The sequence below is a fragment of the Zosterops lateralis genome (genome assembly GCF_965231275.1).
Source record: "Zosterops lateralis genome assembly, chromosome: Z".
Classification (NCBI taxonomy): Eukaryota; Metazoa; Chordata; class Aves; order Passeriformes; family Zosteropidae; genus Zosterops; species Zosterops lateralis.
In genome coordinates, this window is record NC_139800.1 from 56,302,469 (window position 1) to 56,424,448 (window position 121,980).

The 121,980-nt window shown below is 38.2% G+C and overlaps 2 protein-coding genes across 4 annotated transcripts; one reads left to right on the forward strand and one right to left on the reverse strand.

The window, feature by feature from the left end:
• Nucleotides 1-21,583: 21,583 nt before the first annotated feature.
• On the forward strand, nucleotides 21,584-30,052 carry PPIC (peptidylprolyl isomerase C). The gene is made up of 5 exons (XM_083884561.1): nucleotides 21,584-21,703; nucleotides 25,710-25,823; nucleotides 26,327-26,420; nucleotides 28,058-28,242; nucleotides 29,481-30,052. Exons 1-5 carry the CDS (start codon nucleotides 21,605-21,607, stop codon nucleotides 29,607-29,609), a joined length of 621 nt encoding a protein of 206 aa, XP_083740687.1. The 5' UTR covers nucleotides 21,584-21,604; the 3' UTR covers nucleotides 29,610-30,052.
• Nucleotides 30,053-31,646: 1,594 nt separating this feature from the next.
• On the reverse strand, nucleotides 31,647-121,151 carry SNX24 (sorting nexin 24). Of its 3 annotated transcripts, XR_014592577.1 has the most exons (8): nucleotides 121,042-121,151; nucleotides 75,066-75,149; nucleotides 68,094-68,198; nucleotides 39,093-39,187; nucleotides 38,068-38,100; nucleotides 37,126-37,190; nucleotides 34,651-34,772; nucleotides 31,647-32,497 (listed from the first exon to the last, which is right to left on the reverse strand). XR_014592577.1 is itself a non-coding variant. In XM_083884559.1 (7 exons), exons 1-7 carry the CDS (start codon nucleotides 121,099-121,101, stop codon nucleotides 32,427-32,429), a joined length of 513 nt encoding a protein of 170 aa, XP_083740685.1. In that variant the 5' UTR covers nucleotides 121,102-121,151; the 3' UTR covers nucleotides 31,647-32,426. The 3 variants fall into 3 exon arrangements, 2 of the variants coding, with proteins under 2 accessions (XP_083740685.1, XP_083740686.1); XM_083884559.1 differs by lacking the exon at nucleotides 34,651-34,772; XM_083884560.1 differs by lacking the exons at nucleotides 34,651-34,772; nucleotides 75,066-75,149.
• Between the last annotated feature and the right edge of the window lie 829 nt (nucleotides 121,152-121,980).

The window sequence follows — 121,980 nt, forward strand, 5'->3', positions numbered from 1 at the left end:
TGTACAAAGGGATGCAACATTCACAGACTAATTCAGAACAACCTAAGTACCTCTCTCAGGTTCAGCATGATAACTGGGCCTTTCAAGAAAGTCTGTTTTGTCTTTGAACAAGAAAACTTTCAAAGACACATTTTTCAGAGTGTATCTTCCATGGAGGGTGCTCAAGGAGTATTTTCTGCAATAATTTTTATAAAAGAGAGTTTTCTAGAATGGTGAATGGTATGCCAGTGTTTGTGTAGGAAATATGGTGTGCCCTGAATACAATTTGAACTTGAGCCCCAGGGCATTTATCTCCACTCATTTTTGTTAAAATATCCACATACAGACAGATACAGAATTCTGGAAATTAATCTGGCAGCTATGTATTCTGTTACCTTTGTATCCTAAGAAGCAGATTGCAAATCAATAGGGATTCAGTCAGAAGGAATAGACTCTGCATAATACAGAGTATGATACTGGATTTATTGCATCTGGTTTAGTATTCAGTAGAATCTTGGAACGTATTTTCACTTGCTAAAGGACCAAAGTATATACTTATACCAAGATCTGTCTGTCTGCCTGTCTGTCTGTCTATCTATATCTGTATCTATACACACACATACGGAATATAAAAATATATAAAGTATATATAGATGACTAGTTTGTTATACATAGTCGTCCCCTAGCTTGAATAGACGTGTGGAAGTTGCCATTTCAAAGAAAATTATTACTGTTAAATGTACTTAATTTCAGCTTATTTAATGGGAACTTGACACTGCTGAAAAGTAAGTCCTTAATCCTTTTACACTAAGATTGGTACAATTGTATGTGTTTAAAACCAAAATGTGACTGTGGTCAGGAAAGTGACTATATAAAAATGACATCTTCCAACAGCCTTACTCCTGATCTTCACTGAGTCATAGCTGCTTTTCCTTCTTCTGTTTTCCTGTGACTGAAATATATTTTTCCACCACTTTTAATTTCTGGTAACTGTGTAGAATCAACACAGTGGTAGGAGAATTAGTGGACAGTTTTCCATTTATCTTAGATAACCAGATTTGTTAGTTAATCTCTGATTCTTTTATCTTTATTATCTGTGATATGGTGTGATCAGAAAAAGAAACACCTTTGATTTATGAACCCAGGTTGTATTTTCTGGAATAGCTGAATTAAAACAACTTTGAATTTCTCAAAATAATAAATGCAGTGTAGAAAATCTAAGAGACAAATAAAACAAACCTTCAGTACTATATAGTTACAGTCACTTAAAATCCATTTTTTAAGTGTTTTCCCACATAAAGTCTGTTATAAAAAAATCACCAGTATTGGAAGCCTGGGATATTCTATTACTGGGCTCATCTAAAATATATTTTTTTATTAAATACATCCATAGTATTTCATGCAGTCTTACAAATCATGGAAACAATGACTGAAGAAGAATGGAATTAAGTTTTCCTTTTTCTAACCTTTTAAAGCTTTTTATTTTAATTTTAAGAAAGTCATATCACTTACTAAATATCCCAGATACTTTCAAAACAATCTGGAGAATAGATGCTGACATTAGGAGGACTTGGTTATATAAGGCATTTAAAATAATATAATCTATAAAGAGAAATGGACCAGTATTTTGCTAGTCTTTCTGAGAAACATGATGTGTTGGGTCTATTACACAAAAAAAAATACAAAGCGTAAATTAAATAAAAGGGGCTGAGAATAATACTTATTAGTTGTCTATAAGATAAGAGCTGGTAAAACAGGGCATTTGATTTATAAGGCAGGAACTGATAACTGAAGTATCAATACAGAATATAATCAAGGCAACTATGTGCAAGTACTTTCTGGAACCAACGACTGGTGATTTCACTTTACATGTCTTTGTTTTACAGCTCCAAAAAAGCTGAGAAAAAGACCAGTGCTAATAGACACTTGCAAAAAGAAGAGGCACCTTCTAACATCTGAAGGCTTAAACAGACCGGCCAGACTATATAGAATTAAATTATATCTGGGCAGGTGGATACCCAGTTAACAGTGCTGTCCACATAAAATGTCATGGAAACTAGCAAAATGACACACAAGATTTGCACTGAGACATAGAGAATGAAAAAAACAGGACCTAAACCTGTTTATATCCTGAATAGTGTGCACAAAACTGTGTCAAATAAATAGGTTGAGACAGGATGGCTGAAAAAGCATGAGAGCTCCGTAATGATCTTCCTTTCTTCACGATCCCACTTCCTTGGTTTCTGTATCCAGGCTAACTACTTTCCCCAATAATTTAATAGGCAAACCTTCCTGTCTGCAACAATGTCTCTACAGAGGTACTAGTTATTACTGATGTGTAAAAAGCTTTGATATTTTCTGGTGGAAAATGGTGTACATGACAGGCATATTATCTATTAATAGAATGACAGTGAATGAACCCACACATTGGTCAGGAGAGCTGGTTATTAACCATCAGACCACCTTTTCTTGCTGGTTTAGTGCTACAACATGTGTAACATGCTACAGAGTGTGTGTGCCTGTGAATACATCCATGAGAGAGAGGGACAGAAAGAGAAAGGCAGAACAACTATGTGCACAGGAGATCTCAATAAAAACTAGAACAAAATCAATCTGAGTTGCCAAGAGACCTGATGTTCCATTATGATCAGAATAACGTCAAAGTAAATTGAGCAATAGCAATAGCAGCAAAAATTCATCACCAGTCAAGGTACAAAGACCAAAAATTAACTCTTCAGAATACTGTTTCCCAGTGCAGAGGACAGTGTCCAGCTTGAGATGAAACTAAGAAAAGTTCTTTGAAAGATACTGCCACATTTACAGTGTGCTACAATCACAAGAAAAAAAAAGTTGAATATTAAACAGCAAATGCAAGATCTTCTATTGATACTTTTTCTTCTTAAAACTGGACTGATAATTGTTTTACTTTGTGTCATTATTAAGACATTCCCCATCATCAAAGAAAGATTAACAATGTGAGAACCCAGTGGGATTAGAGAATGAAGAAAAACTGTAACTGTTTAGACCAAAGATTTGGCAAAACATAACAGTGCCCTGAGGTGCTGGAACATAAAATGCCAAAAGTATTTGTAGCTTAAAAATTTTGACAGGCTCAAGACTTGGAATTAGAGAATTGTTAGTGTTGGCAGCTTTGCTAGGGGGCAAGTAACTCACAATGATCTTAATTTTGTTCTCAAAGTGGGATGTGAACAGTTCACAAAGTTCTGTTGATGGAGGAAGAGCCAGATTAGTCAGCTTCCCTGCAATAAAAAGTTACAAGAAAGTAGGGCAGTCTGCCCATTGAGCAATTAAGTTGAAATAATAAGCAGATCTGGCTTGTTTCAAAACATCTCTGTACACATTTATATAGCACAAACTTGTAAGTGTACATGCAGACAAGAAATCCTCAAACAGCATTTAACTTACAGCCCAGAACATTCACTTTTGAGTACATCTTCCAAAAAGAAATGTACAGAATTGGTATGCCCTTTAGGACACTATGAGGATGGTTAAGCTATTACATATTTAAGAGAAAATCTGAAACATCCTGAAGCAATCAGTAGTATAAAAGGAAGCTGCTTTGGTCTGGCAGAAAACTATATTCAGTTAAGAATTAGTGGAAAGCTAAGATGTCACAAATGTTATTTAGGTTTTACTCAGGTTTTATTAAGTGATTGAGAGGTGAGGTGTCAATGGTTTTTGGTGTTGCTTTTTCTTGTGCGAGAGTGCATGGGTTTTGGTTTTTTTGTTTGTGTGTGTGTGGGCTTTTCATTTGGCTAAGAATAAATGGTAGTAATAAGTAAAAAAGAAATAGTGTCAATTAGCACCTTCATCAGAATTTTTATCTACAAAGCCTCTTATCAGTATCACTAACTGCAGATGGCTATCCTCCAGATGAAGACACCAAGTCAGTGAAAATAATGTAGGTCTTGATCCTACATGGATTGAGTATGGCTTTAGACTTCACACATGAAAATATATTCTTTGAAACCAGTGGAATAAGTGTCATGTGAACGGCTAAGCATTCTGAGTAAAGTGGTCCAGAAGTGAGCATATTTCCTCTGCCCCTGTGCTTAAGTTTGATGAATACAGCCTTTGGTAAAGCTACTGAAAGTTCTATTCATGGCAAATAGATCACAGCTGATGGACCACAATGTTGTTCTTGGAGCTAACACAACATGTAAGATTTGGGCTTTAACTATATTATCCAAAATCTTTCCTAAACTGCCTCCACATTCATATAGGTTTGTCTTGTTTCTCTTACATTTTTACTGTATTAATTACTAACAGAGAATTCTTCAGTTATTTCTGCATGAAGAAGAAGAGGAAAACATGGTGCTGTTTGTTCTATTTTAGGAAACTGAGAAATTTGTTTCACCCTCAGTGCCTTTATTTTGGTAAGATTAAAGACATATGGCATATGGCAGTAATCCCGGTATTCCTTCTTGTGCATGAATCACACAGAACATCAGATATATTCAGAAATCACATTATCATGTAATTCATTATCAGAAAGGGTTGTAAGCAGTAAGGGATAGAAGTTCAAATTCCCAGTAAAGGCAGGAGATTATATGGGATCATGGAACAGATATGATGCAAATCAAGAGATGCAACCTCTTGCTCAAGAAGGGACACCTACAGCCAGTTGCCAAGGACTGTGACCCATCAGGTTTTTAATCTCTCCAAGGATGGAGACTTCCCAACCATCCTGGGCTACCCTGTGCCAGTGCTCAGTTGCCCTCACAAGAACAAAGTGTTTCTGGATGTTTGGATGAAGCCTCCTGTATCTCAGCATGTGCTCTCTGCCTCTGGTCCTGCCTCTGGGCACCACTGAAAGGAACTGGCTCCCCTTGCACTTTCAAGTATGTACATGCATTGGTAAGATCCCCTGAGCTTCCTGCTCTCCAGAAGAAAGTCTTGTCCAACTCCTTCATCTTCTTCATGGTTGGACTATCTCTACCCTGTCCATGTCTCTTTTACTGGGTAGTCCTCAATGGAGGTGCAATCAGTTTTAAAAATAAAATTATGCCAAATAGTAACTGGTTTCCTGATTTGGCATGTTAATTAATAGAAATTGATACTGTAACTTTAGGTGATGCAACAGAGAAGAGTTTTGAGGAGAAAAGTGAGAGCAGTAAGAAAGCTGTTATCAAGGATTGTACATGTGAGCACAGCTGCATGCCTTAGCTTAACCACCTGCTTGAATGAACTGCTTGAATATTCTGATCAATCCAAACCAAACTGCATCATTAATCATCTATATAACTTAACCTTTTGTAAGAGTCTCAGTGCTCATTTGTGTGAGAAAGAGGACTTAAAGACCACTGCAACCAGTCCCATTCTGCAGGTCTAACAAGTGGCCAGAAGTGGTATAGAAGCAGACAAAAGGTAAATGGCAACATCCAGTGGCCATGTAAACACCAGAATCTACAAAAAATCCTGAATGGAAGTATGCTGCTGAATTGTCAGCTGTGTTTGCAATGCTTTGGAAGGAAAAAACCCAAAAGCATCTGTATCTGTTGAGTGGGAAAAAAATGGGTAGAGAAGGGTCCAACAGACTATGATATCCTAGAACTGAGTCTGTCCTGCTATTTTTTAGGATAAATCTACATGTCCTGTATAATCTTACATAATAAACTATTTTTTTTTACTTTTTCTTTCACTAATATAAAGCCGGATCTATTAATAACGAGGCTTTTGAGTGAGGTGTGCTGGTTCACTGATCCATCAAATAACTGATCTACAAAGAAGAAAGGTACATTCTCTATCAGATCAGCAGGTTTACATGACCTGCTGCATAGCTGTATTAAGAGTATTTCACATGACATAAAGGACCAGATAGATTCTGTCACTTGTGAAGCACAGGAAGAGAGAAGAGGGAATGGGATCACTATTGGCAATAGCCCATAGCTGAGTCAGATTAGGTAAAACACAAAAGGGCATCTTAAAAACAAATCTGTAATCAATGTGGTTTTTGATTCTGACTTGTTCTATTGCACCCATAAGCAGTCCCATAAGTCTGGATTTTCATAAAACATCACAGACCCTGCCTCCACCAGAAAGGTTTATCACTGACAGTTCCACATTATGAGCTATGTGTTAGTTCCTGCACCACCTTGTACTTTCCCACACATATTAGTTCCCCTTTCCAATGATAACGGAAAAATGCCTTGGAGAAAAAGCCAGGAGAGTAGACTATGAAACTACAAAAAATATTGAGTAGCTGCAGTTACATGGAAAAAAGATAATCTCAACAATGTTATTAATTGCCTATCCCTCAATAACCTACAGCAACATGCAGTGATACAATGTAAAATGGGAGGCTAATATTATCACTAATGAGTGAGTTACTCAGACTTGTTACCTTTTCCTCTCCAGTCCTAACAATGGAAGAGATCATTTGTTGAAAAATTCTGAGTAATTAGGAGTAAACACTAAAAGTCTTGATCTTGCAATGAATGCCCCTTCCTCTGAAACTCAGTAGGAAACTCTCCTTTGATGACCTTAGGATGTAATGTTACAGTGATAGCTTCATAGCCTTGTGGCTATGCTAAACTTACCTGCTGGGCTGGTGAAGTCAGGAAAACTTTTGGGATCTCTCCCCTTGCTGAACAATCATGGTTCTTGGCCACTAGACACTACACTCAAGAAAAAAGGGGTCAGTAAAAGCAGCTGAAATTTATCCACAATACTCCTCTCTCAGGCTCCTCTTTTGCTATGTTGAAAGAAGAGGAAGATAGCTCTGTCATAAAGTTTTAGGTGTCTCTTGACTGGCAACTTTTGAAACATCTACTTCAGTCTTTCTGCAGAAAAAAAATCTTTTACTATCAAAAGAGCATTCCACTCTAATCTAAGTGACTTCTCCCAATATCTCTCAATTTTTCTCCAAGTCCAGTTGTGCTACTTCTGTTTCCTACAGGGTTGAACCAAGGCAGGAAAATGGAATAAATAAAACTTAACATAATGCAATTAGGCAATCTATAACAACATTCCCTCAAAAAGGTTATGTCTCCATGATCCATACCAGCAATTCTTGAGCATATTAATCTCTGAAACATTATGAACCTGTTTTTCCTAAAACAAAACACCCCAGATATATTCTATTAACTAGAATTTTACTAAAGGCTGCATTTTATGTCTTCCTTTCTGATCCTTACTCCTTTCAGAGTCAATGGTAGTAGCCACTAGAGCTATGTGTAGTCAATGGGAAACTATAAAAACATTTTTCTTTTGCATTCAAGTGAAAATGGAAACAGAAGGTAGAGCTGAAAATAGGTATTCCTTAGTGTACTTTTGTCTTGTTCTTATTACTTCTGTCCATTTTTCTTTTTGTGCTGTTGGCATTACTTAGGGGAAAAGGCATACAAAATAAACATGAACTGCTTGAATTTTCACTGAGTCTTCACATTTATGCCTTATTTCCAGGGTAAACAAGAGTGAGTCCATTCTCCAAGTCCTGTTGAATTTACTGCACTGATAATGACATGGGGATAAAAGTGTTAAGTGTCTAAGCACCTCAAGATTTGATGTATACTTGCGTTGTGGTGGTACTAGTCTGAACTAGGTCACAATGCAGACTTTTATTCCTAAGTTGAGGCCTTCTGAAGTCAGCTTTGTATGAAGGCAGCTTTGATGACACCTGAAGTCAAGCCCAGCATTCATGACTTTTTTTCCTCACTCACTCTATTGCCACGGGCATCTCCTGGCTACATTTTTTAGACAATTTCTTTCAGAATTTCTTGCAGCACTTTCTAGGCTGATATATAAAATTCTGAGTCTTGTTTTGAAAAGTAAATCCTCAAAATATGAAACTCTTTTTTCAACTGCCATTTTTTTTAATGAGAGAAATGGAACTGCCACTGCAATTTCTTAGATTTTCTAAGCAGTTGAGTCTGGGTCAGAGATGGATGTGACAGTGTGCAAAGCCTTTTTCCTGCTTCTCAGTCTAAGAGTCCTCTTACATGGATTGTTTTAATTTCTGCTGCTCCAAGACTGGAAGCTGTCAACAACTAAGGTCTGGTGCTCCTTAAATTTTGTAGAGATAATGTTCCTAATAAAACAGCAAATAATTAATGATCTGTAGCTATCTTTAATAATTTCTCCTGAGAAGGGTCCTGTAGCTGATTCTGTAATAGACATCCTCTTCCCTACCCAAGACTAGTTTGAAAAACACTTCTGTGGGAAGCCTTGAGTTTTAAAAATGATTCTATTAATCTGAAGTACAATGCCTTCCCAACACATCTGCTCTTCAGAAAGCAAAATGCAAATAATTTGCAATTGCTAAGTAGACTACAATTTTAGAATCAAGGAAGTAATTTAACTGAATTAAACTTTTTGTTTAATTCAGTTAAACAAAATTGAGTAATTTTGTCAGAATACTGAGCATGTGCTCGGTCTTATAACCATTCCCTGCATAATATTAGTGACAGTAAGTCATATTACTCATAGCAGCCAGGATTGCTTATGCCAAAAAGCTTGGTTTATTTTGTTGCTTCCCCCTGCTCTCCCTCACAAGGCATCACTTTAGCTTCTTCAACTCTGAATGCTTCAACTCTGAATTTACTTGTCTTTCTGACATTACTGCTAGGTAGACACATAGATGTAATATTAGCAGGAAATAGAAGCAAGAATTTAGGGAAGGAAAACTGCTTTCTATCTCATTTCACTCACTCAGAGAATATATGATTTTGAAGATGATTCTGCTGAAGAAGTAGATGCAAAACTGGATAGGAGCTCAGTGACTGATGATGTCTTCGAAGCCTCAGGCAGCCAGCTTCAACTGAAGTAGCTGACATTGTTCAAGATCTCAGCAAAATTCACTGTTTGTTTTATCAGGTACCATGCCCAGCAGGGAGACATACAGTTTCCAAGCCAGATAAATGTTAAATAAAGCAGTCATAGATACTGACACTATCTGGTTATCCAATTTCAGACAGGATGCCAAGGCTTCACTGAGTGACACAGAGCTCTGTATACTACTGCAAACAGTATCTCAGGCAGGTATTTAAAGCATCATCTCATAGCACAGTTTTGCCCTTTGTGTGATTCAGAATGAGCTAATTGCACAATGCTGAGGTGTCTTTTTCTGCCTCGGCCAGCCCTGACACCTCAACAGTAAAGGGAGCATGGCTCGGTAACAGGGTGAACCTCACCGACCCTGTGAGCTCTTGCTTGGTTGAAGGAGTGAAGCAACGACGGCAGGAAAAAGAGGAGGCTGTTCTGGGTTAACTGCTGGCTTTATTCATCAGGGGATCTGCCCCAGCAGACACCCCTCAGCAGAAGCAGCGGGGGAAAAGTGAGGAAAAAGAATCTCCTTTGAACCCCCCCAGTGCAGCACCTTTTATTGGGGGGAGGAACTCAGGGATGGGTCTAACTGGGGACAAATCAGGGGCCAAGGGGGCAAGGCTCTCTGGATAAATGACATACATACTAACAAATTAATAACTCAGGTGGGGAGACAGCTGAAGTCTTGTCCAATCACTTGGGGTTTTCCATGGAACTTTCCAGACTTTTGGGAGAGACCTCAAAGTGACAGACAAGGCCCAGGGGCTGGATAACTTCTGACTGGCATATAACTGGGGTTGGGATGAAACCAACGAGGGTGGAACATGGGTGCATGGGGCAAACCATTATAACTTATAAAAATGAACTTAATACCAGGAACAAATACATACATAAACTGATAAAACCAAACCCACACCACTACAGCGCAACAGCTTTCTTATCAGGATCTGAATGTCTTAATAGAGGAGGCAATAGCATCCACTGGAAGATGGATGGATGGAAGATGAAGCGGCTTCAGAAGGGACTCACCATTTTCTCTCTCAACTTTTGAAAAATACAGATGGAATCTGCAATTGCGCCACTGACGTGTATGTAGCAATGAGGTAGACAGATGAGCTAAACTGTTTTGTAAATCTCTGAAAATGTTAGTGGGAAAAGAAGAGAAGGAAGGAAAGGGAATGTGAAGTCCTAACTGCATGTTTATCCCAGTTTGCCACAGTATCAACTTGTGCCTGCCTTCTTAGCTGTTCTTCAGAGATGGTCTGCCTCTGTTCCAGCTTTCAAAGAGAAATTCTTTCTAATGATTTGATCTGAAATCCATGGTCATCTTATTTCCTCCAGAAATCAGGATTGGGACACCTTACAATTTTTTTTATTAAATTCATGGCTAAAATACAGCTTGTGATAGTATCTGTAGTCACACAGTCCTATTCTAGGTCTGAAGGGAGAAGCATGAATCACACCTCTACCTTTGAACTGGTAAAACAGACACAGCTATGGATAAGCTTCATTTAATCAGATCATAGCTGTGTAATGTCTCTTCTACCACTCTGGCAGAAAAGACTGCATGTGGACACTCTTAGCCTCACTAGAAAAACATCCTTAGCCAAGTTGATCCTTAAAGGCTGCCAAATATATAAATCTTACACCAGCAAATGTAAAAATCCTACTCAGACATAAAATGCAATTAATGGGGAAGCATCACAGACAGAAGACAGAGAGAAGAGAAGGTCAGCCAGCAAGGACACTCCTGCTGGAATGCTTCACCAGCGCGCTGTTCCTGTGCTCTGGAATATCCTGCTCTGACAGACACAAACACCACTTTGTTAGAACCAAGTTTACACTGATGCTAAAGAGGCAGAATAAAGATCCAAGTTCTAATTTACATTTCACACATTTTCACAGTGAACTTACTTTGCTTTTATAAAGAGTTTGAATTTAATTTTTTAATGACACTGTAATTTATGAACCATGCCATTAAAAGACAACACTTTAGCTGTGGATGACATTGTTTATCCTTTAGAGGAACATTTGCTGCATTAGCTATAACATTCATAGACAATGTGTTTATGAAACAAGTAACAACTTTGTCTTCATGTTCAGGAAGATTTACTTGTTCAAATTTACAGATTGGTGTTCTAAGTGTGAAAACAGTAGTTTGCATGTCACATGATATATCCATCTGCTTTTACAGCAGTGTATAAGCACAACAATTGTGAATATATTCTGGATTTACAATACTACTGAGGTCTTCTACAAAGAGATACATATAAAGCTGTCACTTCCCTAACTATATTGTCTGAAGTTAGAGAATTTTGACACAGAACACTCTTGAATCTAAAAAAGTCCTGGCTTTCCTGTCAATGGAGAGAGAGACAGAGCCCGAACAGGAAAAAGCTTTCCTGTAAATGAATTTTAAGTATTTATTGTAATCCTATGTCTTCAGCAGCAGCTACAACTGGCAGTCTTAGGGCTGACTTTTTTTCTCTCTTGTCAGATTGATGGAAGGAAAGAAGCGAAGGAAGAGATCTGTAAAAAAGTGAGTTTCCTAGGAGCCTGCAATGCCAATGAAATCATAAGAATGCTAATGTTTAAAGAAGCCTGAACATTTTGGAACAAAACAGTACATGGACTTTATCAATCTGATGTTTTAATGAGAACAAAAATGCCACCACTAGTTTGCCAAGCCAAAATTTCTCTATTTCTAAGAATACCATTGACATATTCTTAGATACAATTGGAGAAACATCTGCTTTGTTTCTACTCTGATGCTGCTTCTGCTAGAAACCAGGGTTGTATTTTAAGATATGTAAGAACTGACATAAAAGTCAGTCAGCTTCCAGGTAGCTTTTGTAGGATTACATTTAAATCTACCAAGGTCTATTTTGAACTAAAAAACAATAATCAATGCAAGTCTTTGGGGCCTCGAATGAAGATTATATAGAATTTAATGGATTAAATAAGGGGGACTCTGCCATCTATTTCACCACTGAAATCATTAGTTTGTCAACCAAAACTGCGGTACATGCCATCCAAAACATTATGATATTAGCATATATTTCCAGACACAGAGAAAATATGGCATCCAGCAAAGTATAAGCAATCTAAAATCTGAAAGAAAAGCAGTGTTTTCAATGGTGTTAACAATTACACTAAGTATTTTGGCACATGAAATACAATGTGAATTTATATTTTGGAGAGCATTGCCCAGTGAGGTGCTATTAACATGTCTGATCTTTAAGCTATTTATCCCAGGTTCCTTTGCTTGCAGTCACACATTTTATCATTTTCATAGAATCATAGAATAGTTTGGGTTGGAAGGGGCCTTCAAAGGTCAGCTAGACCAAATGTCTGCCATAAGCAGAGACATTTTAGACTAGACCAGGTTGCTCAGAGACCTGCTCTGTTTGCTCAGACCAACTGAAATTTCCCAGACTGTTCCTACTTTTTTCTTACAGTTCTTCATATGACAAAACTAAAAATCAGTAAAATATTTAATCACAATATACTAAGAAAAAGTACTGACATTTAAGGCTTAGCAGTCTTGCTTCATAGGAAATACAGTGAACACAAATGGAAAGTGGTAAACTTGCCATCAACATCAGTTTCTGATGAATTAAATATTGAGAAGTGACAGCTTTATGAGCAAATTTTCATTCCAGACAATTGCATTTCCATACATTATGTATATTCTATGTATTTTGTAAGAAATTCTTGTTTTAAAATGGTTTGTGCAGTCTTCTGGGCTTAGGGAGTTGATGACACTTTTAAATAGAATCACTACAACACTAGTCTTTTTCACTAGCTTAATTGTAAAATCTAAAAGCAGTACTGAAAAGTTCCACCATAACTGAAAGCTCCTTTACCAAAAGTGAACAAGGTGTTTAAAATCCCCAACTTTTCATGTCAGACCTCCCAGTTTCTCTTTTGATAGTGGGAATTCAATGCTGAGATCCTTCATATACCTCTGAACACCAGAACTGCAAATATAGAGGTGTATGGGGTCTGCCTGGGATGAGTTCTTTTCCTCACAGCAGCTCTCACAGCTTTGCTGTGAGATGGTGGTTGGAGAGGTGCTGGTCGTGGCACAGCACCAGCACTGTGTCCCCAACATTCTGCCTCCTCCCTGACCCCAGCAACTGGTAGGTGTACTGAAGCCCTAATTCCTGGGAAGTGGCTGGATGTCAACTGCAGATGGGAAGTAGACAGTAAATCTTTTCCTTTGCTTTGCTTCCACGCACAACTTTTGCTTGTTGTTGTTGTTGTTAAACTTCCTTCTTCTTAACTCATTGCTGTTTTCTCCATCTTATTCCCCCTCCCTCCTCATCCTGCTGAGGAGAGTGATAAAGCAACTTGGTGGGCAACTCATATGCAGCCAAGGCTGCCCCACCACAGAGAGGTCCTGCTGCCATCAGTGCAGCTCTCCAAAACTGCCAGTCAGAATTGCTTCCAAATTACCTACAATTCCTTTCTCAAAAACAACACACTTACATTTCCATTCATTACAAGCACTACAATGATGAGTTACCAGGCAGAAAACATAGAATTTACAAAGCACTTGAGAGGAGGATTTTTATTGAAAAGATCACTTAGAAAAGAGACAATCAACTTAGCATAGACAATGGTAGGAGAAAGAATAGTTTCAATGGTGTCTATTTGAATATACACAACAAACACCACTAAAATGTCAATACATTCAGAGTTATTATATCATGCTCATCAAAATATCACTTTTTATTTCAAGTGTGAGAAATCATCACATTTTCCTAGATACTGTGACATGGGAACTCTTAATGAGCATCAGTGTAGAGAATTTTACCTGTGACTGACTCTATCACGGTTCAAAAAAAAGATACTAAGTAAAAACACCAACTATATATATTTACTAACAGCTGACCACTTAATGCCCATCTTGTACACAGGACTATTGTCCTTTCCTTGATCCTTACATAATCTTGGCAGAGTTCCCCTAGCTGTTGCACAGGTCTAATGTACAAAAATGTATACAAAATTACTTCATATAGACAAAGGATCACGGTAGGTATTTCTCAGAAATTTAATCTCTGATTGGCAATATCTCCAAGAAGAATATTATAGCTCTAAAAAAATACTTTGTTTGCTTCAGTGTATATTTTCTGAAAGACATGAAACATGCAATAAATAGGGTGGTGCCTAAGTCAAGTGTAGCAGTTACCTGTATATGCATAAGAATAAAACCTTCATAAAAGTTAAAGTAAATATAGAAGTGAATAACTAGACACAAATCTTTCTCAAGGTAGATTAAGATACCTTTTTCACAGTGTAATCTGTCAGACTGCAAATTAATACATTTTTTCAGAAACACTCTATCTTACTAAATAGAAATTAGAAAGAAACTACACAGATGAGGTCCTTGATCAGACACTACTTTTAACATGGAAATAACAATGCAGAACTTCAGGGACACTGAAATCACACATGATTTTTTTCCCCTGTATCTTCTAACCCATATTTCCTGTACTAATCAGCCTAGCTTTGTACTTCTGTCAGCACAGTAGGCTCCACAGTGAGTTGGAGAGAGAAATATCATGTATCCTCACCTTTTGCTCATCTTGAAACAAACCACCAACATATTTTCCTTCCACTTAAAACCATCCTGACAGCAGGTTCCTCCCTTGTTCTAGATGCTCAGATCTTTTCTAAAATGATCAGTTTTCATACAAAATCTCTCTAAATATCTAATGCTTTGCTTATGATTTGTAAAGGAAAAACTCCAGTAATTTCCACTTTCTTTTTGAACCACTTCAAGTTTCATTTTCCTTTTTTATTACTACAACATCATCTGGTATTTGGCAGGTGAGGGTCAAACCTATTCACTTGCCTTAGAATTCCTTGACTATGTTTGTTTCCTTCTGAGTGTTACTCCTGGGTTGCCATTTACCTACTACACAACTAGTGAACTTTCACTGTTTTACCTCTTCCTACGTCCTTCTTTCCCTACCTTTCCCTTTCTCCCCTTTACCACCAAGAATAATTATAATAATAATTGAAAATGTGACATGAAAAGAACCTTGCACCTATTCTTCACCATAGACGTGATGGAATGTTACTTTTTCAGTTTGCCATTTCCATATTTGAGGAAGGAATTTTTTTTCTTAAGAGCCTAGAAATATAGATTATATATTCTGATTTGCACCTCTGGGCATTATCAGACTGGAAGTATTGATTACTGGAACTTAAAGTTATTGACAAAGACATACTTTACCAATACCTATGTACTTACCTTTAAATGTAAGTAGTTCCATGGAAAAGAGACCACATCCATATTTTAGAGATATGCAATATTGTTTGGAGAATTGGAATGAACAACTTACTATAATTGGAAGTAATATCTGGGGAAGGAAAAAAAAATAGGATCCTATGCAGTTTTAGCTTTTTTTTCCCCTTTAAGTTGTAGCTTTTTTGCCTTGAAAACAAAGAAATATTACTGTACATTTCCTCACAGCTATGCTTTACTGAAAAAAAAATTCAGTTTTCCCTTAAGGGATCTTACGCAATCACAGATGCTATGAAAAACAGAATTTAAATGAATGACTATGTGCTAAATGAGATGTGCAATTACAGATAGCTCTGATATACTGTAAACATATAGGCTCAAAATGGTTCTCCCTCCAGCTGCACTATTTTGAAAACACATTGCTGGTATCACCTAAATAAATGCTTTGACCATTAGAGTGGAAAGGGTGACACTTCAAATCATGTTTGGATACAAAATTTAAAAAGCTTAAAAACTTCAGCAGAAGGAAGACACTTATCCGGAGCATAGGACACATTTATTTTGCATAAGTGCACCAGATGACAGGAGCAGTCTAAGCCATTTTACAAGTGGTTTAATAGAAGAGACAGCACATAAGATACACTCCATCTTTCTGAAGTCACATAAAGGAAAAGACAAAAAAAACCCACAAACAAAACTTCCCATAAACCTCTTTCTTCATTATTCATGAGAGCCATATACAGCGACTTACAATTTGCAGACCTCAAGCTGTTTTGGTTTTTGGGTTTTTTTTTTAATGTTGCATCCTAGAATCAGATGTCAGGTCACAATGGCTCTGATCTTTTAACACTTCTAACCATTTTATAGTTCAGTTGGTATATAAGATGTAGTGGTCCATTTCTTAGTGTTTATGGAAATAAAATTCGGCTTTAAACCTATGATTTTATTCTGCCAGTGATACATTAAATAAATAAGACAAGTAACACGATGGCAGTGTGAAACTTTATGGACAAAGATCAATCCTGGAAGGGATGACACACTCCAGTGTTTCAGCCTTGAGATCAAAAGCCCATTTCAAAGTGAGAAAATAAAAATAAAAGCTCAGTTACAGCAGTCTTACAGGACACAGTGCTTACTCCAAGTATTATCCTGGCAGCTATCAAGCAGTTAACATCAATGAAATCGCCTACAGAACCATAAAGCATTATTATGTGTCCCAGAATTATTTTACCTGTATAACATGATATACTAGAGCAATTTGGATATGAAATACTTCTATATCACTACAATAAATCATAGCTCATGCCATAGTGCTGCAGGGAAGTGCTAGAATTACTGCCAATGCTAGTACTACTAGAAAAAATCCATCAGATTCTACATGCTTAATAGTTCTCTCTTCTGTACTCATTTTAAATTTTAGAGAGTCTATAAGAAACAATGAAATATCTCATAACAGACACTATTACTTAAGCTGAAGACTGTCAAACAGTAGCAAATTATTATTTTAAAAGGTTGGTGACTTCAAGAGACAAACACCCAAATAACCCACCAGCTAGCTCCAAAATGCAACATGTTCCATGCACTGTAATACAAACACAAGATAGCCTAAGCATATTCTGTGAATGGGCTATGTAATCTTTGCCACAACAGCCTTATGTCACTTGAACAACTTAAAAATAAAGGAAAAAACAGGCAAGAAATGACAAAATGTGCTTATCTGAAGCTTCTACTTGTATGTAAGGACAAAGGTAATATTTTAACTAAAAGCTATACATCCAGATGACGCCTGCTCTAATACTTGACCCATGTGGAAAGATAGAAGGAATTGGGGTTGTTTAGTCTACAGAAAAGAAAACTGAGGGAAGAAATGATAACAGTTTTTTCAAATCAGCTTCACTGAAGAGGTGAACAAATTGTTCATGGCTAGGAAAGATGCAACAGGAAAGAATGGTTTTCTGTTATGGACCCTCTCTTGATTTTGCAACTTTTGTTTTTTTAAAATTTTAATATGACAAATTGTCCCTGTGCAAAGCCACAGTGCATTCAGCGTAGTTCTCAGCACACTGTAACCAGTTGGTGTAAAAGAGTTTGCAAATACCTCCAAATTCTTCAAGAAAGTTATGAATTAAAGCAGAAAGACTTCATAACAGGTTTTTACACATTGTCTAGTTTCATTGCAAGGATTTCTTTCTTTTTACAGCTAGCACAAAGTTTACTGTTTGTCTGGCTTTTGTGTACTTCCAATTCAATAGTCATGACATCAAACTCCTACAAAAAGAACATGTACTTCTTTTAGCATCAGGAAGAGATTTTCTGTGTAAAATTGACTTTTCAATGAACATATTAAGTTTCTGCCTCTTTTCAAGATTTCCTCTTTAAACATTGTTTTATCTTCTTCCAAAAATTATTTAGCAGCATCACCAGTATGCATAAACTTTCCAAGATAATGTAAACCAGATCCCGTCTCATCTTGCTGTTTTTAAAATATCTTCAGTGCTATCAAGCACTCCTTTCACTCTTCCTGCCTCATACTGCCATCTTGTACATGGATGAAATGTATTTACACTTCAATAAACAGCGAAGCTATCCTTGCAAACACCAACATTTTTATTGAGGGGGAGTGAAAGGGAACTCTTGGGAGTACTGTGATTAGATAGCGTCATTCAGCATACCTACACTTTCATACAGTCTGTGTTAAGGAGTATTAAATTAAGGAGCTCTCAGCCAGATCATCTTTTTTGTGTCTTCCCAGCTCCTTGCGAAATGGTAAGTTTACACCTCCTGGATTTTAACTATTGACACTTACGTGATTAGATACATATACAGACTGAAAATGTTTCTGTCACTATTACACAGAATCCCTAACTATTGTCTAATGAATTTATACAGCAATATAGACTTTTTAAAAGTTTATATGCAACTACTGGAACAAATTAGTAAGCCTTTGGACTTTGTTATATTTCTGCAGTAAATCTTAATGCCAGAGTTAGATGAACACCATTGCTATGCATTTTCAGTGCAAGGAAGGCAGCTGAATCATAATACTAAATTCTCTTATAAGGTATTTTTTATAATAAAACTGGCAGATAATATAAACACATATTCAGTTTACTCTGAGTAAACACTCATACTAACATACCTGCTGAAAGTGCACTGATATATCAAAGAAAATAGCATAAGAGACATGTTTGCTTTTGAGCCTGCTTTGATATTTAAAGAATATGACTATGCAATATTGTCATCATTAGCAGTGGGACCAGAGAAGTGCCAAATCCACCTCTACACACATGAACTAGTTTTGGTTTACTAAAATGAACAGATCTAAATAGCTGCAGGATAAATGTTTTGAACCCTGCCCTGAAGCCCCATATCCCTTACTCCAGATGGCAGTCCCCAGGGGCAGGGCTTTGGTAAAACCCTCAGTTGTACAAAATGCCAGCACATAGGTCAGATGTCAAAGTTAAGTCCTAGACTAGTCCAGATGGCTCATTGATTCAGGAACTACAAGTATGTTTTACACCTCTTGAGGAAAAAAGATCTATATGTGCCAGTCATCAATTAAGCAAGATGATAATTTGGTGTTTCTGCTCATGTGCTATGTAATGTGGAATCTGTAACTACCCCATCTGCTGGGCCCATGAAATTAACTTTTACTATAGTGGCCTGGTAAGAAATCTTGTTACACTCCGATACATGAGTGCAGGCAGCATGTGTGCAGAATGGAAAAGTGCAGAAAAGTTACATCTCCTATGAAAGACAGTCTGTGATCACTCCATATAGTCAAAGGTGAGCATTGGGGTATGCTATGTTTTGGATTAGATGAGGAATGAATTTTGAAGTGGATCTTTCTAATGTACCAGCTTACCATGTTTGGTTCAGAGAAGCCATACATGAACCAGAGGCCTGTCAAATGTCTACATGAGAGAATGTGTTCCACAAACATGTCTGTACTCTTCAAGTGTTGTAGGCATTTGGTCAGCTGCACAAACCACCTGAAAACACCCAGTGAAAACATTGTCTGCTCATGGACAAGTGCACTTTGCTGCCCAAAACCAGCTGGACAGGCAGGCCCAGAGAGTGGAGGTGACTGGAGTTACATCCAGTTTGTGGCCCGTCACAAGGGCTGTTCCCCAGAGCTCAGTGCTGGGGACAGCCCTGTTTAAAATCTTTACCTATGACCTGGATGTGGGGATCACATAGACCTTCTGTCAGTTTGCAGATGACAAAGTTGGGTGGAAGTGTTGATTTGCTGGAAGGTAGGAAACTCTGCAAAGGGATCTAGACAGGCTGGATTGATGGGCTGAAACCAGGATGATGAGGCTCAACAGAGGAAGTTCCAGGTCCTGCACTTTGGTTACAACAACCACAAGTAGTGCTACAATCAGGGGGCAGAGTGGCTGAAAAGTGGCCCAGCAGAAAAGGACCTGTGGGTGGTGGCTAACAGTAGCTTAAGTTGGATATTATGAAAAGTTCTTTTATGAAAAGGGCTGTTAAGCACTGGAACAGGCTGTATAGGGAACTGGCAGAATCACCGGCTCTGGAGGTATTTAAAAGGCACGTGGATGTGATGCCTAGGGGCATGGTTACGCGCTGGGTTTGGCAGTGCCTGGTTAATGGTTGGACTTGATGATTGTAAAGGTCTTCTTTACCTAAACAATTCTATGACGCTGCGGCTATTGTCTCTACTACTTGCTAGCTGAGGCACAGTCTCGAGCTGAGGGGTTTGGCAGACATTCAGTGCATGTGTGGTGGTGCAGAGCACATTCTCCCTTGGGCTCTGCACCTGAGTTCTGGGCTGGCTTTGCAATTGTCTGCGTAAGTGCTATGCCACACATTCAGAACCACAGTGCAGCTGGGTTTAAGCCCGAGTGTGTTTACATAAGCCACTGACAGCTTCCTGCTTGTAGTGTTATTGGCATCTATTATAACTTTCATATGGTGGCAGCTGAGAGGCAACAAAATTTCAGTGTGTGCTACAGTTTACAAATTTTCTAGGGACTGCAGCAGCAGCACCATTTGAAACAGGTCCTGAATGCAAATGATTTTTTAGCAGGTAATGGCTTGGGAGAAATGTTTGTGTTTGGTGAATTCCTTTAGCACTGCTGTTTACTGTCCAAAGCCAGAGATGCAAGCTGACATGGGCACCAACTAGTGCATCACCTCTAACAAATTAACCCAAAAGTATTACAAGTGGCTCATAGGCTCCTGTTTCTACTCAGCAGGTAAAATACAGCAAAGATGATAGACCAACAACGCACAAAATCACAGAATCAGAGAACTGATCAGGTTGGAAGGGACCACAGTGGGTCATGTAGGTTGTCCTAGAGCACACGGCACATGATTGTACCCAGATGATTATTGAGTATTTCCAGTGGGGGAGACTCTGCAATCCCTCTGGGCAATCTGTTCCAATGTGCAGCCACCCACACAGTAAAGTTCTTGCCTGTAATCAGGCAGAGGATCCTGTGCATCAGTTTCTGCCTGTTGCCTCTTATACTACTGCTGAGCACCACCAAGCAGAGCCTGGTTCAATCCTCTTGCCACCTTTCCTTCAGGTACTCTTAGGCATTGGTTAGGCCCCATCTCAGTGATCTTTCCTCCAGCCGGAACAGGCACAGCTCTCTCAGCCTTTCCTCAAAAAAAGAGATGCTCCAGTCCCTTTCTTGCCCTGTGCTGGACCTGCTCTGGGAGCTCCACACTTCTCCTATGCTGAGGAGCCCAGAACTGGACAGAGCACTCCAGACAGTCCTCACCAGGGCTGAGGAGCAGGATCACCTCCCTCCACCAGCTGGCAACGCCCTTTCGAATGCAGCCTAGGGTACCGCTGCCCACTTCCACAAGGGTATATTGTTGGCTCAATCCCTCGAGCGCTCACTGTTTTGGCTACTTCACCCAGATGTGGGATGTTCCTGGGGACACGGCCTGGCCGAGGGCCGGTGGTCGCGGTGCTCTCAGGTACCGCAGCTCCCGCGGGGCGAGGCTGACCCGGGGAGGGCCCACGGCCCCGGGCCATGGGGAGCCTGTCCCCCTGACACCCCGGCACATGGGGAGCCTGTCCCCTGACACCCCGGCACATGGGGAGTCTGCCCCCTGACACCCCGGCACATGGGGAGCCTGCCCCCCTGACACCCCGGCACATGGGGAGTCTGCCCCCTGACACCCCGGCACATGGGGAGTCTGCCCCCTGACACCCCGGCCTTGCACCCGCCCATGGGGACCCTGTCCCCCTGACACCCCGGGCCATGGGGAGCCTGTCCCCCTGACACCCCGGGCCATGGGGAGCCTGTCCCCTGACACCCCGGGCCATGGGGAGCCTGCCCCCCTGACACCCCGGGCCCGGCCCCCACCCCACACCAGCCAGGGCTCCGGGCCCGTCCTGCCGGCCCCCGCCAGCACCGGAGCTCAGCCCGGGGTGGGTCGCCCCTCCTGCCGGAATGGGTGACGGCTTATCCCCGAAGGGACCCATCCCCAGGATGACGGATGGCTCCCCGGCACGGGCGGCCTTTCCCCGGGCCGGACGCGCTCCCCGCCCGCCGCAGGAGGCGCCGCCCTCCCCGCGCAGGCGCGGCAGCCGCGGCCGGCGCCATGTCCCGCGGGGCGCTGCTCGGCGCCCTGGCCTGTCTGTGCCTCCTGGCCCCGGCGGCCCAGGCCTTCAGGAGGAGAGGACCCAGCGTGACAGCCAAGGTGACTCTCGCCCGCGCCCGTCTCCGCTGCCGGGAAGCCTCGGGACGGGTCGGGCGGGGCCCGGGCGGCGGTGACGGGGGAGCCGGGCGGCCTCTGCCCTGCCCCGCTCCACAGCCGGCCCACAGCCGCCGCCCGGGCACGGGGGGCTGGGGCGGGCGTGGCCAAACGCCAGACCTTCACCGTTTTATAAGTTTCTTTGGTTGGTTGGTTGGTTGGTTACTTACTTACTTACTTGGTTTTTAGGCCTTTTGGACATGCCTTTCTGTAGGCGCTGGCACACCGCAGAGTTCGGGCCAGCAAAAACTCCGTCTGGCTTGCAGAAGTGGAAACTTTTAAATTCCTCAGCCCTCCAGCGCTGCTGCGGTCTCTGCTGCTGCCGGGGCAGTCTGGGGCTGCTGGTGGTGCCAGCATGCCCCGAGCAGGGGCAGTTTAGTTGCGCTGGGGCTCGTCTGTGCCGCGGGTGTTGTTCATTCCCCCGACCCCTCTGCTGGAACTCCTGGAGAGGATCCAGCGGGTGGCTACAGAGTTGGTCACGGGAGTGGAGCATCTCTCTTGCCGGGAAGGCTGGGGAAGCTGGGTCTGTTCAGCTTGGAGAAGGAGCGACTGAGAAAGGACTTTATCAATGTCTATGATTATGAGAGGGGAGGGCACCAAAAGGATGGACCAGGCTCTGCTCGGTGGTGACAAGTTAATGCACAGGAAGTTCCACCTGAATATGAGGAAGAACTTCTTTACCGTGCACTGGAGCAGCTTGCCCAGAGAGGCTGTGGAGTCTCCCTCACAGGAGATACTCAAGAACCAGCTGGACACAGTTCTCTGCCATGTGCTCTGTGATAGCACAGAGTGGGCCACTGCTTGAGTGGGGAGGTTGGGCCAGATGACTGGCTGTGTCCTTTCCACTCTGACCCGTTCTGTCCTTGTGTGAAGCTCTTGGTATTGAGAGCAATCCCTTTGTTGGCCCCAGAGGAGGTGTACATGGTGCCTGCCAGGAGGGCTGCAGGCCAGGATCCGTGGATCAGTGCTGCAGGGCCCCTGGGCAGGCTGGTGGATGGGCTGTGTGCCTGTGGCACGTGTGGTCATTGCAGTGGCACTGCCCAGGAGATGGGCTTGTGGGCTGGGGGGCTGGAATAGGGATACACCTGGTTACTGCAGCACACCAGCATCTCTTTCCAAAAAATGTTTGTTTGGTGCAGGAGGTGGGGTGTTTAGTCCAGCTTTGGATAAAGCAGAAATTCCATGTTTCAGTCCCCAAGTGTCGCTCCACTTGCAGTCAGGAGAGAGTGTGTCCATGCTGGGAAGGGTACCTCCACATGAAAGCGTGACAGGGAAGGGCAGGGACAGAACTGCTTTGTCTAGCATGGCTTCAGCATCCTAAGCCGTGGACTACGCCTTTGTCTCTGTATAACATTGCCACTGTTGTCTGCAACTGCTTATAGTTTCATTGCCATGGACTTTTAGACCACAGATTTAAATTTTTTTTTTTTTGGGGGGGGGGGCAGGGGGTGGTAAATTTGACCTCCAAATAATCTTCTGGCAATATATTCTCATTTAATTATGCATAAAGTACTTTGCTGCTTCATTCCTTCTGCCTGGGCTATAATTGTGTGCCCTTTTCTGATTGTTGTGGCACATAAAGAATTGCATTGCAATTTCCCATGTCCTAGGCAATGGTAATTTTACAAAGCTCATCAAATCAAGCCATTTTTTCCTCATCCAGTTTAAGTAGTTTTCTGTGACCTTTCTTCATATAAAAGGTATTCCATACCTGTTGAGCATCTGTTCTGCCCATTTTTCTACATTTTTTTTTAGGTTGGTCTTATCATTCTGTGATAGAGAAGACAGAATTACATGCAGCACTCAAGGCGTGAACTCACAGTACAGATGTAGCTATGCCCATCTCTTTTCTGTATTCATTTAAATTATTTCTAGTATTTGTTTTTCTTATCTGACCTTCACAAGCCCAAAGCCAAACCTTTCACTAAACTACTCAGGATGATTTCAGATGTATTTTGCTCCCGTTGTTGTTGGCTCTACACCATGTACAGTATTTTTGCATTTATGAGGTTATTACATTACTTTGTCTCTAAAAATCGTGAGATCTTCCTTTCAGAGTCATCTTTAGTTTCCCTGAATAATTGAATGCTCTTGTCCATTTTTTCAATTAGATATACACCATCTTATGTAAATTATATATGAATATTTTTATGAGAACCAGCCACTCTTAGTGGTGTGTTGTCCTTTATTAATTTCAGTCTTGAAATACTTAACTTCAGATTGTAAATATGTTAAATATTTATAAAAATATTAAGACTGAAAATTTATAATATTTATTTTCTTTCAGAGTTTTTGGTGAAGAATTTGGCCAGATGTTTTTTTGATATTTAAAAATGCTGTATCGACCAGCTCATGAGTGTCTACATGCTTACTGAATTTTCCAGAGAACCTGTGGAAATACACTCATGAGAACATGGCTTTTCTATGCAGAAATAATGTCTAGGGCTACCAAATATTTCCGTACTTCATTTTGTGGCCAAAAATACACAGAGACACATTTTTAAAGGTACTGGGTCTGTTGCTTAGGCAAGCAGCAGTGCCATGTATGAAGCCTTGTGGCTGAGCTAGGGATGAACTTGTCTCCCTGCGCTGTCAACAAAGTGTATGATGTTCCTGCTCTGTAGGGTGACTGTTTGGTAGCCTTGGTCTTGTTCCTAATATATGCCTATGTATTTAAAGCAGTCCTACTAGAACAACATTTCCAGGCAAAATAGACAGGCATTGGGTTTAGAAAAGATAGGAAGGCAATAGCCCTTACCTAGATAACCCTGGCAGCACAATTCAGAGAGATTTGTTTATAAGACTGTTAAAAAGCTAGTGAAAGTGTGCTGTTAATACTTTGGGAGCCACACATCTAAAAAGCATGTTATTCAGTGCCAAGGAAATGAATGAGGTGTATCAAAAGGAATTTTATTTAATTTATAGTGCTTTTATAGTGTTAGCCAAAAGTTCAACAGTCAAAACCACATGGAAGATCAAGAAATGGTAGAAATATTTAGTAGGAGAGCGTGAAAGAGGCATTCACATTGGAGAGACTGTGGTCATTTATTATCATTATTGGACTAATTTTTTAGCATTACAGACAAGTAATACTTGGTTAAGTGCCACAAGGAACAGCAAATACCACATCATAGGAATACACATTGCTGTTTCCTAGAAGTTGTAATAGCCTTTATGTAACTTTTTCAGAACTTCAAAATGCCTCATTTCCTGACAGCTGTTCTATTTTCAGTAATTATTGGAACATTTTTGCATGTTCAAATATGCATTCATAGATTCTGAACTATATTAAAATGTCTTAATAACTCATTTGTCTTTTTGAAGTTGCTTTTCAGTGTACATCGAAGATTTAGGCAATCAGCTGAATAATCTGGCCTGGTTATTTCTCCGCTGGGTTTGAATTCATGTTTAGGAAGGCAACTGCTTGCTTGAGCCATAGGATTTTCTTCCCACTGTTTGTCAATTCAGTGGAATTCAGGCTTTTGTGTATATGTACTGATGCCTAGAACAGTGAAGATTATGAGAGGATAGCAAACTGTCATTTGTGGGGAGTGTCAGTACTATAGTTCCTTGTTATTTTCCCCCATATGGGAATAGCATGTTGTTCTTTTTTACTTTCATTTTATTTTTTCCATTCAGCTTTAAAGACTTAGGTGTCTGGGAAAAATTTTCTTGAACACTATCTTCAAACTTGAGATACAACAGTCCCACTGAGCCATTAAAAGCAGGAAGAATCAAAATAGGCAGTCACCAGTTCTCAAACAGTTTTCTGCATAACGTGATTTTGGTGGCTCTGAAAGGATTTCTCTGAAACAGCACCCTTAAGAATTGCAGGATAATATTAATACAGACCAGCCAGAAGTAATTTGTTACTACCTCACTCTTTGAAAAGCTTGGCTGTTTGTTGTGCTCACATCTGTATCACTTTTGTTCCCTTCACAAAAATATTCAGGTGTTCTTTGATGTGAAGATTGGAGACAAAGATGTTGGCAGAATTGTAATTGGATTGTTTGGAAAAGTTGTCCCAAAGACTGTGGAGAATTTCATTGCGTTGGCGACCGGAGAAGTACGTTTGCAGTTTTCTTCCACTGTTTGCAGTTTTCTTCCACTGTGTACTCAAGTTTGGCTTGGGAAGGCAGTGTTTGTTTAATGCTGTTTCAGTTGTGAACTGTTGATCTTCATTCACTGGAGCCTGTGCACAAGTGCTGTCTCCAAGGATGTGCACTAGTATGTGTTTTCTCAGGTCCTTGATTCACAAGACGTAATTATGAGGTGCTGGGTATGAGCACCTCAGTCTGTCCCTGCCTTGCAGACCTAGCATGTGGAGTTACTGTGGTCAGATATCAGTCAAATAAAGACAGCGGCTTTGATCACCTGAATAATACCTTCTTTGTGGCAGTGCAGTCCAGCTGTGTTTACCTGCACCTCAGTTTAATGTGTTTCTTGATGGTTTATATCTCTTGGTGCTAAGTTCTGTGAAATCTAGCTGTTCACAACTTGTGTGTTTCCATATGATTATATATAGAACTGGATGTTATATTCATTTAAAGAATTATTTCATTTTCTTAGAGAGGATATGGATACAAAGGAAGTAAATTTCATCGTGTAATCAAAGACTTCATGATTCAAGGAGGAGACTTTACAGCTGGAGATGGATCAGGAGGTAACATACTTAGTATCTTCCAGGTTGTCTTTTCTTTGTTCAAATGTCTGCTGAAAGTATGGGCAAACCAGCATGTTTCTTCATGGTTTCTGCTCAGATAAATGAAAAAAACCATCAAACCAGCCCACATTTGTTTTAGACCATCTAGTACTTTTCCAAGTATCTTGTAGCCTAAGCTGCAGCTATTTGGATTATCTGATTTATACGTATGAGTAGCTCTTCCTTTGTCCTCAATTTTTGCAGATAGCTCTTTTCTGTCTGCGACTTGTCCCCATTCAAGAAGCATGGCTTTGCGTGCTGGGCTGGAGCCACGTGACCAGCTGAGCTGCTCCTACAACTTACCGTCTCCAAAAGATGGATGTCTCCACCCATCCCCTGCTCTGGCTTTGTGACAGCGCTCCTTCCCTGAGGCACTCACTGATTGCATGTATAGGTGAACCTGTTCAAGTCATCCAGCAGAAGCCTAATCCATGATGAAACAGTGAAAGCACATAGAGGGAAGGCAGGTAGGGAAGGAGGAGGCTGTCCTCTCTGCCCTCAGCTCGGCCCATTCTGAGGAACCTCTGAAATGTGCAAGGAGAAGGAATTTCATAACAGGGAGAAAGAAAGAAATTAGAAGATGAGATGCCCTCTCCCCGTTTTTCTCTTACTAAAACTGAAACCTTAAACTTGCTGGTGCTGTGAGTCCTGGCTGTGTGTATCACTTCTCCCTCCGGAAGAACAGTTCAGTCCGCTCGGGGACGGTGCCAGCGCAGCATCTCTTGCACTGCACTCACTCTGGCTGCAGATTTCTTCTCTTCCTTTACATGCACATTCTTCACATGCTATGATTTGAACTGTCTGCATGAATTGTTACTGATTTCCCTGCTGGGATAGAATGGAAAACACATTCCTCTTCCTAGCAGTGAACAATGGGGAAGACCATAACACCAAAGACATAGTTTTAGCATTAAAAATAGGCAGCATTTATTTGCCTGCTGATGTTTAATGGGATAGCATCTGGCGGTGTTGGGAACAGTGTCCTCATTGTGCTAGGCACTGCACAAGTGAAGAGTGAGACAGACAGCCTTCTCTTTTCACGGTGATGGTGGTTTAGCCATGACTGATGTGTTTTCTCTCTAAACTTTTAGAAACACCAGAATCTTTATGTCACTGTTATACACATCCACACCAAGTATTTTAGTCAAGCTTCCATTCAGTCTAGCTTCCAAACATGCCAAAACAATTTCTGACCATAAGGGAAAGGTTTATATACTGAAATTGTTACAAAACATGGCAGCCTTATTGTTAGTGGTAATAAGTATGTACTTTAATTTGCTCAACAGGATGAAGTATGCTATTGTTCAGTGATGTCTTAAACCAGATCATTGAAGGTATTCAGCTTGCTTAAATTTGAAGGATAAAGCATCATCAGCTTTAACTGTTCTCTCCTTGTGTGTGGTGGTTTAGCTTACCTGTACACACAAAATGATTTTAGTTATGGAGTTGCTGATGATTGAACAGTAATGCTGCTGTGTTTACTCAAAAAATGAATCTTCAAGTCCTGAATTCATATTTTGTTTTTCCCATTTTTGAAATGAAAAGGGGCTTTTGGGTTTTTTTAGAGATTTTTTTGTTTTCTTATTTTTTTGTCACAGGAAGAAGCATCTATGGAGAAAGATTTCCTGATGAGAACTTCAAGCTGAAACACTATGGAATTGGATGGGTTAGCATGGCTAATTCCGGCCCAGACACCAATGGATCCCAGTTCTTCATCAGTGTGACAAAGCCTTCCTGGTTAGATGGAAAACATGTAGTATTTGGCAAAGTCCTTGATGGAATGGTAAGTTTAAAGTAATAGTTGATCTGGACAAATTGTGCCCCATTATATCACTTTACCATAGCTCAGAAACAGTTGAGTATTCATACATAATATTTACATGGTAGAAAATGATTGTGAAGAACTCCAGTTGGATGATTTAGAACTGAAATAGCAGAAATGGAAACCTGTGCCACTCTTTTGGCTTTCACAGCTGTTATTTCAGACTGCTAACCACTGAAATCAACACTGACACCTTTGCAGATTACAAAGAACTTGGGAGAAGATTCAGCTCCTCCTTTCAGTAACACTGTTAACCATGAAATAATTCTTTTTCTTCAGGCCAAAATCAAATTTTGTAGCACATGCTAGTTATGAGTAACACTTTAACTATTAAGAGTTTTTAGAAGCAGGTGAATGTAAAGCATGCAAACACATACTGATGAGAAGCCAAATAGAATTTTAAGCTAAAAAATTATTTTCAAGTGATTATGCTTTTTTATGTCTGGTTTTCCTTATAAATTATGCCTTTATAATCTGTGGTTTTAAATTATTGGGGAAGGCATGAGCTGCTGGATGGACTTTGAGGAGTTTGAAAACTTTATCAGAATACTTGCCCCTCACTCCCATATTCATACTGAATTCCATTTTCATGATCTACAGTAGTAGCTGTAAATTTTTGAGAAGTTATTTAGACTTAAGTTTCAGTTTAGTCAGATAAGTGGATGAATATCCAAACCAAGCTGTCAGTATACCTAAATTAATTTTGTCCTTTAAAAATACTGGTGGCATGGTACCACACTAAAAACCTCTATGTGTGTGTTACATGCTAAAGGTAAAAGCAGTAACCAGCACAGTTATGCTGTACAATTAGAAAAATAATAATGCTTGCCTTTTCTGATCTCTGGATTAATTTTTTGTTCACAGGCCACAGATAGAATCCTGTATGTGCCAGTTTAATCATCTGAATGTACATTTTCAGTTGCCCCTTCAAAATGTTTTTGTTGGCTGAAGATTTTCTAGGAGGGCAAACAGCCTTCCCTGTGCTTCTGTCAACTGTGTGTGACTTACAGAGTGGCACAACTGCTAATGTGAAAAAGAAAGGATGTGGGAAGTTGACAGGGTAAAGGTCTTTGTTCACTAGCTGGTTAATAAGCAGTGATGTTAGACACACGTCATTGTTTCCGTGGCACCAGACTTCAGCCACTGGAGTTTCTTTGGCTAAACTGAACCTTTCTGTTTGTTCTTTTTTTGTTTGACAGTCTGTGGTGCACTCGATAGAACTCCAGCAGACAGATGAACATGATAGACCCCTTCAAGACTGTGTGATTGTGAACAGTGGCAAAATAGCTGTAAAGGAGCCATTTGTAGTGGAAGTTGGTGACTGGTGAGACCAATAGTCAGAATGAAAAGTAAAACTTAATCACTTCTTTAATGCCAGTTTTTGACCAATCTCAATGATCCACTGAGTTTTCTCCTCAAAACATAGGAAGTTACATTTAGGCAATACTTATCGTTTGCCAAATATAGAAAAGACATGGCTATTTCTATAACAACTTGCTGGAGCTGCCATTCCTTTGAAATTCAAGACATATCCCACCAAATCCTGTATCTTGCAGAAGAAGTCTTTAATGAAAAATTATTTCAGCAGTAATTCTATTTTTTCAAGGTTTAAAATACAGTAATTTTGTTCTGTTTGGAAATTTTAGCAATATTTGTTTTGGTCCTTTCAACTGAAAATATTTACTGTAACACTACCAGCATTTTTAAAAACGTAAAAAAAAGAGTAAAATATAGAAGTATTTTGAATAAATAAACTTTGATTTCAAATAAATACTTGAGAGCATTTTTTTTCTCCACCCCCAAGGTCTTTTTTCTCACCTCAGTTGATTCCACAAAATATGCAGGGGGGTTTTGCTTTAGATAATAAAGTGGTAGATAAGGTGGTAAGATTAGAGCAGAGATGGTAAATTTTCCTAATCTTGTGTCAGATAAAAATCCCTGCTGTCTTTCAGACAACCACAGTATTCAGATCACCATTCTGTGATCAAGAACAAGCAGCTTTTCTGTCTATTACTGAATAAGATCATCAGTTAGAAACTGATTAAAACAGAAGAACCCTTGTTTTACAGCATGGTGAATTTTGTAACACTAATATAAGTAACATAACTAATGTTACTTATTGTAAAGCTCAAATGTTTTTTCTTTAAGTTTTGCTGTAAGTTTGAGAGCTTTAGATTCAATTTTTTGTGATGCTTCATGAATAATTCTTAAGCTGACAACTGGTAGCTTTCAGAGAAGGTCAGTGTAGGGTAACATTTACGAGACACCTAAAGTGTTCTTACAGAACTCCACAGGGCAGATGTGTGGATTTTTTTCCTTTTGAGTTGACTCTTTTAGGACTCAAGGCAGAAGAGGGAGTGCCAAGATCTGATGAAGGACTCATCCACCTGTACAACGGGCAGCACACCACTCCTCTCTGTAGTGGGTAGATTCCTGTAGGGTGTCCTGGAGCCCAGGTAAGGTGTCCAGAGCTGCAGGGATTCAGGGTAGAAGAGGCTGCTACAGCACAGAGCTTGTAGGTACCTACAGACATTCCACTCACAAAGTAAACAGGAAAAAGCTGTGGGCAGAGATTGCTCCAGGTTCTCCAGACACGTCATTTGCAGTTAGAGGATGCTCCTGCTGGTTCTCTATCCACAGCTCTGGGGTCTCTTCTGAAGGTAAATACTGAGACTTCTTTTCAGAGACCTGTGAGAGGATTACTGTGCTCTGCAAACAGAACTGGAGGAGAACTTGGCAAGAGTTTCTAAATTTGCCTAGTGCTAGGCAATCAGATTTCCATTTTACCCCTGATCACTTTTCTGTCTACTAGCTGTTTAAAGTAAAATTCTCTGAAAAGCAGCTCTGGGAGCAGGGTAAACAAGCAGGAGTGAGAATGCACCAGACTTCCTTGCCCAACCAGCTTTCTGCCAGTAGTTGAAAGCTTTCCTGGAGACTGAGCCTGCAGACCTCATAAAGTTATGCTACCTGAATAAGTGCTGCAGTCACAGGCCTACCTTTTATCCAAGTCCCAGCTTTCCACTCTCCCCAAAAGCGTCAAACACATTGAATAGTTAGAGCAGCAACCCATGTGTCTCCAGGATCTGACTTAGGTTTGTGCCTAGCTTTGCCATTGCTGCTTTTGTGTAACACTCCCTTCTGCTGATGAAGTGACTAACTCTGTGTTCCATTACATTGAGGTTTTTTTTCACGAAGACATACAGTTTTGTAAGGCTACCATGTTCAGCTAAGCTAAGAGCTTTAAAAGAGCAGACACACAGGTATTTTTTCACACTTCATGGGGAGATATTTGAGACCCATCTCAGATGACAGAATCTCGGAAAAATTTCAATATAAAAGCACAAAAAAACCACTGAAGTGATACATTCACGGCCTAGTAATTTATTTTTGTAATGTCCAGTAGCACACGTAGAAATTTCCAGTTAAATCTGAACATACGTATATATGTATCAGTTTTAATTTGATCATAATCTTAAATAATATTCTTGCTTTAGTTTACCACAGAGTTGTATGTTCTGTGACTTATAAAATGTTAATATATGGAATACAGTCAGCAAGTTGATGTAGAGAGTAAACAAACACACAGGTTAGATGTCATAACTGAATGGAGATGTGTAAAAGCCACATAAAAGCTCCTGGTAAGTAAAATAATTTCAACTGGAATCTAGAAAATTTCCTTAGAGAGTGCTATGTGTTTCAGAATGTGAAAGCATGTTTCCAATTCTGTGCACACACTCTTCAGCACTTTTAATCCATCCAGTGCCAGCAATGATTAATGTGCTGGGAAAAATCCTGGTGCAAAATGGTTTAGTGTTTGCTTTAATAGAAATTATAGAAATAATTAGTAAAACTTTTCAAAGGTTAGCATAATTCAGTGTATGACTTAGAACATTTAGTGTTAAATAGAGCATGTCAATATATAGAAGGTATAAATAACTTCAATACTGTTGTTTCCATATCTTTTTTAAAAAGCAGCAATTGTAATGACAGTGACTTAATTTAAAAAGACATAATGCTTGGACTTAAACTGAGGTTGTGCCTCTTGCTTCTGAGCATAATTTTCACATCACAGAATTTTGTTCCTGTTAATTCTATTAACCATGACTCAGACACTCGCTTCAGCTTCTTCTTGCCTTGTGTTACTTCTACCTGGGCAGTAAATGAGGATAAAATATTCCATGTAAAATGCCGTCTATAACTACGTTTGGAAAGTCATCTGAAAAAAAAAGGAAAAAAAAGAAAAAATTACTTTCTTATCCATGTGAGTACAATATAAATGTTTTTGTGAAACTTAACTTGGTAAGGCCTCATTTACTTTGAGTTACTGCATCACTCAACTGTTTATCCATGTTGGGGATGTGGTATTAGTAATGCTGTTTCAGCACTAAAGCCACTTTAGGGTAGCACTGGGCATTACATGAATGCACTGCCAGATTTCTAGCTTATTGATTTAAAGGGATGTTCTAATACTTAATGCTGCTAGGCTCCAGTTCTTTATCTGAATCTTTTCTCACAAGGAAGATGGATTACACTGGCAATTCAGTTTCTAACAAAATCTCAATATACTTGAAAAATTTCAAGATTACTACTGGGAATACTTCAAAGCTGTTTTTTGTATTGTAGTTTACAGCAATGTTTAGACTGAGAAGGCTTGAGGATGCATGTACAAAGATAATTATTTGAGGCAAGAAATTTTCAGGTTGTACAATCAACATAAAAAGTCACATGTTACAAAATGTCATCCTACAGTACCACTACTTTGTTGTCATGGATGCAGAGGAAACTGCCAGTTAATTTTCATGTTCTGTTTGGCATGAAATAATTGCCTGATAGAACACAGTAATAGATCCATGTACATAGATGTACACTGTTGAATTGAAAAGAATTTTGAAATGCACCAACACCAGAGGTTTTAATGAAAGGTCTATTTAAATTGCCAGGCATTAAAATGAAGAATTTCTGATCACATCTTACAACCTTGAAATTGTTAGTATACTAGAAATGGATTTCCTGCTAAGAACAGGCTGTTTCTGATGCAGAAACACTAACAAAACCTTCAACTATCAGCCTACAAGATATTCACAAAGGGGAGATGCAACTTTTATAAAAATCATTAGTACTTGATAAATTAGATCACCTAATGTGGGTGAGAATTAGGGTTTGTGCCTAATTCTTTCATAGAAGTAATTTTGGAAGTAGAAATATTGAGGAAAAGTAGATTTTGACCCTATAAAAACAATCCTTAAATTGTCTTAAATGTGTTATTTCATAGTTATTTATAAAGTGATTTCAGAATATTATGGCTGTTATAATACAGGAGTATTTTAGGATGTTTTCATTAACTGTAACCTCCACTGTAAACAATATATACATAATTCTACCTAGCTTCTCACAGTAAGTCATAATTATAAATTACTTGCTAATATTTTGAATCCAATAACGTTTCCTCAAATCCTGTAAGCTCGTCTGTCCCAAATTACCGTGGCAGAATAACTATAGGCAGTTCTCATTAATGTTATCAAAAATACACTTTTAAAGGTGATCTGGTGCTTTCCTTCTAGATTAAATGATGCAGTTCCTGAAAACAGTTTTTATTCTATTATTTATTTTATTCTATTTTCTTCTATGATGTACAGTAGATATAGGAAAATAAGGATTGATTTTCCAAATGATACAACCTCACAACATTAGATCTAATGTGAGCATTTTCTGCTCAAATGAAGCCTATCAATTTAAGTTAAATACAACTAAAGTATATACTGAAGTAGAAACAAAAAAACCCACAGTCTTGCAGGTCTGTGGTATTTGCATGGCTTAAAGAACCATTTTCTTTAACAATTTTCAAACAAGTGACAGTAAATCTAAGATCCCATTTTTTTAGCTTCCAAGATGTCACCTCCAATTTGAAGCATATTAGATTTTTTTCTTTATTTTTCTTGAGAACATTACTTTTTGTTTCCTCCCACTACCCTTACACAAAAAGCAACAAGCACTTGGGCACTCAAACAGTTAGATGATCTGACAGTTAGACAGATCATGAAAAAGGGAATCTGAAAATCAATGAGGTTTGTAACTGTGCATCTTATTTCTGGAAAATTGTCTTGCAACTCAACAGTGTTTAAAGCCCAACCACTGGAATACTGGCAAGGTTATATTTTATAAAGACAAGTAACAGTACAATGACAGGATAAAAATGTTCTTTGAGTATTATACTCCAGAAATATTTATTTTGTTTGAAACTCACACTATTTCCTATTTATTGAAATATGTTAACACAGGCATTCCTGTATCCAGGAAAGACTTCTGATTGAGATTCACTTTCTTCAAAGAAAACATGCAACAAATGCTTATTTGTTAATGGACACTTACTTTTGGTCATAGGTTGAACAACCTTGGCTGTTTTTACAAATGAATCAGAGTCTATGAAAGTAAGAACTGATCTGAGATGGAAAATTTTAGAAAGCTCATCTATATTTTTTCTGTGCTGCAAACTAAAAACGAAGAATTAAAAGCAATGGTAGTTGTGTAAAAACTTTGTTTCTTTATAACTAGACTTGAGTCAACTTGAGTCAACAATAGAGCCTCTAGACTCAGAATTTGGTTTTCTTCTTTCTTTTTTAAAACCGCAACTCACATTCCAATTTGTGTTTTAGTTCATTAAGTTATGGAATGACTTGCAGTGTATCTGATGTTTTAGGGTTTTCAAATATGAAGAATATTTACCTGCCATATAAAATTCTAAATACTGTGGATCAAGGCCAGAAAATGCCTTGGCAAAAGTCTGAAATGTCCTTTGTTTCAAATGCCATTAATGAGGCCTACTCAATATTTAAACATGTTACTACTTAGAAGAAGCCTTTATCTTAAGGCTTTTTTGCATTACTTAAAAGAACAGTGACAAAATTCATTGGAAACTTCCTAATGATTTCACGAAAAGGAAGCTTACCCTTACTCAGAGTACACATTAGGGAAGGGAGATAAATACCATGACAGAACTGCAGAATCTTGGAAGTCTTACAGCAAAATGTTACATGTGGGCTAGAAGTACTAAGCACCATCTCAATTTTTTGTAATAACTGTATATGAAATCCATTTTCTCTCTTGAGATTGGTTATTATGAGTTACATGATGTTTGTAATTTATACTAGGCTCTTGAGGAATCAAGTACACAATTAGGGGAAACATTAAACACTAAGATTAAGACATGCAACGTGGCTCATTCTAAGTATTAGTACAGGCAGCATCTGGACCAAATTTCAAACAGGGGTTACTCTGTGGGCGATTCTTCATTACTGTTGTCACTTGGGTCAGACATGACCCTGTGCAGTGACCTCCTCCCCTTACCGTGCTTTGGTTCATTGATTTTGTGATTTACACTTCAGCCTCAAATGAACATTCAGTCTGAGACATCAGACTAGTGCTAAGTCAAAGTAAAAGCTAAACAACCTTGTAATGTGTCTTCTGATGTGGACCTGAATACATTTGACCTCTGTTGTCCGTGTTTCACTCTAGTTGCACACTGTAGTTCAGTAACACTTCATAGGGTCAACAGTGTTTGGCCTCACTACTAGCTAGTGTGGATACTGCCTGCAAGAGAGACTACTTAACCCTCTCAAAATACATGAGGTTGTCTTTATGGTTTTGATAAACAGCTTGAAAAAAACAACAGAACCACAGAAAAACTGCAGCTGGGAGATGACTGGAGGTGATCTGGTCCAAACCCCTGTTCAGGCAGGAGCACCTGCAGGCAGTCACTCCAGACCATGGTGAGGCACCTTCTGAGTGTCTCCAAGAGTGGAGACCCAACACCACTCCGGGCAACCTGTGTCTAGGCTTGGGAAAATGTTCCTTCTGTTCTAGTACTATCACTGGGCAGCACTGAAGAGGTTGGCTTTGTCTTCTTTATACCCTCCTGTCAAGTATTTATAAATATCTTGAGAAATCTCAAGGAAGTACACTCCATTGTCTAGGAAAAGCAAAAAAGTGTTCTTTCCTAAATTTATTCTTAAAAATTTAATGAATTTCAAGGCAGTATGAGAATATGATTTCTACACAGTATTTTGTAAAATGAAACAAAATGCCACATTAAAAAAGAATCTATGTGCAGTTCAGGGAGAAAATTCTCTTCTGAAAGCATACTACATTTCTTAATAAAATATTTAGTAGAAACAACAAGGTCAAACAAGTAAAATTAAAAAGCCAAGAGGAACACACTCTGAAAATGGTACCTTTTTTTCTCCTGCACACATTTAATTTAAGACAGGGTAAATTCTCTGAATTATTAATTCAAAGAACTTTTTATATTAAAAAGAAGGGTTTATAACAATTTCAAACACTCTTTTGAAGCATGTAAGTCCTGTGAATGTCCTGTGAAAATCACTTGCACTTAAAGTACACCTCCCCCCACCCCCCCCCACCCTAAAGAGCTCCAGAGGTTATAAATGATAAGAAGTAATAATAATCCAAATGGAAATACAAACACGCTTGCAGTAGATTGACTGATGTTTAGGGAAAAAGCACTTACAAAGGACTGGGCCTCCAAGTTCACATCATTCAGGCAAAGCAACCAAAGGGTCAACAAGAAAAGCAGTATTCTTCATGTTTTGAATTCTCAATAGGTTTGCCTGAGAGAACAACTAGGGGAGAAATTTCCACCCTTTTACAAATCACCCATCCCACTTAGTGTTTTAATGCTTTTTGCACAAGAACTATCGTTTTATTGGCAGGTTATTAGATTTTGGACCAGTGTGATTTGACTAGGCTGGTATTAATAATAATTATGTGGTTTATGCAGTGCAGGGTCAGATCAGTAAAGTGTTGTTAACAGATGACAGGTTTGATTACCGTTAGCTTTAGGCAAGACATATGGATCCCTTAGGAACAGCAGCACGGGCTGGTGGGACAGTTTGCTGGAAAGGTCAAGAACAGAGATGTCAGTATCAAGGGACAGCAAACAGACTGTTCTACAAACTAGCTTTGATAAAGTGAGGTGGTTGAGCTTCAGGAGCCATGCAGTGCGGTTCTACGCACCAGCGCTGCCCAGAAGGGCAGGCTCCATCTCCTGGGAGCAAAGCTTGCTAGTCCTCAGCCATATAGCGAAACCCTCAGTGTCAAGCTGGAGTGAAGGGGCTGCATCCAGGAGTGGCTTGCAGCTGGCTCTGAGACCTCCTGATTCTGCTTTGCTCTCTGGCATGTGGTGTCATGCAGGCTACTAGACCATCTACAAGGAGGCTCCATGTCAGTAGGCTCTCCCGGCCACCAAGAAGACTCAAAAGGTCACCATGTTCTTACAGCCCCCAAAGAGGTTGCTGCATCCATCACCCATGGAGAGAAGTCCTTGAAAGCCCCCCATGCCTGACTCCCACCCTTAGCCCATGCTTTTGGCACAGACAGCCTCCCCCCGGCCCGCTCCACTCTGCTCTGTACATATACATTCCAAGTAGTGCAACCAGGTGCAGATGAAGCTCTAAATGCATAGGGATGAACCCAGATCTCTAATTTCTTCTGGTAAATCTTCTTGCTAGAAAAAATGCATTCCCAGATATATTTTGAAGTTGTCAGTATTCTGTGTAGTTTTGTAAGGAATTTCTCAACATTACCATAATGGTGTTCAAGGCACACTAAAAATGAATATAGCGTAGCTGATGGTAATATTTAACAAATACATCTAATTTTAATGCTAAACTACTTCTAATTTGCTAACTGCAAAGAACAAATGAAGTAAACACCAATAATTTAAGTAGTTTATTAATCAGGTGCCCTACAAAGAGTAGAAATCAAGCTCACCTTGATTCTTCAGATTCTGTTTCGTCAAAAGAGCTGCAGGTAAAGTGACAGGAAGCTTTAGTTACAACAAAATCAATTTTACAATTAAAACCTCCAAATCCTTTAACAGATTAATATCCATCCATCCGTTCATTTCATTATCTATCTATGAAGTGTTGGGGTACAGTTCCACTGAAGTTGGTGGCTGATGCCATTAACGGCAAGTGAAAACTACAAGCCTGATGGCTTCTGAATCACTCTGAACTGCTCTGGGCCATAGAGACCTCCAAGTATAAGAGGGCCTCAATATTATCTTATTATCTTCAGGCAAACTTTCCTTCTCACCACTGCAGATCCAAAGAGCTTTCCCCAAATGGAAAAGGGGCATGTGGCTTTCTGGGAAGCATGTTCTGGTAATGCTTCTGCACTATCAACCATGTCATCTTACATGGCAAAAGAAATTCTCCCTACAAAGCTCACAGCTGCAGATGGTAACAGAGCTTCCAGTTACACTGGTTTGGGTATTTCTGTAGTTGTTATACTCATTATACTAAGATTGCTGTCTGCCACTCTGGTTAGGAACTCTTCCCAGGGGATGGGAAATTAAGTCACTGTTATCAGAATGGTGAAAGAACCTCATTTTTGAATACACAGAGTGAGATCATAAATAAGCTTCTATTTTGTGCAGGTACTATGATCATAAAACACATGCAAAGGCTTTCTATGCAATTTTAGTGAGTGCTTAGGAATAGCTTACATTTCAGTAGATACTACACGATCTACAAGAAAGTCATATTTTTCTCATCTAAGCTCTCCTTTGCTTTCCAAGAATATTACATTAAACTTCCCTTCTGTCTTTGAACATGCTGGATTTATTTTATGACCTTTTGGGGATATATAAACATACTTAACATGAACCTAATGCCCATTTATTTTACAGTGTTAGAGTTGGCAGCAAGACCATTTTAAGTCAATGGATTTGCATCAGCACTGAGTGGATATGGGCCTTTTGGCCTCCATATATTTTTCAGTAAAGGAGAGCTTACCCACAGCTTTCTGCTTTTGGCAGGGTAGGTACATGACGAACATTCAGAAAATCGAGAAATATCTTAGGGAGATCTTCATTTTCTAAAATTACTGTCTGTAAAAAAAGGCACAATAGAAACCCACATTTAAAAAATATTTTAGAAATTGCAGTTCTATTCAAGCTACTAAAACATTTCACTCTTGCAATACTTTTCAAGTCTTCATTTCTTACACCTATTTTGGAATGTCTCATTTTGATAGGAAAACACAGTTCTTGATGAATCACTTAGAAATACATTCAGCTTTTGCTACTACATTCTTTTTCACCTGCCATCGCTGGTGCCTCTACACATGCACCTACACCTCTACAGGTGCCAACCTACACGCCTCTCAAGCAGAGATGTCTGATTCTGGAACTAAGTTACTGGCATGCTCATTTGTGAATAAAATTCTGTTTATTTAAAATTCAAAATAAAATAGCCTCAGCTCAGTGCTTTCATGTTCATCACAAAAGACTGCCATCTGGCTTATGAGCAGAAGAAGTCTTCGCTTTGTGCAGTTTTATTAATGCATGTCTTGGTTAATGACAACAAGGGAAGCTCCTTGCTTGGCTTGACAGGTCAGCTCACAACATAACTCCGGGTAGCTGCACTGTATGCTCCGAATGACAAAGCTCTGACCATGCAGCTTCTGGCCAGACTTGCCACATTCTTCCTCAGCCATGATACAATGTCCACTTAATGGCCAGAATACATCCTCTATTTTTTCATTTGGCAAGATGATTTAGAGTTTTCACAAGACAAACAGTTCATACATTCAACCAATGTCTCACCTGCAAGATTAAGCTATTTCTTTACTGTTCATACGGACATACATTCTGAAAACGTGTACTTCAAAAGAAAAAGGAAGCCATAAGCTTTCTTAAAGAGATTTCCTTCATAAAGGCCTGATCTGAAGTGAATGTATGAATGGAAGAAACTTCGCTGGATTTAAAATTAAATTGACTCCTAGAAACAAAGCATTTTCCATGTTTATCCTGTTCACTTTCCCATCCTATGACAGAAGAAACAAACAGAGAAGAAGCAAGTCTGGTGATGGAAAGACACATTACTCTTACATTCAGGAGGTAACTTACTCCTCCTGCATGTGTATTTTTACATTACAGTATCACAAGAGAGACAGAATGGTATATAGAGGATAGCAAGATCACAAAAAAAGGAAGGTTGGAAGAGACACCTAGAAGTCACCTAGATTGTATAGCAGGTTTTACAGCAAATGGTTTGGTTATTTGTGTAAGGAAAACCTGCTTAATGTTAAAATTCACATAAGATGTGAATGGACTCAAAAGCTTGAACTGGATCTTTTTTTATGTTACATCTGCAAGTCTGAATTCAGAGGCTACACTTTCTCAAAAGCTGAGGTCATCACTAAAATGTTTGAAGAAAAGAAAAAGGAAAAATTCAGCTTTTGAACTTTTCTGTTCTAGATTTTAAAGCATGTAACAAACAAGAGGTCTAGGATTTTGGCAAGTGCTAAGCCTTTCAGTTCACCTCTATATGAAGTCACTGCATTAAAAAAATGCTACTTTGTTTGCATTCTGCAAAATCAGCACTCTGCTACTGCAAAATGTATCCCTTTCTGCATTCAGGTTATGCATAAAAAGAAGGTGTGGAGCTGGATGCATATTCAGAGGGTGTGTGAATTGCATAGAAATGTGTATGACTGGCCCAAATAAAACCATCTTGTTAACTACATGCAATGAGGAACTAAAAAAAAAATAAATAAATTTAAGGGCATCCAGTGCTTATATGAAACTTCATACTTACAACTCTTGACAGCTTTTTCTAAAAGTTGAGCTGTCTGCTGAGGCGCTGAATGGAGCAGGGAAGAACAGAAGGATACACCATTTCATAAAGGAAAACTACTGACAGCTCTTAAAAGCCTATTTGCTTCTACTTTACTCACTTGAGATTAACATCTCATTCTCTCTTGTTTTTTTCTCTCTTGTTTTTTATCAAGTCAACCCAAGCCCTGCTAATCCTGGCCTGACCAAGTATCTTTCACAAGAAAATGAAAGCAAATAGTATCCATTTTAGTGTGTTAAGCCATACAGTTTGTTAGTTGTCAATAACTCTGCTTTGGTGATCACTAAACTTGAAAATGCAGAATTTGCAGAGAAGCAAAGGCAATTTTGCATCGCACTGTATTTGTATACCACCTCTGCTGATTGGGAATTTTGTCATTTCCAGAATTTTATGAAGGAAGGAATGACTGCATTGACCAAAGGAGGATTTCTCAACTGATGAAGTGTAATGTGATATGGATTTTTAAGCATTAAAAATAAAAATATGAGGCTTACAAGGTAATTATACTAATGAGGGGAAATTATCTTCTAGCTTGACTTCATTGGCTTTGATTCAATAAGGGGTGAGGACATAATCTTGCCATTTAAAATACACAGTGGAAACCAAAGGAAAGGACCAAAAAAAAGCCTGATAACAACAACAATAAAACTAAATCAAACAAAAGAAAAACCAACAAAAACCCCATGCAAATCCCAAACCAACCAACTAATCAATATCAAAACAAAACCCCCACAAGCACCAACCAGCCATAATGGATTAGGTGTGTCTGTCTAAACACATTTCCTAAGTCTGGTGGTGACCCAAAGTGGATGTCTAGAAAAAAATCTAAGCATTCTCAGCTTCCTATTAAAGTTTCAAAAAAAATAATCTTAAATCAGAAATGTTATTATAATTGTCTTAATTTACCTGGAACAACCCAAAACACAACAGATTTTTTTTACTTCTGTCTGAAAACTTGTAAGAGATATGTATTTCGGAAACTTGACAATCTTAAAATTACAGGTGTGCAGAAAAGGAACCAGCAGGTAAAGTTTCTCAACCACTACCTATAATTTGTGATGTAATATGCTCAACTGCAGCATTTATTCAAGTGAATATAAGATACTGGCTTGTAAGCATGACTAGCTACCTTGTTTGATCTGTCATCATAAACTGAAGGATAAATACTTTCAAAGAAATAAAACCTCACACTTAGTTTCTTTGTAATGTGAATTTTTGTTGCATCCAAAGTCTATCAAGATCATAGCAATGAGTTTCAAATATGGGTCGCAGAGTGATAAGTAGGCTAATTTAAGAAAAAAATCCCCAGGATATGCATTTCCTTCCTAAAGTAAATAAACTCCCCTCTTTCCCCAAAACTAAACCAGCTAATATAATCTCTAGCAAGGGATTTGGGAAGTGACTCCAGAAATACATTTTTCAACTCATTGATTTCAGCTGAACTAAAAGTGTCGTATTTTCTTAGAACATTTTACAGGGTGTTTATCTGTTACTGTCACACTTTAATGAACTACTCTGTGCTTCAGGAGAAAAACCCACAACACAACACAAGGGAAAGTCTGATGTTTACATCAGCAGAAATGTCTTTTTCATTGGAAGGGTGCAATTATTATTATGTAAGACAAATCATAAAATCCCCAATTTTTCTACCTTATCAGTTTCATAAAATCATGTTCCCTAAGGATGTCATTGATTAGTTGCACATGTTCTTTCAGTGACATCTGAAATACTTAATTGTCGGTTATCTTTTCTCCTTCAGTAACTAAAATATAGTCACAAAATTGCAAAGGGACTTGTTCTGCCTTAACCTTAGCTAGATGCCATCATGCAGTGGAAAACACTTCTAAAATATCACAGGATAATGCTCTCCAACAAGGGAGACATATAAACAGTATAATGATTTCCCATGAGTTTCCTTTTTAGAAAATTGTCACTAAAGCCAGGGTAAATGGTGACATATCTTCACAGAGGACACTGTGAAATCGAACACTGGCATTCTAGTTAGGCCCAAACCTACTCATCAGCCAATTATACCAGTAACTGAACATCTTGCTGAAAACCTAAACAAGACCACTTCACTAACCTTCAGAGACCCTGCCACAGAAATGCATCCTTTTCTATTATTATTATTATTATTATTATTATTATTATTATTATTATTATTACTATTGCTGCTTTTAATGAAGAAAGATTTAAAAATCAATTTCTTAAGTCTTCTATCACACTTTCTTGAGGTTGCTGGAAGAGCTGTTGAAAAGGGATAAAAGAGAATGGGAGCTGAGTTACAGGGTTCTTATGGACTTTTCCATTCAATCTGGTTTAGTTTGAAAGGCTGTACTGTTAGGGTGAAAAAGTTCATGACAGTTTTTCCTCTCTTCACAGGGAAAGATGCTTCACAATACCTAATTCAGTGGTGCAGCTAAAATGGGGGAAAAGAAAATCAATACATTCCAGCTACAGTAAGTAGGCTGGAGTGTCAGTCTCCACTGGGACCAAAATCCACATCTTTTAGAACATTTTAGAGTCTATATTCTTCTATTAACCTGCTTTTCCTGAACTGCTTTACACAGTCCCATGAAATGATAAAAAGGTTATCAAAATAACACATTAGCTAAAAACCAAGTAGAAAAAAGAACCAGACTTGTAAGATTAGGCTTTCATTTTTTAAAGTAATAGCAGATACAATCATGTTTTATAGTATCCATTGTGAAGAACTGTGAAGAAACTCACTCCCCTGTTCAGTGAGGCTTGTTAGAGGTTATTAACTATGATTAATTCTAAAAATAATTTCCACTTTTCATTACTACCAGAAGTATACACATATGTAAGATTAGAAGGCGTTTATTAAACCTGCTTAAAAATGTGCTTAAAGTTTCAAGAAGCGTGCAAGCCCATGTACAACAGAGAAGTGATGCTCCATATGAAGCATCAGCTAGTTAACACTCCCATACTGTGTATCAAAGGGAAGTCAGAGTGGCATCCATACAGTGGAGCTTGAAAGGGGAGAAATGTTGACTAAAGGTATTATAAGACAAAATACAACCAACAAAGATTCAGAAGTTCTAACTGAACCATCTGAAAGATAATGTAACATCACAGGAGTTTTTAAAAAAGAAGGACAGAGGGGACAGAGGGGAATTGCACCTCTGAACCACAGAACTGGAGGATACTTCCTGTGAGCTTAAAACTTCCCCAGTATTTCATGAGTGACAAATCCATCTATCACAGTAATCTCAAGCTATGCAAAGGATTAATTAGATGAAAGGGAAGACCAATAGGTTAAATGACTACTGGATCATCATCAAATATGTATGCAGGAATTCATGACAGTGTCTATAACTTACACTTCAAGGCAGTTTACTCATTTTGATTAAAAATACTACCACATAGGTCTTAAGATGAGAGCACTTTAGTTAGAAACCTAGTTGAAAACACAATTACAATTCCAACTAATATTTAACTACTAAGTACAGACTTGTGGCTAAGTCTACAAATATAATCCATTTGATGTGAAAAATAAAATATTCAAAATTTTTCCAAAAAACTGGGACCATAATTTAGTTGGAGCAAACAGTGAACTTCTCTTCAGTAAAATAGAAGACTAGTCCTTAAATGATTAGAAACAAAGAGCAAGAACAGTTCCTTTGAAAAATACAAATGAAAGGAAGCAGTCAATACAATTTCCTGACACGCTGTTCAAAGGACTAGAGGTTAAGACAAAGTTGGATGAGAAATGAAGAAATCAACAGAGCAAAAGGAAAAGAAACAGGCAGAAAGGAAAAGAAGGGCAGGCCAAGTTAATGATACTATAAAAACTTAGCAGGAGCAAGAAAGGCTTTTGAAAATAAGTAACTAGAAAATGTAATACAAAGAATGAATATATCCACTAATGACAGACATAAAATTAGATGCTGATTTCAAAATGTGTAAATTGAAGTATTTTTCAGAAGTAACAGACCGCTAAGAACATGGAAAATTAACAAGTAATTAAGACGATATGAATACAGGTGCAGGAATACCTTAGATAACAAGACATATATATATACATACATGCATATATATATATATATTAAAAAATCAGTAGATTCAGAAAATACACATTCTAGGAACATACACAAATTAAGTAGTTAGGTTTGGAAAAGTCTTCTCAAGAGTACAAGGGAAGAAGGCCTGTAAAAAAGCAAATATACTTACAATTACAATACACAGTAAATTGCAGTACTCTTTTCTAAAAGCTTAAAAGAACTACATACAAATATGCTGTAGTAAAAAAACCACTGAGCATTCAGGAGGAGCAAGATGCCTCATTTACGCTGCCCTCTGCCAACCCCTCCTCCAGGGTAAGCTCCAACAGGCAGTGTCATGGAGCACCAGGATGCTCACCTGAGACAGGCAACATCTGAGTCCTTTTACACAACCCCTCAGACCAACACATTCACTCCTAAATGCCAGAATTTCCTCACAAAACACTCTAGGTACAAACCAGCCACAAGAACTGCCCACAGCACAATTCATACCACCAGAAGTGCACGCATTTTCCCTGTTCAGGAAGTTTCTGTTGTCCACTACCAGAGACACCTGTTATCTACATTTACATTTTGAGAAACATCAAGGAAAGAGACCACTAAGACAAACAGAAAAAAAGAGAAAAAGACAGAGATGAAGAAGTGAAAAAATGTAGTTGCCAACTCTAACACCTGGCAAATTTCAGAATTGATAGGTTTTTGTTTCAGTCAGATACTGCCCTCTTTCTATGCTGATCCTTGTGCATCAGGAAGAAGGTTGCAGGGGAAAAAGAAGCAAAACCCTGCAACAGATCTGACCAGGTAACTAAATAGTATCATAAATACATAATCTATTTAAGGTGGAAATGTTCAGATCTAGATTTTCCAAACTTCCAAATCCTAACATACTTCCTCTAAATGTGAGGATTTTGTGTGCATTCCTGTCTACTCAGTGTGTGACAACCCCTTCTTAGAATTGTAGAATTATTTAGGTAGGAAAAGGTCTTTAAGAGCAGCCCTTAACCAAGCACTGCTGAATCCATCACTTAATCAAGTCCCTAAGTGCCATATCTACATGTTTCCTAAATACCTCCAGGGATGGTGGTGACTCAACTACTTCCCTGGACAGCTTGTTCCAATGCTTGACAACCTGCTCCTTGAACGAATTTTCCATCACATCTGACCTAAACTTCTCCATGACCAAGTAGAGGCCATTTCCTCTTATCGTGACACTTCTTATCTGAAAGGGGAGACCAACCTGGGGGTTCTGCCACAACCTTCTTTCATGCAGTTGTATAGAGCCATCAGGTCCCCCCTGAGAAAAACTTTCTCCAGGCAAAACAGTCCCAGCTCCCTCAGCTGTTCCCCACAGGACTTGTGCTCCAGACCATTCCCCAGCTGCACTGCCCTTCCCTGGACTTGCTCCAGCACCTCAACGTCCTTGAACTGAGGGGCCCAGATTTGAATCCAGGATTCAAGGTGTGGCATCACCAGTGGCCAGTACAGGAGCACAATGCCTGCCCTGGTCCTGCTGGGCACGCTATTGTGGACACAGGCCAGGATGCCCTTGGCCTTCTTGGCCACCTGGGCACAGCTGGCTCATGTTCAGCTACTGTCAACCAGCACCCACAGGTCCTTTTCTGCTGTGCAGTTTTCCAGCCAGTCTGCCCCAGCCTGGAGCACTGCAGGGGACTGTTATGACCCAAGGGCAGGACAGATCTTTGCTTTATTGAACATCATCCAGTTGGCCTCAGCCCATCAATCTAGCCTGTCCAGATCTTTCTGCAGAGCTTTCAAAGATTCCTTAGCAGATCAACATTCCCACCCAACTTACTGTCATCTGCAAACTGACAAGAAGTGCATGTGATCCCCACATCCAGGTCATGGGCAAAGATTTTAAACAGGGCTGTCCCCAGCACTGAGCTCTGGGGAACAGCACTTGTGATGGGCCACAAACTGGATGTAACTCCAGTCACCCCCACTCTCTGGGCCTGCCTGTCCAGCAAAGACTATGTCCATCCAAGACATGAACAGCATTATGAAGCCATCAGCATTCATCGCTGTCAGATTAAAACTCAGAATACTCAGCATACACTTCCATTTTCCCTTTTTTTTGGATCCTCATCAAAGCATTTCTGTAGTTGAGGTCATAAAACACGTAGAAAGGTATTTGGTTATTATATAACAAGTCAACACGAGCACAGGATTCCTACAAAGAAAACTCAACTTACTAATATTCTGGATTAATAATGGTGTCTAACATATTTTAAATGGTTTAAAAGCTGTTTTAGAACCAGAGAACTAAAAAAATTACAGTTATGATGATGATGATGATGAAGGTAACAACAATAATAGTAGTAATAATAATAATAATAAAAAAGACAATAATAATAATAATAATAATGTCAATACCATAACAGAACTACAATAAGGAGTAAAATTATTTGGAACAAAGACAAACACATCTGAATAAAAACATATCACAGAACTGCTGTGACTGAAACAGAAAGACTTTGGTTAGATGGTTACCGACTAGATATTACAACAAAGGAGAGACTCTGTTTCAATACTTACTGTGAACCCTGAAAGGATAGAGCCTACTTTCATTTCCAAAAAGCTTTTGACAACCCCGCCATGAAAAGCCTTAAGGCAAACTCAGCAAAGATAAGTAAGTTGTAACAAGATCCTTGCAAAGACAAATAAGTTGTTACAAGATAGGTTAGGAGAACACAGCTCCGAGTAATGCATATTGGAAAAAATGTAACAAAACAATGATGGATCTTAGAATGACCATTAGTGATTGGGGGAGTGAGTTGCTGATGGCTGTAAGAGCATTTTCACTTCTTTTTAGCTTCATAAGGAATCTCCCACAGCTCTAACTCATTTTGCTGGCTTTACTGAAAACAAGGAAAAAGCCAGATGTTTGATAAAGTCTGAGGAACTTATCTATGAAAACAAGTCTCGCTTTCCACAAGAATGACAATTTCATGCAAATCTCATATCAAAAATTTGAGTCATTTGGGCATGATTTCCTCATCTGGCATTGTTTCTACAAGATACTTAACAAAAATGCTATTCAACTCTACAATAACTTCTTACTTTGTCTCTATGACATTTTCCCGTCAGATGTTTTGGGTCAGAGTAAACTCTTGAGAAATGATTCTACATTCCCTTTGAAACTAATTAGACTAAGCAGCAGGTACCCACTCTGAAGTCCAAACAAGAGTACATAGAAGGCACAGGGAATTCACTGCACCTGCGGTTAATGAACTCAATTGTGTCATTTTTGCAAAAGTAAAGCAGGGGTAACATAGCTGATGAAATATATTTAGATTTAAATGGTGGAGGGTTTTGGGTTTTGTTTGTTAGTTTTGAGACCTGGTAGCATTTCAGCAGAAATACAATGTTGAATAAATACTCTAGGCTATTTTGTAGTATTGGAAGTGTAGCTACAAGGAAATTGGCAAGCTTTCTTTTAAAAATTCTGAAGCTTACTTAAATTTTAATCAACCTAACAAGACACACGTTGTGTGCAAGACATTTATTTACCTTTAACAGCAAAAGAAAGGTAAAAATCTGTGTGTGGGACTGGGTTTTTTGGTTGGGTTTTTTTTCCTCCTGAAAAACTAATATACTAACAATTTACTTTGATATCTTGATCCTGTACTTGAGGAAGTGGTTGCTAACACAATGGCAAAGAAGCACCAAGTATATTTTGACCACCAACAAACTCAGAAATTGAGAAAAAGAAAACTGGAGTCAGTCCTAACAGTACAGATAGACACCTCAGGTATAGAACAAGAATATGAATGTATTTGTTTAAATTTGTGAAAGAGAAGGGCTTTCTCATAGCAAGAGAAAGTGCTGTTTTAAAACACACATATATCCATATTCTTTATATTAACTTCTTTATATTCTTTATATTAAGACCAAATCAACTCAGAATAATGCAATAAATGTTGTGCTGACAGCCTTAGCCATTAATTAAAAACTATCTGTTTTCTGAAAAAAATCACAAAGGTTTGCTTTGAAAAACACTCATAAGAAATGTCTACTATGTATTGGAACCAACAGGTTAAAGTCATAGATTCAGACAATGTCTTCTTGCCTGCTTATGCTATAAAAGCATCATAACAAATGGTCAAGATGTAATGGTACTTAACCATATGGATATTAAAAAAGCATAGACAGCATTTCTTAAATTACACAAGCAAACTGAAATCAATGTCAGAGAAGAGAAATCTGAAGAGATGAAGTAGGAAATTTTTAACAGCTACTGATATGCACATTTAAATTAAATTCTTGATAAATAACTAGCTATTAACTATGATGTGACAACGTTTTTCCAGGGGTCATAAATTAGTCATTATTTTCATTAAAGAGAAACACAATATAAAAGAAATGGAGGACAGTAGGGCAGTCATAATGGAGTAAATTGTTTAATTTTATTTTCCTAAATAAGATAAGAATAGGAAACGATGGTCCAAAAGCAACAGTAAGCATTTTCAGCAGTAAGTTACTGCAGAACAGTCAGTGGCCAAGAAAGGCTTTAATATGTGTTGTCAAAACACTTAACTGGTCCAGTTTTGTCACCAAGAGTCTGAATTTAACTGTCATACTGCAACACTTGTGGGTCTTGACAGTTGGGTTATTACTATGTGAAAACAGCTTGATTAAGGACTGTACCCTGTTCCTCAGTACCACCCACTAAACTGCTCTTTCAGGATTAAGACTACAAATTAACTAAAATGTTTTGTCATAGAACAAACATGCCTACACTATATTTGCTGATGCCTTCTTCTACCACATATCTGCATTTTGTTAAAATCTGCCAAAGAATTAGAGATCTTGTTCATGACAAAATTCTGCATTAAATATCCTTCCACATAAATTTTCAGAGAAAGCTGAGTTCATCATGTCTGCATGTCCTCCATTACAGGAGAGACCTGACAGCAAATTATTAAATTGTGTATCTTTCAGTGAAATTAGCTGTTGGGCAGAATCAAGCCCAACATATTGCAGTATGATTTTATTTTGCTAATGAATCAACAATCTTTACAAAAGTATGACAAAGCATATATAAATTAAAAAACATAGCAGTTAAGACTTGTTGTGTGAAGCTTGTGATGCTAAATTCTGGCTATTTTTAAAATACTAAGTACTTGCTTGCTCATGGATTCAATCCGCATCAGGAATTAATGTCATCAGAAGTGCCAAAACTGCACAAAGTAATTCCCCTCCTCTGCAAACACAGAAATCCTGCTTTTTGTTCACACAGGGCTTCACTGTTTTTCTTATAAAAAATCCACAACTCCAAAACAATCCTCAGAACCCCCCATGCTTCCTTTTTTCACTCCTGCCACCCTGGCAAAACACCTCACCTCTCTTTCAGAGAAATGAGCATGCCTTGTTACATGCTGCTCTGTAACTATAGGAGCAAATCAATAGCAGCTGAATGCCATCTGCTTCGGGCAGCAGAACAGCACCAAAAGTGTGAGCAATGCATCTTCCCTTATTGAAAGGTTATTTTATGCAAGTAAACAATTCATCGTCTTCTTGCACGCTTGATGCTCATTTACCACTTTTGATCAATAAAATATGCAAAACAACAAAAAAATTGAATCCTAAGAGTAGTTCTGATGCCAGTGTGATAGGTAATCAATACCAGGTCTCTGTTCAGTAAAGCAGCCAGTAGGGTAACTCCTTTATTGTATGAACCCAGGAGAAAGTGTGGAAATGTGTCTTGTTACCTATAAAATGCAATAAGAGAGTGGGAAACACAACTTATATCCTTGAAATTAAAAAAAAAAAAAAAATCCCTCTAACTATGCAAAGGTTATACTAATGTCAGCTTGCCTGATCACTTCTTGCAAAGAATCTGCTGTTATGGTGCTGACAGAGCTTCACTATCACTAGTATTTGGTTAAATATATGGTTATTTTGTAGTCATTACAAGACATACTTTGGACAACAATCCCTCTTCCTTCTGAAGCTGCTCTACCTTATTAAGCCTCAGTTTTCAATGTATTTATGGTTCAGGTGAACTCAGTTTTTCTGTTAAAAACAAACTGCTATGGGAATTTCTTCTGCACAGTGTTTCTTTTAGTCAGACCACAAACTGCCTTATTACATTAAGCCTCCTGACAATTGATTCAAGTAGAATACTTCTCTCCCAACAAAGAAAACAACATCATTTTTACAGATACTGCAGAACAAAACCTCCAATTTAAACACTTTCCTAAAATAAAATAAAATACTTGAAATAACAGTTCCTATCCACAAATGCTCTCTAGTCCAGTGTACCAGATATCCTAATATTAAAAAAAAAATTAAAATTACTAATTTCTCATTTGAACAGCAGTTTTGCAGATTATATCACAAAGCCACAAGTTAAGCTGCACACTCTATATTCTGATCTGCACTCAACCAAATTTTCTTCAAACTTCTTTCCTGCATGTTTCTAGAAACACAATTATTTGGGTATGTGACCTTTACATACATTTGGCTATTTGAACTGCAAAAAAAAGCTTGATATTCTGTAGAAGAGTATCTTATGCAGGGCTTCCATTTCAGAGAACTAATCAGTACAAAATAAATAAATAAAAAAGAACTCTTGATTTTTTTTAATATTTGCCATGCAAAGACATTTTCCCAATGCACAGGTTGTAGGCTTTAAGAAAAGTTCTATTAAAGTGAAACCAAGAAATACTGACTAAAACCTAATTTCACCATAAGATTATAGCCAAACAGTAACTTGTAGTCAAGCAGCAACGCTTCTACACAGAAAAAGGAAAAAAATCTCTGCTTAGCAGTTCAGTTCTCATTCTTATTGCAAAAAGAAGACAACTGGAAGAACATATCTGTAAATCAACATATACAGAATTTTTAAGGTAATTACTGGTAGTTAAAAAAGAACATATTTGCAAACGTGGAAAATATCCTTCTGAGCAATCAATGAAATTTATTGAATATAAGATAGATTTGGGTTTAGGACTTATTTAAATCTGTGAATTAGAGGCAGGTTTGTAAGCAACAGTTCAAAATTTTTCTTTTATAACCTTGTAATACCTCTAACATTCGTAGCAGTAACAAGCAACTGTCCCTTCTGTTTAATGTAGCTTGGATCATGTTCCTCCTGCATCCCTTGTTCAAAAATGCTTATGAGTTTACATGAACTTCAATATATGGTTTGCACACATTTATAGAAGCCAAAACAACTTTGATCAAATTAATAATACAGAACATAGTAGTGAAAGTGCAGTAGCTTGGAGTCAATGACCCAACTAGCAGCAAGGGTATAATTTAAAGTCAGAAATTTCCAGTGCATGCACCGTTAGCCACAGTGAACCTGTTACTGCTCTAAAGGGAATTGTTTGCCTCTTATTAGATTTTCTACAGCACAGCCATAAGTGATAAATGTACTGCTGTACTCACTGTCAAGTTAATCAATGCTGCCAAAGTTTTGTTGACCTAACAGTAATCCATAAAGTGAGCGGCATTTTCTCTATCCCTATGACATCTCGGTCCTCAGTGGGGATACAAATCTTAAAACAGCTTCTCAAAAAAAAACCAAACCCCAAAACAACAACAACAACAACAAACCCAAAATTTAAAAAAAAAAAAGAAAACTAAGCAAAGCAAAGCAGGGGAAAAAAGATATTTTCAAAATTCTGTCTTTAAATTAGCAGACTGAGAATGCCTTGCTTCTCTGACAAATTGCTTAAAAATTATGGCCATACAATCAGTTTGATGGCTAAAATACTAGCAAATGGATGACCTCATGGAGGATAGAGCCTTGCTTATTAAAAAGAAGGTTAAAAACAGCTTCATGAGCCTTTCAAGGAAACAGTTGTGAATACAATTTACATGTAACTATAGATTAGTGTACTGGTTGGAACAGAACACATTGCGGCAATTCTGAAGACAGTAATGTGAAAACAATAATAAAAAATCAGCACCAATAAAACTTGTCTTTTGCTGTGTCTAGCTGTAATTCACAGTCCATGAGAGGCATCACCACTAGAAAGAAGAAAAAGTCAGGAAACAATCCCTGGTAGAACAAGCTGTTCTATAAACAAATTGCTGCCATGCTCTCACAAGCAATTATAGACATATGAAATATGAATTGCCATTGATTTTTCTTCTAGAGGTCACTCTGCTCCATGTTTTACGCAGTCTAGGCATTTATTTGGGTGGCAAACTGACAAGTTTTTACAGAATTAACAGAGCAATGTAATCCATGCTCAATCACAGGCACTTCATTATGGCTCTGTTCCTTGACACTTGTCCCTCCTAAAACTCACCAGCAAGGGAGTCCTTGATAAAGGTGAGGAATGAAGCAATTACTTGTGAAAAGAGACCATCCTAACTTGGTCAGTGAATGCTTATTTACTTTTTCTGTGCTGATGGCACACAAGCAGCATCAGCTGGAAGGCTGAATATCGCATCATAGCAATTCTGTGGACAACGTTCTGATTTGGCTAACAACTCTCCACATTTTTGTTACTCAAAGAGGGATGACTTCTCCAAAACAGAAAAAAATATTGCAATTTAGCCTGCTAACAAAAGCAGAAAAGCTATCTGTATTTCTGTTAAAAATATCATAACATTAGAAGGCTACAAGAATGCCAAGATGTTCTCCATAAATCCTGTATTTTTGATGCTATATTCTCACTTAGCGATTACTTGATGTTCCTCATTCGGCAAACAGAGAACTACTTATGGTCAGTTAACTCCACAAATGAGGTTGAAATAGTGTATCACAGATAAATTAATCATATATTCTGGCATTTTAGACAGCAATCTTCCTTATTTCTATTATTCACTTTGGCACAAGTATTTGGTCTACATGTTTCCCATACAAGAAAAATTAGTTAAAAAAATGCTGTGCTTTACATCTTCTTCCCAGTGGTTGTTCTTTCTCTGAAGGTTCTGTTTTACCTTACAAGAAAGCTTTAGCATCTGAAGCTAGGTAAAATAGTTATTTTGGTTACATTTATTGGTGCTTCAATGAAAAGGCAGAACACTACTATATGCAGTGCAACTGAGAGCTTAATCTAGACTCCAAAATGAGCAAATAAGTATGCCACCAGATGTGGATGTAGTCTAAGGGTTCAGAAAGGATTCAGAATACAACAGAAATCTACAAAAAGCCTAGCATTGTCTGTTGACTGGCCACAGAGATGACCTTCAATATATTATCATCACAAGACAATACCATAACTGATATGTAGATTGAATAAGATTGAATAAAGTCAAAGGGAAAAATTAAATTTCAGGGGAAAAAAACAAAAGAAGAATAGGTTGGAAGATGGAGAGCTGAAAGAACCTGAAGTTGAAACAATCTGCTATAGATACAAAAAAGAAAATACGATGGTTATAACTAAATAAATAAATTAAATAAATTATGCTAATTATGGTAAATATGCTACAGAGAAAACAATTTACATGTCTCCATACATACAGTAACAAACATATCAGTCTTGTCTGATAATAGACTCTCTGACTTCCTTGGTGAACATCACTGCTTTGTAAAATTGGAAAAAAATAATTGAAGAGAAATTTGGATTCATTTTGGGATTTTTCTGCCACTTAAAATTTGTGTTGAGATGTCAAACTTGGCTGCTGGACCTCTTCACTGAAATGCTGTCTATACTTTTATATTAATAATATAGTTTGTGAATATCTGCACAGCTATCAAGAGCCTCTGACAACATTAGAGGGCAAATTCGTCAGAAAATCCATTAATCTTTATTTCCAATGCTACAAAAAGACCCCAATATTTTGTGGTAACTTACTCTTGCAGTACATGTTCTTGTGATTCCAGCACTTAAAGCTGGATACCTAATTCAGGTCACATAATTAAACTTGCCTGAACTTGATTAATTATAAAAAAATCCCCTGTAAAGCAGGTAAGCACAATTGCATGGCATTTAAATACAATATCATTACAGAAACACAAATTGTTTCTTAATTGTGAAGTTACAAAATTGCTGCTGTTCAAAACTATTAGCATGTATCACTGTTTGACCTTGACTGAGTCCAAATACACAGAGAAATGTCTGATGGGAGAATGTGGAGATGGCTGCTTAAATGCTGCTGGTTGCAAGACTGTAGATTCTGAATTCTGTGCATGGTCTTTGTTCCTCTGTACTCTCCTGTGGCTTTGTGAGTGCTTTTTTTCTTTATGAGTGTTACATCAGAAGCCTTTCCCACTGAACTAGGTATGAGAGATGGATTCCACACTGAAAACACACTTGAAGATCTGGATGCCTTGACATCTGAAGAAACTAGGAGAGGTTTCACTTTTCTAACTTCCTAATGATTTTTTGGAGATAATCTAAGTACTTTTCAGAAGTCAACATTAAGGGGAAGCTGCTCAGAACACCATGGTTACACAGAATATAACTGTGATCTTATTCAGTTGCCAGCAAGGATACAAAGAAAAATACTGTAAATTACATATATTCAAAGTCCTATGTCTGTTAAAGCTTGTCTGTTATAATCAGTTCATGAGCTAATAGGCCACCATACTACCATGGTTATGAATGCTGAATTCCTCTAATGATGATGATATTCCAGAAATAAAAAATTTGAAGCTCAAAAAAATATGAAGTTCAAAAAATGGAGGATGAACTCCCCCAGTCAGATACACACGACTGGAATGACATTTTCTCAGAAGGTTTTATTGGGAAAGTTATCACTGACCTTTTCATTTTCCTAGAATAGATGTACCCAGTGGGTTGCAACAGCATAAGAAATAAGATTTTTATCCAACCATTTTAAAACTGTAATTCTGCAAAAGCAGACTCCAGCTACATTGCTGCTGTAAAGGCCAGAGATGCACCACACAAACTGATCCTCTAAGAGAGCAGTTTTAAAAGTTGTGGCAGCTGGTATATTTGTGCTGTCAATTTATGGGAATGGTGCCCACACAGAGAGCAGCAATGTAACTTATCTAGCCAAAGCAGTTCTGTAAAAACTGACAGAAATTAGGCTATTTAATGTGCTTTCTTCTTGATGGAGTACTTTACTCCAAAGCAGAATATACACAACAATTATCAACATGCAAAAAAACTTGTAAAACCTTTTTTTAACATATTAATACTCAGAGCCTAAAAGTCTATTTCAATATCTAAGGTGACAGAGAGGCTTTCTCCTCATGATGATGTGTGCACTGTCAAAATGCTGACATGTAAGGAGAGCACTCAGGTGCTTTTCCTATGTTTTGTCACTAAGAGAAATATCCAGAGAACCAATATGCTGAATGATGTTTACACAATGTGGACCAATGCAATTTGGCACATACAGGCAGCTGGAAGAAAGGAACACCCATCTAAAAGGCCTATATATACAGGAACACAAACCTGTACTAAAGAGGATTCAAAACATAGTACGTAGGCTGTCTCTACCAAACACAGAGGTTACTGATTATTAACATAAGCAAAGCAAACTTGGGAGATTACTGTATCTACAAACACAGCTGTTGAAGTATATGCAGGTCTTTCTTATGCTTTAGATGCAATTGGAATAAATCTTATGATGGTTCTGAATTGTATGATCTGTGATTTTCACATGTTTTTTATTTCTATATCACATATAAAATTTTCCTTTTTGCTTAGTGGCTACTCTCAGCTCTGTTTTCTTGCATCAGTGCCTCTTACTGCTTTACGTAAAATTTGCATTCATTGATAATGTTGGTTCAGTCTAACTGTTATACTGAGCTTTAAACTAATTCCTCTCAATTAATCTGTTCCACTCTTTGATAGCTTATTTATCAGATTGGTAAAGATAGATTTAATGGTACTTGCTGGAAACAAGTTCTTTAATTGGAAATACCTGAGTGCTTAGCTCACTTGTGCTCTAGCAATTAAGGACAATTTGGAAAAGCGTTTTTCCCCTTACTTGATTAGATATCCAAAGAAGCAGACAAAACAAATGACAACACCACCTAGCAATATTGGTTCAAATAAAAGCCCAGCAGCCAAATTAGTTACTATGAGAAATGTGAACCATCCCCATCAATTCCAATGCTGTGTAACATTCATTTTGCTGTATCTTTGCCTCCCAAGTAGGTAAATGGCAAAATTTCTTTCAAAATGCATAGCTCTATACCTGCCTCTATACAATTATCCCTTTCCACAAATAAGCCAAATCAACAGAAGAAATTATTTTTCTTGATTAAGCTCCCACATTTCTCTTGGGATGAAACAAAACAAACAATTAATCTTTCCTTATTTGTTCTCAGAAGAACCTGCATCCCTTAAATGTACAATAACCAGGGTACCTGTGGCAGGCAGTCGGCAGCAATTAGGCTTGAGCTGAAAACGAATGGACTAGAGTCAGAATGCCTAATCTGCTGAGAGTTTCTACAGGAGGGCAAGGTTAGACCAGGAAAATTCCCTTGCTGTGGAAACACTGTTAAAAATTACCACCTGACTTCAGCATAATTAACAAGGTTTGGGAATTTATATGAACTGAGTAATTGAAAAGAATTAGCAAGAGATATATACATTAATCTTCACCAGTTAAAACATGCCTAATGAAATTAAAGGTTGTTCTTCTGCTTCATGCTTTGTTTCTACAAACTTTTTTTCATCTACAGAAGAAAAAGTATATTAGATAAAGATGATTATAATTATGAGAACTTAAAAACAAAAAAACGCACCACAATTTTTACATCAATACTTCTTGAAAATTTTCTTATATATAATTCACAGTATTTATCATAAGTAACTCTGGAAGTTTCTTATTTTAATGTCCATATTTTTGAAGTCTACAGGAAAAATCCACATGAGAGTTATAAATTTAGGCATCATTCAATAATGTGTATTTGTTTGCAAATGTACCTTCACAGAAATCCAAGTCAAATCTCAGTCAAAAAATTCTGCAATTAATGGGTTTAGTGTAAAATGAGCTTTTTTACATGCAACTAAATCAATATTATATTCAGACAACAGAGACAATAAGCAGGTGGAAAACTAAAAAAGACAATTAATAGTGATGTGGGTAGAGATAGACAATGTTAGAGAAGATAACAAGCATTTGTTAATCTCTTAAACTACTCATGACCACAAGACCTTCCCCCCTTAGTTCACTCTGAAATCCTTCAACATCTTTCAGAAAGGAGTCATGTAAGACTCCATAAATGCCAAGAAAAGGCAGCACACACAGACACACGGGAATTAGATCTAATGCAGGAGCATTCAATTTACTGCAGAACCAAAAGAATAGGCTCACTAACCATCATGCCACAACCTATCTGACGAAGACTATTTGCCTCTTCCTCTGCTCATCTCTTATGTACTGAAAGACCAGCTCTCATGTTTTGCTAGCAGTCCTTCTTGCAAAGAATTAATCTGTTCCTGTGCTCTGTCCTTTCAACATCTAAAGCAAAAGGTCAAGAATTACTGCTATTTATTTCAGTATCTTTCTGGTAAACCCCTGTGATTAGCTCCATAACTTGTTGGGTTTTGTTTGTTTGCGTTTTTTTTTTTTTCAGAATGGTCTGTATTAAACGATACAAACAATGTTGGACAATAACATTATTATGGCACACTAGAATCAAGCTTTAATTCAGTTTCCTTATGTATAAGGATTTATTTAACACTGCTTACACATATAGTATGATCCTACATTACTCTTTCTCCCAGAACAAGTTCCTCATCCAAAGCATATAACAAATGGTTCAGTTATTCAGCATATATTCCATATTTTGTTTTCTTCTTCTGGCTTCCACACAGCCTGTGCCTTATGTGCAGATTCAAATCCTGCTTAAAAAAAAAAAATATATATATATATATATATTCGATTCTTCATGAACTTTTTTCTCCTACCCTCATGTGCAATTTATAAATGTGTAAAGAATATTAATGGTGCATCTTCACTCACACACAAAGAGTGTATGCAGAAGAATGGTACCAGATCGCATAAAGTCAATGCAATCTAGGTATAAACTACATTCCAATTTCATGCTGTATACTACTGAAAAACCTTGACAAAACACAGTGTGTTACACTATGCATGCAAAAATAAAATACTCCTTCAGTAGAAAATAAGTTTATCCCTTTATTAGCATTTCATTAACTTTACAGGCTAATTTTGAAGAAAAAGCCCTTAAGATTTAACTTGCTTTGAAAGTCCAATTTAAAAAAGCAATAGTCGTTTGTATAAATAAATGTAAGAATTACCTTATGTAAAACAGCACAGAATAGGAACTGCAAATGTGTTTAAAATGCTATGGATTGATTATAAAGATGGGGGAAACCTTAGTTTTTCTACCAAACTTCAGCTGGTAGACTGCAGGAATTACTGCCCCCTCCTTCCTTCCTTACTATAATGGAGAAAATTTTTATTTTACTTCCCTCCACCCTCCCCAAAGAGCTCAAGCAAATCTATTAAATATCTATTCAGAAAAGAAAGTTTATTGCCTACACATCAAATGTGGAGCTGCATTCAGGATAAGGAAGGTGAGCACGTTTTCTTTCATCACAGCTAAATGAATCAAGTATCTCATACTTTGTATGGATTTAAAAGGAATCAGGGCTGTTAGAACAGTCATCAGCAGACTACAGGAGTGTGCCAGCCTTTGAATTTTAATATCCCTAGTTCTGCTTTCATGGGCTGTGACTAAGACAGAGAACTTAATTTCTTTCTCTCCTTTTAAATATTTTCCATTTATTCTAAGCATATGCAGTCATGACAGAGAACTTTTCTCACTGTATGGAAATGCATGATTAGTACACTTTGATGTTCATCTTAACTTGGACAAAAGTATGTAATAAAATATCATTATGATACACAGTATAATAAAAAGAGAACAAGTACTTGGATGTGGTTTCTAAATGTGTCACAACTACTAATGTAAATTCTGTGCTTAACTGAGTAAAATTTATTTTGATCACTTCTAACATGAAAGAGTAAAATGAGAGAGTTCATGCAGCACAATTTTGTACAGCAAAACCAGATTATTGAAGATGAAGGAAAAAAGTATTAATCATAAATCACAAAAAAGCATAAGTTGAAAAGCAAAAACTTAACTCCTAAAACACAAAGCAGGTTATTTTCTGAGCATGCTTGAAAAATGCTTCAAATCATTCTTCATAAATCTCTGCAGGCAGACACTTTTAATAAATGGGTCTCCTTTAAATTATCTACAGAATTATTTTGTTTCCCTGTTTTCTTTGGCTTTCTGCTTCCTCTTAACAAATACGCAGTCCTGCATGTGTCAGGCACACTTCTTTAAAATCCAGAGCCATCTAAGCCCAGCTATATCTTTACCACCAAAGAAACACGTATGCACAACAGAATCTTAAAAAAGCCGGTTGCAGCAATGATGGATTTAAGTTATTAACCGATCAAAAAAAGATGGATGGTGGTCTGCTTTTCTTAATCTACATCATCATCTAGATCTATTTAAGGATATGTGGTACACTAACAAACTTAGTTAAGGTTTCGATAAAATCAGTAGAATAATCTGCCCTGTTACATTGAGACTGTATCGATCAATAAAATCACTTGTACTAGGAAAGTACTGTTAAGTACTGACAATCCTAGCCATTAATATTATTTAACACTCTGCTCACAATCTTTAATGAGGACAAAGAACATTGTGTCTTTTTATACTTATCATACCATTGCTGTTAGAATTCTTTACAGGAGCTGTTCAGCTTTGATTACTGCACACTAAATGGAGTTAGAGATGGTACAAACTAAGTAATTTTGGATAATGGAGAGAATTTTCAATATGATTAATAGATGTGGGTGATTCAACAGACTTTCCAGCAAAATATCAGTTAAATCTTATTTCACTGAATCCAACTTTTTTTTACAACTTTCTAATGATAGACTCTTTCTTCTCAGCATATTCACCTGAATTTAAAATAAAACTGGTTTCCAGAAACAGCAATCAGGAGATAAGCATCTGTTCTGGACTTGATGGGAAATTTTTTTTCTGCAAATAAGCCAATTTGGTCTTAAATTAGTTAGAAATAGATCCTAACAGTGAATGTGTATGTAGGACAAAGGGAAGGACTGCCTCTGCAGAACCCTTTGTGGTGCCTAATGAATGATACAAGGAAGTCAAAGTGACTTCTATCCAGCTCCTGCTCTCAGACATGGGAAATGGTTAAACAGAAGCCTAGTGGGAAAAAACCCCACATGTGGGTCAGGCACACAAAGAATAAGGTGAAGAAAAAAACAAAAGCCCACATTTTGCACAAAACTTTTATAGCTTAAAATTTCAACCTCTGAATTCAGCTTTTAAACATATAACTGATTACTTGCCACGTGTAAAGCATTTGATCTGAAAAAGCATTAGCCTTTGCTATGCTATTAGCCTATGCAAGTGGCTTTGCACAGTCACATCACCTGCATACCTCTTCATTACTTACCTATCTATCTACCTATCTGTCTGGCTGTCTATTTATCTCAATAGATACATATCTCTATAAATATATCTAAATTATTCAAATATGTATTTTCAACCACACAATTAACTAATTTTTCTTTTTAGATAGTGTTCATGATACATACAGGGCTCAGTTCTTGAAAACAATGTAATGTTTAAACAAATCTAGTAACAAGGTAAAACACAAATATGTCTCTAATAAGTTTAAGGATTATATGAGAGGTCATTGCTTCAGAGCAAAGGTCCATTTAGCACTGTATGCTATATTCCAAAATGGCTATAATGGATACCAAGGAAGAGTATAAATGCTCAAGACTATCATATAAGACATTTTCCAAACAAAATCAGCCTCAAAAGTCATTTCCAACTAAAGGACCTTCTATGCTTGATATAGGCTGTCCTTTCATATAGCTTTCCAGTCTTCCAATTGAACTAACTCAAAATTTTGTGTTCACAACACCCTTTGGTGAAGGTACACAGGTATATGCTTGATACAGAACAGATTTTTGAGCATATAAAGGAAGAAAAACTGTAATAAATGGATAAGTGTGATGAATGGACATGGACAGAATGGATAAATGTGATGAATGTGAACTGCACAGAAATAAAATTTAAATAGTTGAATGATCATTGACTGGTTCTAAAAACATTTTGCCATTGCATTTCCATAATTAAATAGTACTTGATTCATTTTTATTGGGCAAAGGTAATAAAATGTCTCATAAAACTGCATGTATCACACACAAAGATCTCAATAATTCTGAACATCTCCAACAGCACCAGTTCACTTCTACAGACATTACATATGTAACATCAAAAACTGTTCCACTTAGAAAGTATTTACAGATTACATCTGATCTTAGAGACCCATATCAGCTTAAGCCACAATCAAGATCTTCTTGTCTTTATATGAAGCCTTAGTTTTCGTTCTGCTTAGGAGGGCTCGGATTATTTTATGTACTACCATGGGACCATTTTTACTTCTACTTCACAAAGAGAAAACAATGAAAAACCATGTACATCACCAAGGATTTCTTTCCTCACATAAATTTCCTTTCTTTTCTGATCCTATTCCAGGCAAGAGAGTTCTGAAGCAGGATTTCAGCTGCAATTACAGAACAGGCATATTTGGCTATTGAAAGGCAAAGCTCTAGCAAACACACTACGTGGAGTACTTGCACACTGGCATCAGGAGCCTAGATGTCTCATCTTAGAGCAGAGATCTCTCCAGTCTTCTTGATAATGGACAAGGTTATAAATAGCTGAGTTTGCATTCCTTCTTGTTAGAATAGCAAGAAGTCAAAAGAATTGGAAACAGTTAAGCAGTGAAGAACTAATGAAACTCCCCACGAGGTGATGGAAAACTTTTTCTTCACAATTTGACAAAAATCCCAAAGGAATCACATTAACAAAGTGAAAAGGGACAATGACTGAAGCTAAGGAAAGCACAATTCTTAAATCCAGTTAAATATTAAATGCTGTATTAGGTCTGAAATGTTTTGCAACAGTTTTCAAATTAACAAAAAGAACCTTTCAGTATGTTTTAACTGCATCTAAAACATTTATGAAGTAACATCATAAAAAGTAGATTAACTTAAAAGAAAATGGTACAAAAATTTTGTTCATACTCATTGGCCAGTCAGAAAAAGTTATTTACTTATTTAAACTTTACCACAAGCAATTTTGTATCAACGCTTATTGAAGTAATTAAAGAAAATCACAGTGGCTTCTGAAGAAATGACACCTTGAGCCAATTTTTCTGTATTGACAGTTTGTCTTCTGGAGTCTAACTAATTATAGAAATAGCTTATTTGTGCCCATTTTTTGAAGTTGCAGTTGAATCCCCCCAAAAGAGTAAAAAAATTTAATATAATAATGTGGACTTTTCTTCTTTATATTTCTGATGAACTTACTCATAAAGCAACTACACATTATTCATTACATTATTACATCCACTGTTTTCCTAACTCCTCCCTGCTGGAAACTAAGACAGCTAAGGAGTATAGGATTGGATTTTAATTTTTTAAGGATAAAGTCATAACAGATACCATTTTACTTATGTTTTTCAGGAAGGATTGGTAGTTTAAATATTTTTAAAGAGAATTGCATTCTGAAGAATACTGAAATATAGGTCAAAGTTCTTCTCAGATCTCCAGATTATTCCTTAAATGGAAAACAAATCTCTAGTCCAGTTTCATAAATGTCATAATTCATTTTTAAGATCTGGATTCCTGAAACTGCTGGAATGTTGAAGTTCATCAAGTCTTCATGTGTCACAGCCAAGGAGCACTTTAACCAATCTTATCTCCAGGAATCAGGACTGTTCTCTTTGTAAAATATTCAAGAATAAATAAAAGGCAAGTATGTTTTCTTGACCTCAGCCAAGACAGAAATATTAGCTCTACATATTAACTCTGGTTAGAGATGTATGAACATAGAGACCCTACATAGATACAGAGCACTTCAGAAGGTCTACAACACTCTGTTTTATATTAGAGTCTTGCTAGTCACAAGAATTTCTTCAGGTCACCCAGACCACATGAAATGAGTTAGTACCCTGAAACTAATAAAAAAATAGGGGCCTCCTTCAAAATCTTTCCCTATATGCAAATTATTTCAGTGAAGACTAGCAGCAGCTACCAAGTCTCCTGCTGAGGTGTGGGTGCCACTTCACAGTGAATTCTGTTAACGATGCCTGTTATCTTGTTGGACTGATGATATCAGCAAATGATGAGATTTCTTCAGCCCAAGGGGGTTAGAAAATATCTATTCCATTGAACTTTAAAAGGCAGACCTGTCAAAGGGCAAGTCCCTGGGGCAGACTGACTGGATGGCAATAACATCCAGTGTCAGCTTACTGGGACAAGGATATGACCTAACTCCAAATGAGCAGGTGGCTAGATCAAATTTTTCCCCATTACCAATTCACAGAAAATAAGATCTGTAAAAACTGCTCCTCCAATACTATATCATATCAAACATATTTTTAACAAATACTAATCTGATCCAAAGCAGCTGCAGCTGCTCTGATAGCCAGTTAGATAAGGTTCCTCCAGTACTACCTTTGAACATTCAAAACAAGACCCCAACTACCTGTTCACTTGGTCAATCTACAAAATTACTTACCAAACTCAGACATAGTAAAAACCATGGAAGAAGGAGTTTTCAAGTGGTTTATATTTTATTTAAATACAGATGAAAACCAAATTATATTTCTGTATTGCTTTGTGATAATAGTCAGTCCAAGATTGGACAGTGGATGAAAAAAACCCAAAACAAACCCCATCCAGAAGCTACAATACTGGTTATCAGCCTGCTCCATCGTCTTCCACACTTATCTTCACCTTCTTGTTCTTTTGAGCAAATACATTTATCTACACTCACTACTATGAGGAGTCACAGACTTTCAGGGCAGATCCTTTTGGTAGGCCTTCTCAAATTACAGGTGCCTTATACAACTAGCTGCTCAAAATCCTTATTGTCTACCTTTCTTCAACACCAAGCTCCTCGAGAAGATATTTCTAACCATAAATAAATACTAAGTTCAAATCTTATTGCAGACTAAAACAACTATCAAGTGAGATTTTTGTCAGCAATAGTATAACCCTGTAATTTATTTTACAAATTTAAAATCAAAACCACCTGGATTCTTATCTCTGCTCTACTACAAGCTACAAACTCAGATATACAAGTAAGTAACTATAAAGTTACCTAGCTGATGGCCACCACAAGGTAATAAAAGCTGGTTGAGTGTTCTTCTACTGGAAGTAACAGATGTTTTGAGTTTTAAAGGAGACCAAGGGGAGAACTCATTTTCAACATCCTCAAGAGAGGAAGAGGAAGAGGAAGAGGAAGGGAAGGCACTGATCTCTTCTCTGTGGTGACCAGCGTCAGGACCTGAGGAAATGGCCTGAAGTTGTGTTAGCGGAGGTTTAGGTTGCATATCAGGAAAAGTTCTTCATCCAGAGGGTGGTTGGGTACTGCGAGAGGCTCCAGGGAAGTGGTCACAACACCAGCCTGACAGAACTCAAGAAGTGTTTGGACAATGCTCTCAGGCACATGGTGTGACTCTTGGGGTGTCCTGCACAGGGCCAGGAATTGGACTCGATGATCCTTGTGGGTCCCTTCCAATTCAGTTTATTCTGTGATTTTCTTATTTAGCAAAGACTAAATCAGCTCAGCTGAAGTCCTTTGTGCTGCATGCACAGAGACATTCACCATAATAAGCAGGGCAGCAATAGCTTATTTCTTTATACTAATTTGCTTGAACATTTGGGGCCACAATCTGTCATTCACTTATCTTTGCATCTGTTTCCTCATTAATAAATTAAACATAATCCTTCTTTCCTCTTGTCAGTCAGTTGATTGTTCTCAGTATTCACAAGGACTCTGTAAATATTATTATACATGCAGTTGAATTACTAAGCATATTAGTGCTTCTAGTCTATTGTTTCACCATATAAAAAACAAAAGTTGCACATTCCAGCCAACTTGTAAAATATGGAAGTCTTACTTAAAACTAGTGTAAGATAAATCATTCTTTCAAAATTCCATGAAAATTGGTCTATTACAACAAGAAAAAATCCTGACCCAACCTTTCAAAAACAAAAGTAAAATAAGCAGTCTTATGACAATTAGCTGGCAGTGGCTACTGATACATTAAAAAATTACTCCTTGTGGTTCAAAATTTAATAATACTTCATTTATTTGTAGTTTTGCTACTTTTCAGAAAGATATAATGAAATGTTTCTGACCTCCTGTCCATCCACTCTAAGGAACAAACAACCCTTGCTGAAAGGATTTAAAAGGGTGGTTTCACCATGAAAAGGTCACAAAAAAGTAACAAGATCCTGGCAGCTGCAGCGCCTTCTGTCTTAGACAGGGGAGTGTCTTGCTTTCTTTACTACTTTGTAGATTCTAATACTCCTATTTCATGTCAATATTTTTATCTACACTTAATTATGGATAACTACTTAATTAAAAACATGTTAAGAACCCAATACACTTAGACCATGTCAGGTACAAGTCTGTATTTGATGGCCACCTCCACGGCATGCTAAAACAAATTAATTGAGCACTGCATCTATGTAATAGCTCAGTATTTGCATATGGTTCTGGCGGGTTTTATACAAAGCAATTAATGACTGGCATGACTTCATAAAAGTTTATTTGCTGCAGAAATGTCTGGCTGCAAGCACAACCACAGACTAGTGACAGTGGTAGCCAAACAGCACCTACAGATTGTCAGTAGTACCACCTGAAAAAGTGTTTGCAATATTTTATGTACATGGTGTTAAATAAAAAACTGATCATGTCTTCTGAAATTGTATTATATTTTATACTGTCCTTTGGTAATGCTTGTTACTATTAAAAAAGTCTCATAACTGAAGTGCCTTACTATGAACTTTTCATTATCTAGAACCAGCCTCTAATTATCTTAAAATTTAAAATTTCACTGATGGTAAATTCTGCTTTCTATTAGCGGAAACAGAAATTAATTACTTTGACAAAAATATTAACAACTTTTTTGCTTGTTTAAATTAGTATGCACATTAGTATGGATATAACTTAGTGGTTTGTCATGTTTTAAATAGATGATGCCCAGCAGTTCCTTCCAACCTAAACCATTGCATGTTCCTATGACAGCCAACGGCAACAGAACAGAGGAAGAGTTAATTAAATGTGCAAGACTGCAAAAGAACAAGAGTTGACTAACTCTTCCAGTAGGGGGAGATGTTCTTTTATAGTTTATCAGCAATTAAAAAGTGATAGCCAAACTACCTCCCTTTTTAACGAAATCAACTGCTTAAGACAAATTGGTATAGGTGCCTTGGTAGCGATTATGTCCAAAAGAAAGCTGTATGGAAATCAGAAAAAACAAAAATTCAAAGCAAGTGGCTGATGTGAGTAAAAAGAGAAGACAGTTATTCTTGCCTTTCTCCCAAAACAATTATGTTTTGACACATTATTTCTATGATCCCCTTCAGCAAAAGAGCACTTGCATTAGTGCAGCTGAAAGTGCAGTGAACTGGGAACATGTTTAGAGTAACACTTTCATCTGGCTTTGCCACCAGAGGAACAGCTGTGAACCTATACCATGGAGCATTTTTTAAAGCAATCATGGTGACAATAGAAATTCCATTTATTAAAAATGAATGGGATTTTTTCCTGATATATTTAGATGTCTATACAGCTGCATCATTCCTGAAGACTCTTCTTAAATCATGACCCATTTAGGTAGAACCTAAGACTTAAAATGCAAACGTCCAAACCAATTGAGATTAATATGAGATGACAAGTGCCTAGTTCGGCGAGAGGAACAATTCATATACAGGCATTTATAGCAGAGTGATGTGAATTTGATGAGCTGATGATTTCCTAGTCAGTCTAAATAGAGGTAAGTTAAATAAAGCCTCCTTATATTTTTTCTGCAACACTTTTGATTGGTACAGTCAGAACAACTTTGGAAAGAATAACAATATTTTCCCCATTTTAGGCAGGGGAAAATAAAGGTTCACCAAAGTCAATGAGCAGTCTTTGGAAAAATCAGGAACAAAAATGCAAAACAATCTGGTTTTCTAGCTGGTAGTCCTGCTAAGTTAACATAAACCACTAGTGCTGGTAAGTTTCCAGATCACTTCCCAACTCTAAAATTGCCAATTAGTAAAACGCCACACTTCATACTTTGTAATGCTCTGGAAACAGATGCTGCTTTTACTTTCAGCAGGCGGCAAGGAGACACACCTGCAAGTACAACTCCAAGCCTTGTCGTCGCTGCTCCAGGACCTTGGGGACCCAGTTTCTCACGTGCTTTGAAGGGATCTCTGGTGTTCTTATGAATTTCTTGAGCTGCAAGAAAATAAAAATAAAAATAAAAATAAAAATTAAAAAAAAAAAAAAAAAAAAAAAAAAAAAAAAAAAAAATGGACAGAAATCAAGTTTAATAATGTCTCTCTAAAATAAACAAGTTTATGTTAGTGATGTAAAAACTCTATCCATTAAAGACAACAGCATGGAAATGAAGTTACTTACAATCATCTCCCTGAAATAATAAGAGATGCCATACCTACAGAGTGCAGTTTAAAAATCTTCACATCTAGTTGCCCTGGACAGTGAAGAGGAATCCTACCAACAATTTTTTTGTGACTAATGACCTGAAAATAAAATGGCAACTACTACATGAGGGTACTTGAAACTGGAGTTTCCCATTAGTCTATTGTGAGGGACAATACCTCACAACATCACCATGACATAACCAGAAAGAACCTTGCTAAGTGCAGTGAACACACTATGATGGCTTCTAACTCCAGATTTAGGCAATTTTTTATGAACAGATGTGGAAAGTACAGGGAGGAGCGCTAACCATTTCTCTAGAGAGTTGACAATCAAAAAAGCAACATATCCATGCTCTCAAAGTGTACCAACAGACTGACAGTCTGTGTTTAATATCTTGCACAGAGAAACAGCAAGATTCTTACTGATTATATTTCAGAGAGCTCCATAACTATTCGTCTAAGGACTCCCACAGGAAAGCTTATACATGTATCTATACAAATCTATATATAATGTGTATCTATATAGATCTACACACACACATACACACACACACTTATATATATGCATACATATGATTGTAAATAGATAGACACTAACATGTAACCTGACAGCACTAAAAATCCTCTTCCTGGAGCAACACATTTTTTCAAAACCAAAAAATATTAATGTTTTCTTCAAAATTACAGAGCAAAAATAGTAACTGAAACAGACTCCATTGCATTTTAATAGAAGGTTGCACTCTTTCTGTTGGATATTGCCTCTGAATAAATCTGAAGCAAAGAATGCAAGGAAAGAAACTCAAAATTGACTTTGACATGCATACCCATGGGAGACTGAAAATTTACATTTCATCTTTGAGCTTGCTGAGATGTCACTATAGGAAAAAGCAGTGGCAACATATCAACGTCTCTGCAATCACAAGTATCGAAGCTGCAGCCGGGAAACCTCGATTGCTCTGGAAACATTTTGCAACTTCCTTATTTCTTAACAGGGCTGAATTACAATTAAACATGAAGTGAGAAAAACAACACTCGAAAATAAAATTCTAAACCCAGCTACATTTACTGATTGATCTTAAAAACAGAATACAACCCCTCGTTTTTCCCTCTAAATTGATTGGGGATGTTGAAGAAACTACGGTCACTGCTGTTGCGAACTATGACAGCACCTGCAGGTGAGCAACAAATGAGGAGAATGCTCCAGATGAGTACAGACAAATTTGAAACTATATAAGCATCCACCAAGACCTAGCTGTTTACAAGATAAATACTCTGTGGCTGGTAACTCAGCTGATGATTAACAATCCTTTTGTGCTCTGTGGCCCTGTTACATATAAAACATCCAAAACCCAAACACTTAATGTGCTGGCACAAATCCTGATTGTAAGTATAAAGCCAACATTATACAGATACACAAAAGATATATTAAAAGCCCATTTTCTTATGCTTACAATAATCCAGTCATATATATATATTGCTACAAATAATTTTAACAATTTAAGGAAAATTAAGCAAAACAAGATATGCATTAGCTGTATGGCTTCAGACTTGTCCCTACACAAAACAAAACATACTGAGGACTATTATTGCCCACTATTATTGCCCAGTCCTGTCTGTAACACTGAACTAACACCTATTGACATACTGTAGTCTCTATTTCCTGAAAGACTTAAAGATGGCTCACATCATCAAGTAAAGAGTTATTGTCCAATTGTGAAAAGACAATATGATCTAGAGTATATACTAGTTATTCTCAAATTACAGACAATATGCAAAACAAGAAGTTTTAAACTTCAACAGAATTTGCAAAAATTTCTCCGCAGTAGTTTTAACACCATGACCTTCTAGCATTATCATACTTTAAAAGAACTACCAATATTTAATGATGTATAGGAAAAGAAGTGTAAAAAGATATTTGGAAACAAATATGAACAAATGGTCATTTTTTTAAACTATGTTATACACCTAGAAATAATTAAATTCTTGCTAAAAAGACTTTCCACATGGGTAACACTTTTGTTCAAACTTATATATAATACTGTAATGTGAACAGTGCATAGCCTGACAGGCAAGACTTGTTCTTCATAATTAGGGCAAAGCATAATGGCCTACGCAAACTATTTCATAGAAAACAACTTCCCTGTGTGGTTTTTGTCAAAAGAATAATTTGTACCCCCAGTGTAACATGGCAGTCTTGAAACTATTTTAAACCTTTTCCACTACAGCCAGATTGCACAGGAATCTTTGCACAGGGGATTTACTCCTTTATACAACTGGAATCTACGAAAGACTGAACCCAAGACAGAGGGAAATCCAGACGTGTTCTGGGAAACAGCTTTGCTAAAAAATATAATTAATCAAAACATTGATTGACATTCTGATGAATGAATAATGTCTTCTATGAGCAAGAGTCCTCCTTCCTCCACACAATGCCAGTGAGGCATGCTGATCTCCAGCGAAAGGCACAATCTCCTCATCAACCTCTACATCCATTTTCTACAGGTGTTCTCTACAGCAGCTTTGTTTCTCCTATGCACTACAGACATCTCCAACACTAAGGGCACCTTGAATATGCGGCAAGTCTAAAGAGACCTTTCCAACTGCCATGTACTCACATCAATTTAGAATGAAATGTACATTTTAAACTAAAGGAAGAGAGGAACAAAAGATAAATACCGTATTGGCATACTGATAGCAATCTGATGCAAATGCTTTCTCTAGGATTTCTGTAACACTGAAAGCACTAAGACAGGTTCAGAGCATGAGCTGTTCAACAATACTAACCAAAATTTTACAACTTCAAAAAGGAAGACTTATTGAAAAGGTACATTGTTGTCAAAAAATGCTATATGTTTTGCATCTGTGCAGGGAACAAATAAGAAAAAGTCTCTCCATTTTCAGAGTAATATAAACAGATGGAATGAGAAAATGAAACAAATTGAAACATGGTGCAAAGTGCCTGGTTAGAATATCTGTTTTTCAGGTTTGTTCATTTTGCTATTTCTGCAGAGAAAGAAAGGGGGGCATCATCTATGGCTTTTATGGTGTTCTAAGAAATCTCTGCGAAAGGTGGTATTGCAGTGAAAGTGGTGTACAAGAAGATGAATTAGAGAGTGAGACTGCAGTCGTCCATGACCTTTATTTGGAGTAATTGTGCAGCTCCAGAAATTACAGTGAAATTAGACCTGCTGTCCCATCTGTCTGGACAGCTGGGAGAAGGTCAGTTGTGTGATGTGGACCCTCCATCAGTTCTGCTACCTGTCCATCCTGATGGTCTGACAACAAGCCCAAGTACACCCTCTGCAAAAGGAGGACACTGTCAGTCTTGCAATTGTTGCAGCTGCATAATGACTGCTTGGAGCATGTCACCACACCCGCTATGACAGAAGTCATCCAGCAGGTAGGAGTGGCTCTGGGACACCCAGCCTCCCAGGACCTCTATCGTCCTGGAGCACCACAAAAGTGGGCCTCAAGAACGAATGCTCAGGTGTCCTGTGGGTGGAATCCAGCTTCCATGCTCATTGAACTGCTTTCAGAACCATGCCATGCTCTTCGAGACACTGCAACCCTGGATCTGTCAGAAGATGGAGATATTTGGCAACATGTTGAATGAGCCATGGTGGAGGACACCATCACAACCATTCCAACCAAACACAGGGTGGATGCAGAGGTGCTGGGCTGGATGTTGAGGGTGTCCCTCCAAAACTGCACAGTGACATTGACGCAGCAGTGTGCTCGTGTCGCTGTGCAATGCAGCAGCAGGAAGGCCACTTCCTCCACTGCTGCTGGTAGGGATCCTGGCAGCCTCCCCTTGGCTCCCATTGCCATTCTACAGAGCAAGAAGACAGGTCATGTAAAGCCATGCCCAGGGTGGCCACTTCCAGATGGTGCAATACATCCTCCCCTGAACAGTCACAGCAACTCCTGAAGAGAAGGGAAAGAGACTCCCAAGGCCTCCCCAGCAAACAAGAGCCCAGCACCACATCAGTGGTGTTGGAAGGTGCCTTGGAGCATCGCTAAAGCAGGACTAGGCCACCAGCTGTGGCATGTGCCAGCCCTCAAAAGCTCCCAGCCCAACTATCAAAATAAAATAAATGCATAAATCTACTGGAAAAGTCTCAGTATTATTAACAGTATGGATTCTATCTTCACCTTTTTCACTTTTTTGCTAGGTAGGATGGGCTGTTAATGCTGATGGGTCCTTCTACTTGTGGTAGATACTGTTTCATTGTTCCTCTAAAGGCAAGTACTGCCCAGCTCCATGCCTGCATCTTTGCAGCTGGTCCTGGGACAGGTGTTTCCAGCTGAGGGCCTCCAGAGCCAGCCCCTGACCCACTGCTCATCACCTCAGGTCTGGCTCCCTCTTCTCCGTAGCTTCTGCACCATGTCCTGGGCTTTCTGCTCTCCTACCCGCCTCCACTGCCTGGTGCAGCCTTGCTGTGGTGTCCCTCAAATCTCTCCTCTTGCCTGGAATCGCAATTTGGTGCTGCTCTCTACATGACACCAGAGTCATACCCTGCCACAGCAGGAGCCCAAGAAGGGGAAGTACAAAGTCCTGCCCCTGTGAACGGACAGCCACACACGGGGCAGCTGTCCAGATGATGAGCAGCCTGGGAAAGGCTTCTTCTCCCTCTTCCAGATTCAGCCTTGGTGCTGGCTTTTCTTCTCCTCTGTTTGTGAAGGGCACACCTGCAGATGCTCACCAGATAGATGTCAAGTAGCTGAGGACACTGACTTTGCTTAGTTTAGAGAAAAGTATGATGAGGGTGATCTCACTGCTTCCTGCGGAGAGGAAGTGGAACAGGGGTTGCTGAGCACTTCTCCCTGGGATCGAGCACCAAGACGTGGGAATGGCCCATAGCTGTGCTAGGGGAGGTTCAGAATGATCAGGAAACATTTCTTCACCAAGAGGGTGATCAAACACCAAAACAGGCTTCCTCAAGAGGTAGTGGATGTCCCAAGCCAGTCAAGGAAATTTGAACAATATCCTTAATATAATGCTGTAATTTCTGACTATCCTTGCATTACTTAGGCAGTTGGACTATATAATAGTTGTATGTCTTTTCCAACTGAAAATATTCAATTATGTTTCTAATTCTAATTTTGTACTACATTGTATTATACAATACTACACTATTATACACTAGAAGACTGCCTACTTGGATAGAGTGCATTTTAAGGATGTAAATCCTGATTTTTTCCCTCTTAATGTTTCCAACCCTATTTCATTGTATAAACTCCATTCATCTACTTTATCTTCAACTGTGGAATTATTCTTATCTGTAAAACAAAGCACTCATATACTGCAAGGCTTAATGGTGGGTGAGTGAGTTATTTTACTGCTTCTGACACTTTTGCTTATTTAGTTTCATATTTAATATGAACCTAAGGATGACAATATCTGAGACATAACAATATTAAAGCAATAAACAAGGAAATCAGTACTAATAAGTGGCAGATGATACCACTACTGAGACAAGAAGTAAGTAGGCAAGAAGCACTAGCATATCTTAATTATGGTGCAGTAAAGCAAATGGTTCTTGTTTTTCAACTTTTGATGGGTCAATAGTTGCCTTTTGCTCAGACAAATCTGCTTAACCCTATACACCTTACAAGCCTGGGAAATTCATCCTCTGTAGCCCCAGGTTAGCATCTTTCCTGAGCTAATTCAGGACTACCAGCAAACATACTGGTGGAAATAAACTCCTCCGACATTGCACTGACAGGAGGTGTAAATACCCATGCTGGTCTCTGTTGTTTCAAGAGGAAGCTTTTCCATAATGAAGGCAAGCAGCATCAGTCAAAACAGCTGATTGTGACCACACTCCACTGCCACTCAGACCTACAAACCAAGAGACATTTAGTTGACCCAGATTCTAGGACTGAAGCTCTTCATTACAGCCCCACTGCTGTTAAGGGGCTGCAATGCTCCTCCAGAATTCTCCTTCACAATACTTGGCTGACATAAAACAGGAAAAAAAAAAGTAAAGCTTGCCTTTTAGAAGCACAGCTGCACAGCAGCATTCAGTTCAGCTTGGAGAGAAAAAAATTATATACTGGTCAAAGCAATTTAAAGACGTATTAGTAGAAAACCAGATTTGAAAGTACTGAGTTTCTTTCTATATGTTACTAAGATGATTCAGTAGACAAGCTTAGCAGATATTTTATATTAGATTAATTGAGATGGTTTACTCACTCATTTTCATGTCTGGTTTCCTCATGTACACAAGTTGTTTCCTTATCTTTACATGTGGCAGGTTTGCAATAACATTTATAGAACTAACAAATTATTTGCCTAACTAGGAAAAAAAACTCCACTCTATTTATTTATTGTTGGAATGTGACTTATTTTGAGACTTTGCAAGAAGATAAAAACATACCACAGACAGACATTTTAGACATATGGCATGTAAGCAATAATCAAAAAGAAAAGGAGACTTAATAACATGTGAGAAATCATTACTCCCTTCTGCAAAACAGAAGAAATTGAGTTAGTTAGGAATTAATTTCTAGAGGCATTAATTACAGGATGTATTTAAGATAAAGTATAGTATTGTACAGTATTTATAGCATTTAAGATAAAGTATAGTAACAATTACAAGAGAGAAAAACATGACTGAGGCAAAACAAAGCTACATATTATAAAGAAGAAGATCAGTACCTTTTTATGAAGTGCATGGAATTCACTATACCTCTTCTCCACAAAATGTTTCCTTCCACTCATCAGCACTTCTATTTTAAAGACCTGAAAATTATAAATAATAAAAAAGAGGGTAATGTTACTTGCACAAAACAGTTTAGTGATGTGGCTGTGACTGCACATTTTACCACAGTCATTCTTCTAAAGAGTCTCAAAAAACCCAGTATGCCTCATGAGCTGCAGAAGTACAACAGTGATCAATGGTAAATATGGCTGAATCTTCTGTTAAAATGTTTTTTCAACAAACGCAAAAGAACAGCCTAAGCATGGATTATATACTTCACATTAAAAACTAAGCATTAAAATATCTCCTTAAAGATGCAACATACTCTGAACTAATCAAATAAATAAAAGAGAATGATAGGAACAGAAAAAAAACAAGGAGAAAGGAAACAGAGTTTAATTCTTTTCCTCTTCTTATAATATAGTGTACTAATACATTCACACACATTCAGTAACAGCTGGATAATATATGCATTATGTTATGCCTGGAAATAGAGAAATAAATGCAAGCACTATATTCAAGACTAATTTCCCCCTAAACTGCAAATTCACAGGTAGTCTCAATTGAACTTGTGCAGTGTATGCTCTAGGAAAAGACAAAACAAAATGCATACATGGCAAATGCTTGTTTTCTTTGTATGATACATGTGACAGCTTTTGTTGCAGCCTCTGGAAGGTTGAAAGGCCAGGAGAAGCAACTCACTGGATCCACTAATTAGTAGTCACTAACATGACATTTTCTTGATTCTCGGGTCAGCAGGTCAGTTTTGAGGGCAAGTGACAAGAAATATTTTGAGGTACTCAAAGAAAAGACGGTCTATTAAATATGGTCTATTAAATGAAGACAAAATCAGCAGAGAAGTAATACAGAAAAGGTGCCTGTTCCATCCAAGAGTCCTTTGTTTTCTGTTTTGCCCAGAAAATCTTGGAAATAAATATTTTCAGGACAATGAGAAACAATGTTAAGCACAGATGATCACATCAAGACCCAAAACTTAGCCAAATAAAATGTTTTTTGAAATAAATTTGCAAACAGTGTTTATGCCTGGATGCAGAAAAAAGGGTTTTCTGTCACAACATGCCCAGCTAGCATTGATCAGAGCAAACACTGACATACCACACTGGATAAACACTTTCTATTGTCCACTAGAACCTGCCTTTCAAACAGGTCAACATACTATGGTTTTCACTGTCTGGCCAAACGACATTAAAAACAGTATTTTATTTAATCCAGACTGAAATGCTTTAACCTTTGTATGAATGCAGTATGGATAGGACTATAGTCATTTCACACCAATGCTTACATTACCAAAATTCATTTGGGTTGCTGTAAAAACCTGCGCTACACTCTACATCTTTGAATAGGACTGTCGGTGTCCTAACAGTATGAGCAGATGAACTTATTTGGGTGCATTGGTTTTTTTTCCCCCCTCCTATCTATTTGGACTACTTTGGAAGAACAACAAGTGACTATTAAATCACTTTTCTCTAGCTAAGGTGTTGCGACAGTTTTGTATTTACTTGATATTAAATCTCCTGGAACTCATAACACCCACTTACACCTCAGTCAGATAAGAGCCACTCAACACTTTAAGTTAAGCACTTCTGTTGGCTACAGGGTTTGTCAAGCAATTTGGAGAAGTCTGAGGGGCTCCTGCCTCAGCTATAAGCACGCCTTGGCAGGTAACTTTCTTGAGAATCACAGGTTGGCATGTGCAGTTCCATTTTGTTTTTATTCCTTTGTGTGTCCTCAGAGAACTATCTATCCCCTCTGAAATCTAAAACCCCATATTTTTATAAGGAGAATAGATGGACGATGTGAAAGGGAATATAAATCCGTATGTAGACCTTCTTTTCAAAGCACGAATCTATTTTGTTCTGTGTTTCATTGTGGGTTAAAGAACCACATAAATGGTTTCAGAACACCAAAAACTATGCTGCAGTTATTCTTCCTCTTGTTTTAATTACAGTTTCATAATTTTTGCTAATGTCATGACATTGAAGAATATATACATTGAACAATATATTTGACAGTTACTTTTGGAGAAGGTGCAAGAGAAAAGCACAGCTTCACATGCAAAGTAATGTTATGTCAAAATACAGACATTGCCACCCTTATACTCTCAATTCCTTGCACCAGTGTAGAGGCTTCAACTTGCCCCTCACTATGCAGAGGCCTCATATCCAGCTTTAGGAGACACCCAAAATTTACAAAACCAACAACAACTCCACTAGGCTTGAGGTTGAATATCACTGAAAATAAAACTGTGCGTATGATGTTTCTAATCTATTCATTGTGGCACCTATACTTCAGAAATATAAAACAATTTGTGATAAATAAGCGGATAATCCAGAAATATTTTTTGCTTCATTTAAATCTAAATATTAAACTGATTTACAATGTAACTTGTAAAGCAGCAATGCAAGAAATAACACAATTGTGTTTATAAACTTGTATTATTACATGACTTTATTTAGACTGCATAAATTCCAAGTTTACCTCCTCACTGTTTACCAGAGCAGAATTCACAAGAGCAAATTAGAAGCACATAAATTGTTTCTGTGCCACTGTTTTATAAAATGACATGGTTTTTTGTCTTTTGAAAGACAAAAAGACACATTAAGTTGGGAGAGAGAGACAGGAACTCTTCCTGGATACGAAATAGCTATAAGTAAACCTTGCACAAGTTTAACTGAGTAATTGCAGGCCCTGGCAGAAAAACAATGTAAGGAAACTGGTGAATACAGATGAAAGTGCCAAAATAAAGATGGAAGAACTATGCAAGAAAAAATGTAATGGTGCTAGGAAATTACTTTTCTATTACATATGTTCATGTTCTTTGAATAGATAACTCTGAAAAGATATTTGACTTTTTATAAGTGACAGATAGTTAAATGAAAAATGCAAGAATTAATCTCCGAATTAGACTAGCAAAATACTTTTCCCATAGTCATTGAAATACCAGAAATCACTGCACTGAACAATCTGCAGTTCACCCTGACTAGGTAGGACACAAGGGACCACAGATTTGAAGATATCAACTAGAAAACTCCAAAAATACTTGAAACTAGAAACATCTCACTGTTCTTGGTTGCTGCCACAATTGTTATTAGCAATGTTTGCACATATCTAGATCATTATCCATTAAAAGCATTCTTCCAACAGACTTTAACCCACATTAATAATATATGGGGCAAAAATCCCTGCATTGGATATCAGTATGAATAATGCCAATGTTTTAAACTAGCAGAATTGCCCATCTGCCACTGTAATTCATAACCATCAAACTTGTGACAAAATTTTTTAAAAATAGAATTCCTAATGTCTTTGTTAATAAAAAAGTAAAAGCTTTCAGGTCTGAGCATAAAACGGATTTACACATAATTTTTTTTTCCTCTTCACTTTGTTCCAATTATATAGATTATATTCAGATCCTGGAAACCATTTTCTTCTTTTCTTATTGTTAGCAACTATGCCTAATTTTGCCATTTTCCTGAATTTATCTGTTTCTGATCATTACCAAAAATCTAAATGAATGGTCCTCTTTCAATATTTTCAAGAAGGACACACATATTTATCTTCTTGTTGCAGAAACTGGACAGTACTACATAGTAACTGAACTGGATTACATATGGGCAAAAAATGGTACTGTATCACTGTGAATTTCAAAGACAGAAAGCACAAATGGAAGAAAACAGGAACTAATAAGATGTACAAAAACTGCCCATGGTGCCCACAAGTGCATATAATGACTTGTGGGTAACACTGACACTGCCTCCCTTCAGTTCTTACCTTGTGCCACATGTGTACATTGGATACAAAAGGACAACAATCTGATGCCAATATACGCCGCTCCAGTAATATAGTCTCAGAAAAATTTTACAGTGATCAATTCAACAAAAAATGTAGACAAGAATGACAAACATGACCATGAGTAGGGACGTAAACTAACTAGTACAGTAACATCTCAGCTTGGTTTTCTATTACTGTATTTCTATAAGAAATACACAGATGACTATCAAATTCACTCATGAAAATTATACTAGCTATATAGTTTACTTTTATGGTAAATTAATCCTAACATATTGAGCATACTGATAACATGGAAAAGTGACTTGCAATACTTTTGAAAAATTACAGTTGAAAAAGAGATTTGGGGCAGTGTCATTTAGAATAAAGAAATACAAAAAACAGAAGCAGAAAAAGATAAATTTACAAAAACCAGATACATTTGTCTAACATTCACCAGGAAAGAAAACTCCACAAAATTCTAGTGTCGTATTTTTATCTCTCAAGACCAAACTTACTGACCCTAATTCTACTTAATATATTACTTACAGAAATAAATACATCCCTTCAGATGCTTCACTACACTTGACAGACTTTTGTCTCAGAAACAGCTAATGCATTCAAAGTGTCAAGAAAACTCAACCTTAAACCTTTGCCATGGCCATATGGAAGGAATTCCAGAGGAAATGAAATGACAGCTACAGTCCATGAAACACTTAAAAAGATTTCCATGTTTTTAGTGCTTTATTATTGCTCAGGCAATGGCACATTTTCTGTCTTGGTTGTGTTGCAACTAGAAGAAGACCACAGGAAATAGTAGAGATCAAAAGATAGCCTTGAGTCTGTTTCCATCCTACTGTTTCAGGGGAAAACAATATTCTATAAGATCAGTAAGAGTACCTGGGTGGTGGTGGTGGTAACCAGAGCTGCATGTACCTGCAACAGCAGTTTGGCATCTTAGGAGTGTCAGTGCCTCATGGCAATGCTCCATGAATGCCTTCCACAGCAGAGGCGGAGACAAGGACAGTATTCAGAGCCAACTCAAACTTCAGAGTAGCCTTGACAAAACTGAATCTCACTATCCCCCAAATGAAAACACATTAAATTGTTTTGACTTCATCTTTTGGAAAGTACAGCAGCAAAACTCAGTTCTGCAGTGGGCACAGGGCAGCTCAAGGGCATAGATGTAGACATGGGTCACAAAGGCATGAGGCAAGGGAAATCTCTCTTTTGCCCTCCAACCATATTCCTCCTAGTTCTAGTTCTCCTTTGTCTAGCACCCAGTGTTTACTTTGGTTGTCACCACCATTTTAAGTTATCGAGACTTAAGACTTTCTGTTCCTTGGATGGGTTGCCTATAGTCACATCTGTTGACCCCTCTCTTTAGAACTTGCTCTTCTACACAAGCAGCCCTTACATGAGCTCCTGTAGTCCATCTGTAAGAACTGCCCCCCCCATTCTGCTGCAGAACTGGGAAATGAGTTGGGGCACAGTAAAGAAGGAAGCAGTATAGCCCCAGAGAGACCAGTTTGCTCTATGTGGTTTTGCTTTGGGCCCCAAAGAAGAGATGTGAGTATCTGCCAGAGGCAGTAAATGCCTGAGGAATTGAGAGTGTTGGGAGGGAGTATGAACAGGTACAGAGCTAAGAGTCATCCACCCCTCCTGGTATCATCCTCACACATGCTGAACATTTTCCTGATGGCTATGGGAGCAGGCAGAAAGCCAGAGCTGCAGTGAGGCAAGTCAGCTGGCACAGATGTTTGGGCACTGGTTCTCTCAGCCTCCTCAACCTCTCTGCTCGCCTGGGGCAGGTGATCCTTGTGCCTGTGCCTTGCCCTCCAGCAGTACAGCTCTGCCCAACACAAATTTTACTTATACTGAGGGGCCCAAAAGAGACTCAGATCCACTGCATTATCAGTTATAAGATTTGCTTATCTCACCTAAAGTCAGATCAAAATTTGGGTTAAACTCATAAAGAGTGCCTTCTCTCACCCCAAGCACTGTCATATCTGTTATATGAAATCAGACTTTTTTGCTTAGTCCCAAGTAGAATGTACAATATTAAGTTACAGCACAAGGAAAAAAGCACACAGTTATGGAAACAAACGCTTAGTATTATGCAATTATGACACCGCTTTGTCCAGAGTTTCTGAGGGCGAAAAACCATGACAGAGAAGTGAAATGTTCATTATAGGAATTCCAGAGAGTATTCCCAACAGCTCCAGCCTGTGTGAATCAGTTGCCTGACCCATTCTGGCCTGGGAAAACAGCCTTACTGTTTTTAAAATACAAAAATAGATTTTCTACTGTGACATAAGAGAACAAGTCTGTTGTTTCACTGACTCCTCTAAAATCTCATGTTACCGCAATCTAACTAGGGCTTTCACTGCCAAAAAAAAAACACCCAAAAAAACAAACAAACAAAAAAACCCCACCTAAATAAAAAGATGTATACAGAAGATAATTTGTTCTTATAAATGTGACTCCTAATTCAAATGCCTTCTTACCAATTTACACAACCTTCAGCCACCTGTTTACTTAAAAAGTTTTGTCTTCTCTAACAGTTACCAGTTTTACTGGTACCAGTGTCTACCTTAATCAAATTACAATCTCTTCAAGAACCTTCCAGTTTGTATTTTCCACCAACAATACAAAATAGTTAAGGATTATTTCCTTCCTCTACACTCTTGCAGTATGAGGCTCTTCCTGTTGTAAAACAGCAGTGTTAGTAGGAATAATGTACAAAAGGTGTGCACAGGATTCAGGGATATTCTTCCTGAAGAAGGCCTTTTGGAAATGTCTGTCATTTTTCTTGGGGTTTGGAGGAAGAGATAGTAAAACAATTTATACTGCAACCCAGTCAGGCAGTTTTGTATTTCTTATAACACAGGAAGCTCAAGGGAGGCTTCTACGGAGCTGTCACTGTTGAATGAAAGAGTAGCTGACATGTAAGAGTAAGTAGTTTTCTGATTTTTTTAACTCTCTTTAAACCAATCTTTTCCAAACACATGGTTCATAAAATCCCACAGGAACCTCTCTGTCATTTCCTGAAAAATAACTTACTTGGCTTTCTAAACTAAAAAACTTCTCCCTTGCCAATGATACACTGGCTATGGAAATCTAATTTGTAACCAAATCGAGATGCTACAAGATCTGACTTGGTTTTGGTATTTTCCTTTATTTGCCCTGTAGAGAACAACTGTTACAGAGATGACAGACATCCCTTCAAAATCTCATTGTCACTGTGGTTACCTATTTGGCTAACTTTCTTACAGTCAAACTTAAGGGAAAATGTACTGATTGTTTATTGAAAAAGGGATAAGTTACAACCCATGCTAAAGCCTATAGTTATAGACACAAAAAATAAAATTAGCCTAATCTACTCTGTTTGCTCATCTGGATCATCTCAATGCCTCTTATCATAAATGTTCTACTAAAAGAAAAAACTATGAGCCTATTTATGGAAAATATTAGCTTTCCAATAAAAACAGTAAATTGGGATAAAATATTTGAATACTGCAAAAAATAATTGATGCCAGAAGTGTATTTACAAGAAACAGATTAAATCTAAATTGCATAAAATATAAGGAATCTTCTATTTTGTCACAAAATTCTTTGCTATTTTCTCAGGAGAGTCTGTAATGAACCCTCTCACTTCCCAAGGCAGGATGCAATTCCTAACCACAATGAAAGTGAGCTCATATTGCAGCCAACTAGCAGCAAGAAGCTCCTTTTTGTGAGATGTTAGACACAACACTAAGTTTCCTTCTAGAAACACTGAGCCTGCGTTATTCTGTTTGCACTTGAGTTTGCTGCCTGGAGAACACCTGGGTGACCTAATGCTTCCAAAGCACAGATATTTTGTTTACAAATAGAAATGTAAATGGTGCCAAAGAACACATTAAAAAATATACAAGCAGAAGGGTAATAAGCATTTCAAAGGAGCTGACTTTCTACTGTCTCATTTTCCACGGTATATCTACCACAGTACATGAATGTAGTCTTTTTCTCTGCTGGTGACTAACAAAACACATATTAATATGAAACATAACATGATTTAGTCAAGATACCATATACCCAAGCTATTAAAGTCAGCTGCACATTCATCATGGTGATTAAATACCTGGGGAAAAAAATAATGTATATCCACTTTGCATCATTTCTTATCAGGGTCTCTGCAGTAATCCATCTGAAAAGTCTCTGCTCATCTTTACCACATAAGTAGTTCATCCAAATAAATTTTTAAGAGCAGTAGTCAAAGGAGGTTGTTTTTCTAAACATCTGTGCAACTTAGCAAATATCCTTCATTACATTACACTTAAATATTGTGATTACCCTATCTTCAGTCCCAAAATGGAGGATTCAAATGTTATTCTGTTAAGAAGAAGATGAGCAGTCAGGATCTACGTAACACCTTCGGCACTTCCTTTCACTGAGTTAAATCATCCAAACTTCCTCTAAATTGGCATTGGCCTATCTTCCAAAATGTAAACCTCATTACCTCTGCAATTGCGACCTGTATTACTTTTACACACAACTAACAACACTGCTTCAAACATTAGCATTCATTCCTGGAAAGACAAGGCACTGCATCAATTTATCAAAGAATGCCATCCTGCTCAAAAAAGGTTGCCCTTGCCAGGTCAGTCTCTTTGGAATGGTAATTCAAAGTGGAACAAAGAAATAAGCTCAAATAGATATAAGACAGTTGTGTTACTGGACTAAGCTTGCTGTGACTGAGACAAGACCTGCAACACGTTACCAGGATGTGGTTATCAATGTATCCAGCTGCAGAAAAATCAAATGCTTCTTCATCTGCAAGGAAGGTAGAGAGAATGGAAGTGACAAACTGCACAACTACTGAAAAAAATGCAACAGCAGCTACCACAGACAGTGCTCGAAAATAATATACTATTGCACCCAAATTGAGATTTAAGTTTTTGAGCTTCTGAATTTACATGATGTGACTAACAGAGTATTTATATAGTTGACTTGTTGGACACAATGAATGCAAATATTCCTGAGCCAAATTTAAACAGGCTCAGGAACTGGTGACAGCATTAACAGTAGCAGCAGCATGGGCAGCATACACTGCAGAATTATCATAAAGTTTGGACAAAGCTCAGTGACAAGAGGGTCTGCCCTAGGTGTGTCTATGGCAACTGCAGTCAGCAAGATGCAGGCATAGCACAAAAGGAAGCAAGTGAACATGAAGTTCAGAGCAGGGTTTGGATTTTACTTGAACATTAAGAAATAACACAGGGAAGAGAAACAAATATTTTCTAACTTGCTTTACTTACAATAGAAAACACAGCAAGTATGTAAATCAAAGACACTTCAAGTAGAGAACTATACTGACATAAGTGGAAGACCTAAGGCAGCACAGATTTTGACTCAAATAGCCATGTCTGAGAAAAGGCAAGTCAACAGATTCTATAGCTCCAAAGGCAGTAGAAATACTAATACAAACCAATATCCAGCATAATATATTTTTAAAAAGTATCCTATTATTAATTTTGTGATACAAGATTGACTCACCAATCCAAGAACACTGGTTGTATAGTCATTTATCATTTCAAGGACATGAAAATTAATTCAGTGAATGTTATGTTATTTTGCAACTGGTTTCTCAGTCACTTGGAAGATGGTGAGGTAAATATCAAGTAATTACATGCCTCCACAAGTGTTCAGCCAAATAAGGTTTTATGTATCCAGCACATTTCTGAGAGATTTTAAATAAGTTATAAATTGAGTCTGATGCAGGAAATGTGTAAATAAAAGCATGCATACTGCAAACAAAGCAATAGGATGTGAATGACTGAAAATTGTGCTGTTTTTAACTTCCATCTGTTGCTTGAACTAACAATATAATATGGCAGCCTCCTCAAATGTTAACTCAAAGCATCAAACAGTACTATTCACAAATCTAAAAATCCACAACTGCCTTTTCCTCAATTAAGACAAAAATAGAAGACACAGCCAAGCACTGACTACTGAAGAACTAACTTGACTTGAACACTTTAGTAACAAAAGCTAGTATCTTCCTAAAAACAGCATTATGAGGAATCAGAATCCATATACTCGTTTAATCCGAAATATGAGTCACATTTCATGTCCGGAGTTCTTGGGTGTGAAAGAAATCTTCATTTATTTTACTAGAAAATTTGATGCTCATCACCAGCAGATACCAACCAAGTTCCCTATTTAAATACATACAGACTTAAAATCCTAAATGCAGGTGGACAAAAATACTATCAAGAAAATATTACAGATACCACTAAGAAGTCTTACAGGTGCAACATGATACTGTCACAGGTTATCACTCTTTCCTTCATTCTGATGGCTTCAGATTTTCTTCTTGTTTTATTAGATACTTAGCAAAAACTTTATTCATCTACCCAAATCTCTCTAAATCTTGTCATTTTCCTGCTATTTACCTTTCGTACTGAATAGAAAAACTTCTCTCATTTTTATTTACACAAAACACTGCTTTAAATAACTTTTTCTAATATTTTTTCTGTTACAAAGACTCTATTATTATGAAACTGCAGTACACCCCTGCAGAAGGCATGCAAATACCTAGTTTAAGTTCTTATTTGCAGCAAAAGTTGATTCTTCTACATAATTAGAGAAAGTGTCACTTTTCTATTTACAGGGCAAAAAAAAAATGCAACCTACCCTGTCCTACATGTGACTGAGAAGTCATCTTCAACTGACTCAGCAAGGAACTACTCATCTTTCTGTACAGCCTCTGTCCCTACTTACCTTTTCTTTCACCCACATGTTTTCACGGGTAAGAATTCTAAAGGGGTACTGAAGAGGGACATTCATCAATTAATTCCTCCCCCTCCTGTTTCATCTTGCAGCTCAGACACACTGCTGTTATTTTTCTTTTTACAATCTCAATAATATTTGAAGAGGACATGAGATGGAAGTAATTTAATAAAATGCATTATAGAATTCAATGGCAGAGCCAGGAGCAATTAGAATAATCTAATATTTTCCATTACAAGACTGTTCTCAGTTACTTATAGTTTTGCCAACCTTTAATTTTTGGGCTTAAATTTTCTGTATCAGGTATGTGATTGAGACAGAAAATATTTTCAGAAAGTTACAGCTGAGACAGTCCAAATACATACTTAAAGAAAAATATATTTTACATTATCCATGCCAAAAAACCCAATCAAAACCCCAAAACCCAATCCAAAACAAAACCCAAACTGCTTCACTCAAATTTCTCCAAGATGTGGACAAGAAGACCAGAAAGACATCTGGGTGGCAAATTTGGCCAAGTCACGAACTTCTGGAAAACTGCCTAGCTACTAACAAAACTTTGCACTGAGTATGTTCATAATGTAGTTTTTCCAACAGGATAGGCACTGCTGGTGCTTTGTTGTTTTTCACAGCATGTCTGAACTGAATGGAAGTTCATGGATTCTCCAGAAAGTTAGAATAAATTTCAGGCCTATAGAACACTTTTCTATTCAGAGGTAGCTCTAATTTTAGGAAGCAGAAAAATGATTGGAGGATATTTTAAAGTTTTGTATAAGAGATGCTGGACAGGAATCTACTCTATGGCACAGGGAAACAACCCCTGAGAAGACTATACTACATTAATGTCAAAATAAGGTGGCCAAGGAAGAGTAGGAGAAAGGGGCTTGTAGTCTGAAATACTCTCACTCTTGCATTCTTAAAGTGAATGCACAATTACACCGTGTATGAATCAGAAGCGTATGCCATTGCACCTGCTTGCTCTGAAAACCCACTGGTAACACATGGTACCCCTCTCCCTCCCTCCACAGCTGGTGGGGCAGCTGGATGATGAAAACCCAACTGGTCTCATTGTCAGGAGGTCTTTATTAGGGACCTCAAAGGTCCACATTGACCTGTCTATTGTCTGAGGCAGTAACTATACAAATGATATATTCCTTCCCTTAATTCCCAGTTACCTGCTCAAGTATAAGAGAAGCAAAAGGGTAAACAATTAAGAAACAAGGGTTGTGAATTTAAATGCTCACAATGCCATTTAAGTTTTTCACACAATACAACCCACACTGCTGCATATACCTACTTGCAGCAGGCACTCACACACCCCTTTTCCCCACTGAGTGTCCACTTAGCTCAGCGTGCATGACTGACGTGATGGGAGCAAATGAGGAAAGTAAAACATCCTTATGGACTCCTTGCATGTAAAAACTAAAACAACAACAAAAAAAAATTAACAAGGCAGGAAAACCACACAAACCAAAGCATGGCAAATAGTAACATCAAGGTTACTTTGGAAACTTTCAATCTAAAATCCAAGTGTTTCTGCAATGCTGAAAAACTTATTTCATGTTTGCTCTTAGAAAAACCTATGTAGAGGGTCCAGATTGGGCACAATTCAGAGGCCTGAAGTTAAAAGTCCAAGACCTAAACCCATATCTGTTTATTATATTAGGATATTGTATTATAATCCTATTCCCAAATCCTTCTTTCCACTGAAAACATTTTCTATCAAATCTTCTATCCGTTCTTTTTAAAGAACCAATGAAAAATTACTGCATGCAAAGATCACTCAATTTTTCTGGAAAAATAAGACCAGACCTAGCGCCAAATCTAGCTTATTTAATAGTTTCTTGGAAAGCATATATTAAATAAACACTGTAGCTGGGGCCCAGAGAAGTAGTGGAGAAAGTCAAAACATGATAGGACATGATCCTGTGGAATCTGATCTATACTGGCCTTGTGTGGAGCAGGGGTGGTGGTGGGGGGTGTGGCTGGACCTCCATGGGCCCCTGCCAACCCAAATGACTCTATGATCCTATGAAAGCTCCTTCCAAGGCAGGAGGGAAAGTAAAAAGATGAAAAAATAGCTTTTTTTTTCTAGGTTCATTTTTTTGGAAGATGCTTAGAAGACCCAGTTATACATTCACAACTGTCACAAATTTTACAGCTTCTTTTTGCTTTTTATTATCAAACAGCAAGTTGCTTTTCAGGTTTGCAAAGTTTCTCTGAAGATTGTGTTGCAATATTTTGAAGAAGGTGAATGGGATGGAAGACAATAGATATTCCCATTACCTTCATGCTATTTCTATTTTAAAAAAACTCTTCCACCTTTCCCACCAGGTACAGAAAAAAACCCTTAGGTCCAAAAGTTACTATCAAAACAGCAATTTATTTGCAACTGAAAAATTCCTCCCAAATTACAAAGAATGCTGATTTGCTCTTATGGAAATTCCAGTGACCCAGGAAGGAATCTCAAGCATGCCTCACCTTTCTGGTTCTTTCCATTTCCTCTGTGACTTCTGAAGTGCTTTCTTACACATTTATTACTTCCATTCCAAACAAGGAAAATATTAGCTTTTTTGGGTTCTACAAACAGAAGTGAAATGTGTCAGATTGCTGGGGATCTAACAGTGGCTTCACTGCTGTTATCACCACACCATTATCACACTGCCTGTAACACTAGCAACAACTGGAGCTTTCCTTATGTCGTAAAAGTTGCTGGATGAGTGAACAAGTCTATCAGATTACCAACAGTTAGTATTAATTAACTTAAAATGACACACTGATTAATATACCTGCATCACACAATGAAAGTTACTATTTAATCCTGTGCTATATGATTAGGATTTGAGATGAAGCTTCTAGCTGGAGAAGCCTTTTCTAGGTTGAGAAACCTGCAAACCATCAACTTATGTTCAATGAGACATACTAAAAATTGAAAATTTAGCAACATTTTGCAGTAAAATGAATTTAATATCCAATAAACTGTATAAATTTACAACATCAAAACTTTTTTTCCATGTTTATCAAAAATGATTTACATGGTAATAAAAATCACAAGATCTATGCTCCATTAATCTACACTAATCCAAATCGTGCAAAATGTGCTCTATTCTGTGTATGCATTCTAAAATGCAGCAGAAGAAACATTATCCTGTTAAAGCAAAGTATTATTAAATGTGCAGCATGTAAGAGCAATTGTAGTCTTGGTTAAAAACAAGGGTCTCCAAAAATGCTGAAGGTGTCGACCTTTTTTTAGGCCCAGTGTCTGTTTAGCAGATAACTGAAGCAAAGACCAATCGTTACAAAAGACCCAAAGATACCCAAATGATCTTTATGAACAAAAACCAGCTCAGTTACTAGATGAAAAAGCAAAGCATGTGAAAGACAGAACAGTAAAAAAACCCAGGAAAAACAATTCTTGTAAGCCCAAACAATCCAACTAACAACACACAACCATGAAATTACCTGTTTACACTGCCAGATCTACATACATTTTGAAGTTGTTCAAGTTTTGGGGTATGTTTTAATTTTGAGGTAACACAAAACATCTAGTAATTAATGAACACATTGTACCTAATACATCAATCAATCAATCAATCTATTAATCAGGCAATCCCCTGCCTGCTTGTAATAAGAGGCATTTGAAATACTAACATATCAGGGACAGAAGCCTGAAAACAGTTTTCATGTTTTCTCTTGTTCTTCAAATGGGAATTCAAATGCCTTAAATATTTAGTGAAAAGTCCCACTACTGACTAAACAGTGACACAATACCTCCTCTCCTCTACCCTCTTCATACAAGCAGACTTATACTGTGATACCACCCTCAACAAATATTCTTCCACAGATCTAAAACAAGAAGTTAAAACATGTTTTCTCTTTTCCCACCTTGCCTTTAAGGTATTTTAATCAGTGAAAAGTTAGCACTTTCTAGACTTCTGTTAATGTGAAGAAAAAGGTTCTCCAACTGAAAAAAACCTCAGGTGACTTGCTTCCAAATCAGATTTCTACTGTCCCCTCCAAAGACACCTATTTACATGAAATCTCTTATAGTTTCTCTGCCTGTATAAAATGCAGATGCCACTGCACATCAGGCCTGTGTTTGCCTCTTTGCACAGACAGTCCAAAACAGTTTTCCTGATCTGTTTCAACTTGAAATGTTGTCAATATATGGATTGTCTTGCTTTCTAATTCAGTGAAAAATCTAGTTTTCCATTAGTCTCTGCCTTTCTAATTTTCGATACAGCTTTACTAAATGTAATTATTAAAGGCAGATTCAAGAAAGCAATTACTGAGCTACTGGTTTGTATCTCTGAAGTCTTAATAAGGAACAAGAAGTTGAAGTGACAGAAACACTGCAGAATCTGTAAATTAAAAAAAAAAAAAAAAAAAAAAAAAAAAAAAAAAAAAAAGAGAGAGAGAAAAGCCGAACCAAAACAAACCAGCTTGTATGCTTACTTTATTATCTACAATACTACAGAGAGAAAAAGAACAGTATGGAAAATTGCTACATGTTTGGGGCCACCACACAACCATCTGTTACCACAGATGAGTTTTAATCTTTTTATCACTGCCCCATGCACTATAATCACACGTGTATTTCAAAACTACAGCAGAAATAGCTCTGAGAAGAATCTTACAAATATCAGATCCAGAATGGATCTGCAAACAATGGAAATTTTATACCCTCTCTTTAGGGGGATTTTCAATGTGTTCTGGAGGTTACAGTATTTGGAGGTGTTGTACTGGGCTATGAGGTATCTAATCTCACTTGTCAGTATAAGGAACTAAGTAAAAAAAAAACAAAAGAAAAAGAAAAAGAAAAAAAAAGATAATTACATTAGATTGGTCTAAGCCTATAAAGTATCCTAAAGCACAGGCAGGTGCTAAGTTGAAGCAGAGCCCTAGAACCCTCTTGCTAGTTTCTAGAGAATTTGAAAAATTATCAAGATTTGAGTCCAGACATAAAAGACTGCATATAGAATATCTTCCGGCTGTGTAATGACCTTCTCCACTCCAAAAGTCAATCATCTCCCTTTCTACCCCTCAAAAAAGTGGATAATATCCTCGTCACAATGAATTTAGTTATCAAAGTCCTGCCTAACAGCTGCACCGTGACATCACTCTTTTTGTTACCATTATTGTACGCACACTAATATTGTTTGGTTGTTTTTGTATCAGAAAAAGTGACATTTTTTATTTGCAAGACCACAATACTGGTTCTGAGTGACTTCATGAGGCAAATTAGAAATAAACCCAAAATAATTTTCTTATTTAAAATAAACATCAGCCTACACAGAGCGGTCCAGCAGGCTCTCTTTAGTAAATGTACTGAAATGAAATATGCTAGCAGAGTAACAATTGCAGATATGCATCACATAGTTTGTATTTCATTGTGCTCCTCATGAATTTATAATGGCAGGTGAGCACCTGGTCATTCCTTGTATACAAAACAAAGCACCAAATAATTGACAGTATAAAGAAAAGGTATGATCTGATGTCTGAGAAAACAGGGAATACAGGTAATTTAGAGTGGTTATGCTTGGCTATTCTTAACCAAGTTTCATGCCAGTCTCAAGAAACCTGTTTAAAGTGTTCCAGATGAGGAAAACTATTGTCTGAATGCCCTGCAGAAAACCCCTCAGAGATAGAGGTGATGGAAACCCGAATGCCCAAACTAAGAACTCCAAAAGTCAAGGGGAATCATGACACCTGCTCTGAATCCAGGCTTCTTAGCTCAGACATCCTGGTATATATGAACAGTTTGGCCAGTGACTGTTGAAGACCTAATCTCCAGTACATAAGCACTGACCTCGTGGCACATGGCCAAAACCTGACACAGCAGAAGCACAGGCTTCATATAAATTATAGTTTAGTGTACTGGATAAGAACACTAAAGCATGACAACATTACTAAGGCAGCAAAGGTGTTGAAGAATCACAAAAGAGTTTGGGTTGGAAGGCAGCATAAAGATCACATAGTTCTAAACTCATCTGCCATAGGCAGGGACACCTTCCACTAGCCCAGATTGCTCAGGGTCCCATTCAATTTGGCCTTGAACATTTCCAGGGTCAGGGCATTCACAGCTTCTCTAGACAACCTGTTCCAGTACCTTACTATACTCACAATAAATATTTGCTTTCTTATGTCTAATTTCAATCTGCTCTTTTTCAGTTTAATTCCGTTGTCCCTTGTTTTATCACTACACACCCTTGTTAGAAGTCCCTCTTCAGCTTTCTTGTAGACTCCCCTTAGGTTCTGAAATGTCACTAGAAGGTCACTCCAGAATCTTTTCTTCTCTAGGCTGAACAATCTCTGATTCTCTCAGCCTTTCCTAATAGAAATGGTGCTCCATCCCTTTGATCATCTTTGTGCCATTGCCCTGGACTTACTCCAACAGGCTGGTGTCCTTCCTGTGCTGGGGATTCCAGAACTGGATGCAGCACTGTAGGTGGGGTCTCACTGGAGTGGAGGTACAGGCTGTGAACTCCATGACATTCCTGTATGCACATGCACACACCATCACACAGAGATAATACTCTCACTTTCTCAGCAGTTTTAACAGTGTCCAGGAAAGTAAGGTAGAGTGAAAGCTGCTATCAGTGACATTGCTGTTACAAGTAGGCTGGAGTTCAGATTGCTCTATTAACACATCAGCAGGTATTACTTTAAGTTATAAACTGCAAAGATTATTTTAGAAACAGATTTTATTTTACTAACATGCTTAGTTTCTCTTTAAAATCATGACTTCCATATTTTGCTTCTTACATAGCAGCAAATATAGTAAAAGACATATATATGGCAGTATATATATATACTGCATAGGAAGGATTAAATCAACCCTCAAGATGAAAGGCCAAATATCATGCATCTGTTCAAAAAGCTTAAATGTTTACCTACCCCCATCCACCTATTACAGAAATTTCCTCTCTGGACAGAAAACTGTGTTCTGGCACCCACATTGTAAATTTCTTCTTCATGGTAAAATAGGAGTAAGTATGTTCCACAGTACAAGACCCATAATACAGCAACTATAAATTAAACACTGAATAGTGCTAAACTCTTTCCTCTTCATCTTAACTCCTGGCAGTTGATCCTCATTGGAATCATGATGTGTATCAAAAAGACCTCAAACTAGAAAAAACCCTGCACATTTCAGCTACAATTCCCCACTATAGAATATAACTGTTTTTATAGTTAGTCCTCTACCACCATTTTTGAAAGTATTGTTAAGCTTTTTCACAACCGAAAAACAACACAAGTAACCAAAATACCTACAGTTTTTTTATTCTGTAATGAAATATTGAAGTGAGTTCTCCAATGCTTTGAAAGAATATGCTAGCATGAATAGATATTTTACTCATTGTATGCTGCCTAGGAGAACATTTCTAATATTTACTTGTTCTTCCTTCATTTTAGCATCAAGTAGGACCCAAGATTTAGTGCCAAAAGGCAAGAATAAAAAAAAAGGTGATTTGTAAGTGGGCCATTCTGTTCAGTGCTGTCCTGCAATATAAAAATCTTTTTTATTCTCTTTGGTCTTTTTGAATGATTTGACTTGTACAAGTCAGAATCACTTTGTTGCATGCTTGTGGAAAATGAAAAATCTTGTCTGTAGCAATATCAAATCATTTATACACAGCAGACATCAGCTGTCATTTCTGTCTATCCCAGCAGTACACCCCCTCTCACACTTCTCTCTTTAGTCTAGGTGAGCTGTCAAGTTTCTAGTTTCTGATGTGTATTTACATCATTCAATGACATCTGACAGTAGTGAAAGGCCACAGAAAACTGCTTATTGATCAGAGCAAAACTGGTTGACGGAACAGATGAGGTTGTATCACAGAAATGCAGCCACACTCAGGTGATGACATTTTGCTCCCTAATATACAAGCGCTTAATGGAATACAACTTCATTATATCATGCCACTAGTGTTTAAAGAACTGCACAGTTCTCATGAGTGTTTCATCTATGCAGTGATGAGGACAATCTATTTGTACTGGTCCCAATATATTACTAACCTGTTTTGCTCATGAACACTTGCAAACTACCAGCCAATGTGTCCTGATGAATATAATAAGAGACACTGAAGACTCAATCTTGCCAAAATCTAATTGAGCTGACCTTTTAAAAAAAGATGGAATTACCATTTAGGGAGCCAGATCTGCTTGAGATTTAGTTCTGCAGAATACTGTGCTGCTTAGTAAAGACATTTTAAATGACCACATTTATGCTTGGGACCGGTACAGTTTCCCAGTGGAAGTGATAACTCATCATTAGTATTTCAGAGGTTATTATATCAACTTGTATGAGAGTCTTTCAAACTGTATTGATTTAAATGCTGAGGCATTCATAAGCAGAGGCTCTCCATACTGTCCTGCAGCTAAAATATTAATTTTCTTATTTTCATTACTTTCTTCTTTTGTTATTTTGAACAGAAAACTAGTTTTCCATAGAGTAACCTGTCAGTGTATTATTACACTACACAACCATTTCTTACAGAATCTGTATTTGCATTAGCAGTCTAACTGGAAAATTCAGGACAATGTTAGCACTAAGTAAACTGCAGTGATTAAAAAAAAGCCATAATGTTACAAGTAGTAGCTGAAGGGCTTGAAGTCATGAAACTTCTAGGGGTTCCACACAGACATCAGAAGAACTTTCTTTCCATTCCATATCTTACAGAAGGCAGCAGCAGTAGGTTTTTGTTTCCAAGAAAAAAATCCAGAAGTAGAAAAGATGCTGATGGACAAAAGTTGCTCTTTACAGCAGGTAAGTGATGTTCAACCTTACTAAGTTAAGCCTTGCACTCAGTCTAACTGCTTATAAATTAATACAAATACTTCTGATTCAAAACAAAATTATTCACCACCTCAGACATAGAAATTTCTTTCCATTTCAAGGAGAAAGAGCTAAAAGGCACAGTTACCAGAGAAGGCATTTCCTAGACCTTGATTTAGGCAAGCAGTATGAAACCAGAGGTTGACCAAATCCAAATCTCACACAAGTAGAGAAATATAAGCTTCAAAAATAACAGAGAAATACATGTGAATAATGTCTTAAACAAGCAGAATACATCTTCTGCTATTTCACAGTAGAAACAATATATACTCATCTGTACAACTCATTAATGACAAAGGAAAAATGTGACAGCAGTCTTGCTAAATTTCAGTCCAGTTGTTATCACCAAAACTTCTTTCAGACAAAAACAATAACAGTTAGAAGTGTCTTGTTCTTTTCCTGGTGTTCTTGTAATGCACTTTCTTCGGAAAATCTAAAAGAATTTTGCTTTCAGACTCAAAAAAACCTGGGGTAAACAGAGACTTTCAGAAGTCATCTGGCTAAGACTGAATGAAGCTACAGGTAGAAAGCAATTACTCTTCCCACTCCAACAAAACTTGCTAATTCCCACTCCAAAGAGGGGAAAAAATAACGCAATACAACTGTTACACCATCAAATTTATTTAATTAATTCTGGCAAAGCAATTTCCTCATTTGTTGGGAGTTTTTTGTTGGTTTGTTTTTTGTTTTTTTCTTCTCAGAAGTAGATGAATTATCTCACTGAACCTTAAGAATTCCAATGTGTACTAACTATTTGTGATGGAAAATTTCAGCCCAGAAGCCAATATTTGCAATGATTACAAAAAATGCAACCAAGAACTCATTCATAGCAAACAGCTTACAAATACATCTTCAGCATTTTTCACAGCTAGCTGAGTCTGCATCTAAAAGAAACTGTGTCATCTCAGATGCTATGGCTAGCTGTCAGCATTTGTTTGCACATACACAAAACCATGCATATTTAATATGTACAGATCTAAAGGGAAAATGGAAGATAAAGAAACAGTCATAGATTCAATGCATATCGTGCCAAATGTCTAAAAAGCAAACTGTCTATAATCTTGAAGTTAGTGGGAAGGAAAGAGGAAGTACCACAGACAATGTAAAAGGATAGACAGAATCCGATTTTAGATATATTTATGAAACTTATTTTAGCCCTGAGGGTTTTTTTAAACAAAGAAAACAAAGAAGTGTTCTATATTCTTCTGTAAAATCTTCTACTGCATAAGCTTTTATTCATTCTTGATAATTCAAAATTATCAAAAGGACTACAAGAGAATGCTATCTTTAGACAAGAAGTTGAAGACAAATTACATTTTGTTCCTCCCAAGTCTGGTCTTTGTACTTTGTGCTTATACAGAAAACAGGAAATTCTCTTCATCTCAGTTGTCTGACATGCATAAATATCTGGGCTGAAAGCCTTGACACTGATGCTGGTGGCAGCAGCAATTCCTAACCAATTATGAAAAACAAAAAATCTGCAAGTGAATCTACCTTTAACTTAACCCGGGATCTAAAACTATTAGTTTTATTTGAACTGTAAAATACCTATCCAAAGCACAAGAAACATCTATCTTCATTCAATGAAGTCACCCTGAAAATTAAGGAAACACTTTTCAGTATTAATAATTCCCAAATTGTGCTAATATCTTGGAGTCCCTCCGGAAAAATATCAAGCCATACATTTCTATCCTATTAGAACAAGAGCTAAGAGAAATGGAAACAGAGACTGTACAACAGGCTGCTGACATAGTGATGTATAAAGTATGTGCAGAATTTGAAAGTGAATTACGATGAACACACTTCACTCTTTCAGTGTTTAGGTAACGTAAAACAACTTTAAAAACAATCTGACAATGTTATTACTTAATTTCTTTTAGATTCAGCTTTTATTTTTCTATGGCAGATCCAAACTGTAGCACGCGATAACACAAATGGCTTGCTTATATTTAGGGCACCATTTTAATATTCCTTGATTTTGTTACACAAAAACATGTATCACAGGCATTTATTTCTGTTTTAGATGGCACAGAAGACCTTTTCTTCCCTGTGAATAATTCACAGAAAGCTACATCACTTCAAAACAACAGAAACTGACTCTTTATGACAGGGATATATGAACTGGGTAAATGCTCAAGCCATTGCTCAAAGCATGCCTGTAGCAGTATAATCACTTCTTCCTGGACAGGCACACCGAACTGAAGCAATGACTTTTCTGTTTTCTTAGTTAAACTCAGTGGAGTTAAAGTCAAAGTCAAAAGAAAAAAAACTGATACCTGGATTCATTATGCATTAGAGGCATCTTTCTTTGTTAGTGAATAAGTATAGATTGTAGTGTCATAGACTGTTGTCTTCTAAAAGGTTCACAATACACCAAGAATCCAACATTTCTAAAAGGTATCCTGAAAGCTAAGGAAAACAAATCCATGTTGTCACAAACATTACAGTATTCACTATTTTGCAGTAATTTACAGTTCTCTCTGAAATTTTGAACTCCAAAGCATAAAACACTACAACCTGTATCAACCTGTTCTGTTTTCCATTGGAAAACATCACTTAGGAAGGCTCTTTTAAGCAGGGGTTCATCTTTGCACTGAAGGCACATGACTCAAAAGGAATCCACATTGAGCATCTATGACAACTTCAGCAGTGTCACTTTTTGATGCCTCCTTCAGAATCAGTCTTCTTACTCTGCTCCTTGACAAAATTATCAATTTTTGTTCTGTAAAAAGTTCAGTGTACAAGGAATAATTTCCAAAATCAGTATGACATTTACTATTGTATGATGTAACATGTCTTTTCACCATCTTTAGGTGGCTTGACTGACCAATTCTCAGTTACATTATGGCTTGGGCCTTTGAAATCCTTTTCTTTTTTTAAATTTTTATTGTACCATTTTTTACTTTTTTTAAAGTAAAGTTTTAAGCTTTTCATGTTAAATACAAGCATTTTCAATACTTGAAAATGAGATTGAGTTTAAAAAAGGTAAATTGATACATCTGTAATTCAAGAAAAGCCTACATAGAATCAAAATTTGTAATGTACCTACAGAAAATCAGTACATAGACAAAAAAAGGAATCATATGTTTAAAAGAAACCACAGAAATACTGTTTCAGTCAATAAAGTGGTAAAATATTTTGATCTTCTCAGATCTTATAATCCGTTCCCCTTATCTGGTCTGAACATACAAATCTGGTCATTTCGTCAACATTCTTTAAAAAACATTTTTTGGATATACTTTGAAGAGCGTCCATCTTTTCTCTATGGATGAAGAAACAAATGAATGGTTTAGTTGGTTTTTTTCTGTTATCTCATTCACCAGGTTGCTGTGTGAAAATATAGTTCAATGTGGTGATATTTGTCATATTCCTAATTCATATCAAACCCCTGAACTCTCCAAGACTCATTTCATTCTCACTCCAAATAGATAGCGTTTTTCAAGAAAAAGGTGCAAAAATTAACACAAGTAATCATTGATACAACCATTTGCTGTAACCAAATACTTCTTTAAAAAAAACCAAAAAAACCCCCAAAAATACCCACAAAAAAACCCCAAACCCTATAATCTCCCAATTATCACTACTCATTTATCATTAACCATTAGAATAAATCATCTGCAGGTCATGTTAAGTAATGTGCTGCAGTAAGTACTGGCATTACCTAACTGAAGCTCTTTGTACTATTATGTTAGCAACAATACTGTAAAGCTACTGTAGAATTTTGCTGTATGCATCAGCCAAAGAGGTAGAAATACTCACACGTTCACTCTTTTAAAGTTATGATAAACATAATAAAAGATAATAAAGTATATGAAATTAATTTGAAAATAATTTGAATTTATTTTGGTGGGGATCTGGAGCTGGACAAGAAGCCACATTATGGTGCACTGGGCCAAAAGCAACTGTGCCTGATCTCCACTACTTCCTGTGGAATCCTTGGCACAAGAGAGACTGAAATTCCTGGGGTAGGGCCAACAGAGGGCTTCGAAGGTTTTTAGGGGGCTGGAGAATCTCTCTTACGTGGAAGGCTGAGGGAGCTGGGACTGTTCATCCTTGAGAAGAGACAGCTAAGAGAGGACCTCACCAATATATCAGGAGTATCGGAAGTGAGAATGCCAAGAGGAAGGAACCAGGCTGTTCCTGATGGTGCCAAGCAACAGGCAGAAACTGATACACTGGAAGTTCCACCTGAACATGTGGAAGAACTTCACTGTGAGAGTGACTGAGCACTGGAAAAATTGCCCGGAGAGGTTTTGGAGTCTCCCTCACTGCAGGATATTTGAAAGCCATCTGGACACAATCCTGAATAAGGTACTCTATAAGACCATCCTGTCACAGGGAGATTGGCCAAAGTGACCTCCAGTGGTCCCTTCCAATCTTAAACATTCTATGATTCTGTGAAAAAGAGAGCAAGCTTTTCTTCCAAAGATCAGTTTTGGAGAAATAAAAGCTCCATATAAAGGCGTTAAAATATGTTAGGCTTAGATGACCAGAACAACTAGTATACCTGGGGGCAGACAGAAGAAAGAAAAGCCTTAATAATACATTTAATATGGCTTGATAAATTTAAGCCATAATTACTTCAACTGGAAATGCAGAGAAAAAATACTGCAAGAAGGAAAAACAAGCAGTCTCACTAAAAAAAACACACTAAAGTTGAATTAATTTTGTGAATTCAAGTAACTTTTGCTGGAAAGATGCTAATAGTTTTTATGTTACAGGGTTACAAAATTTGTTATTCCATTCCGATTGAAAATACAGCATAGTCATTTAAAGATATTTCCCTGCTTGTAAGATACCAATTTTTGGACTACTTAAAGAAACAAAGTACCAGTTTTATGAACTAAGAATACAAGGAAAAGATCAATACTCTTCTTATCACATATTTCTTCACCTTTCCCTTTCTTCCCTGCTACACACTTCTAAGTAAAGAGATAACAGTTAACAAAAAGAAGAAACAATACTCTTTACTAGAATAAAAATTACCAACATAAATAGAATTTCCACCACTTCACTGAAAAAATGGAGACAGACATACACTTGAGCCAATCTTTTGATTTCTTGTCAAAGTGCAATGAATGCAAAAGTGATCAGCACAAGTTTTCAGATACCCTTATCACTCAAATTAAGCAAATCTCATCAGGCACAGAAAAACAAGCAAATGCTGGTCCTTACTACCTTGCTCTTACTTTTTCTGCTCCAATCTTGTGCCAGTATTACTGAAATTAATCACTTTATCCTTACAGGCAGCCTCTGAAGCAAAGATCATGAATATTAGAAATATGTTCTTACTCTCTATCTGTGTTTCACCTGACTCCACCTGGTTACGTATGCTTTTCGGAAGCAAACTACAAGACCACTGTGACTTGCCTGAGTCAGAAACTGAACTCTCAGGTCCTGGATTTCAGCTAAGCCACTAGGTATGGAGTGATTTTTGCTGAGCTTTTTTCACAGACCATTCACATTGAAGATTCTCCATGGCTTCCAACTCTTTTGAAATAACACCTGAGGTCCTGCGCGCAACTGCAGCACAGAAAAACAAAAGTACATAAACTAATGCAATAAGTGTGGAAGAGGTCATGGAAAGGATAGGAATATAGATAGCATAGCTAGTTCCATCAAAATGTGCAATGCATCCCTCATTAAGAAATCTTTGTAAAGAAAGTATTACGAAGTACAAATCTCAATCTTTAATTTAAAACTGGACAAATGCCACGTTTAAGAAAGGATTATGTCCTTCCACAAGCATTAAGATATTTTCAGCTTTCTTTAATCTTATACAGAAAACATTTTAAATCTAAGATATAGATTTTAGAAGAGTGCAGGAGGGAAAGATATATTTCACAACACTGCCACTGGAGAAAAACTGAAACAGATGGATCTTATATATTGGTTTGAAGTGACCGCATTGATCATCAACTAGTTGCACAATTAACTGCCTGACTTAGAAGACCAGGATATCTTCACTCATCTATTTCATTTAACAGATGCACATATGCTTAATATCCTTCTGCTGGAGTTTTAAAAACGGCCTTAAACTTTGACTTTGAGAGAAATGGAAGACTGCATTATTGAAGCATTTACATGGCACATTGACATGCCTCACCAGACTTTCTTGACTCTTTTATGGAGTTGGGGCATGGAAATACAGTAACCCCAACCAGAATCGCTTCCTTTTCAGCACACTGTCTTTCAGCAAACTGTGAAGACTCTCTCAAAGACTCTTCTAACTGTCCAACATGTGATATAGCCATGCTCCCTAAATTAGCTTATAAAACATTAACTATTGTACATGCTTTGTACAGCTCAAAGAAAAAACAGTAATTTAATTAAAAATTACTAGGATTCTTCTCTAGGATTTCTTCTTTTTAAGTGTGCTAGCATATGCAATTAAAAAAAGAGTAATTAAAATTACCAACATATTCCCTAAATTCAATGCATAGAGTGACCCCTACTGGTCTGTTAGGCACCCCAGCAAAGGTACAAACCAACAAGAGCCATCATCACTCCAAGGACTGAATCTGACCTAACTTACATGGACAACCCTCAGGATGAGCACACACACCTTATTTAAGCTACCAAATGACTACTAGTAACTTCATAGAGGCAAAAGTACTCCAGTGCTTCCTATGGCCTTTTAAACTTTTGGTTATTATAAATACCCAAAATTATCAAGCAGATGGCCTATAAAGAACAGTACCTATATACCCGTATCTATAGCTTAAAACCATATTATTATGAAGAATTTTTACAAAAGAAAAAAAGAAACTTAACAACCACCCAGAAGAAACAAACTTTAGTGTATTAGATGTTTCTAAATGAGAAAAATGTATACTTCCTATGCATTCACATTTGAACATGAAAAGGAATTACAACAAGCCCCTATCACTCAGATTTTGTTTGCTACTTTTGTTTTATACATAAAAAGCAAGTCACAAGAGCATTTAATCATTTGTCTAAATACTGTCTGCTTTAACGCCGAACTCTTAAGTGACGTAATCAATAGTGCTCCATAACACACACAGTTTATCATCTAATACATTATTTTATTATTTTAATGCTGTAGGAGTATCTATTAAAGATCTTAGCACTAATATGAGTACATTAACAGGAAAGTAAAAGAAGGGTATGCTGTTTATTTGTAGTACTGAATGTTCTCTTATATTTATAAATATCTATTAGACACACATACACGTACTGGGATCAGAACCCAGCTAGAAACAAGAACTAGAAAACAGCAAAATTAATCTAAGTGTGAATTCTAAACTCATTCCTTTGACCATTGGACTTTTTAGTAACAAACACAGGATTACAACATAAAATGCAGTAGACAGAACAAACAGAACAAACAAAACAAGTATTTGCTTCTGACTTCACTTCATCTAGGAGTAATCCCAACAACCTAGTAAGACAAAACAGTACTGATTCCCTCTTCTGAGGAAAATGTTTGCTTAGAAAGCTTAAGTAATTTCTCTGCTTCAAAATTTCTGCTAATTAAAAAGGAATATTCTGTAATGACTGCAAATTTCCATAGCATTTAAACCAAGTCAGTCCAATGTTGGTCAAAATTTGCTCATACTAGGAGCTTACAGAAAAGGCTGCTCAGGAGTAGCTAAGTTAGCCTCTAGGTCCATAAGCAAAAACTGGACCTCAAGCTGTTTCAGTAGCCACCAGCAGGCTGACCTGCAGCCTGGCTCTTACTTCTGACCACTAGTCAAACCGTTGAAGCAAATAATTACAGCCACAAGTTATTTTTAAAATGCGTTCAACCAGTTCTAACATAGTACACCAAATCCCTAGAGTCTTCAACAGGAACTCAGCATTTTAGAGAGATTTTATTTTTGGGAACCGTATTTAAATATTTACAATGTTACACAAAGGAGAAAAAAAAGAAAAAAAAAATACCAATAGTGACATGCTATAAAACATTTAAGAAGCGTGTAACTCAGCTCAAACTATACAGTGAACTTTTCTATTGTTTCTACTGAAATAGTGAGTACTACAACATCTGTGAAGTACAAATTTAGGCATTATTCCATCAAAAGAAATATAACAAAGCCATTGAGGTTAGAAGTGAAGACCTCCATAGTCACAGAACTCAAGAAATAATCCTGTCCATGTACAATTTAATCAATCCCACTAGGGTTGCCTCAAGTGATAATTAAAAACTTATTCCTCAAGATCTTTGCATTATTCATTGAGCAAACATTCTACCATTGTGGTTGGTCTTGCTCATGTTTGATCCCAGGCCTTATAAGTGCCCTCTAAACAAAACTGAACCAAACACCAAGCTGAGTGGTGCAGTTCATTTGCTGAAGAGAAGGAATGTCATCCAGAGGAACCTTGACAGGCTTGACAAGTGAGCCCATATGAACATCATAAAATTCAACATGGCCAAGAGCAAACATAGGTTTGGTTAATCCTCAGTATCTATACAGGTTGGAGTATGAATTGGTTGAGAACAGCCTTGCAAAAAAGAATTTGGGCTACTGATGAATGAAAAGTTGGGCACAACCCAGCACTCACAGCCCAGAAATTGCATTCTGGCAGCATCAAGAGCAGCATGGTCAGCAGGAAGAAGGAGGAGATTCTCCCTCTCTGCTCTGGTAAGATTCCACCTAATGTGCTTGGGTCCTCAGAGACATGAAAGACATGGATCTCTTGGAGCAAGTCCAGAGAAGGGACACAGAATTGACCAGACAGCTGTGAAGAATTGTAAAGGAAAAGAGTTGTGGTTGTTCAGCCCAAGAAGAGAAGGCTCCAGGGAGATTGTTTTGTGGCTTTTCAATACATAATGGGGGCTTACAGGGAAGATGGATTTTACCATGGTTTATAGTGACAGGACAAGTGGCAACTCTAAATCTTAATTTAAGAGTGTAGATTTAGACTGGAAACAAGGAAGAATTTTTTTCTTTTTTATGATGAGGGTGGTGGAACAGGTTGAGCAGAGAAGCTGTGGATATGCCACCACTGGAAGTGTCAAAGGTCAGTCTGAATCTATAATATAAACAGGAATGTGATCTAGTGAAAGGTGCCCCTGCCCATGGTAAAGAGTTGGATTAAATGATTTTTAAATCCAGTTTTTCCAATCCAAACCATTTCATGATTATATGCAGGAACACATTTTACGTTTCCAAGCTGTCTATACCAGAAGAGGGCCCTAAGTCTACTTGGAACCTTGACTCCCTCTCTGTGGTAGTAGAAAGTACCAAAGCTATTGCCAAGCCAGCTTCAGTACCAAACATACTACTATGTCAGAAGGCTATATGATCAAACTACAGCTTCTTACCTGTTTTAGTTTCAAACCCCTCATCTCTGTACAGCAGAGCAAACCTAAAGTTTGACTTCATGGGTACAAAACCAAATGTGGCTGACTTGGAGACTTCCCTCCTCAGCTCCTTTCCCAAGTATGCTCTCATGGTACCTTGTCTCATCTGGTCTCCACTAGCAGCTGAGCAGTCCATGCATGCACAGAGTTCTCAGGTTAAAAACATTCAGAAGGAGGTTAGTCAGTAATCAAAGCTAAATCTTGTGTCCTTAGTGCTTGCAGGATCCAGTGCCTCTGGGAAGGCTGACAGTCAATATATGCCAGCCATAAAATAGCTTACCTAGCTACAAACTTGCATTCTCTGGGGAATGATAAATTAGTTCTCAATGCTCTTCTGCAAGTCTGTTCACAATTTGTAAATGGAATCATGTTTTACTCTGTACAAACAAGAAATGAAAATCTTTTGTAATGTAGGAGGTAAAACTGGGTCTATAACTGGGGACTGAGTAAATGTTGACTTGTGTTGCCTTATCATGCTGCCCAGCATAATCTCACCCTTTTACCTTGTGAAGTACAGAAATAGCCTATTTGAGCTATGAGGAATAATAATAAAAAAAATCACTGTAATCATATCCCTTGTCAGTGACCATGACTCTTGCATACTAGGGATATTTAAATCACTTAGCATCAAACCCCCGACTAATGAGAAAGACAGCAGTGAAATATGAGAGTTTTCTATTTAGTGTTCAGGACAGTGGCACATCATCATACTGCTGTGCATCCAATATTTTCCACCAACCCTTCTGTTATAAGGTACTATTCTTGCTGAAACTGCAGAAGATTTTTTGATGATTTCCATGATGTGAAGGGTAAAAAGTTACATCTAAACATGAGCAATAAGTGGATTGCATAAATCTAGAATTAAGTGAAACTGAACTATCTGTGTATGTCCTTGGCTAAGAGTAGCCAAGTAGTTCTCTCTCTAAGAGAGAACTAGAATGGCAAGTGGCAGAGGACTATTCTTTGGCATTGCTTTGTCTTCCACTTCTGGCAAGGCACATGGTCACATCATGGAACGGATCATAGTAGTGCCTAACAGAAAGCACATGTGAACAAGCAAAAAGGAACTTGCTACTGAGAGTCATCACATCATGCCTCCTGCACCAGGGCAGAGACAAGGTCTGCATTACCAGGGAATATGCAAGAAACATCAGGAAATTAAGATAATGCTGATGTTTGAGCATACACTGACAAAGCAGCAATTCTTCCCACAATATTAAATATATGTATGTAATTCATTAATCAAATGCAAGACTAGGTGATACTTACAGCAAGTTCTGCAAAAAAGGTATATAATTTGGCAAAAAATTGTTGCCCTACAAATCCCTCTGAAATAATCTTTTAAAAATACAATTTTTTTGTCAGCCACCAAAAAAACTCAGCAGTAAATGGCACAAATTCTGTTATTTCTGTCATCTAGTAAGCCTGAAAAGCCTTCTAACTTGTACAATCTATCTTCATGCCCTTCAGATGTGACAGGATTGAGGTGAAACATATCTGTGAGCAGGACTGGGATTAGAGACTCAGACCTTTGATGGGACTCCTAACCCTCCTGTCCCTGCTCTGCTTTTTGCTTCACAGCTAAGCCACCAATCTAGTTATCGCTTAAAACGCCACACATCTAGCAATTTAAACACTTAGAAAGCTTTCATTTTGTGGCAAATACTATACACAGGAAGAGGCATACTGACTGAAGTAGCACTGAGTATTTGCAGTTTTTTGACTAACTTATAGAGGGAGATGTCAGCCCTGATGTTCTGCACCTCCCTTCATTGCTATGTACATTTACAGTTAGGGAACCAGACACATGCAGTCCAATTCTGAAGCACTAAACAGGATACATACCAAACACAAATGCTTTAATGAATAATATTAGCTAAAAATGGGGGAAAAGCCTAGAATTTTTACCTCCCAGGAAGACCTTGAAAAAGGCTTACCTGGGCCAATTAACAAATTATGTTTTTTCTCTTACATGAAGAAACAGAGTTGGAGAAGTCCATGATTGTTTCAGCAACTGTCCCATTATGAGATGCTTCTGCATTTCCCAGGAGAAGAGAAAGAATTACTCTGTGTGGACTCTTGAATGAGAGTTTCAGAAAGTCACAGAATTTATAAGCGATAAAAGGTTAGGGGATGGATACAAACAACATTTGTGAAATAATGCAAAGGATGACAGCCAAGTGTCAAGGAGGGGCTCAGAAAAAGGAGCTTGAGATCTATTCTGGCTCTGTGTTTCTTGGAGTTACCTGGTTCTTCCTGCTGTCTCCAGTACAGTACCAACTGTACTTCTTACCCTTGACAGAAACTTCTAAGCCTTGTACAGACAAAGCTTCCATACCTGTGCCTGAAGAATGTTCTGGTCTGTAGTATCATTAGGATTCAGGACTATTTCATAATTAGTTCTGTACTTCTGCTGGGCAGGATAGGTAACTGCACAGCATAAGACCACAACACTGTCAATACACAGACCAACTGCCTCTGTTATTCAACAGCTTTTTTTTTCTTCTTCTTTTTTTTTTTTTTTTTTTTTTTTTTTTTTTTTTTTTTTTTTTTTTCTGGAGGTTGTCATGTGGTTCCTACCCACCATTTTATTTTCAGTCTAAAGAGCTCCTGATCTATAGAGTTCCTTCAAATTGATGAGAGGTCTAGAAAGCAATGTAGCTTGTTGTATGTGCTCCTGTATTGCCTTCTTTTGCCTACACTTTTTCTCACTCACATATTTCTCAGCATACAGTACCTAAAAAAACTGGACAGAGTACTCCATACTTAGTATACACTCCACATCATTGACATTTTTATTACATTAATCTTTTGAAACTCCAATAGGCATTTGCCTTGTGACATGGCCAGCTTGAGATGTACAATAACCCCCAGATCCTTACAGGAATATCTGTTGTCTAATCTTTTGGATGTTACTCCATGTAACTGATTATTTTTTGCTAAGTGTAACATTTGGCACCAGTTCCTATTGAGTTAGCATCCCATCTTCCTTTCTTAAATAAACTTACCAACTTACCAAAACTATTTTAAACTCTACTTTTGCTCTCCAGCATGCTCACAGTCACTTCCACCTTGGTGTCAATGGCAAATTTAAATAGGGATACTCTCATTCCATCATCCACAGCACTAAAACATCACGTCTCACTGAAACTTGAACAGACCCTTCAGCAATACAATGCAATAAATTTTGCCAATGCTGAGACATACACGTGCTTCTGTGTATCTGCACCCACACACACGTGTGTGCATGCCTATCTATGTTCTGGCCCATCTGAATATAAGGATATGACACTGACCACAGTACTTTGTTGGTTCTGATGTTGCTGTAGAGGCAACTGATATAGTTTGCCTTCTGTACAAACAAAGCCTGTGGTAACAGGATGCTCACTGGAATTAACTAACTTGTACTCTCCACAACCATCCCTAGAAAATCAGGCAGAGATGTTTTACTGATGCACAAGTAGCATACACAAAGCCTAGCACACTGTAAAAATCTATGTTGTTTTAAAAAGTCATCCTAAAAAAACTCCACCAAGAAATAAAAGCAAAACATGCTTTCAAAATTTAACATCAAGCTTAAAAAGAAACTTTACTTCTCTCATCTTATGTGCAATATTGAACAGTGAGTTCTGATCCATAACACAGAATTACTCTGAGGAATTGTATAAAACAACAGTATTTTTCTGAACATATTTAGAACAAAAAAGGAAAAAAAATGCAGGTTCATTTTAAAAATTTGCTTAGCTATGCAAAGCTGCTAAGCAAATATGGAAGCTACGGCAGGAAAGAAAGTGGCAGACTGGCACAGACTTGCTAGCGGGGTGCTCAGAGTTACACTGCTGTCAAAAATTCCCCAGGTAAACATAAAAAAAAATAGTTTCTGTTGAAGCATTTTTATAAATTCCTCAGAGATACCTTAAATATTAATAAGAACATATTTTAAAACAGTCTTTTAAATATTAAGGCATGTGCATGTACAGTATATTAACGTACGATTCAATAAAATCTGTTCTTCTCACATGAGTAATTTCAAGGTGTTGGGTATTTTTTTCTCTTTTTGTTTTGGGGTTTTTTTTTTGGTTGTTGTTGTTGGTTTTGGTGAGGGTTTTGTGTGGTGTTTTTTTTTGTTTGTTTTTGCTTTGTTGGGGGTTTTTTGTTATTGTTGTCTCTCCAGGGAAATTCTTGTTAACCCAAACTAACATGTTCAAAATAACAAAATCCAATGATCTGGCAGCCTTTAAGAACCAAGTACTGACACGGTTTTGAATGTTTCTTAGATGAAATCACTAACTAACACTTTCACATTAATCGATTGGTGTCAGCAGAATTCTGGAGAGCTATGCTGCAGGCTCCAACACCAAAGTAGTAATCAATTAAGGAAGTCAGCTGAAAAAAATGATGCAAAGATCAGAGTTGTCAATGGCAAAATAATCTCATCTCAGTGGTGTCAAAAGAAGAGTAAAACAATGCCACATACTTATTTCATAGTGTAAGAAAACAATTCCAAACAAAGATTCAATAATCAAATCATTGTCAAATAAATACACCAATTAAAATCTACAAAGAAATTCTGCAGGAATTTATCTTTTAGGCCACATTTATGTAATTTTATAGAAGACACTTGTTAGTGTAAAATCCACAAGCCTTTTAAAAAATTTTTATAACATACTTGCTAAAAAAATCAGGGATTTTTATTTAGAGAGTATTAATGCTTCAAACAAATAATAAAAAGGTAAACACCACAACAAAGATATATCCAGTTTACTTCTTGGAAACTAATTAACATTTTTACACATTTTACACATTTTTTTTAATAGGGACAAAAAAGTCACAGTTTTTCTGCTGTATCTCTCATCCATAAATAACTCTGAAGCACAAATAACACTGCTTCGGTGAGCTGCTAAGTTCTTGGACCTGCTGAGTTAGCAAGGATGTCCACAGCGGGGTGTTGAGAAGGGCAGTGTTAAATACCATTCAAAACAGGGTTCTCATTTCTCCATACTCTTTGTTTGGCTATCTCCATCATGAGGGCCTCCACCAAACTACATGCCAAAGAAAGCTACCTGACACAATCTGTAGTGCATTCTTTACCTTCCACAAGCAAACCATCAGAATCTATTAAAATTACTTTGCGCCGATAGCACTAGAGACATGACAAATCACAGGCCAAGAGTCAGATACCAAAGAATGTGTCTCAGGGCGTTGGGGCCAGGCCCATTTGCAAGCAAATGATATTGTGCGAAGCTGGCATGCTCAGTGCATGACAAACTGATGCAATTTCAGTACTGTCGGAGAAGCTGGGTGAGATTTCTCTGATGCTGGTTAGTGTACAGAATTGTGCAGAGTTCCAAGATTTGAATCGCTTGGGGCCTGAAAGGGCTTCACTTGACAAGCCACAAATAATTACACTACACTCTTTCTATTGTACTCTATTACTTTGCCTCTTATCTCTAGGCTTTGAGCACTCATGAACAAGCAAGGTCGCTTCTATTTTGACCATGATGCAACAAAACATTGTTCTTTTGTGATATGATAAATAAAACACAGCCCTGCAGACTAAACATTTTTATCAGGTCCATTTTCCACTTTTATAAGCAACAACAACTTTGGAGCTTGTTAGAAGAGTGGAGGTTGGAAACAACCATGCAGGCAAGTTCATGAGCTTTTCACTTAGGAGTGTAATATAGCTATCTCGTTACTGTAAAAACTCATTTGAGCAATAGGGCATTAAGTTCTTAGCCCATAACAGATAACAGCTGTATCTGTGTTTACTTTAAGGAGGATTTTACCCCCTTTCAAATCAGCAATTTTTGACAATTTAGTAGCAAAAAATAGCTTTGAATGTGCAGCATGTTACCATTTCCTTCCTAAGCACCGAACACACTTCAAAACTAGCATTTTTCTTTATCAGTTCATAAAATGTATTATTTAAATTCTTAGTTAGGAAAGTTTTGTGCTAGTGGTATCATCCCAGCCACGGCATTCAAGGAGAGTAATGCTAACAATAACAACTTATTTAAAAAAACAAACAAACAAAAACCAAACAAAACCACCCAAAACAAACAAACAAACAACAACAACAACAACAAAAAAAAACAAACCAAAAAACCATCAAAAAAATCCCCCAAACCCAAGTGACTTTCAGGGTTTAAGTAACTAACTTCTAGTAATCTCATATTTTCTTAGCTTACTGAATAATTTATTTCAGAAGAAATTTCCTTCTTTCTCCCACTGGTTAGAAAAAAAAAAAATCACTCTTTTAATTTAGAGTTCTATACTATGAACCAGATGATACCAGGTTTTTTCACCCTTAAAACTATATTTAGAGGTTTTTTAAAACTGCAATTAGATACAAATAAGGAAAGAAAAAATTCAAATATGAAGACTAAATGCACGTAGAGAAAAAAATATTCTAACAAGGAACCTTCAAGCTGTTTCTGGTCACTATTAGCATACTCTCCTTATTTCCTAGATAAATACATAGTAACAAGTAGATAGCAAAAGATAAAATGTTAAAAGACTTCTTAGTGGAAAGTGCTGAACTTTTTACAAAGTATATTTTTCTACTTTGCCTCCACTTCAGACCAACACAAGGACTGGGTTTTTTGAGAGAAGAAAATTGCCATCTGAAACACTCTAATCAAGCTCTTACTGAATTATTTTAAAACATTCATAAAGATATTCTCTCCTTCTTCCCAACTGTCAATAAGAATTCATGGCAAAACTTGGATGTCTGATACTGAAACGTTTCTGACAAGGGAAGGTAAACCAAAATTAGGAACAGATTCTGATAGAGGACAAATATGAAAAGGAAAATTTAAATTAAAAAACCCAACAAAACCCACAACCCCCCTCCCCGCCCCCCCCAAACCAAACACCAAAACAAAACAAACAACAAAAATATCTACTCCGAACTCAGGCATACTTCAGAATTTACTTGAGCTTTTAAGTCACTGTGTCAGAGGCAATGGTGCAAAGACACTATTCCTACCAATCACACCATCACTTCCACATTCTGAGCACTCAGCAAAAGGAAAGGCCTTCGGCATTTCCTATTCAACACCAAAAATAGATGTTTTCAGTAATTGCTGACTTTTTAGGCTCCCTCACTGGAACATAAACCTGGAAAGGAGGTCTTTGGCTTTTAGTGAGAGAATGAATCTCTAACTAGAAACCGGTTTTTAAGTGTTCTTAATCTTGTTTGCAAGAATGAAGAATTTTGAAGTTTTGTAGGAAGCATGTCATCACAGGAGACAATGTTTCTTAGCATTTGGAACAAATCAGAAAAATAATAGACTAAGATGTCTTCTGATTCTGTAATGGCATAACTTTCAAATCCAATGTTGACGTGGATTTTTTTCCAAATATCCATTTCTTCACATGAAGAAAATGCTTTAAAGCAAAACTACTATTTTTATTACATTCCCTGATATTACCATAAATTTACTAGGCCATTAATTTATTATTAAACTGAAGACATATTCCTTTTTTTTTTTCTTCCATGTCTTAAAAGAACAAGAAAGTCGAATTTTAATTACCATCACAGCACAGCTGCAAGGAAGACACATGATCAGGGAGTCCTATTCCTGGTAAGAGCCTGATTACACAATAACGAGTAGGGAAGGGAATCTATACACAAAGAAAGAGTCCAGTGCAAAACCAGAAGCAGAGGCAGTTAGCTGTATTTCTCAACACATATGGTCCTTTTTCATAAAAGCAGTGTATTGTAATCAATGCAAACTTGCTGCGATTATTTCATTACCTAATCAAGACTTTGTATCCTTTTGTAAAAGATTATAGGGAAAGCTTTAGATTTCATTATTTTGCAATCTGAAGATACTGCAGCCCTTGAAATACCTTGTGCTCTGGTATAAAAAGGGGTTCCAATTTTTAAAAGTGAATCAACTACAGAAGAGACAAGAAATATAATAAATAAAATAAGGAAGATTGGTAATTCTTATCTTACCATTATCAAGGTAACCTAGTGGGACAGAAGACTTTCACAGCAGTTTTATACTGTTTTCACTCTGTCAAAGAATTAAGTACTCAAATAGTAAGAATGTATTTTTGGATATGCAATGCTTTTCACAGCATCTCATCAGGAAACAACTATTATCAAGTGTAGGCAATCCCTTTCAAAAGTGATTTCTGAAACTCTGTGTAGCATGTATATTGTTCCACAACTGTCTCACAGAGGCCCTGGACCGACAAACACTGTGACATCTAAATAAATAATATACTAGATGGAGGTTGCCGTGGAGGTTTGGCTGTCACTTCTCATAAATTACTTACCACAGTCAGTACCCTACACTGAGGGCAAGTTCAATATCCAAAATCATCTTAGATTTCCCATTTATACACTCCTAGAACTGAAGGTTTTTCTGAACGAGAGGTGGAGCTCTCACTGCACCAACAGCGGAGGAATGAGAAGAAACATTGTTTCAAACCTGGCATGGACATGGTGCTCTTTACTCATGCTATTCTCCTTCTGTCTCATCTTATTTCGATTCCTTAAAGTATTCAAGCCTGACTATTGCGCCCCAAACACTTAGAAAAAAACCAAAACAACAACAACAACAACAAAAAACCCCCCACAAAAATCCTACAACATTTATTGGTTTATGAAATGCAAAATTTATAATGCAATATATAGGTTGAAATAATAATTTTTAAAAAGCTGTTCACATGAAGAGGGTATTCTGCTCTAGCTGCAAGACTTATCATCATGACACCTCAGAATAAGTTTATTGACAGAACTACATACAGTTTTCCTTTCATTTTCTACTAAAAATACAATGCCACTTTCAAAGGGAATAACAACACTTTTGTTTTATCTCTAAAATCCCCTTACAGAATGCTCTCCAAAATGCTATTTCAGTCTTCCTCAAATCATAAAAAATTCAGGCCTATAGAAAACTGAAAATGAAAAGTTGATACAAAGTCCTCATGAAATTCTTGTGAACACAAAAAGATAATGGCTACTGACAGTAAGAGTATTCAGAATACTGTGGCTTGAAAGCCTCCATTAGCACACTTCCATGGTGCACACCTAAACCAAGTATTTCCACTGTACCCAAATGCTGCACTGAAGTTATCCCACCAAGCACTCTCCACAGAAGCACCTCTAAGGTATCATACAGCGAAATTCCAAGATAACTTAATAAATGCCATAACAATAATAATAATCTATTATCTAATAATCAATTAAACCTGGAATGAATTACATCAGGTGCCAAAAACTTCAGAGACCAATTAAAATTGCATTGCAGTAGGAAAAAGTGAGAAGCCCATTCCATCTTCCTTCAGGTTGCATTTTAAAGCCTGGTGCACTCTCACTCCTGGCTAATGAAGAATGTGCATATGTTTAAGACTATCTTTGTGGACAAGATTTTACAGTTATCATGACTTGATGCTATCTGGAAACATCACTAGGAGCAGCTAAGCATGAATACTCTGATGAGATAATTCCACTGATAGTATTACATTACTAACAAAATTTTATCACCAATACCTCCCAAAGATACAACAGAATTCAAATATATCTTTATTGTGATGCATGTCTAATGCCCTGCTACCTCCAATCTTTCTGAAAATGTAAATTCCTCATTAAAACTGCAAACCAGCAGATGCTGGGAGACAATGGATAATGGATACTTTGCAGTTGTAGTGTACGGATAGAATGTATCAACTTTTGCTCTTTCAGATGGAATATTGATAGAGGTAATCATGGTGCTGCTTCTCTGCTCAGCTGCCAACCATCCCATCACTAATAAAGCAAAAGGTATTTCCTGCTCAGAGAAATCTCACACGGTCCTTACCAATAAGATTCCATGACTGTGAATCAGAGGCCTTCAAGCAATTGCCCAGCAACTGGAGATCACTGGCGCTATATGTCTCTATCTGATCTGTCCACAGCTCTAACTAATTGCCAGTTTTCATCTTGGTTTTACCTTTTCCTAGTTTCTGCCTTAGCTGCCATTGTGTACACTGCAAAATTCTTTGTGTATTCAAGTTCCCAGTGCATACCAAGTGGTCAGCTTCATATCACTGAGAAAGTCCAGCAAACAGGAAAACTGACTGGAGGAAAGAAATTTTATCATCACTGCTGACAAATGCACAAGTTACTCACTTAAAAAAAAAAAAAAAAAAAAAAAAAAAGAAGGTATTTTTAGTTACAGCAATCTCGCTTAAATTTCTAAGTCCGGTTCCTCCTCTAATACATGCACCTTCTTTGGACCATCAAACCCACCAAAACCAATGATCAAAATAGCATTTTTCTGACATTGCAGAATCACTGACATCTGCCAAATTGTCTTTTACTGTCTTCACCATCCCTGCAGGAGAAAAATGCATCTGTACAGATCCACTCTGACTCTCTTGCAGAGAAACCAGAACATTTGAAAACCATCTATGAAGACACAAAGACTAAAGAACTCTAATTAGATCCAATAGCTGTTTAACTTCCTTGAACTTGGAGTAACTAGTCTGTCACTGATTTCAACAGTACTTGTGACACAAGGCTAATACATGGTGAGCTTGCAAAAGCTCAACTTGTAAGTAAGCAGGCTTCACACAGGCAGATTTCATACTCAAGGCACACAAAATATCTTCAGATTTTTTAAAACTATCAAGTTTACACAGTCTAGAAAAAAAAATGTGAAAGGGCTAGAACAGTAAGATCTTGAAATCTTTTTACATAAACCTATAACTACTCCCTCCATACTTTGTAATTAAAAAAATTATAAATACTACCCCTTTATAATATAACTTGCTATTGTGGCTTATTTTAGGTCTTCAGTGAAGAACAACTATAAACTTCCCTTTTTGACTCTATGTACATTTATTTTAACAGCAAAGAATGCTAAAATACATAAAATATACCAAACTTTAGGTCCTTGTGGTTTTATACTTTCACAAAGAGAAGTACAGCCTTGCAATTAAACTGCTGCCTCTATGGAGGTAAAGCAAATGGACTTTCAAAAAACCCACATCATTTTATGATGTTACATGTCAGATTTTCTTCTACATTTACAACTCCAGGAGCAATTTGGAGAGTAGTATTGGAAGTGTTAATTAAAAATGCAGTAAGCACTTGTGTCAGTCAAGTATGCCCTCTGCTCTACAACACATTTAAATGTATGTCACCTTGACCTGCAATATACCACTGTAAAATTTTTTTGGTCAATATAAATCAAATGTACACTAATTTATTCAGTAAGTTTCCTGGGATCTGAATCAACATTAGAAATCTAACTAGTATTTATTATTCTGTTATTGACAAAGGGAGCATATTTAAATGACAACAAGAACACGTGAGTGTCATGTCGAAGTTGAATTGTTCTCTAGGGACATCCTTAGTAAGCGCCTACATTTAAAGGTCATTCACTGCCAAATTATGAACAACTGTTGCATTTATTAGCACAGGCTCAATAGTTTAGAAGCTAGTGTCATCAATTCAAACTGACAATGAAATTTAATTGTCCAGCAAGAAAACTGACATTTCCCATATTCTAAGTTTCATCATATTATGCATACTCCAAACAGAACAGGAACAAGTGCAAGTTTACTCTTGGGTTTTTGTTTGGGTTTTTTTGTGTGGGAGATGAGGGAAAAGGACTTTCAAGATTTTATATCAGAGGAACAGTACTTTGGAAAAGCTGGGCTCCTGAAACAAACACTTTTGAAATAACTGTGTTTCCCTTTTACTTTATTGCCAGACCCCAATTTTAAACATTGCATAATATGATTCTTCCCTAATTTTTCTTTCTAATCTTTTATGCCCCTAATATTTTATATCTCTGGTCAAGACTCCCTTTTCTATTTCTTAATTTTACTATAGTTTTCTCTCAGAAGCTAGAGAGAAATTTCCACTTCCTATGGCAAATCATTCACACCTTCTCCACAGAACTGATGGATCTCTGACCATTCCACCTTCCAAGTGCTGCCTAGCCACACCAGTGAAAAAAAGAAAGTTATCTGGAACAACAGGCTTAAGCCGAAAACAAAGCAGTAAATTGGTAATGAATTCCCATAAAGAAAGGGACAAACATCCCTTTTTTGTCTTTTTCCGGGAAGTAAGAACACACAGTAGCAGCCTGTATCCAGGGGAACTGGATTCTGTCCTGCTGAAGATAAGGAACCAAAAACCCAGGGATGTCGGGAACGCATGTTACAGTTGCAATGCAGAGCCTCCATAGAGAGGAACTCTCCCTTTAGTCTCTCATTTCATGCTGGAGGTCACCACAGTCACTGCTTCTAGCAAGATGCTAGCACAACCATCACCACTCTGCTCAAAAAACTACCCTTGACTGCTGCTTGTCTGCAGCACTCTGGCAGCCACAGTGCAGGAGGAACCTCTGTAATACAGTGGCATGTGACTGGGCTGGTGGGCAGTCAGCAAACATCACCAAACTTCCATCTGCTTCCATCATCCTTTTCTGATAGCAGTTGCATAATCTCTGATAGTTCCTTGTTCCAGCTACTCCAGTCCAACACAACACTTCAATTTTGAGCAAATTTGCACTTGTGGGAAAGACAACAGTAAAATTACCAACTGTGTAAAGTAGTACTTCTGTGATCACAGAATTGCATAATAGTTTGGGTTAGAAGGGACTTTCAAAGATCATCTAATCCACTCTTTCTGCAATGAGCAGGGACATCATCATCTAGGTCAGGTTGCTGAGAGTCCCATCTAAATTGGCCTTGAATGTTTCCAGGGATGGGCCATTTGAAACCTCTCTGGGCAACCTGTGCAGGGTTTCACTATCCTCACTGTAAAAACTGTTCTTTATGTCTAGTCTGAATCTATCCTCTTTTAGTTTAAAAGCACTCTCCTTGTAATACTGAAAAAAAAGAACTACTAAAAAGCCTGTCATCATCTTTCTTAAAAGCCCTGTTTATTGCAAAAATGGACCACTGGAGTCCTCTTTTCTCCAGGCTGGACACATGAACTCTCTTAGTCTTTCTTCACTGAAAGAGGAAAGCAGAGGTCCACACCTCTGCCCCACTTTTTGTGCCCCTTCTCTGGACTGATTCCAACAGTCCTTCTCTTTCTTGTGATAGGGACCCCAGAGCTGGATGTGGCAGACTCCTTCCAGGTGGGATGTCACCAGAGCAGAGCAGAAGGACAGAATCCCCTCTCTGGCCCTGCTGCCCACACTGCTTTGGATGAAGCCCAGGACACATTTGGTTTTCTGGGCTGTGAGTGCTCATGGCTGGGTCATGTCCAGCCTCTCATCCAGCAGCATCCCAAGTCCTTCCTGCAGGGCTGCTCTCAATGCCTTCATTCCCAGCCTGGACTGGTAACAGGGGTTGTCCCAACCCAGGTGCAGCATTTCACACTTGATCTTGTTAAACCTCAAGATATTCCCATGGGTCCACTTCTGGAGCTTATCCAAGCTCCTCTGGATGGCATCCTGTCTGCAGGAGTGTCACCCCACCACCCAGCTTGGTGTCATCTGCAAACCTGCTGAGGGTGCACTCAGTCCTTTTGTCTATCTCATCAATGAAGATATTAAATAACACTGGTCCCAGTTCAGACCCCTGAGGGCACCACTTGCCACTGATGTCCACTGAGACTCTGGGCAATTGACCACTCACTACCCTTGGATGTGACCATCTAACAGATTGTTGTCCATCTAACAGCTGACCAGCAGAATCCATCTCTCTCCAAGTTAGAGAGAAGGGTGTTGTGGGGGTCAAGTCAAAGGCCTGACTGAAGTCCAGATAAATGACATCTGTAGCCCTTCCCTCACGCACTGATGTAGCCACTCCATTCACAGAAGGCCACCAGGCAGGTCAGGCAGGACTCATCCTTGCTGCAGCTTTGCTGGCTGCCTCAGATCTCCTCCCTGTTCTCCATGTGCCTTAGCAGAGCTTCTGGGAGGATCTGTTCCATGATCTTCCTAGCACAGGGGTGAAGTTGACAGGCTAGTAGTTTGAAAGGTCCTCCTTTCCATGGTCTTAAAAGATGGGTACACTTTTTCCCAGTCACATGGGATTTCACATGACTTTTTAAATATCGAGGAGAGTGGCTTGGCAACTACATCAGCCAATTCCCTCAGGACTCTGGCATGCATCTTGTCAGCACCCATAGACATTGGTATGTTCAAGTTCTTAATGATCCTTATCATCTCTTAAAACTTACTTCCTCATTCCCTGCCCTGCAGTCCATCCACTCGAGAACTGTGGGAAAAAGAGACTACAAGTGAAGACTGAAACAAAAAAAGTTTAGTAGCTCAGCTACTTTTCTTGTCCTTTGTTTGTCAGTAGTGTTCAGCAGGAGTACACCTCCTTTGACCTTTAAACCGAACTGTTTTAAATGCTAATATTGTAAAGCTGATGATAAAAATTAACTTAAAGTGAATTGCCCATATAATTTCATAGCTGGTACACAACAATGGTAAGTTTCCATTAACCTCAGTTTTGCTGGAAGAATATATAGTGTACCCCTTTGAATTTCTGTACTTGCAACAATATTTATGCAAATTATTCACATAATCACAAATTGGCAATTACACTGGCAAAAGTCTTTCTCATGAATAGTCCATAAGGCCTTTAAAGCACAAAGGCAAGACACAATGTTATTATCAGAAAAGTTTTCCATATCTTCTCCTACAAGCCTGCCTGACCCAGACAAACTTCAGCTACAATTCCTCATTCAGTTTCATGGTCAGCATAAAGTATGATCATGTTTTGTATGGGATGCAGACTAGAATCCCCTCACCTGACTAAAATGGCAAAATAATCATGCAGGAAAATCTACCGAACTAGAGCAATGCTCAGATCCATGAGACTGACTCACCACCAGTAAATAACTTGAGACAAAAAATGCTGTAACAATCAACAGTGTTGTAATAGAACATGATTGCTCTCAGGATCATTTTCTTGGAAGACTCCTAGAATCATATAATTTCATTTCTCATTTCTCTGAAGCTTACACAGCTTAACATTTATGAAATTTAAAAAAGCCAAATCCTCTAGATAGCAGGAGTCACAGACAGTATTACATTTAAAGAAATAGAAACTCACTAAAAACAAATACTGAAATAAACATTACTTTGAAAAATCCTATTTGTGTAATATGCACATCTTATAAATCACTCTGTCATTTCAACTAACTTGCTCAACTAGGATGTGGTGGGATCTGTGCTATTGCAATCACACTCAATCACATTCAGTCAAAATGTTTTAAAGCCAAGTCCCCAAAATCACACAAGTATCTTGTAGGGAGTCACTTTCACCCAAGAGGGAAAATTTTAATGCTCCTACACTCCCATATTAATACAACTGAAGTGGTTTATCTTGTACAAGGCCCACAAACACTTGCTAATAGTGAGAACCAAATAATATACAGTATTAAGCATAAGGAAGATGAACTTGTTTCATGGAATTATGCCTATATGGATTAGTCTTCTAGAAGTTGTACAGGAGTCAATTTTTTTTCTAAGCTACTAAATGAATGTACTTAATAAAAGAAGCAAGCTTTGAATATCCACTTTCAGACAAACACCTTGGGTTTTGGTCCACCTGTCTCCACCCCGGACCATGTGCTACTGTCAAACAGCTTTGTGGGATGAAAGAACTATTGAGAACAAAAAGGACCTCTAAAAACTGTGCAGACTAACCTGCCTGTTCAAGGAGGGTCAACTATACAGCTGGCTACCCAGTAGCGTCCAGGCAGGTTTTGAGAACACGCAAAATATGGAGATTTCACAGTCCTCTGGGGAACCTATGCCAGTGCTTGACCACCCGCAAGATAACAAATCAGTCTTGTCTTATGTTTAAAGGGCATTCCCTGTGTTCTGATGTTTGCCCACTGCCACCTCTCCTGTCACTGGGCACCAACACGAAGAGTGTGACTCCCTCATTCTGTCCATTCAGATCATCTGTACACGTTCATTGAAGAGATGCCCCTGCCTGTTTTCTCCTCCAGGATGAGCACTTCCATATCTCTCATCACGGGACCCTGCAGGGCCGAGTGGCGGGGGAGCAGAAGCCTCTCCTGCCCTGCTGGTCCCGCCACACCAGCCATGTCCCTGCTGCTGCCCGGCATGGCAGAGCTCTGAGGGCAGTGGGTGCCCGGCGGGCTCAGACCTCCCTCCTGCGCTGAGAGGGGCAGGGCAGGGCAGGGCAGGGCAGGGCAGAGGGCAGGGCAGGGCAGGGCACAGGGCAGGGCAGGGCAGGGCAAGGCACAGGGCAGGGCAGGGCACAGGGCAGGGCACAGGGCAGGGCAGGGCACAGGGCAGGGCAGGGCAGGGCAGGGCACAGGGCAGGGCAGGGCAGGGCACAGGGCAGGGCAGGGCACAGGGCAGGGCACAGGGCAGGGCAGGGCTGGGCAGGGCTGGGCAGGGCAGGGCACAGGGCAGGGCACAGGGCAGGGCAGGGCACAGGGCAGGGCAGGGCAGGGCAGGGCACAGGGCAGGGCAGGGCAGGGCACAGGGCAGGGCAGGGCTGGGCAGGGCTGGGCAGGGCAGGGCACAGGGCAGGGCAGGGCACAGGGCAGGGCACAGGGCAGGGCACAGGGCAGGGCACAGGGCAGGGCAGGGCTGGGCAGGGCAGGGCACAGGGCAGGGCAGGGCACAGGGCAGGGCAGGGCAGGGCACAGGGCAGGGCAGGGCAGGGCACAGGGCAGGGCAGGGCAGGGCACAGGGCAGGGCACAGGGCAGGGCAGGGCTGGGCAGGGCACAGGGCAGGGCAGGGCAGGGCAGGGCAGGGCACAGGGCAGGGCAGGGCAGGGCACAGGGCAGGGCACAGGGCAGGGCAGGGCTGGGCAGGGCAGGGCACAGGGCAGGGCACAGGGCAGGGCAGGGCAGGGCAGGGCAGGGCTGGGCAGGGCTGGGCAGGGCAGGGCTGGGCAGTGCGGGGCAGGGAGGGGCAGGGCAGGGCAGGGCAGGGCAGGGCTGGGCAGGGCTGGGCAGGGCAGGGCAGGGCAGGGCTGGGCAGGGAGGGCACAAGGCTGGGGTGTGCAGAGCAGGGCTGGGGTGGCTCTGCAGGGCAGGGTTAGCCAGGGCAATGCTGGAGAGGGCAGGGCGGGGCAGGAGCGGGACAGGGCAAGGCTGGGCAGAGCTGGACAGGGCTGGAATAAGGACGGGCTTCGCCGGTCAGGGCGAGGCGGGGCAGGGCAGGTCGAGCCGGCCCGGGCACGGGGGGCAGGACCCCGCAGGCTGACGCGCGGCCCCCGCCGGCCGCCGGCACACCTCACCGTGTATCCCCGCTCCAGCTCGCTCTCCTCGTAGCGGAAGGACGGGATGAACACCTCCATAGCGGGTCCCTCAGCCCGGCGGCAGCGCCGCCATCTGCGCGCGGTCACGTGGTGGGATCACGTGACGGGGGCGGGGCGGAGCTGTCCCGGCCCCTCCCCCCCCGCGCGCCGCCGGGCGAGGCGGGAGAAGGTTTCCCTGGAAAACCGTGCTCTAAAACACGGACACAGCGGTGCTCCGCAGCCTTGGCTTCTGCTCCAGCCAGACCTGCAGCGCTACTGCCGAGCACACAGAAAACGTAGGGGAAAAGAATTAACTTCCAAAGGGATCAATTTATCCAGTCCTATGCTCACAGCCCAGCTCAAACCTGAATCACGGAATCGTTAGGCTTGGAAGGGACCTCTGGAGATCATCCAGACCGACCCCGTGCCCAGGCAGGGTCACCTAGAGCAGGTAGCACAGGAACACGTCCGGATGGGTTTGGAGAGAGGAAGACTCCACACCCCCTGGGCAGCCTGTTCAGGGCTCTGCCACTCAGGGTAAAGTCCTCCCTCAGGCTCAGGGGTAATTCGGTGTGTCTTGGTTTATGGCCATTGCTCCTCATACTAGCACTGAGCAGTACTGCAAAGAATCTGGCACCATCCTCTTGGCACCCACCTTTGAGATATTTATACACATTGCTGAGATCCTCTCTGCCTTCTCCAGACGAAAAAGACCAAGCTCCCCCAGCCTCTCCTCACAAGAGAGATGCACCAGATCCCTCATCATCTTTGTGGCCTCTACCAGACCCTCTTCAGTAGTAACTTTTCTTTCTTGCACTAAGAGAGGAATTGAACATAACACTCCAGATGTGGTGCCACTGGAGCTCCCTCCATCTCTGGCCACAGTCTCTCCGATGCACTGCAGGGCACCACGGGCCCTCCTGGCCACAACTGCATGCC

Coding starts and splice junctions, on each gene's coding strand:
- PPIC (XM_083884561.1), top strand. CDS start 21,605: ATGTCCCGCGGGGCGCTGCTCGGCGCCCTGGCCTGTCTGTGCCTCCTG. Junction 21,704..25,709: donor GACCCAGCGTGACAGCCAAG/GTGACTCTCGCC, acceptor AAAAATATTCAG/GTGTTCTTTGATGTGAAGAT. Junction 26,421..28,057: donor AGCTGGAGATGGATCAGGAG/GTAACATACTTA, acceptor TTTTTGTCACAG/GAAGAAGCATCTATGGAGAA.
- SNX24 (XM_083884559.1), bottom strand. CDS start 121,101: ATGGAGGTGTTCATCCCGTCCTTCCGCTACGAGGAGAGCGAGCTGGAG. Junction 75,150..121,041: donor AGCTGGAGCGGGGATACACG/GTGAGGTGTGCC, acceptor TATAATTTTCAG/GTCTTTAAAATAGAAGTGCT. Junction 38,101..39,092: donor CCAAAAGCAGAAAGCTGTGG/GTAAGCTCTCCT, acceptor CTTTACCTGCAG/CTCTTTTGACGAAACAGAAT.